This window comes from Ambystoma mexicanum, chromosome 8 (assembly GCF_040938575.1).
Source record: "Ambystoma mexicanum isolate Mex_15411 chromosome 8, UKY_AmexF1_1, whole genome shotgun sequence".
NCBI lineage: Eukaryota > Metazoa > Chordata > Amphibia > Caudata > Ambystomatidae > Ambystoma > Ambystoma mexicanum.
In genome coordinates, this window is record NC_090929.1 from 572,086,809 (window position 1) to 572,230,987 (window position 144,179).

A 144,179-nucleotide genomic window follows, 5' to 3' on the forward strand; every position below is an offset into this window, starting at 1 on the left:
TATGTATAACTGGTTTTAACTAACAGTGCATTGATTCCCAAGGGCTTAGTGTGCTATACAAATGGAAACATAAATAAATAATCCCCATTAAATTGTAGGATTATAAAGAAAAACATTGTTTTGGTGTTTCCAGTTAGAATCTGATAGTCAAGCTTGTTCTGCCTGAAACATATATGTCTCCCAGCAGTACACTTTGCTCTGTTAACTCAGCTATGAATGAGCATGATAAACTCAACATAATTAGTAAATATGAATATGATTACTTAATTATAGTGTCCTCTCTGGCATTTGTAGTACTGTACATCTTTGGTAATTCCTTCCTATGCATAAATCATGATAAACTTTGCAGACATACTTCTCTATATACATCATATGTTCTTAACTGTTATTTTAGCTGGTTAGACCTAGGGTGTGGAATGTAGACCATGTGACAAACAGCAGTTGTGAAACCTGAGTGCCATTTTGAGAATTGCTATTAAATGCTAGCTTTGTAACTAAAGATAAGAGAAGGACTGCAACTGTTTAGTTCTGGCGGTGGCCATTTGTAAATGTCCTATGTATTATACTATGGTAATAGAGAGTATTATTTTAGGATCCCTTTCATTAATTTGATGTGTCTTCATAGAGAATAAACAATGCTTCTCAAGAATATTTAATTAATTGTGACTTTAGTCAAATTACAATGTTATTGTTTCAATTTACAAAATGCAAAGTACTGCATTCATGAACGTGAAAATATAACTATGCTATCTACGTTCAAGCATTATTGTTGTCTAATGTGACATACGATTAAAAATATAAATTATAGTTGATACATCTGTTATTGACTGCAACATTATGCAACCAAATTAGTAGCACCAACCCAATGGTATGTGTATACCTGTAAAGTGTTTAATTTATCTTGAAGGAATCATTTTCCTGCACTGTAAGGCATGGTGTAGGTTATCTAAAAGTCGCTGTATTTGCACACAGGTGCTTGTTATGGCATATACGACATATTTTCTTTACAATTTATGAAATATAGGATCTCAAGTTTGTTTCTAGCCTCACTAACATATTCTATAATATTGCTTAAAGCATATCTGCATAGGATACAGGATCCACATTTATAAAAATCAATTTAAGAGCCATTTCTCCTGCTCATTCTTTAAGATTAAGACAACTATGTTGTGGCCTTTATATTCACTACTATCCTCATTAGCAAAAAAGTACAAAAGCTAATGTAACTCTCTTAGCTACACGTTTTCACAAATGAAGCAATAAAAAAACAAAGCACTAGACATATTTTAAGTTGAAAGAAAAACAATAATATCTCCAATGAAATTGTACAAGGATGCTAACTTATACATTTGTTGACAGAGGTTACACCAGGAAAAATATAATGTAGCCAAAAAGGTACATTCAGAAGACAGAGGAAAGATATTTTAATAACGAAAAACAAGATGGAACATAGCTATTCAGAGAATAGCTATGTTTAAACGTTTAAAACGTATTGTAAAACAGTGAAATATTCTAATGACAGTATGAGAGCTAAAACATGAGAGTACATTAATATTTGAGAGCCATCAGACTACAATACTCAAAAAATCAATTAGCGATGCCCTGGAAAGAACACAAATACACACGTTTTAAGGAATTCATATAGTTCAGACTGGATAAACTCACAACACTAAAGATGGACAGCAGAGAAAATCACCCTATAACACAGCACAAACCCAGAAGTATTGTATGATTATGCACATCATGAAAGGTCTAAATAGAGACCATGAATTAAATGCTTTTCTGTAGAATAACCTGAGAAAGAATATTCCTCAGCATAAGGGAGAACATAACTATCTTGCATATTTTACTAACCTAATGAAGTATAAATCAGTATGTTGGAAGAAATCTTGAAGACATGTTTCATATGAGCTACAAAATGACAAACAAATCAATCATCTCATGGGAAGAAGGTAAACCAATCATTTTGCCAACAATATTGTGAGTTGGCGACGCTACATCGACGACATATTTCTGTTGTCCGATGGAGACGTCGCTACCCTTAACAATTTCATTGGATGGATCAATGTGCTAAACCTTTTCCTAAAATTTACACATGAGGCAAGTAAAACAGCAGCCACGTTCCTCGATTTAAAAATCAGGAAGACTGGTCAAACATTTGAAACTACAGTTTTTCAAAAACTAAAAGAGAATCTACCCTTTGGTCAGTTTCTCCAGTTTAGGAGGAACTGTACCACGCGACTCGAATACGATGAACAAGCGGAAAGACTTTCCAATAACCTAAAGGAGAGAAACTACCCACATAGAATAATCAAACATGCCAAAAAGAGGGTGAGAAATATACCTAGAGAAATAACCCTCAACCAACATGGCAAAAGAAAGAGAGATGACAATACAATTACAGCATTATTTAGTAACTCCCCAGTTATTAACCGCTTGAAAAAAGAGATTCGGAAAGCGTGGCATACATTGAATATTGAATATTGAAGACAACCAACTACCTGACCCCTGGGCCATACACCATGCGGTAACTGCACTGTATGTAAGTTTACTCGATGCACCACAGCCATAGATATAGGCTGGAAATACCCCTGGGAGCAGAGGAATTTTACAAATTGTAATACTACCAATGTAGTGTATTTAATCCAGCGTCCTTGCAACAAAAAATACATTGGAATGACGACAAGGGCTATAAAGATATGCATTGGGGAACATAGATCTAACATCAGGACTAAGAAAACAACTGCCCCACTGGTTGAACACTACATTGAAATGGAACACACTGAAAACGATTTAACATGGACCATATTGGAAAAGGTTAAAATACCTAGGAGAGGTGGGAATATATCAGCCTTGTTACTGAGAAGGGAGCAACAATGGATCTATAGGACATGAAGTCATTTGACAGGATTAAATGAAGAAATATGTTGGCAAGCCCTGGAGGTATTATGAAGGGATTTTGAGAAAGTAATGGAGAATTTTGGACAAAAGTGCCCAGTGTAAAAGAAACCCTTATCATATGGGTTTGTAACTGCCCAAACCCCATACATGATGCCCTGACAGTTATCACAACATGGCTCACACTCCCCAGTTATGCATGGGACAAACTGAGAGATAGCACGGGTACCATGATGGGTACCAACTAATGGAAGAAAACGAGTATGTACTATTAATTCCAGCATCATCTGAACCTGTCTTTTGCCTACACGTGGTAAAGCGAGTGTATGTATAGCACAGACTTGGTTACCAATTACCACTCCCAATAACGTCTATGAAAACACATCAAGGAAATCGCGTACACGCAGCCTATTCCAGGAATCTAAATATACTCCAATTTCTAAAAAACATAACCATCTGTCAGCTATTATGACATGGCCTATATTCCTTAGTAACACATGGGATAAAACATGAGACAGTGGATGTACCACAGAAACATGGCACAAGAAAACGAGGATGCACTACAAATCCCAGAATTACTTGGAATTGACTTGTACTCCACACAGGGCCACACGAGTGTGTGTACAGCATAGAATGAGTCATCAACTGCACTTCCCAGCACTGTCTGGGATATATTTGTAGTCCGACGCGCATTATATCACATGAGCGAGACGTGACTACAGTAACAAACAGCAAGCCAAGACGTCATCTGATAACAACTACATTTACCAGCGTTATATGAGATGCATTTGTAGTTCACCCACGAACTGGGCCCCACATGCCCACAACAAGTCCATTACAACTGCAGTCCCACTCATCAGGGATGGCAACATCATCACCTTTTTGCAGCCTGTGTTGATACCCAAATATATCGAATGGTTGCATCTAAAACACATCTAAAACACAAAGAAAAACATGGGAGTTCAGTTATGGGTAAAGATTGTTTTATCTATCCATGTCAGAGTGTGAACATGCTTGTTCCAAATCATATGACAGCTATCGTTCATATTTTTGACAACATTTTCTTCAAACCCAACCAGTCCCTCAACCCTAGATTGCGTAATTTCCCATTCCAATCTCCCATCATGGAGAACTCACGCCTAAATGAGCATTAATGGTCTGGTATGGGACCATGGAATACTATGCCCTGTGGCATTAGAACACTAATCTGGTGTGGGTTTTGAACAGTTGCCCCCCTTCTCTCAGCATCTGTTACATATTCTAATATTATGTGTTTTGTGGCCTCTACATTTGCCATATTTTGATTTTCATATAATTGACAGTGTACAATTCCTCCCACTCATCTATCTATTGGACAGTAACCATGTGTACCTGGAAGAACCCCCTTGTGTTGCATGAAGCCAAATGCATCAAACCCCTCTTCATCTGACACCTATTGAGGGAGAAAATGCTTGGGTCTCCCTGTAATGAGGGGAGTGATAGAGCTCACATATCATTTGTCATTGGCTCTCTCTCGCCCCACAGTTCTCATTTGGTCATACCATTTATTGCCTGACCCTGTGCCATGTTTGTCCCGGATTCCATCTTCAAACATTTCAGAATGAAACACTTCTCTTTTGGTGCGCACTTCTTCATTATTGCTCCTACTAGTGGCAAATTGTCCCCTTTTAAGTAAAAAACAAATAAACATAAAAACTAAAAAAACAAAAGCAATACACTACAAGAATATAGTTTTTAACATCCCTTTCCTCCTCCTGCTACTTCAACTAGCTGAAACTCCTTCAGACTGCTCAAGTGTGTTCTGTAAATGCAGAAAGTAGAAAAAATGTCATGCTGAAATGAACTATACTTCCCATCAGTCGGCCCCCCTCTCTTCTTCTGCGAGGGAAGCACTGGCCTTGACCTGGTGGATGACTATAAGATGAATCCATGGCCGCCTCTCAGCCACATTCACTGCTTTTGGGGTGCAGTGGGGTGTGGCGAATCATGGCTTGTTCCAGGACCATGCAAAGTTGTGGATCAGGACCTTTTCACTGTGATAGGGAGGAAGCTGTGCTGCACAAGTCTTGGTGTCTTGTGTTAATGGAGTATCTGTACTTGATTCCTGGTTGACAGACCTGTCTTGACGTGGTTCAATCTGGTGTGAGATGTATTTGAGGGATTTTGCAAGCTCATTTAGATACACCATAAATTCATCTCCCAGTAGCTGCACAGTGCTATTTGCATCCAAAATTGTACGTGTAGCAGTGAGGGGGTTGCATTAATTCTCCTGCCAGCTACAATTTTGTGTGGACTCAAATGGTGATCGTGCCAGGGGAATTGCGTAGTGCAAAAGAGCGAGAGGCAGACAATACAGCGAGTTCTTGCCAAGTGTGTCTGAGAACTTGTCAATGTACTCTTTAAGCAGGCCATTTCTGCACTCAACAAGTCTGTTCACTTTGGGATGGTACGCAGAGCACAATGTGTGCTTGACGCCCAGTAAGGAGGTTACCTCCTTAAAAAGTTAATATGCAAAGTGCTGTCCATTGTCAGAACTCAACACGTTGCATAATCTCCGCCTGGGGAATACCTCACATACTAAAAATGTTGCTTTAGATTTTGCATCATTATGAGCACATTGGCCAGCCTCAAACCGACGTGAAAAAGGACATGCAAAAATGATCAAGTACCTGTAAGAGCTACGCTAGTCCTGCATATCGACATCGTCAATGTGCAAATGCCGCAAGTGCCCCTTCAGGCATGGTAATGTTGCCTTAATGGTTTTGAGTGCGTGACCTGCTGTAAACCTCTGTCATGTCACACAACTATTTTCAAATTCAGTTACTAGTTCTTGTAAATTGGGCACAAATCTCTGTTTGTTAATCTCTTCACCAACATGCTCTTTGGAGACATGTGTTCGGTAATTTAGATGATCCAGTGCTGTTTTAAGCAACCCCTTGGGCATCACCTGTTTCCCTGTACTGATCTGTCTCCACACCAAATCTGTGGGTGACAGTGAGCAGCCCCGCCTTCACCACAACTCCTGCTGGAGTGCATATCCCTGTAATTCCATCACTTAGACAATGGGTAATGCATTGAATGGCTCTTCAAGTATGAGGTGTTACCATTGCAGCAATTACATCAAGTGCATTTGATCATTTTTAAAGGGCATGAATAGTGTTGTGTGTAGTGGCAAATATGCTGCTTCTTTTGCTGCAGATTTGGCTCTTTCATTGCCTTTTGAAATTAAATCTGTGCCGTTGGTATGGGTGGAGCATTTTATTACTGTCAATTCTGCTGGGTTTGTGCCGTACATCCATTAGTTGGGACAGTAATTCTGCATGTTGCATAGGGGAGTTATTACTCCTCTGGAATTCCCCTCTTTGCCAGCCGGCCAATCCTGAGTTCACTGTGGATGCGACGTAGGCGGAATCTGTGAATATGTTGACAGCCTTCCCTTCCAACATATCAATGGCCATTATCAGAGCTGTCATCTCTGCCGCCTGTGCTCCACACTGTAGTGGCAACCTCATCTGAGCCCACACTTTAAATGTCCCTTCATGATGACAGACCACCGGTACCCCCATATGTCGACAACCAGTGCTTGAATCTATTGCTGATGACCCATCAACAAAGAGCATTTCTCCTTGTTCTATGGGCTCTTCCTGTACTCTAGGGTCACCCCCGAGCTTGTCCATCTATGAGGTACAATTGAGCACATACTCCCCTACCTCTGTTGGCTGGGCTATGAGTGTTGCTGGGTTGCCAACCCTACACCTCACTACCTCAATTGCTCGATTGTACAATATCACCTCATACCTTGGCACCCTCAGAGTTTTTAATGTGGACTTTGATATTTCTTGTATTATGAAAAGTTAATGTTTACATAGAGCGTGACTGCAGAGCCCATGGTTATAGTTGCTGATTTATCAATGGCAAATGTTGCTGTGGCAAATGCCTGTTCATATGGGAAATGGCCTTGCATTACTGGGTTTGGGAGACCACTGTAATAGTCTAGGGCTTGTATATCTGTGATTCTTTTTTGTGTGAGGCCAACTGCCATCACTGTGCCATCAGAATGTGAAAACAAATAGAACTTTTCTTTGTAGTCTGGGGTTGCTAAAAATGGTACATTTGCCAACAAGTCCTTGAGTTGGACAAATGCGTCAATCATTTCAGATATCCATTTTATGGGATCTTTTACCTTTGATGCATGAACCCAGTGAGATAGTGCCAATCTGGGTGCAATGGAAAATAAAATAATGCATTCTTTAAATCAATGGGCCTCATTACACGGTAGGCGGTAGGGACATACCGTTACCGGTAAGGGATTACCGATATCGGTAAATCCCCACCCCAATCACGACCCGGACATACCGCTATTAGCGGCACCGCAAAGTACGGTGGCACTATTAGCGGCAAGTCCGTGAGCGCGCGGCCCCTCAGACCGGAAATAGCGGCATAGCGCTAATATCACGGCATCACGAGCCATGCGTACATGGCAATACCGGCATGTACTAGACCCAAAGAACCCTTACCGGCAAGGCGCTAATACCGGCATCGCGAACCACACGTTAAAAGAGCACAGCAGAGTTCCAACCTGCCACAGGTGGACAAAATCAGCACAGGTGGAGGCAATGGAGACTGGCAGCACAAAAGAGCACACCACACCCCTCCCCACACCCATTCCCACACCAAGATGGATGCAATACTAGCAGCATTACATGGGCTAGAGGACATGATTGCTGTGCAGCAGCTACAACAACAGGCAGCACAGAGGAGACGCAGGAGGAGGAGGAGGAGGGCAAGACAGGCGCAGCAAGCACCACCAGTGCACCTAGTGATACCACAGAGGCAGCCACCAATTCCCAGGATCAGAGCCAGTCCAGTCAACCTAACCCCTGAGCAGATACACACCCTGTACCGTCTGGACTGGGATACCATCACCACCATAGTAGACATGATATACAACGACATTGTGAGTCTCATTGACATCCGTACTGCCATCCCCCCTCTACTGAAGGTAGTAACAGTGCTCCACTTCTTGGCCACAGGCACCTACCAGCATACGGTAGGTCAGATGCATGGCATATCACAACCAGTATTCTCACGCACACTGAACCAGGTGCTCGATGCCCTCCTGCAGCACACAAGTCAACACATATACATGCCACGGACTGCCCAGGAGATCTCCAACACCAAAGTAGGCTTCCATACACTGGCAGGCATCCCAAGTTGCATTGGGGCCATCGACTGTACCCATGTAGAACTGGTGGTCCCACATGCCAATGAGGTAGTGTACCGTAACAGAAAGCAATACCACTCCATCAACGTCCAAATGGTATGTGACTCCAATAAGATCATCACACATTGCTGTGCCCGATATCCCGGTTCAACCCATGATGCAATGGTCCTGCGGAACTCGACAATACCACGATACATGGAGCGACATGCTGGACAACGTTCGTGGCTACTTGGTGAGTAGCAGGCCGACCACATGTCAGTGTGATGTGGATTGTGAGTGGGGGGGGGAGATGCATACTCCAACTGGGCGTGAATGGGGGGGGGGAGATGCATACTCCAACTGGGCGTGAATGGGGGGGGGGAGATGCATACTCCAACTGGGCGTGAATGGGGGGTGGGGAGATGCATACTCCAACTGGGCGTGAACTTGTGTCATGAGAAGAATGGACATACATATTTGCATCACTGTACAGTGAGGCAGCCCACAATGGACCAGACACAAAACCACATGCCGGAAGTGAGTGCCACGGCAAACATATCAATCCATTACGCCAAACAGGCCATTCCAAACAACATGCACACCGCACAACACACCATTCCCCCATTACACAAATCAGCAACATGCATATCAAAATCACAACTGAAATGTACGCTGAACTACATCAGAAATGGTCCGCGCACATGAGTGCATACAAATGGATCCCCTGTAGCCATTGTGGTGAGGCACACCCGTACCCCACCACAGAATTGCCATCAAACAGCATGGGGACATCAACTAAGGAATGGCAGTGTACTAGCAGTGTGGCACTAACGTTGCCAGGGCCAGGAAACACAAATCACTTAAACTCTGGCGGGACATGGCAATCCCTGCTGTATGCATGCATGGTGCATGTCCACTTGCAAGGACCACCTCACCTTCCCACATTGCAGTTACCCTGATTGCCATGCGTGCTTGGATCAGTGGATGTCGTTGAATATGCAATGTTTGTTTGTGTGACATGTGCACGCTCCACATTATGTAGACACTTACACATACCCATTGTTGCACCCATGCAGGTGATGCAGGTTATCCCCTGAAGAGGTGGCTCCTTACCCCTGTGCGGAACCCACAGAACAGGCACGAAGAGGACTACAATCATGCACACACCCGTACCCGCGTGGTGATCGAGCAGACATTCGGCCTATTGAAGGAACGCTTCCGGTGCCTCAGCAGGTCGGGCGGGGCACTCCTGTACGGGCATGAGAAGGTGGCCAAGATCACCATGGCATGTGTCATGCTTCACAATATGTGTATCAGACGGAATGTGCCAATGCCCCCTGACATAGAACTGCGACCACCGTCTGAGGATGATGACGGGGATGAGGATGGAGGAGAGGGGGCTGCAGGTCATGCAGGTGGCGATGCCCATGAGGGACGTGCTGTGCGGCAGCACCTGATAGACCATTGTTTCTGATGCACATGGATTAGGAGGGTGCAATTGGTGTTCAGCTCAGGGCACGGGGTGTATGGAGGACATAATCACAGTGCACCCTTCAACAATAAAACACACATACACAATTATCAATGTCCAGTCATGTGATTATCCATGCCATTACGTCTGTATTGAGCATTATGACATTCAAACGTGCATGTACCCTCCACCCAAAACACCCTCACCCCCCTCCCCCCACAACTCCCCCAAACACCCTCACCCCCCTCCCCCCACAACTCCCCCAAACACCCTCACCCCCCTCCCCCCACAACTCCCCCAAACACCCTCACCCCCCTTCCCCCACAACTCCACCGAACATGGTGTGCACATCAGTGCTGCATTAGTTCCCAAGTGTCAACAGGGACAGGCTGGCCCTACTTCCCTCCTCCACTACCACCATTGGGGGGTTGTGAGTCTGACCGCCGCAAGGACCGGCTGGACCTGCGCAGGATGGTTGTCTGGTCGGAGCTAGTAGACGAGGGCGTGGCTGGTTGATCTGCTCCCTGTGAGTGACGCATGCTCTCCATCGCCTCAGCAATGCGCGTTAGGACCTGCCTCACAGCGGCCATCTCCTCACATAGGCGTGTCGTGTTGCTGTCCATGGCAGCTTTCATGTCCCTTGACAACACCCGGATCTCCTCCCTGGTCGAGGCAGCCTCGCTCACTTGCCGGGCAACCAGGGCATTGAGCTCCTCCTGGCGCTGGCGTATCAGGCTCATGGTGTCGTCTGCGGCCCTGCCCCTGTTACTCCTCGGCGCAGCTTGCTGCATGTGGCCGACATCAGGTGAGCTCGCCACGGGACTGAATGACCCATCCATTGCATCTCCGGCATGCACCTCATGGATGTTGCCATTGGATGTGTTGCATGGGCTGTGGAGTGGGGACAGCTGGGGGCTGGGTGTACACTGCCCTTCCGGTGTCGGACATGGGTCGTCCACATCACTCATAGGTGCCGTGGCTGCTGCATCCCCAACGGAGCTATTGGCTGCGGACGGCGTGCCTTCTGGCACTGGCTCCTGAGTGGTGGGGGTGGGTGGTGGGGGTGCTGCCACAGTGTCGGATGGCATTTCGACCCTTGGTGTGGTCGTTGCGTGGGTGGCTTTTGTACGCTGGGCCACTCCAGATATCCCAGTGCCCCTCGATGTACTGGGCCTGGTGCCTGCATCCTTTCCCTTGGCCTGCTTTTTGGGTGGTGGGGCCTGCGTTGCAGCATCCAGCTCCTCACTGTCAGATTGTGACCCTGTGGGGGAGCAAGACAGGGATAACATCAGTGATGGGTCAACGTGCATCATGCATATGTTGTTGTTGCTGCAGTTCTTTGGATTTGGACATCTACTTTGGGCCTGCAGGTTGTTGGCCAGATGGGTGGGTCATCCGGACATGTGTCAGGGTGACACGTGTGTGAGGTGCTGCATGCATGTGGTTGTGTGGGGATGTGCAGGGCATATATGCAGGGTTGTGTACATGTGTGTGTGATGACCCCATTCATTAGCTGATTCCCAATTCACATTTAGGGGAGGGACTCATGCTTGGCATTGCTGTGTCTTGCGTGGTCACTCACCTCCGTCTGACGTTGTTGCCACACCACACTCCATTCGGCCCACTCCCTCGATGGATTCTATGCCAATGGTGCTGGCACATGTCTCCTCCCACTCCTGCATCTTCATCGGGGATCCACCTCCGCCTCCTGTGCCCATGGCCAGATTCCTGTTGGCCGATAAAATGCTGCGTACACGGAGGCGCAGATCATCCCACCGCTTGCGCACGTCCTTTACGGTGCGGGGGGTGGAGCCCACCGCACTGACTTTCTGCGCCACCTCAGCCCAGATTTCCTTTTTTCTCAGGAGTGCCGGGCGCCGCATGTCGCTAGCGAACACTACCTCTGCATTTGCAGCCAGGGTGTCTGCCAGCATTTTCAATTCCTCGTTTGAGAAGCGTTCTTTGCGCTGGCGCGCATCGGCTTTCTTTAGGGCCTTGGGCATTGTTTGTTCTTCTGGGATGTGGTTTTGCCAGTCGTGGTGTTGCTGCAGGTCCTGAGTGCAGGGGATGGCAATGGATTGTGTTTTTAAAGATGGCCGCCGGGCTCTTTCCCGTTCCGGTGCGATGACGCTATTTCCGGTTCCGGTGTTTTACGGTGACCGCTAATAGCAGTGACCGCTAATAGCAGTGACCGCTAACAGCGGTGGCCGCTAATAGCGTGCAGCATGAGGGCGGAGGTGCTATCAGCACTTTGGTCGGAGCCGGTAAGGTGCTTTTCCGCCATGGCGGTGGGGTCATTTACCGTCATGGCCCTATGCGCGTGTCCGCTAACTCGTAATGTGACGCTATTAGCGGTCTCCTACGATGGCGGACACGCTAATGGCGCCATGACGGTAAATCACATTTTTTAGCGCCTACCGTGTAATGAGGCCCAATATCTGTGAAGAACATAGCTTCTGTGTGGATGTTACATAATATGGTGTCTGGGTTTGGTACCACTGCAAATTCTGCTTCCACTACGTTGTTTAGGGGACGGAGAACTTGAATGAATCTCCACACCCACCTTTCAATTTCCTGACAGGGTAAATGGCTGTATTAAATGGAGATTCTGACATCTGTATTATGTCCTATCGCCATAGTGCAAACAGTGTGTCATCTATACCCTTGTCTGCTTCTCCTGATAGTGGGTATTAATTAACACGGGGCAGCAGGGCCCCTTCCTTCAATTTCATGTGGTCCACCCCTGCTCCCTTTAGCAACTTTACATCCTGGGGTCCACTGGTCCGTTGTACCTCTTGTATATTTTTAAAATCATTGCACAAGTGAGCTGATACTGTGCTCACTATCTGCATCCTCAGGGGGGCCTATATCTCCTGTATTTTCACCTGACATATGATGCATATCTGAAATAACAAGAAACAGTACAACCGAGATGTAACAGGTATTTGGAAGCGCTTAAGCTTGTGTGTTTAAACAAGATCAATATTTAAAATTTCAGAACTAGCTGCAGCATCCAGGGGAACAGTGGGAGTATAATTCCGAGCGATTTGCGTGTATTGGAAAGCACACGCTCGTAACTATAATAACGGAAGTCACTCGCATCCCTTTTTCTACCATTATAGTGGCAACACGAATAGCATTTCTTTCATGGCACGTGGTCACGTGACCTAGGTCGGTAACGTGACAGTTGAGAGTTGTGACTCGGACCAAGTCCGAAATCAGTATAGATTGTCAAGCAATTAATGGGTAGCATAGGGCACACAATCATTATTGCAATAGTTAAAGTCCCTCGTGTCCATAGTGTCATGCTTCATTATCCAGAAGCGTGAGACTAACAACACTATAGTATTTGGTTATTACCTGCAAATCACTCTAAGTGAAAAGTGGATCTTGTTTTTTACCCTAGCTCACATGATGATTCGTATGCTTAGATTTTACTAGAATTCTCACTACCACTGTTGCAAATTCAAATGGGCAGGTAAATTGGAAGATTCCAATTCTCATTTTTATTTCTTTCTATGTGCTGTTGATGACATGTTGCTTTATTCACATTTATGACATCATGACTGGGTAATGTATACCTTACTGTGTGGTTTGATGTTTTATCCTGTATTGTCTGACCCTATTTCTATTGGGGGATACACATTTGTATTGTAATGTTGGGCATTATTCGGAGCAGAGCTTTGCCTTGAGAAAGACCTGTGGAGGTCGAAACACGTGTTGGCATACAACTCTGCCATCTGGGCATATGAATCTTCCTACGATTTTACCATCTGGTAATACAAATCTGATATTGGATCATGGACTCTGAATATAATTAAAAAATACTCAAATTCATTCATGTTTTTCTCAAAATACAATTTGTATATGGGCTGTACATGAGGATGTTTAATACAATAGATGTATTGTGCAACATGTCTGAAATACCATCTGCCCCTCCTCTTCATCCTCCAAGAACAGTTGTTCATCTGTCAAGTCTGTTAGTCTTAATTTTGGGTCAATACAAAGGGCCATGTGCCAATCTGTACCCTCTTCATCTGTCCCATATAAAATTACCATGTCCTTCCTTGTAAGTGCTGCTTCTAAATGTATTGTGAGGGACCCCTCCTTGAAGAGTTTTGCCATGGATGCTAGAAACATCATCTTACTAATGTTGACAAAACTAGGGATATGAGTCCAGGGGGGTACCTAAAAACTAAATTCTAGCCTGGCTCAATCAAACAGTGGGATGTAACTGTGTTAGAACTCAAGATCTGAGAGTGCTTTGGAGGTAAAGATTGATAACTGGTGTTCCCCCGACAATACAGACTATATTGTCATTGGATGTGGATCAAGTAGTCTACATTTGTTTTTTGAATAAAAACACAAACTTGCAGAACATGTCTCCATATACTAAGCCAAGAATCATTGTGAATTGATAATTGTTTATACTATCCTGTACATTCCTACCCCCCTGTCATTTTGTTTTTTGTTTGACTGATTATGTTATTGCCTTGTTATGTTTATTTTTGTATTATCTGTTTTTTATCTTGTCAGTGCACTGAGGTCCATGGGCATGCTGCGCTATGTAAGAAATAAACTAAAGAAACTAAACTAAACTGTCCCTGCTGCTATTTGTTTGTGTTCTGCTGGTCTGAACAAAAACTCTGTGGCCAGTCAGAATACCTTGTCTTTCATTCTGGGTACCCACCCTAGCAGCACTTGAACCGCATAAAGGAATACCTTGTGGTGGAGCGCTGCCCCACGTAAAGTTCTGGGTGCACAAAATTTGTGTGTGATTACCATGACCAGCTCATAAAAAATGTCAGGCGTTGAGCATCCAATGCCCTTTTCTGAAAAGGAAATTGTCATATTTAATTTACATATTACATCTATCCCTAACATGTTGATGGGTGTGTCTTTTGGATACAACAGGAACACTACAATTTGCTTTGTGCCTATTGTAAGTGGCAAGTCTTCTGTGATAGGAACTGTTACAACAGCCTAGAACATCTCTGTGTGTCCATTACTTTGTCTGACAAGGGAAAGACACCCTTCTTAATTCATGATTTGGTGGCTCCCGTGTTGACTAAAAATGAGAAATCTTTTTTCAAATCTTCACTGGATCCCCAAGTTCCTTGTAGAGGTTTTCAGTTATTGAAAGGATTGGGCACATACGTGTGCTCTGTGGGCTGGCCTATTGGGCCTTGTCCTGGAAATGGGAATGGGTTACCTCCAAATACAGTTGCTCCTGTGTAGTGTGATACTGTCTTTTGAGCCAACAATCTGTTGTCCCCCTGGATATAAATGTGTGCTTGAGCCTGTAAGGCGTTCTGTGGTACTCTGTGGTTTCCTTTTGCACCAATTCCACCTCTGCTTTAATTGCATTTTCTGCCATGTCTTTCTCCCTTTCCTGCTTCCTTTTACAAAAGTGTACTATGTCGGTGTGTATCTCTGGCCTCCCCTTTGCCTCAATCCCAACCACCTTCTCTAGGGATATCTGCACATCCGTGGTGAGACCCCTTGTAAAGACTGGAAGGGGAAGCTGTATTTCTACACCAATACAGTTGGGTAGAAGCACAGAGCACCCCAGCCAATGTTCTCTATACGGTTGCAATGAATGAGCAACCAATGCTGAGACTCAAGGGAGGGGATGCAGGCTGGTTCTTAAATAAAGTGAATCCCCAATCCCCCACAGAGTAATGTCCACACACTATGCTATGTGGTAACACAGTTATTCTATATAAAATAAGGTTCAAGTAAATATGTAGATCAATAAACAACACACGTTATTCTCAGGCAACACTATCCTAATAATGATAAATGCACATCTATGTGGTACCACAATATACTTTAGAATCAACTTAGAATGCATCAACTGCTGACAGTTATTAAAAAGCACAGGAATCATAAAGCATTGGATAATGGCATAGGTATTACTGTAGAAAGGAAGGTTAGATTAGGAACATTGGCAGAATGCATTATTTAAAGTAGATAGGCAATACTGTGTGAGGATCCCCCCACCCGGGCAACCCGCATGGGAAATGTTAAGGTCTACGTTATCTTGTCTATGACAGCCCAGTCCAAATATGTTTATTAATGCTCTGCTTCTTTTTCTACAGAGCCCACTACCCCAAAATGCCTGGGAAGCCAAGAGAGTGCAGGATTCAAGACAAATCTCGGACCCCCTGGATGACTCCTGAAGTTGGAAGAAGCTTTTCCTCATCACAATACCTTGGGTGCCTTGGCAAGCAAAGTGGTGGAGTTTCTTGGCCTTACTCAATGAGACACCCTTGAGGATGGACCCCTTTGCTAGAAGGAGTCACTGGGATGTCAATGGCGAGAAGAAAGAAGCAATCAAGCAGTGTAGGAAAGGCAGCACTTTCGGTCTTCACAGTGGTCTCCGTTGGTGGGGTGTTACCAGGGCTGTGGGGGCCCAATGAAGGTGAAACTTGCTGTGGACCCCTACAAGGCCTGACTGTAGAAGATAATGCAGTTTACCACCTTTCAGTTCTTCAGTGCTGCAGCACAGCTCGAATATCTGGATATCTGGATGTCTTCTGGTGACCTATAAAGGACCACTGTACTGGACTGAACACCCTCTTGAAGTCTGGGCACACAGATGTTTCTTTGGATTTGGGTGATGGGACAAGCCACTTCAGGCAGCAAACCTGGACCTTCTCTGGCATGGACAAGTGGACAGATGTCATGGCAGGGATGCCCTTCAAAGTATTCATCAGCGATTTGTAACTTTTGCAGCTCCAGGTTTCAAGCAGCACTATGCCAGTGTACCCCCTGGCTTCCAGCGGTCATGGACACTCCTCCAGACCCTGGGTGACACAGATTAAATTATTGGCTTGAAAAGGTTCAGGCACTCCTCTTCTGGCCTCAAGATGATCCCTTCTTCAGACAGCCGGCACACAGGACTGACTTCCAGGACACTTCTGGTGAACAGCAGCATTTTCACCATTCTACCTCATAGCTTGGGAAGAGGTTTCCTATCCAGTTCCTCGCTGGTTCTGTTCTTGAGTCAGCACAGCAGTTTTCTTTTTTATTTGGAGAAGAGAAGCAGCAGCAGACTTCTTCTTCAAACTGGACTCCACGATGCAAGCTTAAGATGACTTCAGCTTCCGGTTTCTTGTTACAGCTTCTGACAAGGAAGTGAATGTGAGGCCCCATGTTATAGTGCAGCACCCAATCAGGCACACCGGCATTCATACTATTCACCAAAAACCAAACACCCACAACACATGATGTCAATTGGGGATACTCCCCAGCCTTTCAGTGCACTACACTGCATTAATTCCAGTCACAGTCAGGGCTGGCTCAGGCATTGTGAACACAACCAAATCCGGGAATGCACAACACTGCATTCATATTGAATACTCACTCCATTCAGGTAGGTTCCACCCCAATTGTGTATCCACAACAAGCAGCCCTGGGAAGGCTCCAGCCGGTCTGGTATTAGGCAGCCCTAGAGCCATATAGGGTCCTTCTACCCAACAACCATTTAGGAAAAGGGAGCAGAGCTAGGACTTCTCAGGACTTTGAGAAACAAGGGGGTAAGGCAAAGGAAACAAAGAGGCCATCAGTGGTCATCTTGCCTTTATGCATGAATCCATTGATTCCTATAGCAGGCGCTGGGTATACCACACATGGAGGATGCCTAGAGCCACTGTCACATCAGCATGTAGCATGCCATAAACCCACACATGTCCTTCCAATGCAATTCCAGAATCACAGTCACCCCACAAACCCGCAGACTGAGGTTAGGGTGAACTAAGCTCGGACAAGGTTGTCACCCTCATCCAGATGGTCAACATAACTAGTGTATGGCCCATATGCATTATAATGACTCTTCCATGGTCTATGCCCTGCAGGGTACTGGAACACCTTAGCAGTTTACTGTTTTCACTATTCAGCTGCATAAGCCAATATAAGGGCTTATGGTCAGTTTGGCCCTTGAAGGCAGGTCCAGTAAGGTGAGGTCTAAAACACGTACCGTTACAAACTATTCTTTTTTTTTTTATTAAAGCATTTAGCATATACAAATACAAACGTTTTGCTTATTCTTTGTGTATCCTTTCGCCGTCCTCCATAAGCCAAGCAGAAAGTTTTCCTTCTTGTTCGATTTCTTTACTATTTAGTCTTTAGTGAGTCTAGTACATGAAGTTGCTTGGCTATGAGAGAGTATCATGTCAATTTCAGCATCATTGCTAGTAAAGTTCCCAAGGCCTTGATTGTTCTTTGGTTTGGATCTTCATACAAAGGTTTCCATCATAATTTCCGAATCCAGACCACAAGATGTAAATAGATTTTTACTCAATATGTTTGTTCTTTCTGCTTCTAGATTTCCACAAAACATTAATAGATGTCGTCGTGATTTTTCTTATAAATGCACAGTCGACAGACATTGTCCTTTGCCAAGCCATATTTCATCAAGTTTTGCTTTGTTCTCAAGATGTTTCATTTGAAGCGCAATATCAAATCTCTGTATTTAGGATTGGCGCTTTTCTCTAGGTATTTAGGCAAGGCCTTGGGATTGTTGGTTAGTGTTTTTGTCAATTTGTGTGAATGTGAAGCTACACGTGCGGCTTCTGATTGCGACCAGTCTATCGACATGAGCAGCGTTTTAACTCGCTGAGGGTGGATTTGTAAGGTATCTTTACACACACTTAGTTGATTTAGCAAGTCGCTGCATTTTTTTCTCCACATTATTAACAACCAGGAAGGTAGCTTTTCGTTCCCCTCTTTTAGAATCTCATATTGCAGTGGACAGGCAGTGAGCTCTATTTTTCTAAAGTGGCTAGTGTTTTCCAATTGTTCTGCACGTGTAGAGAATGCAGTCAAGATTTGTGGCGTATAACTCTGATCGGTACACTGTTCGGCAATATTAGAATTCTTCGCCAAAATCTTCCCTCAAGTTTGTCCCATGTCTTCCATGGGATCCTTAGGCCAGTATCACCTGCGTATGTTACTGCAGGTACGATTTTCAAGTTATAAAAGTCCACAAGTCTTACCACCCTTTCACAATGCCACAACATATGTAACAGAGTACCCTGTTCTTTTCCACAACCCCAACACAAATCATTATCAACTAAACCCAATTTGCACATACGTGTTGGAGTCCAATATATTCTGCCCAATATCCTTTGATGTATGTAGCGTAATTGCAAATCCACTTTGGCTGTCGTCGGCACTCTCCAAATCTTATCCCATTCTTTCAATGTGAGTTCCCTGCCCAACTCCTCCGTCCATGATAACCTCAACTTTTCCCACGAGTCCAACCATTGCCCATCCAGTTGCATAAACTGCATAAATGTAGACACTTTTTGAAATCCCATTTCCAATATATCAAAATTCTCTGGCTTTTTCAAGAATGGAGCATCCAACATTTCTCTCCGTTCCAAGAGTAAAGCTACCAACATTTCATATCTTCTCAATTCCCTGTCCCTCAAACCAAATTTCTCAACTAAACTCCCAAAAGGTACCACCCCAGCATCATTCCACACATCGCCAATAATCAAAACTCCCCTCTGAATCCAACTCTTCCAAGTCAGTACCTTATTATTATACTGCAGACCAGGATTATGCCAAAGTGAAGCCTCTTCATAAAGATATAGTCCCTGACCAGTACCTATAATCCATGACGACAACGCTTCTTTGGTAGCTAACACCGATTTCAAACACCGTACCTTCTTAGGCAACTTTCCAAAAGAAAACAAACCTTTAATATCATAAGGCAAAAACCGCTGCATCTCAATTTGTACCCACCACGGTACCCGGTTCAGGTCTACACCAGTGTAATTAGACACTTTGTTTAACAAAAAACCACTACAGTAGTTTTTCAATACCGGGTACCCAAATCCCCCATCTTTAACTTTCCTGACCATAATGTACCGGGGAATCTTGGCTCTCTTCCCAAATCCCCACAAAAAATCCTGAAACAATCTATCTACACGTGCCAATGCTCCCTTTGTAAAATGTAAAGACAGAGATTGAACAACATACAGAATCTTTGGCAGCAAAATCATTTTAATAGCATTAATTTTGCCCCAAAGAGTCAGATTAACACGTCCCCATCTCATCATATCCCGCCTAAGAACCTCAATGATTTTATCCACATTATAACTTACTAACTTTCCAAAATCTTGAGTAATATGAATACCCAAATATTTCACACTAGAATATTCCCATTTACAATCCCACCCCAGCAGCTGTTCACATCCAGATTTTGGAGGGAGGTTATTGATAGGATTGATCAGGTCTGGGACGTTGTTTACCCACGCAATCCCTTAGCAGTTATATTCCTGTCGTATGGTGGTGGGCGTAATGTAAGTTGGGTGATATTGTGCGGGGTGCGTAAAGTTTTGTTGGTGGCGGTTAAACAAGTGTTGAAGGTCTGGAAGACACGGAAAAAGCCGACAGTGGAGGAGTGGATTTTGGATGTTAGAGCTTTATCAAGATTTGAAAAAACTATGTTTAGTAAACAAAACAAGGCAGAACTTTATGATGAAATGTGGGAGAGTTTTAATGACCTTTATGGATAATGCTAGGTTGAATTATAGAGTGGAGTGAAATGGTTTACTTTCAGGTACTTTACATATAGGGGGGGGGGGGAATTGTGTTGTTTATGTGGTTGTTTTGTGTAGTCTTGTTTGTCTGTTGTTATTTGTTTGATATATCTGGTTTGGTTTTAAGTTAATTTTACATTTTGATATGGTGGGATATGGGGTCATGGTATGAAATTCTGCTGTATTGCTTCCTGCTATTGTATATTTTGCAGTTCAATGACTTATGATGATGATACTGCTTGTTGAATATTGTTGAAAATGAGAAATAAAGAGTTTAAAAAAAAATAAAAGTCCACAAGTGCTTTGATGGAGAATTTTCCTTATCATTTTTTGAGGATTAGGGCTTGTGCTGTGAGTTGGTCCATCTTTGAATATAAGTGCTGGATCCAAGGTTTATCTACCCAGTCATTGCTAATGATAGCGCCTAGATATTTTGAGCTATCGCTTATGGAAATTGGTTGGTTGTCAAGACACCATTTAAATGGTTTTCTTACTTTTTTTTGAGATTTTTTGATTATGAGAATTTCTGATTTTTGCTGCATTTATTTTTTACTTATTTACGTTCACTAGCTTTTGGGGTGTGTCCAACTTACGTTGTAAACCAATAGGTGTGGTATCCAATAAGATGAGGTCATCGCATAAAGTAGATGGCCTATTGAAATCCCTCCTAAGCTTGGCGAGCATCATCTCTAGGGTTCCATTCTGTCCTTGATCTATAGAATGAAGAAATTATACAGAATTGCAGCCAAGGGGGATCCCTTGTGGTGAAAATGGCCCTGCTCAATAACCCAGCTTGGTTTAGGTGCACCTGCAGAGTTGTGTCGGTGTGTAGACTGATGATGCCTGCCAGAGGTTGTTGGGGGCAGCCCATGTTTTCAAGTTTTTCCCATAACATTTGTCTGTCAACTCTGTCAATTGCCATTGCCATGTCGATGCATTTCCATGTCATTTCATTGCGGGATGTTTTTTCACTGGGTTTTTCTACCGCAAATTTTATATTGAAAACCCCCATTCCCTTTCAGTGTATATCTATTACCAAAAACCCACATCCCATATATATAATTTTTTAACCCCCCCCAAAAAATGCAATGTTTTTTTTCCATAAATAATTTGCGGTAAAAAACCCAGCAAAAAAAGGACGTTGTACCGTCGATGCATTCTAGGAACAGTGTTTTATTTTCCTTTATGGTCTGTATTTTCAGTAGATTTAGTATGAGCAGGTTTAGACCACAATCCACCTTTTCGACAAAAGCCGCTTGTCTGGGATTTAAATTTTTACTAGGTTATCTATTCCTTCAATTTATTCAAAACAATGCCTGCATATAGTTTACCCAGAACATCCAGCAGTGATATTGGGCGATAGATAATTTTTTCCGTTGAAGTTAGATCTCCTCTCTTGAAGATGGGTTTCACCACTGCTCGCTTCCATGAAGTTGGGTTTTGTTTGTTGAGATTTATTCTTTTGAAAAGGATGTTGCACATCTCGGCTGATAGTTCCCGCGCTTGTTTTAATAAGAAGTTTGTTAGTCCATCGGGTCCTGGGGCCCTGGATGCACTATTTTTTAAATCAGTGTAAGGATTTCGTCTTTATTGAAATTTATGGACCAAGATTTTTCTTGCTCTTTTTGCGTCCCCACAAATTTGCTATCGGTATTTGGGTTATAGATATTTTCGAAATGTGCAGACCATTTGGACTCATTGATTGGATTCAGTGAACCAAACTTTGTGCCTTTTGTTCTTTGTTTATCAAGGTCCAGAAAAAAATTGCATTTTTGTTTTCCAATGCCATTATCATTAGTTCAGAATCATTTTGGTACAAGGTTGCTCTGTATGTTTTTACCCAATGCCGATATGCTGACTTGAGCTTTTTTTCCAGGATGCATTTGCTGGTTATTGATATGTTTCCTTTTCTTAGGGTTCTTATATCCTTTGTTAGATGTTTTTTCCGTGTCTGCACATTTGAATCAAATTGATGTAATCTTGTGACCTTAGGTTTGTTTGTTTGTTGAGTTTTTGCTTCTCTAAAGCTTATAAGGCAGGTTTCATATTCCACAGTGGTGTTCTTCTCTTCTTGCCATTTTTTGATTTCCATGGTTAATTGTGGCATGTTCTTTGCTGTTAATCTCAGTTTATTTAGGCCATTATTTTCCTTGACTTTGTATGGCCAAACATGTATCTTGTTTTTGCAAAATTTCTGGCTAGAATTAAAGGTTTGTGATCACTTTTTGTTGTTTCCAGGATCTTTAGCAATGTCATTTTTGCATATGTTATTTCATCCACGAAGAAATAGTCTAATGTTTCTTTAGCGTTGAAGGATGTCCAAGTGATGGCTCCTTGTCTATCACCTTCTACATTGCCATTTTTTGCCATGCGTTCATTTCTTATTTCCATTTATTTTAACCATGTCTGCATCCTAGAATTTTTTTGGCTGTTTGTTGCATCAAACCTTTGGTATTCAGCATTTTGTGACAATCTATGTTTAGGTCATCACAGATGAAATGTGCTAGGTTGTCATATTCTGCTCTTAGGTCATCTATGTGCTTGGTCACTGTGGGTACAAAATGTACTCCAGCTTTTGCTTTTCTGTTCCAATATAGGTTGATTATTACTCGTGTGATGTTTTGATCCAGCTGAAAATACTGTAATACTGTTATTTGTATGAGAGGTGACGGATGTACAGTTTTTATCAGTTTTCCATACTGAGTGTTTTTGATGATAGTAAGAAGCCCTGCCGACGGTCTCTCTGTTGGTCCTTTCACTGCTTTATTCAAACAGCAGGTGTAACCATAAAGCATCAGGGTTTCTTGCAGCCAACATTCTTGTATGCAGATAAGGTCAGCTGTCACAAGGTCCTGGTCGATAAGCCTCTGGAGTTCTATGAAGCTATCCAGAACACTTTTCAGATATTCTGGTGTTCGGTCTAGTCCTGATTTGCCAATGATGAGGTATTTGCGTGCCAATTCCAGGACATGTGCTTATCAGGTCTTCTTTCCAAGCAGGTTGAGCCCTCTTCATCCAAATTATCATCTTGGGTGCCTTTTATCCTAATCTGGAGAGCGTATGGGCCCCACAGCACAGTTGGGGAGAATCTGGTCAGTCTGGAATCAGCTTCATCTTCTATGTTGTTTTGTGCAGGGTGTCCTTTATGTATCTGCAGGTTTTCTTCTATTTGTGCCTTGTGCTTGTTTTCGCCATCTGTTGACGGAATAAGTTTTAAGTCAAAGCCCAGGACACGCAGCTCATCCATAGCTGTTAGAAGCAGGTTTGAGGTGGATTTAGTTGTCAAGTGTAAGTGGATGTGATCCGTTTCTGTTTCATTCGGGAAATATCCAATTTTAATGTCTTTCGGTTCCACCACATGAAGTTGCGGGATGTTGTGCAGCAGTCTCATTAGATTAGACCTATTCATGATTAGGCCGTCTTTGACCTTTAAGACCCGTTCTAGGGATAATTTGTAGATGTTAGGCACTTCCTTTCGCGTGGCTTGTGCTGTGTAGTTAAGTTTTCTGTTAGCGCGCGGGAGCAGTATAGTTGTTGGTCCCTATAACGAGGTACGTGTCACTGCATGTTTTGATTGAGACAGGCGTTGCTGTTTAGAATGATCGATCAAAGAATCAAGTACCTTGCATTGTTTAGTTATGATTTTGTTTTTCGCATCTAGGAATTCACGTTTTTGCTGTAGAGTGGTAAAGCCACAAGTATCATCTCCTGGACTTGCTGCTGTAACAACTTGTTCTTCGCTCTTATCAACTTTTTATGTCTGTGCAGCTTTCATCTTTGTATACCGATATTGTAGACAACCTTTCTTGCTCGTTTTCTGAGGGATCCTCAACCTTCTGCTCTACATCTATCACTTTTCGTATAAATTGCCTCCGATTTTTTGGTTGCTGTGAGGACACATTTTCATGTGTGTTGTGTGGAGCCTGTTTCAGTTGTTGTTGGTTCATTTCAGGCACCTGCATTGGTTTTAGATTTCAGATCAAGTTTCTTGTTCCTGTGTTCATTGTTTTTACCTTTGTCAGGTTTTTTAATTTTTTGTTATTGTACTACTGTGATTTTATTTTCTGGCTCCTAGTTATTTTCCGTGTATTCCGTTTTGGGCTTCCTGATCAAAAATAGAGAAAACATCTTTGTTTTGTTTTGGAAGCTGTACTTGGTCTTCTTCTGTGATTAAGGATGCTGCTCCAAGTTCTGTGTCTGAATTTATCTTTGGCATATTTTGTCCAGTTTTCAATGGTTGGTTTTGTTTTATTGAAATTGCGAGAGGCAATGTGATCCCTGTGTCAACGTCTTGTGGAACTTTAGTCACAAGGTTGTTTTCTCCAATTGAGCAATCTCTGTGCAGATTATTGACCATGGGATTTGACTCTTTGATTGGGCATGCATCCAATGTACAGGGAGTGCATCTAGTTGGTTGAGTTTTTAGCAAGTTTACAGTTTCACCAAAGCAACTAAAAAATGACAGCTTATCGTCATACACCTTTTCAATCAGGATGATGAGAGTCTTAACAATAACATTTTCAGGTTATGTTTCTCTGACTCTTCTTTCTTTTGTTGTTTCTACATAGGTCTCAATGAATGCTAGTTTTGTTTGCATCATGGCCAGGAGTGTAGTTTGATCTTTGTAGTTCTCATGCATCATTTCGTATAGTTTGAGTTAAGGGGCCAGTGTTATGGTCATCATTGAGCTGATTGTAGCTTGTAAATTGGCATTTTGTTCCTTCTGCATCTGGATGATGTCCACCATTGGGGAGGTTTATGTACATTTACCATCTTTCGCTGTTGATTGTGGTCTGTCATCGCATGTGTCTTCTTGCTGGTTTGTTCTATTAAAAATTCTTCAATGGAAATTTCTAAGTCTGGTTGTACTACTGGTTGTAGTTGCGTTGCTACATGCAGAGTCATGGTGCCAATTAGGCGTCGAGCGATCTGACACTGGGTCTACTTGGCTTGTTTTTGAAGTAAATTTGTTATGAGGAAATTGTGTTTCTGCAGACTGATTTTCAAACGGTCTTGTTGATTTAGATTTTTTTCCGGGAGCCATGTTCAACGTGGATTTACTTAGGTCCACTTCTGTTATCACTCGTTTTGTTCTTCTTAGATGTGGGTTTAAGGTGTTAATTGGCTTATTGGTTTTGGTTTGAGAAACCTCTGGTGCAAGGTTTAAGCAATGAGACTGTGGGTCTCTGCCCTTAGAGTGATGCCTTTTTTCTCTAAGCGATTGAGGACTTATATGGACATATATTTTCCTGTTTGTGGAAATTTTGTCCGCGTCCTGACTTCTGCCTTCAACCTTATTTGCTGATGGGGCCATATCTGAATTTATTGTTTCATCATGTCAACCAGAGGCCATTAGTAAATCATTATCTGGAATTTCTTGCCAAGCGGTAACAATTTCTTGTGTGTTTTTGGTTGCATGATGTTTTTTTTTGGTTGTTGTGCATGGTTGATTTGTTATGATCTGTTTGACTTTGAAGTGCCATCTTATTGATCTTGACTCCAGAATGGAAAGTGATCTGGCTCGACTTTTTGGATTTAAACCATATGTTTTTTTCCTTTGAACATCCATTATTTTATTTGCCTGAGCTGCACTTGGGATATTTGCTGTCATTTTTCCCCTGTTTAGTTTTGAAACCACTCGTTCTTTGTTGTTTTGATAGTCCTGCTTCACTGGACTTTTTGTATTTAAAATCATGTCCTTATTTTTGGTTTGGAGTTCTTTAAAGTGTCTGGGATTTTTTGTCCAAACAGTGATATCACTGGGCTGTACTATTTCGATTAATTCACTTTGTACGTCAACAAACAAAGGTGAATCGCTACTATTTTCGTTTGAGTCTTAATGGTTGTATTTGCTTATCATGTTGTTCCTGGGAGCTGTAAAAACTCCTTCCATAAACGGGATGCAAATAAATTCAAGATCCTTTGCATCCCTTTCCTCCAGTCAAACCTCTCACCGCTCTCCCTCCCCCAGTCGCAGTAAACTCGCGCAAAGCCGGACATGCTCCGGAACTCTGCACGCATGCAAGAGCTCCTCGGCGAGCACTCCGCTGCACAACGGGCGCCCAAGGCTCGCAGCTGCTCTAGAGAAACCACGGTGCCCTCGCAGCCATCAGGTAGGTCACTGTATATGTGCATAGGGAGCAAGGGGTACAGGGGAAGGAGGGAACTTGAGGGGAAGTTCACATGCTGGAAGGAAGAGCTCAGGGTTGACGTACCTTGCTTCTTGTCCAGTGTGGTTTTGTCTCACGTCTCCGGCGCTTTTTGGATTGGATCCGTAGCCGCCGAACAAATATCAGCAAAATCAGCATTGTCTGTGTTTGAGATCGGCACGGCAGGCTGCCTATTTGGCACAATGTTTGGGGACCGTTTGCCCGTATCGAGAGCAATGTCAATTGAGGGCTGATTTTCTCTAATGGTATTACCATCAGGTTCGTCAGGTCCAAATTCTTCAGGTTCCATAATTGAATGTTTTGTATGGCTTTGCGTTCTCAGAGGCAAGTTATTAACACCCTTCAACATCCCCTCAGCAAACACTCTGCCAACACTCTGTGGACGCTCCACGTAGGAGTGTGGGTTTTGTGGGAAAAAAAGGTAAAAATGGAAAAAATACTCATAGTAGCTGTTTAGTGGGAACAGCATCGCCATGCTCCTCACTCCTTTCAGGTCTGCCACACTCTGCCAACACTCCGCTACAAACTACACTAAAACATTCATTTTCAATGGTGGCCCACCTAAGTTCTTTACCTTTGAGTTGCCTACTGATGAATATAATGGGATGTTCTCTTCCTTCGTCATCCAACTGGGACAAGACACCTCCAATTCCTGTGTCACTGGCATCAGTGTGTTCAATAAATTGTTTGCTGAAGTCATGAGCACACAACACAGGTGCCCCACCCAGACTTTCCTTCAAGCCATCAAAGGCCCTCAGACAGGCTTCAGTCCAATGAAGCTTCTTTTTTTATTAGTAGTGTTGTTTATTCACATACAAAATCCATTAAAACACATTCACATATACAATTACAACAATAAGGAGAAAAATTCTAAGTTACATCCTAAAATCCGTTAAAAACAGAGAAAAAACATGACTATAATTCTGTCATGCTTAAAACTTAAATCAATTGCCCACATCCAGTGCCACATTAACAAAATGGGCTATGTTATATAAGAACTTTACATCGTCACAGTGCATTACAAACATTATGCTGTCCTGCTCTGTTTACCAATAGAAAGTGCAGAATGTCCAGCCTTCAACAGCTATGGCACAATCCAATTCCTTGTTTGGAACGTGTGGGTAGGCTGCTAACTAGGGCTAAATCCTGTGACTGGTCAGGACTACAAATAACTGAAAAGAATATATCAAGCCGTGGGTTGCGCTAATCCAAAAGGAGAGTCTTCAGATGGTTGTTGTGTGATTATAGTATGTCTTTATTTTGTCAGACATGGATTGAAAGATAAATATGTTTCATTTGATGCATGAGTCAAAAACAAAATAATAACCAAATAAGATGTTTTACATGAACTGAAATTACAATTACTTTGCGGTTCAGCTTTAATTCCAATTAGATAATTTGAGTCAAATACAAGCATCAATGTAAAGTACAGTTGCTCCAATAGAAGATTTGCAAAATTCCAATAATGTGTAACCATATGGAAATTAAGTTTGCTGTGCTGATAAGCTTGTACACTGGTGGTGAATTGGATCACCTTGGCCTTTCAGTTTTTACATCTGCAGTTACTGCTAATTTCTCCAATGGACAAATGTGCTGCCAATATGTGACTGATAATGTCTCTTGTAATCTTGCAAAAGTTATTCAATAGCTTGCTTTACTATAATGGTACGAGTGCCACTTGGTGTCTCTTGGTGCCTCGACACATGTTTCCCTGCCCTTGATGGGGGTGGTTCTTCAGGAGGCGTAACAATATGTCTGCAGATTATGCTTACTTTTTAAGGGTAACTAATTGGGTGAATGATGATGTCCCTGTGGGTCAAGAACAAAAGAAAGTGGTATAATCTAACTGATATATAGAGGCCTTATAATGGGTATCAATGCATCACATACAATAGTATTAAGTATCATAGGGAAAGTATGTACTTACAATGTTATTGAATGCGGCTTATGGGACCAGCCAACATTGCTGAAAAGTAGAATGAGGTGTAGACAATAGTTGGTCCTGAAAAATAGAATAGAATAGAGTGTCCCTTAGTGTAATATCAGCATCTAAAAAGGTAGATATTATCCCAATTAAGTAGTGGTTTTATGCTGAATTGCATAAAGTAGTGGCATTTTAGATTAGCTTACCTAGGCAAATCTCTAATGATCACGTTGTATGGAATGGTGAGGTGCCATTGTGGATATCTTCTAATTCGGCCGTATTTATTTAGCGATAGAAAGATTGTTTGATACGGCTTTGTGCCAAGACATGGTTTATCCTGAACAGATCCCTGCGAATGCAAGAAAATGATACTAAGCTGATTAACAGGTTAAAAGCTGTTCTGGAGGGGGCAAGTAAAAAAGAGGAAATTTTAAGAGCAGAATTGGAGGTATGTCAAAAAGACATGCAGTTAAAATATAGGGATCTTGATACTCAATTGTCTAAAAGCAAGAAACAATTTGAGGATAGAGAAAAAGAATTGGTACATTTGAAAGCGTTGGTAGACCATATTAGACAAGACAAAGATGAGGTTGTTTTGGAAATGCAGATTTTGCAAAAAGAACATTGTGAAAAAGAAAGTGATCTCCAAAATGCTGAACAGGAAATGGTTAAAATGTTTCAAGAAAGAGACAAGAGAAACAAAGAATTCAATGCATGCCAAATGCAAATGTGCAATATGCAGGAGGTAATTAATAAAATGAGTGATGAAAACAACTATTTGCAAAAAGAGGCAGATAGGCTCCTTAAGAAGTGTAAGGATTTGGAACAGCAAATAAGCATGTCCAGGTCCCAGGATAGACGGCAGGGCACCGCATTCAATGGAGTTGAGGTGAATCCTAATTCTACCCAAAGAGCTAGTGCCCCAGTGATTGGGCCAGTGACTGAACGTGGTTGCAGCGCCCTTGGGGGATTTGATACACCCATTGGGGGCCGCCACCAATCCCATACCCCTGAAACCAGGATTGAATCACAAAGTAGTACAATTCCTTGCATAGCAACGAGTAGCCCAATAAAGATAATGAAATCCATCAAAGCCCTGATCAAACCATTTAAAAAAGGAGGGGAGTGTTGCATAGAGGACCACTTAGAAGCAATGCATGACATATTTAAAGCCCTCCAGATACCTAAGGAACATTACAGACATAATTCTCACTTAACTCTGGACTCCCCCACAGCCAGTATCATCAGGGGATTAAATGAACAGCAGAATATGACATGGGCATTTCCTTTCCAATCATTACAAGAGGCTTACAGAATTACTGCTGGGCCTAACACGTCACCTCGCCAATTTTTGCAAGACTTGAAAATAGTTTTTTCTCGTTTTGATGTATCTTTTGACCCCAATTACAATGAGTTTAAAACTGCCTACTTCTATGGGCTACAGAAAGACATCATATCACAGTTGGTCTGTGAATTTGACCGTGACAAATCACTTGAATGGATTGTACACCAAAGCACAAAACTCTATTGTCAGGGTAGAGAAAATGATAAAATGAAAGACACTGGACCAAAATCTAAAGAACCCTCAGCAACAGTGATGGAAATCAGGTCAGCCTAAATGTCCCTTTAGTCTGCTCAAAGTCCAGGTAAAAATAATTTGACACCTGAACAAAGGGTTAATCAACAGAGATCATCATTCCCTGCACCAATGTTTCAATCATATGACCCTAATAATAGATATAATTACATTAGCCCTAGGTACTTAGGAGATAGGCCCCAGGCAGGATATCGGCCTGATGCGGCAGGTATGAATAATAATCAGAGACAAAATCAGGATCAAAGAAATAGTGGTTCCTACCAGACATTGGGGACACAGAGTAGATTTGATCCCAACACCATGATATATGGTAATCAGGATAGACCCCGATAAGTGGATCGATTTACTGATAATGGGAATCAACATAGGGGTCAGTACCCACAACATGAGAGCCAGGACATGGGACAGAATATGAATTACGCTCCACGTCAATACAATGATTCACCACCAACAGGTGACTACAACCAAAGGATGGGTGCACCCCGCTCCCCTCCACATGTGAATCAAGAGTTCAGAAGCAATCCCAATAGAAATCATTCTCCTGAGAGGTATCAGAATAGATTCAATCAGAGGGAAAACAACCAATATCGATCTAGGCCACAGAGAGAGGATTACAGAGAAATGGAAAGATTCCAGTGTCTCGAGGCCCAAGTGAAAATAATGGCTTAGCAAATAGGAAAGCTTTGTACAGCACAAAAACAGTCTTTAAAGGAGGGTGCAGAAGGCCATAGCACTGACCGGGTGGTTTCTGATAAGTGACTAAGTATTTCTGATACCTGCAGTGCCAAGAAAACAGATTGCTCTGAGGTGATTTTGAATAATGACTCTGAGATGTCTAATGATTTAAAAATGAAAGTACCAGTAAATGAAAATGTGACAGAAAGTGCAAATACTTATAAAAAAGAAGTTCGGTTTAACATAGAGCTAAATCAAACATTGGAGATTTGTACAAATGAAACAGGAAAACCTGAAATTCCAAAAGAACAAAGAGACACATTTAAGAAAAATGACTCATGCATCGGGAAAACCAGTGAACAGGGAGTAAGTGGGGATGCTATAACTCATTTCCTGGGCAATCAAAACAATAACCAAACACAGGCAGAAAAAATAAATACTCAAAAGGAGGGTACAGGTCAATCACCCGAAGAATTCTTTGAACCACATAAGAAGTTAAAAGGACTGGTACCATACTAAATAACTACAAATGCACATAGTTAGACAATGACAAATTGCCAAGTGATGTTGTTACACATGTTCAGTTGGAGGATTGTAATATGACCTCTAATGATACTTGGATGGATGGGCGAACAGAGGCCACACTCCAAAAAACCTCTGAACATGGGGAAGTGAATAGAGTCTCTTACACAGAAATGGACAGAAAGGAGGTAAAAATATCTTTCCATTTACCAATGTGCAAAGCCAAAAGTGAAAAAGGCCTGAGAAGGGTGAGTCCTGAAATCAGTAAGAATTTGCACTTCTTATGTGTGTTAGAGGAAGTTGAAGACAGGTATCATGCTCCCTATCACTGTGGAAGAGAAATGCAGTACATTTGCAATGATTGACACTGGCGCACAGGCCACAATTATGTCCAAAGAATTGGTAAAAACTATTAATGAAAGGAGATCTCCACAGAATCAGATCACATTGAGGAAAAATGAAGGTCCCGTGCATAATTTTAACGGGGAGGAGGTGCCTATTATAGGTGTTACCGAGGTTGACATAAAGATAGGAAAACACAGAATGAAACAGGAGGTATTGATCACATCTATTTGTGAAATTCCATTTCTGATGGGGACAGATTGCCTGAAAAGAGTACTGTGGTCCTTAACAAAAAAAAACATTGAGACCTAAGAAAATAAAATCACAAAACAGCAATATAAATGAATGCCACACAGGTGCCAAAATAAATGATGCAGTGCAGTGGAGGTATACCTCAAGAATAGCTGTATACCTAGCGTCACTGTTATCTTGATGTGTCAAGATAAAATGCAAAGTGAGAATGAGAAACAATCTGTATAAATTTATTAAGACCCTAGGAAAAAATGGCAAACTGAAATAGATGTGCACACATTACGTTTTTATTTAAAAGAGAAGGCATGCAAACAGAATACTACTCCTAAAACAGACACAGAAAAAACATATTACTACTCTCGCTGAAATACACATGGAAGATGAGCAACCATGGGTTCACATTGGTATAAATGACCATTCTAAAGTAATTAAAGCCACGTTAGTGCTTGAACAGGAAAGAAGCTTTATTAATGAGAAAGTACTGCAAAAAATAATGGAGAGGGAGGAGATCCCAAAATTAGGAATTAAAAACCAATATGTCTCTTGTTTGGACAGTCCAGACTTTGAAAACCGAATTGCACACAGATGCATGCTGAAGATTAGTATTGGACAGAAAACAATTTACCCTAATGTGTGGATAGTGAGTGGGACACAAAATGACTTTTACATGGGCAGTGATATCATGCACATAATGTGTGTGGTGTTAGATTTCCTTAATCAAAAAATATGGTCACAGCTAGGTGGGCCTGCACCTGAATTTGAAGACAAAAGAAGGGCTTATCATTGCGCACAACTGGTCCCATATGCAAATGAATTACAGCTGAGGAAGGATACTATTATCCCTGCATGCACCAAGCAGGTTGCAATAACGCTAGAGTGCAAAAATGGACAACAGATGAAAGATTCTGATGCATTTGTGTGCTTGAATGAATCCATAAAACAACAAGGCCTGGATTATGAATATGTTCTATTGATAGATGTTGGTGAAGGGTATCTAAAAATTATGGTGAATAATAAAGGGTGTCAAGATATTCATTTAGAGGAAAATTCTTTATTAGGAATGGCCATACAAAAATCACATTATACTGCAGATTTAAATAACATGGTAAATGGAAATATCCCTGAAAGGTATGTAGATGCCAGGGGTGTGTTACCAGATTACTTGGATTCTCAGCTCAAAGGGATCTTTAAAATTCATTCTGTGTACCCTTATGATTCAAATGAGCCAGTGTGCCGTCATCAAAAGGATTATATAGTATTTGACTTAAATGAAAATGAAACAGAAAATCAGTCCATTGAAGTGGAAGCTGATATGCCAAAATATTTAAAAGTGACAGCTTTACAGAGGGACACAGCCACACAGTTGGAAGAAAGCACAGAGATTCCTCCACTGGAAGATTTCTCAGAATTCTCAAAAATGGTAGAGGAACAGATTTTATCAGCAGATGCATGAGATAGCGATGAAGATAAAAATGAATTGAGAAAAATATTTATGGAGTTTGAAGATGTCTTTGCTAAAAATGCATACGATTGTGGACTAACTAATTTGCATGTTGCCACATTACCGGAAGGGTGTAGTAGAAGCCCAGTATTTGTGTGCCAGTATAGATTACCACTGGCATGTTTAGAGTCATTGGCAGAGATGATTAAACATATGGAGTCTCTGGGAATTATCAGGCCTATTCATAGCACATCCAACACACCTATTTTAGGTGTGTTAAAGCCAAATGGTCAATGGTCAATGGCGTCTGTGTGCAGATTTGAGAGAATTAAATAAAAGAGTGCCAGTGCCCAGACGGCCACTGCCATTCATTGATCAAGGCCTGGCAAAGGTGCATGGCTCAAAAGTGTTTACTACATTAGATTTCACATCTGGATATTGGTGTGTGCTATTGGCAGAGGAGATTCAGAATGTATTTTCCTTTTCATTTGATAAGACCCAATACACATGGGTTAGAACTCCATTCGGTTATGTCAATAGTGGGAGTGAATTTGGCATATTTTTGAGAAAGGCTATGCCTGATGCAGCAGAAAGAGGAACCATAGTTTATGTGGATGATGTCCTGATAAAAAATGAAAACTTAAAAAGCCATTTTGATGAAATCAGACATGTTCATGGCCAATTGCAAAAAGCAGGTGCCAAAGTATCTTTACAAAAAGCACAATGGTGCAAGAAAAAAGTGAATTTCCTAGGCCATGAAGTGACCGAACATGGACTAAACACACAAAAGAAGAAGGTAGAGGCCATACAAAAACTAAAAGACCCTAGAAGTGTGAAAGGTGTGAAAAGTTTATTAGGAATGACGGGATATAACAGAATGTTTATTGAAAATTATGCTGAAATTACTCAACCATTGACTAAACTACTGAAGCTGAATACACCCTGGAAATGGGAAAAAGAGCAATCTGAGGCAGTGGCTAAATTAAAGGAAAGTCTTATAAAGGCACCATGTTTAGCATACCCCACAAAGAATAGGGATTTCTTTATAGAAATAGGTTTCTCTGAACATTGTATGTCAGCAGTGTTATCACAAAAACATGGTTTGAAATATAAAACCATTGGTTATGCAAGTAAGGCATTTTCCCAAGTTGAAATTAAATTCATTGAATGTGAAAAGGCCCTTTTGTCCACTGTGTGGGCGCTACAGCATTTCCGCCCCATTGTTCAGGGAGTAAAGGTAATTATTGAGACAAATCATCAACCTTTGCAGTTTTTAGAGAGTAAAAGAATTAGGTCAGGCAACCTAGCACAGTCCAGAATTACTTCATGGACATTGGCATTGCAAGGCTTTCCTGTAGAAGTGAGATATGGCCAAAATAAAAAAAGCCCAGTTACTCAAGGTTTGGCAGATCTACATTACTGTGCAGCTGAACATGTATCAAATGAAGTAGAAGTGGAATCTAGTTTACAGGAGTTTGGGCAATCACCACACAAAGCTTTTGATGAAAAGACTTGCAAGGATTTGCCAACTGTATATGTTGATGGTTGTGCTTTTCACATTGAAAATGACAGTAGTAAACAATTGGTGTCAGGAATAGGAAATGTCTTGTTGAAATGTGAAGGCATTCCCAGTATAGGGATGAGAATTGGGGCTAGGAGCAGTCAAGTAGCGGAATTGGCAGCCATTTATAAAGCAATTACTACTGCAGTTGAGAATATAAATAAAGGTGATTGTTGTAATGGAATAGATGTAAATAAAAATACTATAGGTGATGATCATTAAAAGGGGGCTGAAGCTAATGCAATTATTTTTACAAAGTTGAAATATGTTAAATGATCAATGATACTTTGTGTATGTTTGTTATCTCTCTAACATGTGCTTAATTTCAGAAAGCGAAAGAAAAAGGCAAAATATTTTTGAATATATAGATATATTATTTTTGGTAAAAGGGAGAAATTAGTATTGCACTATGTACTTAATATGTTTCTTTTCTATTTGATTTAGAACATTAACCTGTCTTTTCAGGTCGGAGGTCACAGGACCGGAGGACAAGGGAGATACTGGAGTCCTGGAGTCTGCGGGATGAAGATCAAGTGATGCCTGCCTCCGGCTGGAGGTGAAGTAGCCGGGATGTCAAAAGAGATGACTCCTATGGAAAAGCATCCAAGAGTGCCAGGATGAAAGAATTCACCAGATGAACTAGATGATGTGATTTTGATGGTCGGGACATATCAGAGATGGACATAATTAAAGAAATAATATTGAACTCGGCGGCGTTGTGGGTGCATTAATTCGGATGCATCCTGGAAGTATGGCGTTCCACACCTTTATTGTTTTAATTAATTATTTTAATTTGTTATGTTAATTCTTTGTTTCAATTATTTATTTGATTTTATTATTTTATGATTGACTTCAAGTTTTGTTAAAAAAAAACATTGGACTATGGACACCTCAGCTGGGAAGAAATAGGTACAATATTTTATAAGAACTGATGGACTCATTTGAGGTGAATTTTGATTTTATGGTGGTTAAACAGTGATTTATTGTGAAAAGGCAAATATTGTTTTTGTTGAATAGCTATGGTAAAAAAAAAAACAAGGAGCGCAAGTTGGGTTTCCTCCAATTGTGGCTTGAAACACTGCCAAATTGTCAGAAAAGGAGAGATAATGTAGTAGTATATAGCGCTTTATAGTGTTTTAAAGTTTATAGCACCTCGCTGAATGTGATAGCATTTTGTTGCCAGCAATAATGTGGCATACACATACAGCCAGTCTATGTTACCAGCATAGCATGTGAGTATGTGGCTGGAGACAGGCTGCAGGTTTAAAAGTGCACCAGATTTTTTTTTCTCTCTTCTTTGAAATACCTCATACATAGGAGACTACATTATTCATCTAACTAACTGACTTAATTAACAATTACTAATTACTAGAGCTAACTTATTAACATTATAATGTAATCTCAATGTGCAAATGGGGTAACAATACATATTCTGAAATTCGTTTTTCAAATGTGCACTGAATTGTTCTCCATTATTGTTCTGTGTTCGCAGTAACCAGAGAGCCTGCATACCAGAAAATGATATTAGTTGCATATTGGGTGACTGGTCTATTGTGTTAAAGGAAAGGTGTTGCAGCCTTTCAACTTGATTGGTGGAAAGTATCTGCAGTTGTATTACGTAGGAAAAGGGGAAGGTGCAGAGGTTTGCTGGGGAAAGACTGACAGAGGCAGAGGTGTTGGAGAATGACTGGGCTTCCAGACGGACGTGCCTGGTTTCACTTAGCGCTGCCTTGAGAACTCTATGTTTTTGCCACACACTCCAAACATTCGAGATAACAGAGAACACCCCTGCTGACTTGGCCTGCTCTTCTGAATCGAGGTTGTCTGGGGGAGAAAACTACAAATCTTTGGTAAGCAGCCAAGTTGAAGTGAGGAGGTCACTGTGCTTTCGTGCAAATGAGCAATAGCAATCTAAAAATATAATTTAGGCAGAGTAGCCAAAAGAAATCCCCTGCGTTTAATTTATGATATGATAATGTTGCAAAGCGAATTTTGCTCTGTCTCTGTATTGTTTCTTTTCTTGTTTTTTATTACAGATAACAACGCGATGTATATGGTAAGATGTTATTTTGAATTGCAATTGTTTATAATACAAAACATATAAAAGCAGAATGTGCAGAGAGTTTTGATTTTTCTCTTTTCTTGGTGCATTTAGAATAGCATTTGTGACATGGGGAAGATTTGTTTTTATGTAGTACATTTGTCATTTTTCCATGTAGATAAAATAACAGACAGAATAAGCTGTCCTAAAATAGGACTTAGCGGTGATAAATAGATGTATGCGTGTGTTCCCCAGTACATGTTGTCTGAGGGAAATCTGATACAATATATAGATTACGGGGGGGTCTATGAACCAGTAATGAGGCCTACGGACACATAGTTCACTTGTGTAACTAAATCATTGATACCAGCCACAGGTTGTAGGTGGTACTCTATGTAAAAGTGTGGTGTCTCTGAATGTAGGTCCAAGGCCCTCTATAGATCACTAAGAGTATTGTAATAGTAAGGACATTTTTGTGTATGATGGGGCTATAATGTAGGGAAGGAAAATCATGCTCACAACTAAGTAATTTGCCACCAGAAAATACTGCCAATAGTGTATATTACTAAATTCTCCAATATAGTGTAACAAAACATGGTCACTGGAATGAGGTAAGGCCAAACCCACTCTAGATGCAAGGATAAGTTATCACCAAATTACCACTCTTCTTTTGGCAGTAAGAAAATAAGGCCAGACCCCAAATCTAAACAAAATATCCTACAGGCTCCACTGGGGCGGCCTGTGAAGCTTCTTGGGTTGCTTGGGTGAGGTCAGAGCTGTCAGATTGGCATCTATGGTGCCATAGTCTGCCATGGAGTTTCTGTAGTACCCAATGATGTCCAAAACATCTCTCACCTGCATTTGGTTAGTGGAAGTGTCCCAGTCATGTTAATCTTGTACATTACTAGGTAGAGGTTGGATTTGACCCCTTCCTACCTCATGACCAAGGTTACTGATCTTCCCCTGGGCTATCTGGATTTAATGGCCTTGATAGTTAGGTGGGCCCTTTTCATGGCCTGGAAATTTACTCATTTACCCAAATGAGTCAAATGCTTTTCACAAGTGGAACTGTAGACAGAAATGTCATATAGATAGGCAACACGGAAGGTCTGTAGTCCACGGAGGGAATGGTGGCAGGGGCATACTTCAACCCAAAAGGCATGTCTCTAAACTGGAAGAACACCTCAGGTGTCGAGAAATCTGTATTCTCCTTGGCCTGGTCAGTCAGAGCTATTTGCCAATAGCCTAATGTGAGGTGAACAGTGCTTATAAACTTGGCAGCACCTATGGTGTCCATGAGCTCATCAGCCCTGGGCAATGGGAGAGCATCAGTCTTGGTGACTGCATTGATTCCTCTGTAGTCCACACAGAACCTCCAATCCTTGGTGCCTGCCTGGGAACTTGCCTTGGGGACAAGTACCACTGGGCTGGAACAGGGACTGGTTGAGAGTTCAATTATACGCAGATTCAACATCCTGGTGACTTCTGCCTGGATGTGGTTCTTTACAGTGTCTGACATCCTGTAGCATCTGCTTTTGACAGGCACCCTGTCACCAGTGTCAATTTCATGCCTGCATTATGGGGTGAGGCCTGGTGTCAGTAAAAACAGAGGAGCAAACTGCTGGAGCTGCTCTGTTGTCAGGTCTGGAGAGAGACGCACCCCCCAAATCAGGAAGGAGCTCACTCTCATCCTCCTCTTGCCCTGAAGCTAACAGAAGGCATGAAACTTTCTCTCTTCTGTGGAAAAGGCTTCAGCCTGTTGTCATGGAAGCCATCGGGGGAGGGGGGGCTGCCCCAGGTGTACCCATGTCAACCAGGTATTCAACTTCACCCATCTTGGAGATTATCCTGAAGGGTCCAGTCCACTTATCTATCAAAACTCGAGGTTTGGTGGGCTCGAACACAAGGATCTCATGGCCAGGAGTCCAGTCCACTTGGCTAGCCTTGAGATTGGCTGATGCCTGACCGATCATACGTGCCATCCTCCTTCTGAGGCCTAACACATACTCCCCCACTTGCTTTGCAGGACCTTGAGGTATGGCTTCCAAACTGTCTCATAGTAAGGCAAGGGGCACCCCCTCACTAGATTTCCAAAGAGGTACTCAGAAGGGCTAAGGCCAACAACCTCTTTAGGCACCTCTCTATAGAGAAACAGCAGGCATGGTAGGAGAAGATCGAATTTCCTGCCTTGGGGCTCTTCCAAAGCACCCAACATGCCTTTGAGAGTTTTGTTACACCACACTCCTTCCACATTGCATGTAACTAGACATGAAGCTGGATCCCCTGTCAGGGAAACATACTCAGGTAAAAATACCCAGTAGATCCCTGGCAACCACCTTGGCAGTTATGGTTTGAAGGAATATAGCCTCAGGGTACTTGGTGGCATGATCAACCAGTACCATGATTAACCTGTGTCCACTTGATGTAGGAGGGTCTAATGGACTGAAAATGTCAATGCCTACCCTTTGAAATGGTGTTCCAACCACTAGCAAAGACTGCAGTGGGGTAGTGCCGCTGCCTCCAGGCTTTCCAGACAGCTGACACGTGGGGCAGGTTGTGCAGTGGCATTCCACTTCTACTCCCATCCTTAGCCAATAAAGTGAGCTGAGAGCATTTGGTTGGTCATTTTAGCGCCAAGATGACCAGCTTAGGGCACCTAATGTGCCAACTGCAGACGTAAGGGCATGTAGACCTGGAGTACAACCAACCTTTTGACTGCACCAGGTACTGGCTCAGTGAGCTCACTATAAAGGCGCTCACACTCCCAATACATCTTGAAACACTTAGGCACTTCACCTTGTTCCTGGCCCTGTCTTCTCAGGCCCTCAATAGTGTGACACTCTCTTTGACCCTTGCATACATACCACCTATATGACCCAACCTCTGCCCGCAGGCCTTGAAGTTCTTCTGGGTTGAGTACCTCTCCCTGCAGAGTTGAGTCTAAGGTCACCACTGGGTACAGTCCCAAAGAAGCTTGGTCCACACTGGGCACTGCTGAAGCAGGTAGGCAAGGGGCCCCTTACACAGAAGTGGCCTTCTTGCTCATCCTTTTTTCCTTTAGTATCCCCTTTGGCATGAGTAACTGACTATCAGTCACACCCTGTTTGGCCTGTTACCTAGTGACGGCAGCAGCATCCAGGGGTAGCCCATCAGAAAGCAACCCAAATTCAGCTAGATAATTTGCCAACAACACATTGTCAGGCACTTTGTTTTGCACAAGTACAGTCAGTGTGGCTGTCTTGTCATCAATCTGAATGGTGACTTCGGCTACAGGGGCAAGTTTGGGCAGCCCACCAACTAACCTGGTGGTTCTCAGAGGAGCACCTAGATAGTCCTCTGGCCTGAGCAGGGTCCTGTCCACCACTGTCATGCTAGCCCCAGTGTCTCTCAAACCAGTGGAAGGTTGGCCATTAATGATGATACTTCTCAAAAATCTATGGGTAATCAGTGGGTTAGTATTCAATACTTCTCAGTACTAATCCCAGGGCCTAAAGGAAATTAAGGAAATCTATGCCGGAGAACCAAAGGCGATTCCTGGAGAGAAGGTGAGGATAGTATTCTCCACCTCAGGCATAAGGTTAGGGTAGGTCAGGCAAACAGCCTGGACTCCAAGAGCCTCTTCACAAAATGGGAGGTAAGCCTTTAAAGTGGCAGTAATGGAATAAGATCAGGACCTGGCACAAATACTGCAGTCTGTAAAATTAGCCAGCGCTATTACAGCCGGCACTACAACAGCCGGCAGTATCTGCGCCAGCAACACAAAGCACACTCACAGCCGCATCACAAGTCCATGTACAGCGGTATTAGTGGCAAAAACCGGCACAAATACCTCAGAAAGCATAGTGCAATTACCTCCAGCCTCCAACTGGAGAGAAATTAACACAGGTGTAAGAAATGAAGCCAGAGGTGGTCCTAATGCACTCCAGAGGGCCACATAAATCACACTCCTACCACAAACACTGTTTCCAACTCCATGGACGGGCAGCTGCTCATGCTGCACCTGGACGTACAGATGCAGGCCAACCGGGCCAGGGCACAGGGAGTACAGGGAGGGGTGGGGCAGAGAGTCCAAGCAAGGTGTGTACCGATCCCCAGGGTCAAGCCCCCACCCTGAACCCTCACTGACAGGCAGTTGGTCACCCTGTACCACCTCAACAAGGAGACCATAACTGAGCTTCTAACCACAATACAGGACAACATAGGGATCAGGCTCAGCATCCGGACAGCTGTGCCCAACTACTGAAGCTAGTGTCTGTCCTACAGTTCCTCAGAACGGCACCTTCCATCACTCCATGGCCATGATACATGGCATGGCACAGCCCATATTCGGTGAAAATTTTGGCCCAGGTGCTTGAAGCCCTCCTTTGGCAAGTGCAACGCCACATCTCATTGCCTACCTCTCCAGCCCGCGTCAATGCCATGAAGACACAGTTCTATGCATTTGCCCAAATGCCAAATGTGATTGCAGCCCTGGACTGTACCCATGTTGTGCTGGTGGACCCACAGGCCTACGAAGCAGTGTACTGTAACAGCAAGCACTACTACTCACTTAATATGCAAGTGACCTGCAACCCCAACATGTACATCACCCACTGAGGTGCCCAGCACCCTGGTTCCACCCATGGTTCCATGGTCCTATGGAACAGCACACTGCCAGGATACCTGGAGAGGCCCAGAGGACAACAGGCATGAATAGTGGGTGAGGAAAATTGCCTGCAGGCATGCCCGGCTTAGCACCTGACCAAATGGGGGGAGGGATGCCAATGGCTACACAAAGCATGGCATAACAAGCAAATGTAAAAGTCGTAGCTGATCACCTCCTGCACCAATGTCACACTACAGCCAAGGGTGCATGCAAACGTTGGACATACCTGGATGGAGAAGCTGATGGACACATACAGTAGCAACCCCTAACATAAACATGACTACAGGTACCACATTTCAACATGCAAAATCCAAAGCAGTACTGACAAATGGCCACATCGCATCACACACCAGCAACCCTGCCAGTACCACAGCCATGCACCCATGTGCACCCAGCCCACAATACCAACCCAGTGGCCCCAGAAGCCTAATGAGGGCCAATGGCAAACCCAGCATGCTACATGCACAGGAGAAATACACTGCCACAAGACAGCCACCATATCAGTTTCACATAAGACCAATCTACTCCTTACATAACATGTGCCTCAAAGAGAGCATGGTGCATGTGTAGCAAAATGAATGCATGATACGAGTGACACAGCATGCACAAACATTGTACAGACACATGCCATGAAATTAAGCCCTACATGCATGCACATGATGTCCATTGCCCTGATACTGTGTAAGGCCACCCCCACACATTGCACTGTCACTAATGGCTGTGCCTCACCCCATGCAGGTGACTCCAGATACCCGCAGCTGCCCTGGATAATGACCCCTGTTCATGATCCACAAACACTGCAGGATATTGCCCACAACCATGCTCATAGCAGGACCTTCGTGTGCATCAAGGATAGATTTGGCCTCCTGAAGCCACGTTTACGCTGCCTCAACCGTACCAGTGAAGCCATGATGTACACTCCAGAGAAAGTGGGTCAAATTGTGCTTGTATGTGCCATGATGCACAATATCTGCATGAAGAGAAATGCATTTCTGCCCCCTGATGCGGACATGGCACCTCCAGAGGATGAGGATGCAGTGCCCATTAGCAGGGGCAAATGCATGCATTGCCAGAGATGACGTGAGGGATGGGAGACTGGCTCGCCAGGGACTGATAGACAATTTCTTCTGCCAATTTCACATGGCACAAGCCATGCACGACTGTGTGACACTCACCTCTAAAAATAAACACAACATTGACACAATTAGGAATGTCCTTGCATTGATGAAGTTTAACAGTTTTAATGGAATGATGTGGCCCAACTATCCCCCACCCACCACCAACTCCCCAGCACACTATCCCCCCTCCCCACCCCATTATCCCCCCTCCCCCTACCCACCACGAACTCCCCAGCAAGTCGACTCAGGCCAAAACATGTCTCAATGTTACTTACATCCGTGGCCTCTTTCCCCCCATGCCAGCTCCCCGTGATCTTGAGCCCAAATGGTACTGGGACAGGCACCTGGGCGTACTCTGCTGTGACTACTCAGTGGGTGTCATTGAACTGGAGGCAATCAACCCTGGCCCTCGTATGTGCCTCCGTGCTCTGGTGGATGGCCTCTGCAAGTGCTGAGACCCCTTCCATCAACTATCTAACCCTCTGCCCATTCACAGTCAGGGTGGCTGTACTGGCAGCTGCTTCCACATGTCCTTGTCATGGCCAACACAATCCTGTGGGTGGCCCCTTGCAGGCAACCAAGGTTCGCCTGCGGGTGTTCAGAATATGTGTGCCCAATTGCCTCCATCTCCCTCTGTCGTCTCTTCATCTCCTCCAGCCTTTGAAGCACGGTTTTGCTTGGTGGTGTGTGCTGGATGGGAGGGGGGCTGTAGGTCGTGGAGCCATAAGATGGCGTGTCAATGTCCAGCTCCCTTATATGTGCACGCTGGCGGCAGTGAAGGCTCTCAGGTTTCTGTGGCTCTTCTGAAGGCGGTGCCACTGGGCTGATGTCCCCCTGTGTCTCCACAGTTGCCCTGGCTGGAGGCGTGTGCTGTGTGTCAGTCACGGCAGCTGCAGGAGTGGGTGCAGTGGGCTTTGGGGTGCTCCTGGTGGCCTATGGTAGTTCCATGAGCTTTACTTTGCTGGATCGTGGCGTCTCATAGCGGTCCATCCACCTAGTCACATCCCTTGTGTGTCTTTGTGGGGTGGTGGTGGGGAAGACGTTGAGGGCCTGGAGGTGCCACTTCCAGATGGGCCTGCACCCTTGTAAACCTCTGAAGTCTCTGGTGATGTGTCAGCGCCTGTAGGGGGCATATGCTTATTTGTCAGGGATGGTTCTTCCATGTGTTTTGTCAGGCAAAACACATTTGATATGATACAGAGTGGGACCCCACACATGTGGGCAGATGGGAATGTTTGTTCAGAGAAGATTGCAGGTGGGTACAGAATTGTGGGGATGGTTGCAGCAATGTGTGTGTGACACATGTCCAGTTGGCCTTTGGCCTGTGTGTGGGGAGGGAAGGGTGTCCATGCTGAGGCAGCTTTTGTATAGTTGACTGCTTGTGGTACTTCATGCCCCCTATCCCCTCCCCAGGAGGCACGCAGTGTGTGGGAGTGGGTGTGGTGGCTTTCCCTATGCCACTGACATGACTCTATGGGGCACTGCTGTGCAGCCAGCAATGTTGTGCTGTGGTGGACAATGATTGGCTAGCTGCGCCCATTCAAGTGTAGGAAGACAAATACTTCTGTGTGGCTTTTCTGTCATGCCAACATGGGGTAGGCCAACTGGGCCTGCAACATGTTGGTGTGACTGCTGCACCACAATCCTGCAGGGGTGTGGTGCGCATGGCACTTTGATGGGCCACTTTCCACCCCTTGCCACTGCTGTTACGCTCAGGGGCGCACTTGATGCCCTGCCCCATGGCTGCTGTGAAGGGTGGCTTACGTGCCACCCTGTCACCTTACCCTGATTAGCCTGTCCAGATTCTGGATCTGCTGACATATGTCCCTGTCTACTGAGGCGTATTGTGCTAGACTAACATTTGTGCATGCACTTCATCTTGGGGGTGTTAACTCACCTCCTGCCTCCTGGCTGCCAGCACCCACCTCTACACCTCCGTCTCCCTCTATGCCATCCATGTCCAGGACCATGCTGGCTTCTCCTCCCAGGCAGTGACGACCAGTGGTTGCACGGTACCACCTCCAGCTGCCAGGGACACCTGGTAGTTTTGGGACAGGAGTACACGCACCCTGACCCTAAGATCATTCCATCGCTTACTGCAGTCCTCTCTGTCATGGGGTACAGTGGCAACAGTAGTCACTTTCTGGCTGATGGCATGCCCGATGGCTGCCCTACGCTGGCTGCAGGTTTTAACGTTGCCTACTGCCATAAAGCTCCTCACAGTGGGCAACAGCTATGCCTCACTGAACTTTGGTTTCCTCAAACAATGTTCAGACACCTTGCCTCCGGTCCTCTCCTGTGAATTTGTTGCTTGCTTTCAGGTCTGGATGGCTGCAGGAAGTGAGAGATTCTGGATGGATTGAGTTTTTCAAGATGGCCATTCTTCCCATTCCAGCTGTGAAGCAATTTCCGCTGGTGCTAATAGCACTGGGAAAACTGCCAGTAGCGCTATTAGCGCTGATATTTCAGTAGAAACGCTTATTTTGGCAAAGTTTCCATCGGGTGGTAATAGCGTTAACGCCGGAGTGGAATGCGCGGTCATGCCAGGTTATGATGCAGTGCTAATACCACTGCACGACCCGGCGGTAATGCTATTTCTGCTCGCTGGAAATTGTGCTAGAATATCACCCGACCCATGATGAGGCCCCAAGTGCCTTACCTTTACACTTGGCGTGCCATTCCTGTGATCCTTGGCCCCACACCCCCAACAATTGCCAGTTATGTGAGGGACTAAATTAGGATCACTGGGAGACTGCTTTACAGCAGGAGGACTACTACTCTTACGCTCACCCCTATTTGACCTATTCCCACTAGGATTTTCAAATTTAGGAGTGGGAGGTTTTGGTTTATTCGACTGCGAATGCCTTTTGCACTCCTCAGGCTTCTCAGACGTCCCCTTTACTTTGTCCTTGTCCTTCCCACTGGGATCCTTAGCGGAGACCCTCTTGTCAGCCAGCTTGGAAAATTTAAAGAGATCTAACATGTTCTGGTCAGCAATGTACTGACACAGCCCTAGTGAGCAAGCTTCAGAAAAATGCAACACAAAATAAGAGGTAAGATAATTCAACAAATGTTTTCACCATGAATCCATCAATCCACCCCATCATGTTCATATGGGCAGCACTCACCCAGTCAAACCAAGTTTTCTAATGCTCCCTGAACCTTTTAAGGTACTGGGTAGGTGTATTTCCAAACTTGTCAATCAAAACAATTTTCATACACTTATATTGGCCTCTTTCTGAAACACATGCCATTGTGGCCTAGTGGTTAAATGATGGACCTCGAACTCTAGCAGACCGAGGTTTGAGCCTGTATGTTTTTCAATTTTTTTATTTAAATAATTTAATTTTATTAAAAGAAAAGCAATGCATCAGGAATTGGCAAGCTTTGTTGCAGTGCAGTCCTGTGATCTTATTTAGCATGAGGGCCTTTAAACATGACTGCAATGTCAGCCACGTCCAAACATCATTCGCACCAAAATAACAGCACCGGATTGGCTTTCGTGCCAAAAAAGCCACTAACCACAATGATGACATCAAAGATCACATCACTGATGACATCACTAATTACATGTTGTATTAGAAACTGATTCCATTACAAATCACATCATTGATACCATGGGCCTCATTCCGAGTATGGCGGTAAGGGATAGCGGCCACCGGTAACGAGACCGGTGGTGGTATTCCCTTACCGCCATACTCCGAGTTCCCTCTGCGCCCTCGCCCTTAACACCTGCTTTGAGCAGGTGTTAAAGTCGAGGGCGCAAAGGGGCCTCCAAGCCAATAACGGTGACCGTAATGAACGGTCACCGTTATTTGCATCTTCCCCATTCCCATTGAGCCCTATGGGGGCTCATTTGGGAATGGGGAAGAGCCTTGGTGAATGGGGAATTACCGCCCGCCAACCTTGGAATGGGGCGGTGATTCCGCCATCCACCAAGGCGCTGCCGTTCCGGGTACGGCGTCAACCAAGGCGTTAATAGCGCCATTGGTTAGCGCCGTACTCGGAATGAGGCCCCATCACTGTTGACAACACTAATTTCATTGAATATAACCTATTACATCAATAATGGAAATAAACATAACATCATTTATAAGTTAGATCATGAAATGTTTGATCACCTTAATAACAATTTAGGCCATGGACCTGGCCATGACTAAGGCTGGGATCACTGGCCAGCACCAAAGGCCATAGCTAGTGGCTGGTTAATGTTCAAAAATACCAATTTACATGGTTAAAAGCCATCCCTAGTCACACATCACTGTTTTTAAATATACAGTGGGCCACGTTAATAGCTGTAGTCAGTGGCTATGGCTAATGGCCATAGCTAGTGCCCATTAATATGTTAGAATATACAGTCGGCATAGCCAAACACAGTGGTCACTGGCTAGCATTGTGTTGAATACCATTGCTAGTAGCTTGTTAGTGTATATAATATACAGTGGGCACGAACGAAGGCCATCGCTTATTGTATATTATTATTTTAAAATATTCAGTGGACATGGCCAAATAATTTATAAACTGCTCAAGGTCAAAAGCCATGTCTAGTGGCCCATTTATTTGTTAGAATATATAGTGGGCACAGCCAAAGATTGTGGCCACTGTCCAGTATTGTGCTAAAGTCCATGGCTAGTGCGACACCAGTGTATTTAATATACAGTGGACCCGGTTGAAAGCTGTATCCACTGGTAAAGGCTTAAATCTATGGTTGGTAGCCGGTTAGTGTTTTAGAATATTCAGTGCACATGGGTGAAGTTTGTGACCCCTGTCCATAAATGAAGGCCATGACTAGTACCCATTCATATGTTAAAATATATTTGGCCATGCACATGGACCATGGCCGAAGGCCACGCTTAATGCCAGTTACTTTTGTAATGTAATTAGCGATGTGATCTGTGATGTCATCATTGTGGTCATAGGCTGTGCAACAGGGTCGCAAAGTTAAGGTAGCTTTAGCTACATTTCAGGGATTTTGTTGCTGAATTTCAGGGGTTTTGTTGCAATAAGTTCTCACCTTAACTTCTCTGCGACGAAAGATATATATATATATATATATATATATATATATATATATATATATATATATATATATATATATATATATATATATATATATTACATGGCCACGGTAGTGGCCATGTAGTTATGGTTAAGTTGCTGTTTCCATAGGAAGAGCACTTTTTGGGTGGCTTATAACTTCGCGCTCCCTGGACGGATCCTCACCAAACTTTGCAAAAAAAGTAGTTGGGTCACTCGGAATTCTTTTGCAAAGTTTGGTGAGGATTCGTCCAGGGGGGGAAAAGTTATAGGGGGGGTCCCAAAACTTTTTTTTTTTTCCCAAAAACCTTGCGCACGGCTACAGCCCGAACTGCTGGACGGATTTACACCAAATTTGCGGCAGGAGCGGCGGCCTGGTCCCAAAAGCGTGCTTTTGTAAATTTGGTGTAAATCTGTCCAGTAGTTTTTTTTAAAAATGACCAAAATGTAAGGCAAAAATATTTGTGATATCTGCGTTCGCTTCGCGGACGGACTTCCCTGTTTGCTCCGCGGACAGCACCCCGATTGGCCCATGGGCTTGCGTCATGTCCGCGGACATGCGACGTGTTCACTGATTGGACGGCAAGGGGCGTGGAGCGCGTCAGATTTTCTGTGGCGCCCACCATCTTGTATTCGCAGTCGACCGCGTACAGCGCAGTGAAACGTGGATAAAAAATTGTATTTAGTGCCGTGTGTTGGTGTGTAAGAGTGTTTGTGGAGGGTGGGGGAGTATGAGATAGGTTCAATGCTTTGTTTTTTTATGTGCTAGACCTTTTTGTTGCGTTTGATTTGTCCGCGGAGAACACGGTTGTTTTGACATTTTGTAAATAAACTAAATGGTGGGGTGTTTAACGGAGTATGTGTCGTTTTTGTTCGCAAGGAAGGTAAAAATGAGCTATGAACACTCGCGGTGTACTTAATTGTTTGTAAATACACAAACTGGGGGTGTCCTCAGGACGCTGTCCATATTTTAATCTGTCTAGTTGAATGTGTTCTAAGAACACTCGCAGTGTCCTGAAATGGTTGCAATTAAACAAAATGGGGGTGTTCTGAGAACGTTGTTTGTATTGTTCGTTGTCAGGGTGAAAGTGTTTTAAGAGCACTCCTTTTGTTCGCTAATAGTACAATTTCCTAGGGGCGTAAACCGACTTTTTGTCTACTAAAGAAACGATAAATCCGGCTGGTTTGCGTCGACATTATGTGATAATCCTATGACTGGCGCTATTGACCTGGCTGACTTGCTTTTGCGACACTAAATCATATCTCCCGCCACTAAGCCTGATATTATCAAAGCATTCATATTCCCCGCCTTTCTCCGTGACGTTACAGAGTGCGTAATGAAACGCGCCCAGTCGTCTCCAGTACTACGCGACTTTACACAGAACCCGGAAGACAACACACATTATGTCACAACACAGCGCGCCACAATTCAGAATATGAAACTGTGATTTAAAAGCAAAGAGCAAGATTGTAAATGTTGTAAAGTACATTTATTTGACATCAAATAATCAATATTCAGCAATTTGCATTTGTCTTTGTTGTCGATCCGCAAAAGTTCATGTTGAGACACGTGATGTTCCTTTGCGGTACACAGAGAGTTAGATCAGGTTACAACTCAGTGCGCCACAATTCGGAATATGAAACTGTGGTTTAAAAGTAAACACCAGGATTGTACATTTGGTAAAGTACATTTATTTCACATGAAATGTTTAGTGAATATTCAGCGATTTGCTATTGTCTCTGCTGTCGATCAGCAAAAGTTTATTTGGAGCCACGCGTTGTTCCTTTGCGGTAGATAGGCTGTTGGTTTATGATAAAAGCAGTAAATGGTCTCTCTGATAATCGGAAGGTTGCTCCAACAACGAGCCATTAGACCACCGTATTGGTTGGTATGGCGTTTGTAGCCGCTAGTACTGCATAAGGGCATATTGGTCCTTGGCGATTGTCCCATAAAATGGTGAGGGTCATGAACTTGCATATTTGGACTTGCACCTGGCAGTTGAAGACCCCATCCGCTGGAGTCTGTAAATCGTGACATAGACAAAACGGGGCCACGTACCTGTTTTAAAAAACATAAATTAGTCTCACCAGCCGATCTTCATTAAAAATCATCATTTTATTTATTAGGGCGTGAAACTATTTGCTACCGAAGATAGTGCAACAGAGTATGTTAATAATAAAATAATAATATTTTCCCATTCATATAGCGCTAAGAACTGTGAGGTATGTAAGCGGTGCTTATTATTAACCACAGTGTGTGGTGCTCATTTATCGACCAAGGAAGGATGAAAGGCTGAGTTTCGCCTTGCCGGGATTCGAACTTGCGTTAGCAAGCTGTGCACAGATGTGAAAGCGAGCGCTGTACTTGCTGTGCCATTTGACAGGCTTCAGTGAAGTGGCACAGCGAGTAGAGCGTTTGACCGCCTATAGACCGGTTAAATTATTTATATTAACCCACTCTGTGTCGTCTGCCTTTTTCAGAGCCCTCTAAACGACAGGGGATCAATTCGGCGGTGATAGTGCGCGGTAGAAAACCTTATGCCACTTTAAACGAACAAGTTCAACTTCAGCGGTCTTTAATGCTACGCTATTGTAATTATATTTGGTATAAAGTAATCTAAAGGGTTACTTACAGTACAATTGCAATTTCCATTGTCTACGAGTGGTGCAGTCCCAAAATACGACTCTGCGTGTGCCAACGATCTTTTGCATAATGATATAATATGTAAAAGTGGTTTCGTTTCAGAAATTTCATCTTTATCTTCTCTTATGTTTTAGCAACACTCCTTCAAGAGAAGTCTTTCATCACAATCTCTGTCTGTCAAGGTCAAAACACAATACAACCTTATCGTCTGCTTCGTGAGCCTCTCCGGGGCCCGAGAAAAAAATGGAAGCAGCTGACCTTCACTGTGAACGTGCATAAATTCTTACTTTGCAACATTCTGTGTAAAGCCATCTGTAGAAGTTGGTTTTTGCATGCCATGTTTGTATATTGTTTGCGTGATATTAAAAAAAGTTTGTTTAAAGGACGTTATGGTTCTAAGTACAGCCGAAAGACCCCTGAAAATAGCAAGTTATGGTAAGCTATGAAAAATAGCTTGCGCCAACACCATGCACTGCTAAGACTAACACCCAGGACATCAAAGATGACATCGCAAATGTCATTGATGAAATCACTGATGACATCACATGTGTATGTACTTTTCATGGAATTTGTGTACTAGGGATTTTTATTATAATGTTCCAAAAAAAGTGTCAAGGATATTGCAATAAATATCATACTGTTATTAGTGCTTTGAACGATGCATGTATATCAATAAATAGCATTGTGTTATGGGATTCTATGTAGTATACTGAGCTACTAATGGAGAAAGATAGCATTGTGTGCAGAGTACAAGATAAAAGTATAATATTTGTAATGTTAATATGTAGAATAATGCAATGATAATTGTCCTGAAATGTTTGAAAATTCACAAAATGGGGGTGTTCTGAGGACGTTATTCGTATTGTGTGATTGCTTAGCTGTATTCAATGAGGGAATGGTACAGAGAGTAAAGTGGACGCCGTCCGCGGACACCGCGGCTGTTCGTGGACAGGGCGTGGTAAATCCGGGTTTTTCCAGGAAATCCAACATGGAAAGAAGACTGTACGGATCAGCCAATCAGATGTCGAGGTTGTGGATTTGTGTTGAAAGAGACTGTGTGTGGTGAAGATGGCAGAAGTGGAGAAAGTCAGGGTGTTGGTGCTCGGAGATATGTTTGTGCATGGTTTACAGCAGTACGCTGAATGCAGGCATGTTGCAAAGAGCTTTGATGTCAAAGAAGTGGAGGTGGTGTGGAGCACTGTGCCTGATTGCAATGTACAGGGAATTGTACAAGTTTGTATGGATATGGCCACGATGAACAGTCCGCATGTGGTAGTTTTGCACTATGGTGCTTTCCATTTGGGCAACGTCAGTGCCCCTACTTTGTTGGCTGATTTGGAACGCTTGGTTCAAGCAGTAGTGAAGATCCTTCCAAATGCGAAAGTATTTTTTTCTGGATTACTACCTAGGGCAATATGGGACAATAGTTCAGTTTTTTGTCCTCAGCAAAACATTGGTAGGTCTGTCATCAACCGAGGCATGTGTGCATTCATGCTTAGAGCTGGTATGTTCTTCTGTAACAATGAGAATATTGATGCCAGTAATGCTGTTAATTTTAAAGAAGTTGGCATTTGTTTATCTTTTACCAGAAATGCCTTTTTATTTTGGAATGTAAGGGTTGCTTTGGAGAAGGTTATGTGAAGATTTTAGGAGTATAGTAAGAAAAAAAAACAAGAAAAAAAATATAAAATAACAGGTGTCTGTCAAGCATCTGTAAAAAAAAAAAAAACGCCTCTTTTCAGAGCCAACTTCAAAGGGGAAATGGGGCACACTATTTAAATTTACATTCACCACGCTCAGATTTTCGATGTGTCTGTGGACATGTCGGTAGTCCGCGGACATGAAAATCACTACGAGGGGGTTAGTATGTTCTATGTTACATGTCAGGGATATTATGGTTAAGTTGTGCTACTAAAAACCTATGAAATTCAGTGAAAAAACTTTGTTAAAGGGACGTTTTGGTTCCAAGTAAAACCGAAAAACCCTTGAAATTCGCCAGTTATGGTAACATAAGCAACCGTAACTCGCGCCACCACCGTGCACTGCTAACACTAACACCAGGACATTAAAGATGACATCACAAATGTCATTGATGACATAACTGATGACATCACATGGCTGGCTCTCCCTTTTTATCCTTTACTGACATATCGAAGCCACATAGTTTTCTACAGTAACAGTCAGGAAGTAAAAATTGAAAAGGTACTATATTTGTAGACTTGGGGTCCTGTCACATCATATATGAAACATGTACATAGCTGATGATACAGGCTTGAAAGAGAGCAATCCTTTCTGTGCATGAAGATAATCATTATGGTTATCAGCACTTTGTCATAGTTGTATTTTTATTACTCTACCTTCCCTCTATATGCTCATATTTGTATACATTATGCTCACTCTCCATAGAGTGAATGGGAAAAAAATGTTGCTCGCGTCTACAGCCCAAACCGCTGGACGGATTTCCATCAAATTTGGACCAGGAGCAGCGGCTTGGTCCCGAAAGCGTGCTTTTGCAAATTTGGTGAAAATTCGTCCAGCAGTTTTTTTTTAAAATGACCAAAAAGTAGGTAAAAAAAAATTAGTGATATCTGTGTTCGGTTTGCGGATACACTTCCCTGTTCGCTCCGCGGAAAGCGTCCTGATTGGCCAATCGTCTTGCGTGATGTTCGGTGACATGCAAAGTATTCGCTGATTGGACGGCGTGGAGCGTGAAGCGCGTCAGATTTTTCGGTAGCGCCCGCCATATTGGATTCGCGGACGTCCCCGGACAGCGCGGTGAAACTTTGTTCAAAATGTGTATTTTGTAGAGTGTGTTGGTGTGTAGGAGTGTTTGGGGAGGGTGGGAGTATGTGAGATAGGATGAAAGTTGTGTTTTTTTTGTGTTAGACGTTCTTTTTGTGTTCGATTTGTTTGCGGACATCACGGGTGTTCTGAAATTTTCTAAATAAACTGACTAGGGGGTGTTCTAAGGAGTCAATATGTGTCCGTTTTGTTCGCAAGCACAGTGAAACTGTTCTAAGAACACTCGCTGTGTCCGGGGAGTGTTCGTAGGTGGTGTCCTGAGGACGCTGTCCGTATTGTTCTCTGTCAAGTTGAATGTGTTCTAAGAACACGCGCGGTGTCCTGAAATGTTCGCAAATAAACAAAATGGGGGTTTTCTGGAGACGCTTCTAAGAACACTTGCGGTGTCCGGAGAGTGTTCGTAGGGGGTGTCCTGAGGACGCTGTCTGTATTGTTCTCTGTCAAGTTGAGTCTGTCCTAAGAACACTTGCGGTGTCCTGAAATGTTCGCAAATAAACAAAATGGGGGTGTTCTGAAGACGCTTCTAAGAACAGTCGCGGTGTACAGGGAGTGTTCGTAGGGGGTGTCCTGAGGACGCTGTCCGTATTGTTCTTTGTCAAGTTGAATGTGTCCTAAGAACACTCGCGGTGTACTGAAATGTTCGCAAATAAACAAGATGGTGGTGTTCTGAAGACGCTTCTAAAAACACTCCCGGTGTCCGGGGAGTGTTCGTAGGGGGTGTCCTGAGGACGCTGTCCGTATTGTTCTTTGTCAAGTTGAATGTGTCCTAAGAACACTCGCGGTGTCCTGAAATGTTCGCAAATAAACAAGATGGGGGTGTTCTGAAGATGTTTTTGAGAACCCTCCCGGTGTCCTGGAATGTTCGTAGGGGGTGTCCTGAGGACGCTGTCCATATTGTTCGTTGTTAAGTTGAAAGTGTTCTAAGAACTATCGCCTTGTTCTGAAATGTTCGTAGGGGGTGTCCTGAAAACGGTGTCCGTATTGTTCGCTGGCAAGTTCAAAGTGTTCTAAGAACACTCACATTGTTCGCGGACATTAAAAGTTTCCCATAGATCATAGTTGAAATGTTTGACTCTATGGATGTGATATGCTGCGGTGGTTGTTGCCAGGGCATAGAGTCTTGGGTGCATGGCCATTTGGCCATGCACCCAAGACTTTATGCCCTGGCAACAACCACCGCAGCATTTCACATTCATATTTGTTTATAACTTTGGGTGAAAAACAAATGTATAAGGAACAAAGGTATTAGATACTATGGATGTGATGTGCTGCTATGGTTGTCCTTATTATTGTATACTTACTGTTTGGTCTAGTAATGGGAGTCCATGTTTTTCTTCTTCATTTCTGTGATAAAAGAAAATAGCATGTTAGTATTAGTATTTTGTAATGACTTATTACATTGTATAAGCAATATACTTTTATTTTTTTTCGACCCTCATATTTAGTAGAGTACAAATCAGAGTACTGTGCAATTTGCTCAGTTTCTGTATTTGTTGCTAAAATCATTGGGGCTGTGGGAGAAAAAAAAATCCATGTTGGATTTAAAAAGAAAACCTTTTTCTGTTATGCTACAGTTTATTTGTTTGCTTGTTTTCAGTGTTCACTTGTTGTTTCTGGCTAATGCTTTATACTTTGCTTTGTTGTATTTTTTTTGGAACAGTAACAGATTCTTCATTTGTTTTGATATTATAAAATTTTGGAGCAGTTAGATACCAATTGGCGTATTCTAACTGTCTATTTTTTAAATATATTTTAGTGGTTTTCATTTACCTATTTGGATATTGTTAAATTTTGGGACAGTTAGATACCAATTGGCGTATTCTAACTGTGTATTTTTTGGCCTAATTTAGTGGTATTCATTTATCTGATTAGTTGTTGTAGAATCTTTGAGCTGTTAGATAGCTTTTGGAGTATTCTATCAGTTTATATTATTTTAACACACATTTATAATTTTGGGACAGTTAGATACCAATTGGCGTATTCTAACTGTGTATTTTTCGGTCTAATTTAGTGGTATTCATTTATCTGATTAGTTGTTGTAGAATCTTTGAGCAGTTAGATAGCTTTTGGAGTATTCTAACAGTTTATATTTTTGTAACACAAATTTACTTAAAGGTTTAAATACAGTTTATTTATCAAATTTTGGTTTTAAGAACATCAAATAAGCATTTGTAAGATTTGCTGGTAATCTCTGCTTTAGAGTAATGGTACTATCATTACATTCAAACCATCCACATTTCTTTTTTATGTATGCAGTGTAGTGCCCTGAATTGGTTGTGGCTCCTGCGTGGTAGACTATACCTATTGTTGTGAAGGTTTTCTTACCAAGTGATATTTGACCATGTGTGAATCCAGTCAGCTTGCAGTTGTTTTTGGTACCATCTGCATTGTAATGTAGAAGCATTAGTATTACGTATTTACTATGTGTTTGTATTACTAACGTGAAGCGATTATCTGAATTGTAGGTAGAGCATAATCTACCATGGTTTGCATTTTGTACAAGTTGCTGAAATTGAATGGATTCACAATTTGGTATTGATATATATATGAAGCGTTCATTGGGGATTTCTTCTTGTGTCACATTGTTGCAGAGAGTGCATGTATGTTTCCACATGTATGAAATCTGAAAGATTTCATTTATAGGTATGTTTTTGTTTTCCAGTACTTGTAGTAAGTACATTAGAAATTCTTGTGGATCTTCCTGTGAGTTTATAGTGAATTTCACCATTCCAGCACAGTAGTCCAATTGTTGTCTTATTCCATAAACACTTTACGTGTTGTCAGGATTGTTTGCTGCATTTCTGTGAAGTACTAACATTTGCAAACACAATGGGTCTGTACTGTGTGAGTAAATGTTGTCAACAATTGGTGGTAATTGCAATAGAATATTCATTGCTACATTTGCATAGCAACTTACACCAACTATATTTGAGAATTTAAATGGTCCAGTTAGTTCTGTATCTAACTGCTTTTTTTGGAGTTTGTCTTCCTTCTTTAAAGAAGTACCTGGTTTACTTTCTCTAATTGATTCTTTTTTGTTTGTGGTACTTGGTATTTGTTTCTTTTACTCTCTTTGGAGGATTTGCAGTGACGTCCTGTTGCATTTCAGTTTGATATAGTTTTCTTTTACAACATTTTAGTTTTTGTGGAACAGAATATGTGTTTAGATGGGGAGTGTATAGTGAGCGAAGTCTATTATATTCTAAATTGCAAGGAATATCAGCGTTTACTTTACTTGCATCAAAGTTGATTAGAAATAGACCGTCAAGTGTACGTAAGCGTGATAGTGCTACGTAGCTCATGCCGTCTTTAAAGACTGTGTTACCAATATCTATCATTGCTTTGTCTAGGATAAGACCTTGTGATTTATGAATTGTGACTGCGTATGCAAGAGTTAGAGAAAATTGTTCTCTGCGTACATACATATCGTTGAAGAGAAGGAATCTAGCTGTTGAGCATCCTATCCGTTTTACTTCTGAAAGTTTGTCAAAGAGTATATTAACAAACTGAATTTTGTTGTCACGTGGGTATGTTTGAAAGCCAACAACTGTACCCAGTGCTCCATTAACTAGTCCTTGGTCCACGTCAAGGTTACGTTTAAGCATTACTCTGCAATTTAAGGATAATTTTAACATCTTTTCTAAGCCTGCTGTGTTTGAGATTTATTTTTCTAAATTATTTAGTCTTGTTGTGGCTTGGTCACACATGGGTAGTGTCATACCATGTACATCTCGTTTGTCTGTGGCGCTAATTTCCATTATTGGTTGCATTTCTTTACTTAGCATGATTTCATTTAATTTGAAACAGCTTGCAAGAGTTGGCATTAAGGCCATACAATTGACATTTTTGTGGGCTAATTGTTCCATAACATCTGTAGCACATGCATTATCGCCATAAAGTGCATTAATGTGCCGGGTTTTCAATGTTGCTTCTGCTTCTTTAGAAAGTATACCAACTCTCAAACTTTTTAAAATGTTGGCATAAGTTAGATCTGCAGATTGGCGCATGTTTTTTGTTAATTCTCTGTATACGAAATGTTGCCAAAGGTTGACATTTCCAATGTTGCCAACAGTTTTACGGCAGAGTTTGTGCCCTAATGTTTTAAAAATAGGTTCACCTTTTACTGGTATTAATTAATGCCGAACTCCAAAAACAATAATCTGTTTTCCTGCAAAGAGCTCTTCATAGACTGTTTTGAGTACTTCTTGTAATCTGAGGTGAATCAAAGCTAACATCAGGTTGGAGACCATGCTCACTTCATCTATTAGTAGCATTTTCATTTGTTTCAATACTCTGCGTAATTCCATTGCAGCTTCTGCAGAAAGTTTGTAATAGTCTAATTTGTTCTGGCGTTCTACTGGTAATAGTAGTAATCGGTGTAATGTAACACCACCTATGTAGTAGGCAGCTAAACCTGTGGGGGCAGTGACAACAGCTGACAGTTTGTTGTTTGTCAATTGTTGAAGGAACTTACTAATGATTTTGATTAGGAATGTTTTGCCAGAACCAGCTTCACCACTGACGTACAGTAGTATAGGTTTATAATTATGGCAGGAACATTCTTTATTTTCATGTGCAATTTGTTTTGTTACTTCTTGAAAAATGCTACTTTGCTCATTGTTTAGTTTTGATTGTAGTATAGTTAAGTCTTCCTTATCTTCATACTGACACATGGAGTTTTCTACTTCTATCATATCTGCCTCATTTGTTATTAGTGGTTCTCCCAGTGGTTCTTGGCTTCCTGTTACAGAAGGTTGACTACGGTCAGGAGTATCCTTATCTAGTTGAGCTTGGAGTTCTTCTTCATGTTGCTGTTCATTGTGCAACATTGTTTTGTACTGTGTAAAGTTTACATCAGTTATAGTGCTTTCATTTGCTTTGAAAGAATCCTCATATGAGTCATAGTTATCTAGTAATTGTTCTTCTTTTCTCCATGGTTTGAAGAGTTGTAGCAGGGACATGTAATATACTTCTTTATGTTGAGGAGTCTTCAATGACAATTTGATATGATTAATTAAATTTGGTTTAGTGAGTTTAACTAAGCTGCCTTCACAGTCTGTCACTCTATATTTACCTTTTTTTTCATCGGGTTTCATATTATTTTTGTATGTGTAGTTTTGGGCTATTTGGTATAGACACATGTTTTCCAAAGTATTACTTCTGTTTGGGTAGTATGTGTCCAATAAATTGTTTTTTAAAATGTCTTGGCTGTTGGAATCATGTTTGGCTATTGTTTCTATATCTTCATATGATTTTAGAACTCTTTTTCTAGATTTAGCTGGACCAAGACTTAGCCATACTATATTTTCAGATTTACCATACAATGAAGTACCAGTTAAACGATCAGCTGCTTCATAAGATCCACATTCCCTATGGGTGAGCATTTTTATGCCCAAGCTGTATAATTTCTGAGATACTGTTTTATCTGATGACAGGTCATTCCAGAGGTCTTGGAGCTCTGTCTTTTCTGCTTTAGTTAAGTATGCTGTGACATATCGTGCAACTGCAGTAGAATTGTCTGCAATGTACTGCACATCTATGTTTGCATTCCATAAGTGGGCAATGATTGCATTATAATCATTGATATATTTTTTTTCTTCTTTTCTTTTTATGTAATATGTATTTTTAGGTGACTTTCCTTTAACCGTATGTCTAACTGAAGACATGAGGTTGTTTAGTTGACCTGTATTTGTAACTGGTCTAGGGAAACCAAATCGGCATTTGGTGTAGTATTTGCCTTTGTTTTTGTATTTGCGACGACAATATTTTCCACATTTATGTCTTTGAAATTGTAAAATTTGTGCACGAAGATCACTATTTGTGTCGTCTGATGGAATTTCACAAGTGACATATTTTTCAATAAACTGTAAAACAGTGGCATCACTGTCTTGACCAAATTTAGGAGTATCTTTAATCCATAAAAGCATGTGGATATGTGGTGCTCCTCTGGCTTGGTATTCTTTTCTCCAAAAGAAGTGTTGCACTTCTCCAAGGGGAGGAACAGTGTTATTACAAATAAAATGTAGCATAGCAATGAAGGGATGGTGAAAATATCTTGAAACATTAACAGGATCCAAAGAACAAAGTTCTCCAGGTGTTAGAATATCTATGTTTGTTTTGTTTTTATTTGATATGCGTAGGAAATCATGTAAATCTTCCCATGCATATTCTGCACAACTTAATGTAACAAACCAAGTGGGTGGGCCAAGGTTTCTGATCATACAACGTACATCTCCATGACGTCGAAACCAGTACTCTTTAGTACCACGCATATTTGCTAATAGATTTGTAATATTTGATTGTAAAACCTCATCCTTTTGTTGCACTTTCTCTAATAATTGTGTAGCTGTCATATTTTGAAAGTGTGATCCTGATTTTAATATGTGTGCAACTCCGTAACATAAAGTTGCTAGTTCACTTTCAAAGAGTGGGTGGAATATGTATTCCACATTTTGTCTAAATCTGGGATCTTCAGAATACATCCGTAATGAGCGGTATTCTGAAGCTGATATTTGAATAGGTCTTTCATCATATCTTCCTCCTTTGCCAGTTGGAAAGAGTAGAGGAAAAGCACGTGCTTCTATACTTTTTTCCCATATACTGATTGGCGATCCTTTGTTTGACGCATTTGGTAAGTTTCCAGTACATCTTGTACGGTGTCATTACAGTGCAAAGGATGAATTGTATACTGGTCTAAAGTATTTGATATTGTAGCAGGATCTAGTAGCTCAAATTGACCAGCTTCTTGTGTTTCTTGAATTATTTCAGTTGTATCTTTCAAGTTTTCTTCAATATTGATTTCTTTGTAATATTCATTATTCTCTTTAAGATATTGGAAGGCTTGTCTAACTTTATATAAATCTACCAGCTGTTGCCATATTTTTTTGTCTTTTGTAGGTACTCCATTTACTAATATAATTAAAGATTGCTGCATTGGACGTTGCCTTCCTAGAGTATGCACATTTTCTTTTAGATTTAATGGTAAATAAACTACTTTTCCACGAATGCTTTTTACCAATTCAGAGGGAGGTAATTTTGCTGTTTTTGGTTGAAGGCGTATTATTGCTTGAAATGGGTGTAGTGTTTGAATTATGATGCTCTCATATAAATTAAGTTGTTGTAGAGGTTTTGGTACTGGGTATAATTCCAAATTATTTGTGATAGAACGTGAAGGAGTTTGGTTGTTGTCAAGTTTTGTAGTGCAATAACTGCAAAGTATTAAGGGCTCAGTTATTTCATATTTGTTTTCTGCTAGAAGGTAGAGAGCTAATTCAAACCATTTAGAATCTTCATTGTCTTCTATTTTGTATGATAGGTCCACAGTTTTTGTGTTACTTTTATAAAAAATTCTACGGCAACATACACATACATGGTTTGGTACTTCAGCTGATGTACTTTTAAATTTTAGTATTTCTTTTTTGTATGTGTTTAGCAAAAGGTTGCCATGTGTAGAATTGTTGCTTAATTGGTTTAAAGCTATTTCATTCTGTAAATGGCTTTCACTTCCAAAATATTTTTTTGGGATATAGTGAATTTCTTCAAGTAGGTCTTTTGCTGTACCATGTAGAAGGATGTTATTTAACTTTGCTAGTGCTAAAGCAGGACTTTTAGCATAGTACAGTTTATAGACTAGATTTCTTATAGTTGAATGATGTGTTGATATCCTTTTGATATCATGGAAAGTGGTTTTACAAGTAGGTCCTGTAATGCAGGCCAATGAATGTCCTTGTAGACCTGTGTACTTGCGCACTGGACAGGTATCTATATTTTGCAGTAATTTAATTTTGATTTTGTCTTTGCTTTTTACATATTTATTGAGGAATTGGTGTAAAGATTTGAAACATTGTTTGGGAATGTTACACATTGACGTGCATGGCCATTTGTACACTAGACGTTCTGATTCAGTTGAATGGAGGGGTAATTCTAAGTTTTCAGGGCATATTTTTGTAAGGAGTACTTCTTGTTCCATTATGGTATTATTCACTTTTTCATAACCTCGACCACAGCTATTTATGGCAATTGTATTTGTTTGCTTTTGTTTGTACGCTTCTTCATTAAAATATGGTTCTGTGCTCGTAGTGTGATTCCATTCACCTCCGCAGATACTTAAGAAGTTCTTTCTGTTGACATTTCGCTTATTGAGAAGTCTTTTTTGTAATTTAGTTATTAGTTTTGTTAGTGGTTTCATTTTGTTTAACAGTAAAATAAATACATTTCTTTTGAGAAGAATTGCACTGTCCATCAATGCTTCTAAGATTAATTTCCTACGATAGGTTTTAAGCTTTGAACCTGATTTCTCTCCTGTTTTTATAAGATTTTGAAGGACTTTGTGATGGTATATTTTGGCTAAAATACTTTTCTTGGTATGCTTACTTTGCACTATATTAAAATTTGAAGAAGTAGTTTTATCTGTACTGATAAGTGATTTTCTGTTAATTGTTTATTGGTTTGTTTCACATTTTGATAGAGGAAGCGAAGTTGTTGTACTTGAAACTTCTTGTGTTTCACTAAATGATTGTATTAGCTGTTTTGTTTCAACTTTTTTTTACAAATTCTGCTATAGATGGATGCTTATATTGGACACCTTTATTTTCATTTGCTCTAATTTTGCGTTGCTTTCTACGGAGTTGTCTTTTGGTAGGCATTCTTTAGGGTCTGTTGAAAAAAATAAAGAAGATATGGGTTGGGGTATTCTGGAATGTATGTGTGCTGTGTGCATGAGTGTTTGAGTAAGATGATAAAGATGTATGTAATGGTGTGTGATTGTGCATTGGGAACTAAAACTAGTAGAGGTAGGTATTCTTGAATTTATGTGTCACTAAACTGGGGTTCAGATGACAAAAAAAAAGTAAGCTAGTGGTGTGGAAAAGTACAAATAGTAAATGTAATGTATACAATTAAAACAGTTGTTTGTTCTATAATATGAACATTGTAGTGGTTCAGTTGGCTAATTTGTGTGTCCAAAAATATAAATTTGTGGGGCATTCTGGTTGTAAATCGCTGTTTACGACATGGACATTTTTGGACAAAATGGTACAAAATCTCTATTTTAAGAAACCAAAATAGCTGGTATTAATGTTATAGTATATTTGATTAATAATATAAATAATATGGTGATATTTTACTTACTTTTTTTTTAAATTAACAGGTAACTTCTTAGTTTTTCTTTCTTCTTCGAATTCGGCTGCTTCTTTTCAGGAAACTGGTCTTCACTGCAACTGTGAAAGCTTCAAATTAGTAACTTTGTTTGTATATAGCACTGTTTTTAATTTAGATATTTATTTTTTTAATTGAAATCCTCAGTGCCTTCTGTAAAACCATTGAACTAATTTATTTACATAAGATACATTGCATCAGTTCAGTGCATATGATATGTTCTTAATGAACAAATTGTATTGAATGACTAACTGTAGCAAAAATAAAATATCTTTACTATGTCTTGTGAAATGTATAATATATTAGTGAATACCACTATTTCTGTAAGTACACTGTTCTAGTTAATAGCGCCTCAATGTCATGTCTAATTTAAAGTAATTAAGTAAATAAATAAATAAAAACAAAACATATGAAATTGTATAAGTATTTTTATAAAGGTTTAAACATAGATTGTGTTTGCATGCAATTTTGTTTGAATATATGTAGTCTATATATTTCATTTAAAAAATGTTAGTTTAACATGATTTGAGTGTGTGTGTTTAAAGAAAGTAAAAAGTATAAAGGTGTATAAGTGGTAGTTGATTTTAGGAAATTGAAAAAAGTACAGTAAATTCATTTAACAGATTTTACAAGGTAAAAGTCTGTTTGAAAATGTGTTCATCTACCATAGCTCTCAAGTCACACGCTTTTGGTGGGTGTCACATGCCTTGTACAGGGCAGACTCACCCGCCAAGCCTCCTGCACGCTCATTCATTCCAATGGGCGTCTCACCCGCTAAAAACAAAATCGGGTGATTTCACCCGCCTGTAAAATAAAAATGGTTGAGAGCTATGTCATGTACTGTACAGAAAATATGCATACCTGAAGTTTGTGTTCATGCATATGGATATGCATGGAGCTGCAAGTAGAAATCTTGAAGAGTTGTACAGTATTTGTGGTAGATGCTGCTTGCCAATGATATGACACTTGTACTTAGAGAGATTCAGAGTACATTTGCAGTGCTGATCTATGATGATGCAGTTAGATGTAGAGGTCTTGAATGTGATTGGTGCATGGTCATGTGATTTTTGAGGTACATCCAATGAGGGAATGGCAGAGAGAGTGTAGTGGAAATGGTAGAAGGGCTGTTCATGTTACGATATGTCCAGGGACATGGCGGTAGTTCCAGGACATCGGGTGTTACATCCAGGGATTTTTGGGTTCAGAAGTCATGCAAATGAGAATAAGCACTGAAAGGTATTGGTCAGGAAAGTTTGGTGGGTGTGTTGTGCCAGGAGAGATTTTTTGAGATACTCTTTTTGCTGAGAGAACAAAAGATAGCTATGGCTGTGTGTTTCAGAAAACAGATTGTTTGGATTTTAGGAGATTCGTGGATACATTGGTTGAAGGTGCATGCAGAAAGCTGTGGAGTAGCTGTAGATCTTGGATTCCCACATGTGGAAGTACACTGGCATGGAGTACGTGGAATGAAGTGGTTGGATTTGCTACCTCTCTGTGCTACTTTGGAGACAGAGCAACATCCAGACATAATTGTAATTCATTGTGGAGGGAACAGTTTAGGGCATGTGACTGGAATTTTTTTGCAATTTGCTATGAAAGAAGGACTGAGGAAGGTTATGGACATGTTTCCTAATTCGCAAGTGATATTTTCACGGATTGCGCAGAGACAAATGTGGCTTCGTTCTTCTTCATTTGGTCTACAAATGGAAAAAGCAAGGCGCAATGTTATTAAGGCTGTTTGTGGCTTTCTAAGAGATTTTGGCATGTCTTCTTTTCACAATGAAAATATTATGTTTTGTAGTACATACATTTTTCGCAGAGATGGAGTCCATCTTACTTATGCTGGCAATCAGATTTTTCTGAGAAATGTACAAAATGCATTGCGACCTTTTTTGGAATTACAACAACGATTTTGAAGTAGATGTTAAGCATTTACAATTCTTGCCATACAAACACGACCCAAAGGCTCTTTTCAGAGCCACCACTTCTTTCCAGAGAAAATTACAATGTTCGTGATGGAGTAGTAACCCAATTTTTTTAATGTTCGCTAACTGTTCGCGGACTTCTAAAAAATACAAAGAGCCCTGCTTCATTTATTTTCACTTCTATTTTGTAACTGGGAAAGGCGGCTCTGAAAAGAGCCTTATTTTTTTTTTGATTTTTGTAATTTTGTATTTTTTTTGGTTTTTCAGACACGACACACTAGGAGGGTAAAGGAGGGTAAAGGGGGGGACACCAACCACAGGGATAAGAAAGGGCGAGCTGAGAGAGGAAGATGTAGAGTGGGTTTTATTTGGGTAGTGAGCAGGTCTTCTCGTGCTCTGAGACGATAGTCTCAAAAGCTCCCCGAAGTCGCTCCCCCCTGCAGAGTACTGTGTCACAGTACATACATACAACTGTGACCCTCGAAAGGTAAGGGTCATCAGCATTCTGTATGGCCTGTGAGGCAGCTTGAGAAAGACGCTGTCCCACAGAGATGGTCCTTGTGGTGACAGGATCAGAAACAGAGGATGAAGTAGAGGAAATCAACCTGCTACGTTCTTCGCAAGGTACAACCCTGCGAATAGCCCCAGAGTGAAATGGCCTCAGGTGTCGCTTCATAGTAGTGGTCCCAAAGCTGTAGTTACCGTGCTTCCCGCGACTGAGTATCATTTTGCACTCATTGCAGGTAACATGGTTCGCACGAGCCTTAGGACCATTCCCATGAATGGTAAATAACCGCCATACCCAAGACTCACGCCTAGTGCGGGTAGTAGGGATTTCCTCTACCTCATTCTGATCATCCTCTTCTTCCTCCTCCGCATCCTCAGTCCTGTTCCCCTCTTCAGGCCCTTGGGGTGGTGGTGGTGCTGAAGCAGGTGCAGCACCAAGTGGCAGTTCATCAGCCAAGGATGCCATGTCGATGATGGTGTAGTCTGCAGGTGGCAGCAAAAATCACTGTGTTCTGAAGAATAGCCAGAAACACAATGGGAATAAGCTCTTGGGCATGGTCTTTTATAGAGGTGCTTGTGCACAGTCCGCGGACATGCGCACTGTGCGTGGACATATCGAACACAAAAAAAGGATCGGAAAGTTTCAAAAGGTATATAGAAACTCAAGATTGCTATGTGGGACTTGTGGCATGGTGAGATTTTATTGAAAGATATTATGGATTAACTGAAAATGTACTTTTAAATTGTTCGGGGACACGAACAGTGTCCGCATTTCAGGACACACGATGAGCGTGGGCGCGGTCATATGATCTGTTTGGGAACTAGTCTGCGAAGGAAGCGCCTGTCCGCAGGACACCAAGTGCACGGAGATTGGTTAGCGCATGCGCATTGATGTCCTACGGACACTGTTCGGGTTCTGAAGTAATTAAAAGTGCGTCACACGTGAAATGAATATTTCAGGACACCGCGTGTGTTCTTAGAACAGTTTAAACTTGGTAGCGAACAGTAAGGACAGATATAGTGTTCTTCAGGACACATGTAATTTAGTTTATGTAGGAACATTTCAGGACACCAATTGTTTTCTTAGAACACTTTCAATTGGGTAGCGAACACTACAAACAGTTGTACTGTTGTTCAGGACACATCATTTTCGTGTATTTACAAACATTTCAGCACACCAATTGTGTTCTTAGGACAGTTTTAAGTTGATAGCGAACATTACGGACAGATATAGTGTTCTTTAGAACACTTTAATTTTTGTTTCTTTACGAACATTTCAGGACACCACGTGTGTTCTTAGAACAGTTTCAACTTGCTAGCGAACAGTACGAACAGGTGTGGTGTTCTTCAGGACTGTCCGCGGACACTTTTATTGTTTTTAAAAAAAACGGAAACTGTTCACAATACAATATAAAAATTAAACTTTATTTAACATATATTAATAATTTATGACAGAGAAGGTGAGGCAGAAACAGAAACAAAAACAGGAGAATTTGGGGTTTCAACGTGATTAGTATTAGGTGAGGAAGGGATGGAAATCTCATCAAAACGTTTTGGATTATGGAGAGGGTTTTAGATATGGTAAGTAACAGCTTTGAAACAGAGCAATCATTTCTCTGCATAAAGGTAATCAGTTAGGTTATGAACACTTTCTGCTACTATTCCCTTGTATATATTCATATTTGTATGTGGTGTTGTCTCTTTGTGATTTGTCTATAATAATGCAATTATGTAGTAAGTGGGTTTTATTACCTACTTATCACAAGTTTCACTGTACGCAAAACTGTAATATGAAAACAGTTATCATTTCACTATTCAACATGGCAAGCTTATGAATATTGCACCTCCATCGTGTATGCTGCACACAATGCTGCCAATGTTTCTACATGAGTACCTTAGTATACTGGATGGAACTTCATAATAGAATGCTATTTATATCAAGGCATTGCTTAATACACTGATTAGCACTTGATATTTATTCCAATAATCTTTGACACTTTTTTTATTAACATTATACTAAGAATCCCTTGTACAGACTTTTCATGAAAGGAAAATGCACATGTGATGTCATCAGTGATGTCATCAATGACATTTGTGATGTCATCTTTGATGTCCTGGGTGTTAGGCTTAGCAGTGCACGGTGGTGGCGCGAGTTATGGTTGCTTAGCTTACCATAACTGGCGAATTTCAAGGGTTTTTCGGTTTTACTTGGAACCATAACGTCCTTTAACAAAGTTTTTTCACTGAATTTCATAGGTTTTTAGTAGCGCAACTTAACCATAACGTCCCTTTAACAAAGTTTTTTCACTGAATTTCATAGGTTTTTAGTAGCGCAACTTAACCATAACGTCCCTTTAACAAAGTTTTTTCACGGAATATATATATATATATAATACAATCAGTTAGGTTATGCACACTTTTCAGACGCAGCCACGGCCTGGATTAGCTCCTTCCTGGCGAACAGAACCATGAGGGTCTTCTCTCCCACTGATTCTGCTGAACCCTCAACAGTACCCTGTGCAGTCCCGCAAGGCTCTTGCGTGTCCCCAACACTTTATAATGTATTCACAAAGCCCCTCTTTGATATCCTTGACTATCTGGGTGTCACATATACCAATTATGCGGATGACACCCAGATACTCATTCCTATCTCGGGCAACTATGAATCAGACAGCAAAACCCTTAATGAAATCTATTCAGTAATCCAAGCATTGATGGCACATCATGGACTTTGTCTCAATGACGAAAAAACTGAGTTGATCATCCTTGGCACTCACGCCAAACTCAAAAATCTTAATCCCGCATTCAATTCCTTCACCATAGATGGCAACATTATCCCTGTGTCAAATAACACCAAAACCCTTGGTATCTATATCGATGCCACCTTATCCTTTTCAAAACAAACTAATGCAGTAGCATCATCAGCCGCTTACACATGTAAGCTGATCACTGCATGTAGGCCGTTCATCTCCTCACCTAATTGCATTACTTTTGCCAGAGCACTAGTCCTATCCAAGATAGACTATTGTAACGCCCTGTATTTAGGCACCAGCCACAAAAACATCAACAAACTGCAAGTAATTCAAGATAATGCTATCAGGGCTGCCCTCAACATCCCCAAAAGGGTGCACATTTCTGAGACCAGGCGCAAACTACGCTGGCTCCCAGTCAAGCACAGAATATCTCTTAAAACTTTGGCCCTTACACACAAAGCCAGGGCCAGCCTACCTCACCAACCAACTTACACCTCACACCTCCTCAAGACCACTGAGATCAGCACAAGCTAACACCATGTCCATACCGAGATTTAAACTTCACAACTCGGGTGGTGCTAGCTTCCCTGTACAAGCCTCTAAATTATGGAACACTATCCCTGCGCCTCTGTGAGCAGAACCGTCATTTAACTTATTTAAACACAACACAAAGTGTTGGCTTCACAATATGGACTCCATGACAGCCTAACTGCCTGACCTCAGTATGATTGACTGCCACTAGCACAATTTTGTAATTAATGTATTTATACTAGACCATGTATGTATGCACTCCCATTACCAAGTTTGTACTTACCTGTAACTGTATTGTAACGTAACCTTTTTTGACTGCTTTCAGTTGTAACTGTAACCAGATCTAATTTATGCGCCCGTATGCCCTTGGGCCTGGCTGCGCTTTACAAATAAAATAAATACAAATACAAATAGGTTATGAACTCTTTCTGCTACTACTTCTGCTTTTTTGTTTACTTCACTATCCCTGTATATACTCATATTTGTATGTGTTGTTGTCTCTTTTTGTTTTGTCTGTAATAATTATGTATTAAGTGGGTTTTATTATCTACTTATTACATGTTTCACAGTACGCAAAACTCTAATAAGAAAGCAGTTATCATTTCACTATTCAACATGACAAGATTATGAATATTGCACCTTCATCATGTATGCTGCACCACACACTGCCTATGTTTCTGCATGAGTAGCTTAGTATACTGTATAGAACTTCATAACAGAATGCTATTTATATCAACGCATTGCTTAATGCACTAATTAGCTCATGATATTTATCCAAATTATCCTTGACAGTTTTTGGTCAGCATTATAAGAATCCCTTGTACAGAGTTTTCATGAAAAGTAAATGCACATGTGATGTCATCAGTGATGTCATCAATGACATTTGTGATGTCATCTTTGATGTCCTGGGTGTTAGTGTTAGCAGTGCACGGTGGCGCGAGTTATGGTTGCTTATCTTACCATAACTGCCGAATTTCAGGGGTTTTTCGGTTTTACTTTAAACCTTAACGTTCCTTTAACAATGTTTTTTTACTGAATTTCACAGGTTTTTCGTAGTGCAACTTAACCATAACGTCCCTTTAACAAAGTTTTTTCACTGAATTCCATAGGGTTTTAGTAGCGCAACTTAACCATAACGTCCCTTTAACAAAGTTATTTTTACTGAATTTCATAGTTTTTTAGTAGCACAACTTAACAATAATAACTTTGACTTTATGTACATATAATATGGAACATACTGAACCCTTTCTACTGAATTTGACGGTCCGCAGACATGTTCGGACAACAGTACCACCACCTAAAAATTCTGGGGGGCTATGTGTAATATTTATATCATAACATAGGAACATTTAACAAATTCACAAAGCAGCACACATACAAAGTATATGTAGTAATACTTAAAAAATGTAACTCATATATGTAACACACTAACCATTCACTTAAATACAATATGTTTTAAAATGGAATATACCAAAAGAAGATAAAGTGGCTTCCACCATAATTACCTCACAGACGCTCCACAACCAACAGCAAGACCAGACGTATAGACTACTGATTACATATCTCACCAGACATAGTAAGTGCACTTCTTTTTACTCATATATTTATAAACTTTCTATATTAGGAAAAAAAAACACATTACTTTTTTGTTTTCTCACAGAAATGTGTAGTACTCTTGACTGGCTAGAGGAGCATTTCCCACGAGAGGAAATGTTAGAAGATAGTCCACCTACTGGTACACACTTTACTATATAAACCAATTAATAAATATTATTTTGCATACATTTAACATATACATTTTTTTAATTACAGACCATACAAAAATTCCAAGAATCTCACAACAACAATCAGAGGGTATCACTCTAAAACAGATTAATAAAAAAATGGATGACCTTATGCAAAATTTTATGGATTTGAAAAACTTTGTGGAAAATCATGTGAAACCACCAACAGCACACCATTGTCCAACCTGCACTTGTCCCCCCTCTCCCTATCCCACTCAGTTAACCCCAAACCCTGTCTATGGACCAAAGCGTTTCGATGAGCTTTCCTTCCCTTCTTCACCTGATCCCAGTTATCTAGAAATCCCTAATTCTCCTGTTTTTGTTTCCGCTTCTGCCCCACCTTCCCAGTCATAATTGTATATATATATAAAATAAAGTTACTTTTCTGTTGTAATTAATTTCAGTTCTTTGTGATGAAACCAATTTAGGTGTCCACGGACAGCGCAGTTGTTCGGAAATGTTCGTAAAGAAACGAAAATGTAACTGTCCTGAGGACACTACATCTGTCTGTAATGTTCTCATGCAAGTTGAAACTGTTCTAAGAACACTTGTGGTGTCCTGAATTGTTCGTAAATAAACAAAAATGGAGGTGGGCTTGAAACGCTATGTCTGTCCGTATTGTTAGCAAATAAATTAAACTGTGCTAAGAACAAACAGCTGTCCATAACTGTTCGTTTTACATGTGACGGACTTTTAATTAGTTCAGGACCCGAACACTGTCCATAAAACATCAACACGCCTGCGCAAAACAATGTCCGTACATTGGGTGTCCTGCGGACGGCCGCTACCTTAGCGAACATGCTCACAATACAATCATGTGACCGCGCCCACGCTCATCTCATGCTCTAAATGCGGACACTGTTCGTGTCCCCGAACAGTTTAAAAGTACATTTCCAAGTAATCCACAATATTTCTCATGAACAAAATCACCATACCACAAATCCCACATACTAATCCTAACTTTCCACATAGTTTTTGTGACTTTTTGAACCTTTTTTGATGTTTGATCTGTCTTGCGGACGGCGCGCATGTCCGCGACCCGCGCACAAGCACCCCTATATAAGACCACGCCCTAGAGCGCATTCTCATTGTGTTTCTGACTATTCCACAGAGCACACTGCATTTTGCTGCATACTTTGCAGATTTTGAGATTTCCATCTCCAAGCCTATGACATCCACGGCTTGACTATTACCACATGGTGCTACATCTGCCTCAGCACCACCCCCACCCCCTCCACCACCACCATTTCCCCAATGGCCTGAAGAGGGGAACAGGAGTGAGGATACAGAGGATGACGAGAATGAGGTAGAGGAAATCCCTACTAGCCGCCTGCGGCGTGATTCTTGGGTGTGGCGGTTGTTTACCGTTCATGGGAATGGTCCTAAGGCTCGTGCGAACCGTGTCACCTGCAACGAGTGGTACTCAGTCGCGGGAGGCATGGTTCGTATAGCTTTGGGACTACGACCATGAAGCGACACCTGAACTTATTCCACACTGGGGACATTCGCAAGGTTGTACCTTGCGAAGAGCGTAGTAGGTTGATTGCCTCTACTTCATCCTCCGTTTCTGATCCTGTCACCACAAGGAACACCTCTGTGGGACAGCGTCTTCCTCAAGCTGCCTCACAGGCCATACAGAATTCTGATGACCCTTACCTTTCGAGGGTCACAGTTGCATGTATATACTGTGATACAGTACTCTGTAGGGGGGAGCGACTTCGGAGTGCTTTTGAGACTATTGTCTCAGAGCACGAGAAGACCTGCTCACTACCCAAATAAAACCCACTCTACATCTTCCTCTCTCAGCTCGCCCTTTCTTATCCCTGTGGTTGGTGTCCCCCCCTTTACCCTCCTTCCCCCTCCTCTCCTAGTGTGTTGTGTGTAAAAAACAAAAAAAACACAAAATAACAACAAAAAAAAAAAATAAGGCTCTTTTCAGAGCCGCCTTTCACAATTAAAAAATAGAAGTAACGATAAAGAATGCAGGGCCCTTTCTATTTCTTAAAAGTCCGCGGACAGTTCACGAAAATAAAACAAATTGGGGTGCTGCCCTATTGTAACCATTGCTTTTTTTTCTGGGAGGAAGTGGTGGCTCTGAAAAGAGCCTTTGGGAGGTGTTTGTATGTCAAAAATTATAAATACTTAACACCTACTTCAAAATAGATGCTGCATTTCTAAAAAAGGTTGCAATGCATTTTGTACATTTCTCAGAAAAATCTGATTGCCAGCATAAGTAAGATGGACTCCATCTCTGCGAAAAATGTATGTACTATGAAACATAATATTTTCATTGTGAAAAGAGAACATGCCAAAATCTCTTAGGAAAGCACAAACAGCCTTATTGACATTACGCTTTGCTTTCTCCATTTGTGGACCACATGAGAAAGAATGAAGCCACATTTGTCTCTGCGCAATCCGTGAAAAAATTACTTTGGAGTTTGGAAACATATCCATGTTCTTCTGAAGTCCTTCTTTCATTGCAAATTGCAAAGAAATTCCAGACACATGTCCTAAACTGTTCCCTCCACAATGAATTACAATTATGTCTGGATGTTCCTCTATCTTCAAAGTTGCACAAAGAGGTAGCAAGTCCAGCCACTTCATTCCACGCACTCCATGCCAGTGAACTTCCACATGTGGGAATCCAAGATCTATAGATACTCCACAGCTTTCTGCATGCAACTTCAACGAATGTATCCACGAGTCTCCCAAAATCCACACAATCTGTTTTTTGAAACACTCAGCCATAGCTATCTGTTCTTCTCTCACCAAAGAGAATATCAGAGAAAACCTCTCCTAGCAAAACACAGTAACTAAACTTTACTGACCAATCCCTTGCTACATTCAATCTCATTTGCATGCCTCCCCACCCCAAATTCCCTGGATGTAATAGCTGTGTCCTGGAACTACCGCCATGTCCGTGAACGTATCGTAACATGGACAGCCCTTCTACCATTTCCACTTCACTCTCTGTGCCATTCCCTCATTGGATGTAGCTAAGAAATCACATGACCATCCACCAATCAAATCCACGACCTCTACATGTAACTGTATCATCATATATCAGCACTGCAAATGTACGGTGAATCTCTCGGACTACAAGTCTCATACCATTGGCAACCACGATCTATGAGAAATACTAGACAAATCTCCAAGATTTCTACTTGCAGCTTCGTCCATATCCATATGCATGAACACAAACTACAGGTATGCATATTTTCTATACAGTACATGAACACATTTTCTAACCGACTTTTACCTTGTATAATCTGTAAAATGAATCTACAATAATTTTTTCATTATCCTAAAATTAACTGTGACTTAAAAACCTTTATACCGTTTAATTTCTTCGTACACACACACACACGCAAATAATGTTAAAATAATCTTTATCAAATAAAATATATAGACTACATATAATCAAACAAAATTACATGCACACTCTATGATCAAATCTCAAAGAATAATATTTGTACAAACACATATTTGGTTTTACTTTTTTTAGTTTATATAATTACTTACATTTATATAGGACAAGCAGGCTATGACATTCAATCACTATCACGTGGAAAAGCATGCTATGACATGGACTCATTATTACGTGGAAAAGCTTAGTTGCAGGAATAGTGGTATACAGTGGTACATTATGAATTTAACAAGCCATAGAGAAGATATTTTCTTTCCTACAGTTAGTCATAAAATAGTTTTAATGGTTTTAAGGAAGGCGCTGAGCATTTCAATTTAAAAAATCTATGTCTAAATTAAAAAGAGTGCTATATACAAACCAAATTACTAATTTCTTTCTTTTACAATTGCAGTGAAGACCATTCTCCTGAAAAGAAGCAGCCGAATTGGAACTACAAAGAACAACTAAGAAGCAAACTGTTCATTTTAGAAAAAAAGTAAGTAGAATGTTACCATAATATTTGAATTATTACTCACACTGTAAGCTTAATTCATGCTATTTCTGTGCCTATAAAAAGAGATTCTGCACCATTTTGACCAAAAATCCCCCGTCTTAAACAGTGATTTACTGGCAGAATGGCCCACAAATTCCTATTTTTCGACACACAAATTACCCAACTCAGCCGCTAGAATATAGATGTTGTAGAAAAAACAACAGTTTTAATTGTATAGCTTTAGATATACTATTTATACTTCTCCACACCACTAGCTTACTTTTTTCTGTCATCTGAACCCCAGTTTAGTAACACATTAATTCAAGAATAGCCATCCCTACTAGTTGTACTTCCCAATGCACAATCACACACCATTACATACATCTTTATCACCTTACTCAAACACTCATGCACACACCACACATGCATTGCAGAACACCCCAACCCATACCTTCTGTATTTTTTTCAACAGACCCTAAAGAATGCCTACCAAAAAGGAATTCCGTAGAAAGGGACGCAGAAGTAGAGCAAATGAAAAGAAAAGTCTCCAACATAAACATCCATCTATAGCAGAATTTGTAAAAAAAAAGTTGAAACACAACAGCTAATACAGTCATGCAGTGAAACAGGAGAAGGTTCTAGTACAAAAACTTTCCCTCCTCTATCAAAAAGTAAAACAACCCAAAAAACAATTAAAAGAAAATCAACTATCACTACAAATAAAACTTCTTCTATAAATCTTGATATAGTACAAAGTAAGCATACCAAGAAAAGTATTTTAGCCAAAATGTTCCGTCACAAAGTCCTTCAAAATCTTATGAAAACAGGAGAGAAGCCAGGTTCAAGACTTCAAACCTATCGTAGGAAAGTAATCTTAGAAGCGTTGATAGACAGTGCACTTCTTCTCAAACCAAAGTTATTTATTTTTGTGTTAAACAGAATGAAACCACTAACAAAATGAATAACTAAATTACAAAAAAGACTTCTCAATAAACGAAATGTCAACAGAAATAACTTCTTAAATATCTGTGGAGGTGAATGGAGTCACACTACAACCACAGAACCATACTTTAATGAAGAAGCCTACAAACAAAAGCAAACAAATACAATTGCCATACATAGCAGTGGTCGAGGTTATGAAAAAGTTAATAATACCATAATGGAACAAGAAGAACTCCTTACAAAAATATGCCCTGAAAATGTAGATTTACCCCTTCATTCAACTGAATCAGAACATCTAGTGTACAAATGGCCATGCACGTCAATGTGTAACATTCCCAAAAAAATGTTCAAGTCTTTACGCCAATTCCTCAATCAATATGTGAAAAGCAAAGACAAAATCAAAATTAAACTACTGCAAAATATGGATGCTTGTCCAATACGCAAGTACACAGGACTACAAGGACATTCCTTGGCCTGCATAACAGGACCTGCTTGCAAAACACCCTGCCATGATATCAAAAGGATATCAACACATCATGCAAGTATAAGAAATCTAGTTTATAAACTGTACTATGCTAAAAGTCCTGCTTTAGTACTAGCCAATTTAAATAACATTCTTCTACATGGTACAGCAAAAGACCGCCTAGAAGAAATCGACTATATCCAGACAAAATATTTTGGAAGTGAAACCCACTTACAAGATGAATTAGATGTCAACCAACTTCGTAACAATTCTTCACATGGCAACCTTTCACTACAGACATACAAAAAGAAATACTAAAATTTGAAAGTACTTCAGCTGAAGTACCAAACCACGTGTGTGTATGTTGCCGCAGAACTTAATATAAAAGTAGCACAAAAACTATAGACCTATCATACAAAATAGAAGACAATGAAGATTCTAAATGGTTTGAATTAGCTCTCTACCTTATAGCAGAAAACAAGTATGAAATAACTGACCCCATAATACTTTGCAGTTAATGCACTACAGAACTTGACAACAACCAAACTCCTTCACGTGCTATCACAAATAACTTGGAATTGTATCCACTACCAAAACCCCTTCAACAACTTAATTTATATGAGAGCATCATAATTCAAACAGTGCACAAATTTCAAGCAATAATACGCCTTCAACCAAAAACTGCAAAATTACCTCCCTCTGAATTAGTGAAAGGTATTCGTGGAAAAGTATTGTATTTACCATTAGATCTAAAAGAAAATGTGCACACTCTCGGAGTGCAGCGTCCAATGCACAATCTTTAATTATCTTGGTAAATGGAGTACCTACAAAAGACAAAAAAATGTGGCAACAACTGGTATATTTACATAAAGTTAGAGAAGCCCTACAATATCTTAAAGAGAACAATGAATATTACAAAGAAGTTAATATTGAAGAAAACTTGCAAGATACAAGTGAAATAATTGAACAGACACAAGAAGCTGGTCAATTTGAGCTCCTAGATCCTGCTACAATATCAAACACTTTAGAACATTGTAGAATTCATCCATTGCACTCTAATGACACCATAGAAGATGCACTGGAAACGTACCAAATGCGTCAAACAAAAGGATCACCAATCAGCATATGGGAAAAAAGTATAGAAGCACGTGCGTTTCCTGTACTCTTTCCTACTGGCAAAGGAGGAAGATACGATGATAGACCTAATCAAATATCAGCATCAGAATATCGCTCATTACGAATGTATTCTGAAGATCCCAGATTTCGACAAAATGTGGAATACATATTCCACCTACTCTTTGAAAGTGAACTAGCAACTTTATGTTACGGAGTTGCACACTTTCAAAATATGACAACTACACAATTATTACAAAAAGTTCAACAAAAAGATGAGGTGTTACAAGCAAATCTTACAAATCTATTAGCAAATATGCGTGGTACTAAAGAGTACTGGTTTCGACGTCATGGAGATGTACGTTGTATGATCAGAAACCTTGGCCCACCCACTTGGTATGTTACATTAAGTTGCGCAGAATATGCATGGGAAGATTTACATGCTTTCCTACGCATATCAAACGAAAACAAAACAAACATAGATATACTAACTCCTGGAGAACTTTGTTCACAGGATCCTGTTAATGTTTCACGATATTTTCACCGATTTGGTTTCCCTAGACCAGTCACAAATACAGGTCAAGTGAACAACCTCATGTCTTCAGTTAGACTTAGTGTTAAAGGTAAGTCACCTAAAAATACATATTGCATAAAAAGAAAAGAAGAAGAAAAATATATCAATGATTACAATGCAATCATTGCCTACTTATGGAATGCAAACATAGACGTGCAGTACATTGCAGACAATTCTACTGCAGTTGCACGATATGTCACAGCATACTTAACCAAATCAGAAAAGACAGAGCTCCAAGACCTCTGGAATGACCTGTCATCAGATAAAACAGTGTCTCAGAAATTATACAGCTTGGGCATACAGATGCTGTCCCATAGAGAATGTGGATCCTATGAAGCAGCTGATCAATTAACTGGTACTGCATTGTATGGTAAATCTGCACATATAGTATGGCTAAGTCTTGGTCCAGCTAAATCTAGAAAAAGAGTTCTAAAATCATACAAAGTTATAGAAACAATAGCCAAACATGATCCCAACAGCCAAGACATTTTAAAAAACAATTTATTGGACACATACTACCCAAACAGGAGTACCACTTTGGAAACCATGAGTCTATACCACATAGCCCAAAACTACACATACAAAAATAATATAAAACCTGATGAACAAAACCGTAAATACAAAGTGACAAATTGTGAAGGCAGCTTAGTAAAACTCACCAAACCAAATTTAATTAATCATATCAAATTGTCATTAAAGACTCCTCAACATAAAGAAGTATATTACATGTCCCTGCTACAACTCTTTAAACCATGGAGAAAAGAAGAAGAAATACTAGATAACTATGACTCATATGAAGACGCTTTCAAAGCAAATGAAAGCAGTATAACTGATGTAAACTTTGCACAGTACAAAACAATGTTGCACAATGAACAGCAACACGAAGAAGAACTCCAGGCCCAACTAGATGAGGACACTCCTGACAGTAGTCAACCATCTGTCACAGGAAGTCAAGAACCACTGGGAGACCCACTAATAACAAATGAGGCAGAATTAGCTATGATAGAAGTACAAAACACCATGTGTCAGTATGAAGATAAAGAAGACTTAACTATACTAGAATCAAAGCTAAACAATGAGCAACGTAGCATTTTTCAAGAAGTAACAAAAGAAATTGCACATGGTGTACAACATGAAAACATAGAATGCACCTGTCAAAATTACAAACCTATACTATTGTATGTCAGTGGTGAGGCTGGTTCTGTCAAAACATTCCTAATCAAAATCATCAGTAAGTTCCTTCAACAATTCACAAACAACAAACTGTCAGCTATTGTCACTGCCCCCACAGGTTTAGCTGCCTACAACATAGGTGGTGTCACTTTATACCGATTACTACTCCTGCCAGTAGAACACCAAAACAAATTAGATTATTACAAACTTTCTGCAGAATCTGCAATGGAACTACGCAGAGTATTAAAACAAATGAAAATGCTACTAATAGATGAAGTGACCATGGTGTCCAACCTAATGTTGGCTTTGATTCACCTCAGATTACAGGAAGTACTCAAAACAAACTATGAAGAGCTCTTTGCAGGAAAACACATTATTGTTTTCAGAGATCTTCTTCAATTGACACCTGTAAAAGGTGAGCCTATTTTTAAAACATTAGGACACAAACTCTGTCGTAAAACTGTTGGCAGCATTGGAAATGTCAACCTTTGGCAACATTTCCAATACAGAGAATTAACACAAAAAATGCCCCAATCTGCAGATCTCACTTATGCCAACATCTTAAAAAGTATCAGGGTTGGTATACTTTCTAGAGAAGCAGAAGCAATATTGAAAACCCGGCACATTCATGCACTTTATGGTGATAATACATGTGCTACAGATGTTATGGAACAATTAGACCACAACAATGTCAATTGTATGGCCTTAATGCCAACTCTTGCAAGCTGTTTCAAATTCAATGAAATCATGTTAAGTAAAGAAATGCAACCAATAATGGAAATTAGCGCCACAGACAAACTAGATGTACATGGAATGACAATACCCATGTGTGACCAAGCCACAGCAAGACTAAACAGTTTAGAAAAATCATTCTCAAACACAGCAGGCTTGAAAAAGATATTAAAATTATCCTTTAACTGCAGAGTAATGCTGAAACGTAACCTTGACGTAGACCAAGGACTAGTTAGTGGAGCACTGGGTACAGTTGTTGGCCAAAACATACCCACGTGACAACAAAATTCAGTTTGTCAATATTCTCTTTGTTAAAATTTCAGAAGTTAAAAGAATAGGATGGTCAACAGCTCGATTCCTTCTCTTCAAAGACATATGAAGAGAAGGACAGAGCAAGAAGGAAGGAAGCAGAACCTAGAGCCAATGGTGGCGTATTTGTAGCCCCAGCAGGGATAGTTTAATCAGAAAGAACCATGGCCGTCTGAGGCGGGGAGCCCGGCATGGCCCGGCAGCTCTGAACCGCCGTAGCCATCAGCCTAGTTATAAATTCACGTTAAGAGACAAAAGAAGAACCGCAGAGACCCCGGAAGCAGGTGAACATGAAGCATTTTGGGGGTGTTGAACCGCACACAAACGAAACCTTCCGGCTGCTAAAACAGTTAAATCTCCACTTGGAGCAGGAATGGCGATTCCAACCCCGGGAAAAGGGACTTACCCTGATTGAATCTACCTCTGAGAATGACCACACAATCTGCCCAAAACTTCGGAATTCGAAAGTGGAAGACTTGTGGACGTTAACACACTTTTTTGGCTTTGAAACGGAGACGTTTGTGCTGGCTATTAACATCCTGGACAGATTTTTGGCTCTCATGAAGGTGAAACCTAAACATTTATCCTGCATTGGTGTTTGCTGCTTTCAGTTGGCTGCTCGAGTAATTGAGCAGGAATGTAATATCCCGTCCATACATGACATCATTCGTATCAGCCAATGTAAATGTACAGAATCGGATATGAAGAGGATGGAGAAAATTATTTCGGAAAAACGACCTCTTTCCTCTCAAATCGACCCTCCCAGGTCCAACTGGGGTCTTCTTCTCTACCTGTGGTGTCCCCCAGGGATCTAACCTAACCTCTCTCCCTGGCTGTTCAACCAGTATCTGGCACTTCTCACCCACCACATCGCCGCTCTCTGCCCCTACTTTCAGTGCTATGCGGATGATACCCAACTCATTTTCAGGCTACCCTCGGCCTCCTCTTCTCCTTCCCTCATCTCTGACTGTCTTTCTGCTATCCAGGAATGGTGTGCCGCCAACAACCTCTGCCTTAATGCCAGTAAGACTGAGATTCTTCTCATCGGCACTCCCACTCCCTCCTTCCCTGCTGCTCTCTGGCCGGCCTCTCTGGGCCCTCTTCCTGCTCCTACCTGCAAGGCAAAAAACCTTGGGGTCATCTTCGACTCCACACTCTCCTTCTCTCCTCACATATCCGACGTATCTAAGAAGTCACACTACCAGCTACACCTCCTCAGAGGTATCCTTTCTTTCCTCTCCTTCCCCCAGAAGCTCACTGTCTCTAGAACCCTGGTTCTCTCTAAGCTGGACTACTGTAACAGCCTCTATCTTAATCTGCCCGCCTCTACTCTCCGCCCTTTGCAACTCATCCAGAACAGGACTGCAAGACTTGTCCTTGGCCTCAAGCCCAGGGACCGTATCTCTCCAGGACTGAAATCACTACACTGGCTCCCAGTGACTGCGAGGATCAAGTTCAAAACCCTCTGCATTGTCCACAAGGCCATCTGGGGCCTTGGGCCAAAATACCTTCAACTCTCTCTTCCTAAATATCTTCCTTCTCGAGCTCTTCGCTCATCCGCCTCCAACTCCCTCAGGGTCAGCCGCTTCTCCAAACAACGAGTTGGGGGCAGATCTCTTTCCACTGCAGGGGCCTCCCTCTGGAACAGCCTTCCTACCTCCCTGAAACTTGAGGAGAACCACCTCCGGTTCCGGAAGCACCTCAAAACCTTCCTCTTTGCCTCCGCTTTCTCTCCCCCTCTCCCCTGCTAATACTACTGAAACTGCACTGAATCTGCAACTGGGCCATTCACCGTTCTCGGCCCAGCCACTCTCCCCTGCACTGCCTCCACGGCAACCCCTGCACTACGGGACTTTGTCTGTATCCATACAGCCCCCCTTCCCAGCACTTGTCTGCACTTACCTCGCACTTGCCACCAGCTGGCCCTTGTTATTTATCCTGTATGCTGTATGCTAATAACTCTGCACTTTCCCCTCTCCCTTTCCCCCATGCACTTTTCCCTTCCCCTCTACCCTTGCACTTGCGCGATCTGAATGACACCTGGCCTAGTAAGATCGTTGTCTGTCTCCCATTGTTCCCCCCCCGCCTCGTCGCGCCTTGAAACACTTTTGTATAGGCGCGTTACAAATGCCTTATCATATCATATCATATATGTACGCAGAGAACAATTTTCTCTAACTCTTGCATACGCAGTAACCATTCATAAATCACGAGGTCTTACCTTAGACAAAGCAATGATAGACATTGGTAACACAGTCTTTAAAGAAGGCATGAGCTACGTAGCACTATCACGCTTACGTACACTTGACGGTCTATTTCTAATCAACTTTGATGCAAGTAAAATAAACGCTGATATTCCTTGCATTTTAGAATACAATAGACTTTGTTCACTATACACCCCCATCTACAAACATATCCTGTTCCACAAAAAGGAAATGTTTTAAAAGAAAACTAAATCAAACAGAAATGCAATAGGATGTCACTGCAAATCCTCCAAAAAGAGTAAAAGAAACTAAAACTTCATCAAGTACCACAATCAAAAAAGAATCAATTAGGGAAAGTAAATCAGGTACTTCTTCAAAGAAGAAAGACAAACTCCAAAAAAAGCAGTCAGATACAGAACTACATGGTCCATTTAAACTCTCAAATATAGTTGGTGTAAGTTGCTACGCAAATGTAGCAATTAATATTCTATTTCAATTACCACCAATTGTTGAGAACATTTACTTACACAGTGCAGACCCATTGTGTTTGCAAATGTTAGTACTTCACAGAAATGCAGCAAACAATCCTGACAACACGTATAGTGTTTATGGAATAAGACAACAATTGGACTACTGTGCTGGAATGGTGAAATTCACTATAAACTCACAGGAAGATCCACAAGAATTTCTAATGTACTTACTACAAGAAAACAAAAATATACCTATAAATGAAATCTTCCAGATTTCATACATGTGGAAACATACATGCACTCTCTGCAACAATGTGATACAAGAACAAATCCCCAATGAGCGCTTTGTGTATATATCAATACCTAATTGTGAATCTGTTCCATTTCAGCAACTTGTACAAAATGCAAACCACGTTAGATTATGTTCCACCTGCAATTCAGATAATCGCTCCACGTTAGTAATACAAACACATAGTAAATACGTAATACTAATGCTTCTACGTTACAATGCAGATGGCACCAAAAACAACTGCAAGCTGACTGGATTCACACATGGTCAAATATCACTTGGTAGGAAAACCTTCACAACAATAGGTATCATCTACCACGCAGGAGCCACAACCAACTAAGGACACTACACTGCATATATAAAAAAGAAATGTGGATGGTTTGAATGTAATGATAGTACCATTACTCTAAAGCAGAGATTACCAGCAAATCTTACAAACGCTTATTTAATGTTCTTAAAACCAAAATTTGATAACTAAACTGTACTTAAACCTTAAGTACACTTGTAGTAAAAAAATATAAACTGTCACAATATTCCAAAGGCTATCTTACTGCCCAAAGATGCTACAACAACTAAACAGATAAATTAGGACTACTCAAATAAATCAAAAAATAGACAGAATACGCCAATTGGTATCTAACTGTCCCAAAATTTAGAAATATTCAAACAGATAAATCAATACCACGAAATTATATAAAAAAAACAAACAGTTAGAATATGCCTACTGGTATCTAACTGCTCCAAAACTGTACAATATCCAAACAAATGCCTAATATCTTACTGCTCCCAAAAACTGGAACAATCCAATGTATAAAGCATTAGCCAGAAACAACAAGTAAACACTGAAAACAAACAAACAAATAAACTGTAGCATAACAGAAAAAGGGTTTTTTTTTTATCCAACATGGATTTTTTTTCTCCCACAGACCCAATGATTTTAGCAACAAACACAGAAACTGAGCAAATTGCACAGTACTCTCGTTTGTCATCGACTAAATATGAGGGTAAAAAAAAAAGAAAAAATGTTGATTGTACAATGTAATAACTCTTTATAAAATACTAATACTAACATGCTATTTTCTTTTATCACAGAAATGAACAAGAAAAACATGGACTCCCGTTACTAAACCAAATAGTATGTATAACATCATAAATACAACCATCGCAGCATATCACACCCATACTGGCTTATAACATTGTTCCTTATAAATTTGTTTTTGACCCAAAGTTATAAGCCACTCTGAGTGTGATATGCTGCGGTGCTTCTGGCCAGGGTATACACTCTTGGGTGCATGGCATATGACTGTGATATGCTGCAGAGCTTCTGGCCAGGGCATAGACTCTTGGGTGCATGGCATATGACTATGTCACACCCATAGATTCAAGCATTGCAACCATTTTAATGTCCGCGGACACAAGGAAGGTCCTAGAACACATTCAACTTGCCAAAGGACAATACGGACAGCGTCCTCAAGACACCCCCATTTTCTTTGTGTACGAACATTTCAGGACATCGCGAGTGTTCTTAGAACACTTTCAGCTAACAAACAATACACACAATGTCTCCAGGACACCCCCTGCTAACATTCCAAGACCCCACAAGTGTTCTTAGAACACTTTCAACTTCACACCGAATCCATTCTGTTTATTTACGAACATTCCAGAACAGCCGTGTTGTCCGCAGACAAATCGAACACAACAAAAGCGTCTAGCACATAAAAAAAATACAACATTGAACCTATCTCATACTCCCCCACCCTCCCCAAACACTCTTACACATCAACACACGCAAATAAATACAATTTTTAATTCAAGTTTCACTGCGCTGTCCGCGGTCGTCGGCGAATGCAAGATGGCGGGCGCGACAGAAAATCTGACGGGCATCACGCACCACACCGCCCAATCAGCGAACACGTCGCATGTCTGCAGACATGACGCAAGCCCATGGGCCAATCAGGGTGCTGTCTGCGGAGCGAACAGGGAAGTCCGTCCGCGAAGCGAACACAGATATCACTAAAATGTTTTGCCTTACATTTTGGTCATTTAAAAAAAAAACTACTGGACGGATTTACACCAAATTTGCAAAAGAACGCTTTCTGGACCAAGCCGCCGCTCCTGCCGCAAATTTGGTGTAAATGCGTCCAGCGGTTCGGGCTGTAGCCATGCGCAAAGTTTTTTCCCATTATGTCTATGGGAAAAAACAAAAGTTTTGGGACCCCCCCTATAAATTTAACCCCCCCCCTGGACCAAACCTCTCCAAACTTTGCATTCAGAGTGGGCCATATACTTTTTTTGCAAAGTTTGGTGAGGATTCGTCTAGAGGGAGCGAAGTTATAAGCCACCCAAAAAGTGCTCTTCCTATGGAAACACCAATTTAACCATAACTACATGGATGCTACCGCGTCCATGTAATATTCAAAAACAAAAAACATTATTAAAGGGACGTTATGGTTACGTTGCGCTACTACAAACCTATCTCCTTTACTGAAAACACTATGCTAAAGGAAGGGTCTGGTTACAGTACCCTACAAAAAACCTATAAAATTCAGTGAAAAAACATTGGTAATTGGATGTTACAGTTACTTTGCACTAACAACAACCTATCCATACTATGGTTACAAGTAAAACCGAAAACCCCCAGAAATTATCCAGTTATGGTAAGCTAAGCAACCATAACTCGCGCCACCACTGTGCACTTCGTAGACTAACACCCGGGACATCAAAGATGACATCACAAATGTCATTGATGACATCACTGATGACAACACATGTGCATTTACTTTTCATGAAAAGCCTCCACAAGGGATTGTCATTTTAATGTTGTCAGAAAACTATGAGAGTTCATTGGGAGAACTATCATGAGATACATAGTTCATTAAGCAATGCATTGCTATAAACATCATTGCATTACAGAGTTATTTCCAGTACATGAACCTAGTCATGTACAAACGTAGGCATTAGCATAGTTTTTTTCAGTAAAGGGGAAAGGTTTGTAGTAGCGCAACTTAACCATAATAACCCTTTAACAATGTTTTTTGTTAGTGAATTTCATAGGTTTTTAGTAGGACACTGTAACCAGAAAGTTGCTTTAGCATAGTGTTTTCTGTAAAGGTGATAGGTTTTTGGTACTGCAACTGAACCATAACGTCCCGTTAACAACGTTGTGTCACTGATTCCTTGGCTGCCCTCATGACGAACTTGTGGAAAGCCCAAAATCTCCTGTGTATGTATCCATTTGTGCTACCCTTTCCCTTTCCTAATAGTGTCGGTGTATCTTAGAAATGAAAGGTGTACATGTTAAGTGTTGGTGAGTGTGTGAGAGGTTTTTCTTTTTGTGTTAACATTGCGTGGTGAATATGTGCCACACAGTACTGTCTGAGATGACTGCAGGTAAGCAATATGGAGGTTTCCTAGGGAGACTGCACCTGGCCGGCGTATGTGCAATCACACTGCAGCTGTAGGACTCCAGTACCGGCCGCATTTTCTAATGCACTTTTAATTAGTTGTGGGAGCGCATGTGTACCCCTTGTACAGCTATGAGCATGCGTAGGGCATCCTCTGTGTGCTGGTAACACTGCCCCTGTCGACAGCCATACAGATCAATACGGTAGGCTACCGCATTTCAAGTAGACCTGGCGACTACGTGGGTTGCTGTGCAATTTTTGGCTGCAGCACGCCTGGCTGTATGCAGCCCACTGGAAAACAAGGAACAGCAACCTCCAGAGTACGGTTGGCATGTTAAATGTCGCATTAATTTGATTGATGTGCTGCTTGCCTTTCCATGACCTGTGAAACAGACACACCGTCTCTGCACTGAGCACTGTGTCGGAAAGTGTCAAGGGTTTGCCTGCGGATCGTAGATTGAAGAAAACATTTAACTGCAGGTGTGACAGTTTGTAGTGAGTCAGCAAAATGGCAAAGCTGGTGCGGCTTGGTCACGCACATACTAGTGCATGTAAAGAGAAGTAAGCAGACAGCAGATACTTCGAAGCGCAAACAATGTCAGTAGTGGTTAGAAAAGTACTGTAGCCACATGGGTCTCGCTGAAAAATTATCTTCCTGCTCCACGTAATGAAGCTCCGTTTCTCATTGTTGTAAGCATTCTTGTATTTCATAATGTATTCATCTCTGTGTGTCACGGCTCGCTCCCTTCGCTCCCGTTCCCGCCACTTGGGGGCATGTTTTGGGGTTTATTCCCTACTGGACATTTCCTCTGAACCTTATGCTACAGTGCTGTGATGAATTGGGAGCGCTAAAACCTTATTTTCCAAGTTACTTCCCTTCCGGATCCATTCCAGGTTTTTGGCAGCCAGCATGCTACTTTAATCTAATGACTATGCTTCCCAGAATGCCTGGCTCACTGCTTCACCTCCTCCCTTGCAGGACAAGGTTGGGTGGAGGATAGGCAACACCTGTGGCTGCAGGTGCAGCAGGTGGCACACCTGAGGGGTGTGCTCGTTAAGCAGCTTTAAAAGCCTCAGTTTGCTTCAGTCCAGCGCTGGTCATTGTGGCAGTGTTCCTGTTGTGACTGGGCCCTTGTTCCTAGCTTTTGTGCCTAGTTCCTAGTTCCTGTTTCTTGTTCCTCTGCCCTGGATTTTGGATTTATGTGCTTAATTGATTTCTGCTTTCTGGATTTCCCTTTCTGTCTTCCTCGGTCTGCAGGCAGCCTTTCTCTGTGCTTTACCCTTTGATGCAGCCCAATTTGCCTGTGTTCTCTGTTTCTTTGATGCTGTCCTTTGCTACTGAAAAACCTGATGCATTAGTCTTTCCTTTCATTGATTTAGCTTCCTGCCTTTTCTCCTTGGATGGGTGGGAAAGGTTTCCTTTTGTTATATCATTTTCCCTGCTCCTGATCCTTACTTTCTATTGGGATCCATTCCATGTTTTCCATTGCACTTCTGCATTTATTTCCCATTGATTATTAGGTGTGGGGTGCTGTTGTAACTAGTCCCTGTGTGAATGCCTTTTGTTTTCCTCACTATTCTATAATCACAATTCCTATTTGCCCCTTGACCTGGGTCTTATGTATTTAGTTATCCTCCACCCATTGCTGTTATAGCCTTCTGGGTCCCTGTTTGATCAACTGGGTTCGTAGGTTTACTGACATTCAAGTGGTCTTTCCGGTCCTCGTGAGTACTGTTTCTAAGTTCCTTATTCAGTATCATCCAGAGTATCAGCTCACAGATCCTGGCCTTGCTTGCCCTCTACGTGGGCTTAGCGCTGTCAGTATCTGTAATAGCATAGTTGGTAAGGAGTTTGCCGACTTTCCTTTCAGTCATAAGGAGGTTCTAAGTGCTTACCCCACATCCCTTTTCATATATTGGTATTATTGTTTCACTCTATTTGCCCTCCTGGGTTTTAGTATACATGAGTCTTGGGTATGTATTGTTTGCACGTTGTTAGATTCAAAGTTGTTCACTGTGCGATTCCGTGCACATTTCCCTTGCCATATTCATTGCCTTCTTCCTTTCTTAACACTGTGAATGCTAGGCCCGTGGCTAATGCATGTGACAAGAGCTGAAATGGAAGCACAAGAGACTAGTGGACAGGGTACTGCCCTTCCAACAATGCAGTACGGTAATTTCATGTACAGCATTTTCCACATCTGCTGCGTCCAACAACAGGGGCACTCCTGCAGGGCAGCAGAGCTATAAAACATCATTGCAGACCATATGCTGCACTACAGACCCTTACCCAGCAAAGGGCATTGTATTATGCATGTACTGCGACACGCTACTCTACAGAGGGAAGCTGCTTGGGAAGGGTCCGTCCGGAAGCATGACAAGGACTGGTGCCTATTTAGGTGAGGGTCACCCAACATTTCCTTCTCTCTGCACGTCCCCTATGTTACCCCTGCATGTGCTGCCCTTCCGTACCGGCCCTTGCCTTCCATTCCTTCTGTGGCATGTGTTACAAGACCAAAATAAATAGAAATGAATTGGAAAAGGAAAAAAGTTAAATATAGAAAGCTCCGTTCAGAGTTGAACAATGGACTTGCCAATGAACGGATGCAGGGCGCCGCACACCGTATACGCTCCACAGAATGTGTGCTAAATAAAGGGAGGTGTGGCACTGTGGAAAACACTGTAGTGGAATCGGGTAGAAAGGGCTCGCTGTAGAAAGTGGTTTCTTTATGTATTGCAGTGTGTTTTGAAGAGTTTAAGTGCGCAACACTTACTACAAAAATTCTTCCTGTACTTTCAAGAAGGGCAGCAAGGTAATGTGGATAGGGCATGCAGAAAATGGAATGGCAGGAATAGTAAGATGGACGTTATTGGTGGGAAAAACTCTTCGTGCTGTGAAACATCATATTCCCATTTTTGAAGTATGCCATTGGCACATGTCGTAAAAAGGCACAAATAGACTTCTTCACAATGTACCATGCTTTCTCCATTTGCGGACAAAATGAAAAATAATGCAGCCACATTGGTGCCTGCGTAATGTGATAAAAAATTACGCAAGACATCAGAAACAGACGCATGACCTGGGCAAGTGACTCCTTATTCACAAACAGTACTGAAACTCGTGTAATTTTCCCACCACAATGAAGAACAATTATGTTAGCATAATCACACAGACACACCAAAATCAGTCACTTAATTGTAGGTGCTCCATAGCAGTACACATCCACATGATAGAATCGAAAATGAGCAGCCACTGCACAGTGTTTTCCATTCACTTTCATTCATGTATTTAGAACTCCCCCAAAAACAGTACGCTGTGGCTTGTGAAACACGCAGCCATAACCGCACCCTCTGCATTTCTGTCAACAAATACACTGTGTATCACAGTCTGTGCATACAAACCACACCCAGAAACCTCATTGACCAATCCTGTAGCCTCAAAAGGCCCATCACTATGGCCGCCAGAAGCAAAAGGGGCATATCTGACACGTGCAACCCTGCAACTAGCACGATGTCCGCTGACTTTTCGTGCTGTGTGCACACCGAAGTGGGGGAATATATTTCAACCAGCGTAGGGGACTTTGTTAGTAGTGGCGGCTCTGAAAAGAGACTTTTTATTTTTTGTTTTTTTTAAAGGTGCTTCCATAGAAACACCTCTTTTTGCAGTTTTTCTAAGTATTTTTGTATTTGCAGGTCAGCTCACATTCTTACAATAGGGTCTTCAGTACAGCCTGTATTTTGTGAAACAAAATTTCATTGCCACTTGTCGACAAAGAAATGCCATTTGCTTTGAAAAGGTGTATATATCGAGAACCAATGTTGTCATTTTCACAGGAAACATCCCAGCAGCACTCAAGAAGTCACACCTGCTTCTGTTGATGAGACCTCTTCCGACCTCTGGCTGGTGACAACAATCATTGGAATAGTTCCATGCTATTCTCGGTGGTATACATTAGAAAAGCACCTTGGCAGTGGGAAAAATGTGCTTCACTGTTTCAATCAACTTCTTCAGTTGACAGAACACACAGTAGCAAGCCATGGAACCCAAATGCAAATGCTCCATAGTGCACAACCACACCATGTACAGTTGCGAAAGTGGCCTCTCGTTGCCATTCTGCAAGCAGACGGCCAAAACTGCAAACATCACCACAGCACCACAAAGCCTCCACTCCCTACAAATCGAAATTGCCAAATAAACCTTTTTTCGACAGCATGCTGGAACAGGTCTTCCAGAAAGGCATCACGGACTATTAAAACAGTGCGTCTCTCTATCTCTGCCTGCCACCCTCACTACACAGAGTAATGGAAAAAAATGTTGTTGCCCTTTCCTGTGATGCATACCTGAGCACCCGATTGGACAAATCCCATAGTCCTATTTCCATTGGCCAGCATGGTGAGAATCGCAGAATGTGGCACGTGTACTTCCCCAAGTACCAAAAGGGCCGTGCCCCAGTAAAGCAGGAGCAGTCCTTCTTTACTTTCCACTATTTTTTGTCCATCACTACCTAACTGGGTACTGTTAAATAGTCACACACGCATCCACCAATGGCATCCAAGATGTTAGCATCTAACACTGTCACTTCTGTAAAACACTGCATATGTTCAACTGCACATTGAGCCTCCAAGTGTTGTGTCATTGGAAAGCACGTCCTGTAGAAAGTTCAGTAAAAGAATGCAAGATTTGTGCATCAACATTCATCCACACGAGCAGCCATAACCATGAAATGGAGGGATGAAAACTGTTTCTGCAGTATGTTTACAACTCCATCATAAGTGCCTGTGTGCCCGGCATCTGCCAGTGAGCATCCATTACGTTCTTAAAAAGGTTACTGTTTTTTTTCCCCATCCACTATCGTCAAGTGGCACTTCAATTGAATATGCTTGCAACGTTTCCATTTACCCGTATCACCCATTGTAATATTGAAATAGGAACTCTCTTCTTTCCTTCCGACAATACTACACATTTGTTTACCCACTAACCCATCTCCAACATAAATCATAAAAATATGCCACCTAAACCAGCACTGAATGTATGTTACCAACCTAAAGCAACATCTGAAAAGCTCACTGTCTCCACAGCTGTGGACCACTCTAGGCTAGACTATTGTAACAGCCTTGTTCTAAATCTGCCTGCTTGTATTCTCTGCCCTCTGCAACTCATCCAGGAGAAGACTGCACACCTTGTGCTTGGCCTCAAGCCCAGGGATCGTATCTCTCTGGGACTGAAATGTCTGCATTGGCTCCCAGTATGCACAAGGCCTTCGAGGCCCTTGGGCCTTAATACCTGCAACTCTCACTTCCTACATTTCTCCATGCTCGAGCTCTTCCCTCAGCCGCCTCCAACTCTCTCAGGGTCACTCACTCCAGCAATCAGTTGGGCTTGGGCATCCCTCTGCAACAGCCTCCCTGCGTGCCTGAAATGTGACGAGAACCATTGCTGGTTCCAAAAGCACCTAGAAACCTTTCTCTTTGCCTCTGCTTTTTCTCCTCCTATCCCCTGCTGACTTCCTGGCTGAAACTGATTCTGCACTGGTTACCTGGCCACCCTCTGATCTCAGGCCCAGGAAAACTCCCTCCACCAGTCACACCCCTGCACTGCCTTTCTGGCAAACCCTGCACTGGGGACTGGTTTCTGTATCGCTAACAATTCCACCACCACCTGATGTCTGCACTTATCCTTGTACTTGCCACCATCGGCATGTATTTTTACTTATTGTCATGTTTTGTTCTTCCCATGTACTGCCCTTTCTCCTGCCCCTCCCCATGCACTTGGGTGATCTGCGTGACACCTGGCCTAGTAGGTTCATTGTCTCAGTTTCCTGTCATTTCCCCCGCTCTTGCCTTGTCACGCCTTCAAAAACTTGTGTATATACACAGTACAAATGGCATATCATACAATATCACATCGTATGATATTATACACACAATGCATACATGTCAACAGGAGGCCTGCCACTTACCTTGTACACTTCACAACATTTATTTTCACAGCACCCCACTTACTGCAAACTTATGAAATATCATCGCAGAAAAGGAATACTTTATGTTAGCAACTGCAAACAAGCACATACAGTGCATGCATACAAACAGGATGCCTGCCCCTTAGCTTGCACACTTCCACCATAGTCTTCTGCATTTCTCTGTACATAATGACCTTCTGCCACAGTTCTTCTGTACACACCACAACCAGAAACCTTATTGAGCAATCCCTCTGCCTCCACAGTCCCTTTCCATGGCTACCATTTTGAAAAGCGGCAGATGTGGCATGTTTAATCCTGAAACTATCGTGGAAACCACAGTTATAATACTCGGAAGGGGTTGTGTGTGTGGGGGAAGAAGTGTGAAACAGGTTAAGGGATTGGGTCTTTATTGTTCCCTTGGAAAAGATGGGGTTTTTTTGTACGTACTTACAAATAACTTTTTTTTTTTTGCTCTTTATTTGAGTTTCTCTTTTGGTTGCCTCCTTACATTGTTACAGGATTGTCTTCAACACTTTTTGCACAGTGTAAAACAAAACAGCATTGCCAATGTTGGTCAAAAAAATGCCATTTGCATGGAACCAGTGCAAATTTTGATCATTAATGATGTCATAGTCAGTGCAGAACATCCCAGCAGTGGACATAAATTGACACATGCTTCTGTTAATGAAACACCTTCCGACCTCTGGCTGGAGATAAATTACACTGGCATGGTCCCATGCTCCTCTTGGTGGTATGCTTGAGAAAACCACCTTGGCAGTGGGAAAAAGCTGCATCAGTTCTTCCATCAACTTCTTTAGTCGATGGAGGAAATGTCCACATGACATGTACCCCAAATGTACAGCTCCATAATGCCGTATGACAATATCAACAGTTGCGACAAAGGCCACACATCTGCAAAGGTCAACCATACTGCCAAAACTGCCCTCATAGACAGTGCCCCAGAAAGCCTCCATTCCTTCCAATGCAAAATTAGCAGCCATGCCTCTTTTCGCAGCATACCTGTACAGATCTTGCACAAAGGTATCACCCACTATTAGGACTCTGTGCCTCTCCATTGCTGCCTGTCACCCTTACTGCACAGACTGATGGGGAAAAATAGTACCGGCCCTACCTGTGAGGCACACCCTCTACACCTCATTGGCTAATTCACACAGTTCCATTTCCATACCCACCATGTTTAAAAGGGTAGGATGTGGCACGTACGCTTTCTCTGCTACAGTAAGGGCCACACCCCAGTAAAGCTGGGACAGTCCTTCTTCCCTTTCCACTCAAGCCATGCATCCAAGGTGCTAGCCCCTCACCATAGAGAACACACCAGAGTATACCTTGTGTTTAAATGCTCATGTCATGTGCAATTCACTCCCCATCTGCAATTGAGCCACATGTTTGCATGGCTGCATAACGTTGCGTCGGGTGTGCTGAACGGTATGTAGGGGCCTGTGTACATTGCTTATATTTTACATGTGTGGGGCTGAGCACTTCCTTTCATGCTACAATATCTTACAGCGCTTCCAAAAGCTTCCAAAAGCAAGGGTCTTATAAGGGCCTAAACACAGCAAACGCTAATGGTCACATGTGGCTCCCTATTGTGCAACAGGTGTAATGATCTAAACTATATGCTAATCTACGTATAGCAGCTCACTTCTGCTGTTCTACCAAGTCTACAATGTCCTCCACAACCAATGTGTAAAAGTCACCAACTTCAAATACATGCAGAGTTACAACTACATGCCTGCATAGTGATGTAGTGGCTGTGGCCATGCACCCAACCGTCTAGGCCTTGGGCACACCCACCACAACATAATAGAGCCATGCAGGCGAACATGTAGCAAGGTTCCAGAATTCACAAAGGCAACATAGGCACCAGCACTTCTACCCAACCGCCACCCCATTATACAGCGATGCATGCAAACATGTTCCAGTTACCATAATCCACACACATAGCACACTGGTTGGCATCCCTACCCACTTCCATTCACAAAGCATTTTACTACTGCCAACCAACAACAAATTCTTGACAACAATGGTCCTGCTCCCAACACTCTAGTAAGTGCATAGAACCAATACTGCATAGTGCATGACAACACTTACTAATCTGCACAATGCAGACTACCAAAGCACATATAAGAACCAGTTCAACCGTACCCTCTTCTATATGGAGATTCAACCAACACTGCAACCTGTGGACACTCTACATCACTGCTCACTGCACCATCTCCACCCATACACCACCAACTGGAGTATGTTCTAACAATCGCCACACCCATGCAACCAACAATGTGTGCAATGCAGCCAAACCACACACACAAAGCAACAATGTCACACCTACTTGCAACTAGTGGACATACATTTTCAACCAGTGGGCATATTTTTGCATGCAAGGGCTCAAGCCATGCATCGAAGAGGCTACGGACTTACCACACACAACACACCATAGTACACGCTATGTTTAAATGTTCAGGTTATGTGGAATGCACTCCCCTTCTGCAATTCAGCCTGCCACCTCTCATCACAGAAAGAGATCGCTGCGGGAGCTGTCATGCCATAACGAAGGTTGCCTGCAATCACCACCCAAGGTTGTTGCCTGTTGAGGTAACCGCAAATTAGCGTAGTATGCAGGGATACCACTGGCACACCACTGTCTTCTTCTAACAAGATATATCAGATGAAGCACTTCTCACTCCCCCACCCATTCCATCCCTTCTACCCACCACCAGATGCTGTAAAGTATGTTTTCCAAGCCCTTTCGCCGCTGCATTGTCCTTGGATACAACATACCGGTGGTATCGAAAAATGATGACGCACATCACGTCACTGCACACTGCAGTAGAATCAAATATTTTTGACCGTGCAGTGAACAGGTAAATGCGATGCTGCAGCGGAACCAGCTATAACTAACTTTAGTGGGCACACTGTTACATACAACAGCCCCAGCCATGCACACAATTCCGTAGGGGCTTTGCAAACACAATGCAACACTCTCCTTCGATACACCATGGCGGCATTTGCCAAAAACTTTGACGCACAGCACACTTCCCTCCAGCCAACCACCGGCCGCATCCAAAGTTTGCCGACAGCATGGCGTACTGTAAGCCAATGAGACTTCTGTCCACGGAGCAAACAGGGAAATGGGTCCACGGAGCAGAGCCAGATATCACTAATTTTTTGAGACGTACATTTCAGTTCTTTACAACAAAAGTACTGGTTGGATTTCCACCAAACACACAAAAGCATGCTTTCTGCCCCAAGCCCCTGCTCCTGCGGCATATTTGGTGAAAATCCATCCAGCCGTTCAGCCTGTAGCCGTGCACAAGGTTTTTCCCCATTCAGTCAATAGTAAAATGTTTTTGGGACCCACCTATAAGTTGTCCCCCCTGCACGAAAAACAACACCAAAAAAGTTCGGTGAGTATTCCTCCAGGGGGCGCGCAGTTATAAACCACCGAAAAAGTGGTCTTCCTATGGGTTTAGCATCTTAACCATAACTACACGGCCACTACTGCAGGCAGTGTTATATATATAGTATATTCCATTGTGTATGCGTATGGGTCTATTTGTACTTCGGAACTAGTCCAAGCCCATCCTTGGAGTGCATCCAGAGAGCTCTGCTACATTACCATTGAGTGAGATTTGGATACACTTTGTGAACACACTCTTGCTTCACTAAAGATAGGTCCTCTTACACCCCCGAGCATATGGCTGTAGAAAAAGATATCCAACATCATTGCACTGGCTCTTTGCCTCCAGCCGAACACTATCATTAGTTCAGGAGTGCATGTAAAAGGAGCAATACATTTCCTGGTGTTGTGTAGACAACATAACACCTTACAATTTCCTCACTCTGGTTTGGAAATGTCTACTCAATAATATTCAAAGAATGCACTTTCCTAACTTCGAAGAATGAGAGCATATTCTTTTACAACTGCTATTTTGTCTTCTCACCAATTTTCACAACATGGAGTGTCCATGGAAGCAAGAGGGCACACCCAGTACTATGACTGGACATACTCATCTGCCTTTAAAACATCTTTTACAGATTTGCAATAAATAATGACATACAATGAATGTGTTAAGAGGGCACCCAGCATGATGGCAGATTCTCTGCAATGGGGATTGGCAAAAGGCCTATTTTGAGAGATGATCAGATAATCGGATTTAAGAAAGAGTTGCAGATGAGCATAAACAGTAGAGAAGTGCATTTTAAAGTTTTGGGACAGCAGGGAAAACAAGCTGGCAATTGAAATCAGCACAAGGATAACTTGCAACAGCTAGTAGAAAGAACAATGAAGACAAAGGGGAATTGTGGGAGTGGATGAATTAAAGGAACCAAGATAAGAGACATAGGAATGTGTTAAGCGATGAACAAAACACAATGTTAGTGAAATTAAAAGTGGGCAGGAACTTAGAAGCCTATTTTGATGTTGTGGTACTTACTACCTTAGCTAAACCTGTGTTGTTCCACCTCTACCTCAAATAAATATTGTTCCAATTTTCTTTTGCCCTGCAACTATAACGTTTTAAAATGTTCTGCAGTACCTTTGCCGCATCTAAATGTGTTAGGGAGAATTCTCAGAAATGTGCTAATTCCCTTCAACCTTAGAGACCCCCAGCTCTTTTAGCTGGTCTTTAGAACTTGTAATATCTAACATGGAGAAAGTGAGACCTTTTTCCCACTCTCTCATGTATTTTTCTGTGATTTGGACTCTGGAGCCTGTTTCTTTTGATTTTGGGGTCTGAAAAAATCGTAGGAATCATCTTTGCATTATGACACAGAGCACCTTCAGTGCAGTGGCACAGGGAAGTCTCTTAGATTTCCCCAAGGTTTGAATACCGTCTCTTGGTGAATCTACTGTTTCCAAGAGCAGTGAAGTGAAATTGACTTTACTTACATTTTGTAATGTTCTTGACCCAGCACACACTATCTTACAATAGGGTGCTGGAGGGGTTACTTAGTATCCCTTTTGTCTAGTTTCTCATGTAACATGTTTATGTTACCCCTTCTACAAGTAATGGTGGGTGGCAGTGGTTTACTTTTTCCTACCATTGTGTTTGTTTTACAGCAGGCTGCAACCACAGCTGCAGTAAAGCACCCATGGGTGCCCATTTTGTCAAAATGGCCCCAGTCTTCTTTTTTCACCATTTCATGTTGGAAAGCTTCTTCATGAGATTTACTCTGTGCGCCAAACCAGGTTTGGTCCCATTGTTTGTTTTGTCTTTGGTAGGATTCACTAGTGAAGCCCGCCTCTGGCTCCAGCATGTCTGGCAGGGGCAAGAAGTGAGGGAGGTGCCCAAACTCCCTGTGCCTAATCCCCTTGGTTACAGGAATGCACCCAAATGTGATTGGCTGGCTAGCTGTCCTCAGAGGACAGCCACCCTGCTGTGTGATTGACAGCTAGTCTGCGAATGAATGGGAGAAACCTGCATAAAAGGTGAGGCTTTTTGCTTGGAAGGCAGAGTCAACAACTGGACGAAGGAATCCAAAGAAGAACTGGCAAGAGACGCTTGCTGCAACTCGTAGATTGTTGGTGTGCCCAGTGAAGCAATGCTGCATTGTTGAAGCTCCGAATTCACCTCGACTTGAGAAGCCCTGCAACGGACGACTTCTCGCCTTGGGTTAGTGAAACCACTCAACCCCAAAGTGAATTTGTCTGGACATACTCTCGAAGCTGGCTGTACTTATCATGCTGCTGCAGGAACCAATTGCCAGGGAGAGGAACACCAGATCGAGTGCATCACTTTTAAGTTGGACCCAAGCTCCAGGAAGATCCTCCAGACTCCCATGAAGCAGAACTGACAAAGCCTGAGCTACCTCAACAGAGTGCTGGGCCCCAGATGTGAGGAAAGTCCCTTAAGGTATCCGAGAACTGTGGTGGTGCTGTTTGTGATAGCTGCGAGGAGCTGAAACTGCAAAGTGCCGCTGATCTGAAGTTTGGCCATTGCTGCCGCTGACCTTCCATTCGTAGTGCAGGAGAACCCAGACGTCCTCCCTCTTGTCCCCACGACTGAGGCCCAGTAACACAGGATCTGCAGACCTACTCAGGAGCCAGCTGGAAGCAATGTTCTTCTAACCAAAGGTACTGTACAACTAAGAGGATTTACCTCTTGTCGTGTAGCCTTGCTAGTTCCCAGTTGAGACTTGCCTAGGTTGCATTTTCAGAGTTGCTTGCAGCTTTGTCCCTCACATGCCTCCCAGCGTGTGACCCTACAGTGATTTCATTTTATACAAAAACTTCTAAAACATTCTGCAAAACTTTTACCTACCTGCAAGAAGTGCTTCAGCTCACCTAGACCTTTGCTCAACTAACATTGGCTGCCCTGGCTTCCTGAAAGACCCTTCTTACCTCTGACTTTGTGCTTTGCCTTTCCCCCAGGAAAGGGTTAATTTGCTTTGCATTGGAGGGTTCAAAAAAAGTACTTACCTTCTTCAGAATATTTGTTAACCATTGTTTTATTCTCTTATCTTCTCCTTATTTAACACAACCTCAGTATTGCTCTAAATGTACCAGTGATATATTAATGTCCACAGTGGCCTAGTTATTTAAATCACCTGAGGGTGTAGGAAGAATCTCTGTGCCATCACACATGGGTATTTACTGAATTAAAGAAACTGAGAGAGTGTAATTTTGAAGTCTATGTTTGTGTTGCTTCTATATTGCTCCGTTCTAAAGAAGGCTTATTCACCTGACTCAAATATAAATAAATAATGGTTTAATCAGGAACCCTTGAGTGTAAGTGTTTATTTGGATTCGAGTGTTAGGGGTAATTCTCTGTTAAGGCTAATTTCCCAAACCTAGTGAGTCCCCCAGCAGCTTTGCTGGATTTTTGGGGTTTATTTTTTTTCTCCTGCTAAAAGTGAGACTCTTTTTCTCCCACTCTTAGACATGATTTGAGATATCCTTTGACTTTGTAATGTGTTTAATGGGCTATGGGGTCTTTTACTCCATAGGGTTTCATGTATTTTTGGTAAGTGTGTTACACAGCACCCTCAGTGCAGTAACACCGGGGTGTCATAGTGACCCCCAAACATAGACTCCATACCATGGGACTGACTACTGTCTCCCAGGGCATGTAAAGTCACCATTGACTTTACTAGTCTTAAATTGTGAACAGAACCAGTACAAACCATCATATTGTGGAAGTACTGGTAGGGGTAATTAGATTGCCCCTGTGTGTGTTTTTCGCGGGGGCACTGTGCAGTCCCCCCTCGTCGAGTTTCTGGCTGGTGGCAGTGGTTACCACGCAAAATATTCCACCTGAATATTTCCTATGGGATTTTCCCATTCATTTTAAATGCACCACTTTTTTGGTGCAATGTTAAAGATACCGCCGGGTTATTTATTTAATATTTATTCCCCGGTTGGGTCTTTTTGCCAGGACTCGGTTTTAAAATGGCGTTTGTGTTCGCCTCTGTAACTCAAACCCAAGTCGAGCCCTTTGTTCCACTTTTTGGCGGGCTTCTGCACAGAAGCCTCCAAAAGTGGTGCCACTCTGTCTGGGTCTACAGGATGTGTGGGAGGGGGGTTTAGGCACCCTGGACTGAGTTGCCTCGGCAACTCAAGTCACACTCTTGTGTGATTGGCCCAGTGGTGAGCCGCCCGGCTCACCACTTAGCATGGTTGAGTGACAGCTCGGACTGATGAATGGGGGTTTTCTGCATAAAAGCAGGGCTTTTGGGACTGGAACTTCAGAAGTCACCACAGGACCAAAGAATCTGAAGAGGGAGAAGCTGAGCTGACCTGCAACAACGACACCACCAGTGGAGCCCTGCTGAACCGTCTCACCACTTCCCAACGACAGAGAAGATCTTCATCCCGGAGAGTCTTCTTCCTCTGAACTGGTGGGGATAACCAGTTTGCCCTCCTTTTCGCCTTTCTGGATCGTCTCGTGGTCGAATCGCCCGTGCCAAGCACCCAAGCGGCCGGATAGCCACGCTTCACCACTACCGCAAATAAAAGGGTAGTACCTTTTAACCGGGAAACTCTGCGGCTGGTTTCTTCCCTGGCAGTGCAATGACCTCCAGCTTTCCACCATGTCGAGATCTTCTCTTCCCCTGGACGAAGCACTGACTTGCACCCGCTGCCAGGAACAACTGCCCACGCTGGAGCTTTCTCACCATTTCAGGTACTGTTTCCCGCCTGATCAAGGTGTCCCGTAAATCCTTGACTCTCTATCCTGGGGTGACTTAGGACCTGCTAACTAACTTTTCCTGAACTGATCCAACCCTTTTTGAACTATCTGCAAAGACTTTTTAAAGTACTATTCAAATGTGTGACACATTCCGCCTTGCTCTCTCCAGGAGTGGGCCTGGCTTATGACTTTCTTGTTTCTCAGTAGACTCTGCCTTTTCTGACTTGCTCTGGTTCTCCTAAAGTGTTGGTATTGTGTATTTTCCTAATTCTGCCTTTTTCCCTTCCTTTTTAACTAACTTATTGGAGTGCCATCTTAGGTTAAGCGCTCACCTCTGACTGCAAATAAGTGGTGTTTTAACTAAGACTTGTTCAATAAGTAATCAGGGATGTATATATATTAATAGTGACTGTGTTTGAACTTGCTTGCCATATTAGTGTTAGAGTATTTTACAAAGTGTGTTTTTAAATAAATAATTATATACTTGTATACCCAAGCTCTGGTCAGTGTTTGCTTGTGCTACTGTATTTTGGTACCTATCTTGTATACTCTATATACTGTCTAACTCTTCTTGAGAGAAGTCTGGCTGCTCAGCCACAGCTACCAGGTAAATCTGGGTGGTACAGACTGCTACCAATTGGGTTTACTTCCAACACCGGTAGTCCTAAGCCTTTTGCAGTGGTCCCTAAGGGAACTGCACAGGTTTCTGCCTAACATCCGAATCTCTGTCTAACAACCTTACTGCTCACATTGATCCCTCTTGAGATAAGCCTGGCTGCTCAGTCACTCTACCAACTTGTGTAGTACATGCTTATACCAAAGGTTCGGTTAACTATTGCCAAGCGGTCAAGGCTGGTGCAGTCTCCCACAGGGTCCTGCATACAATCTTGCCTAACAAAATGCTATTTTAATTGTCTGGTTCTCTCATTTAACTGGAGGCGTTTTAATGTTTAATGTTCTTCATCTTCCTCTCCCTCAACTATCAGCAACCTCCTTCTTACAAGACTGTTCACACATTTTGAAGCGTGCTTGACCTAGTTATACCATTTTAGACCACCATCTCCTCAATATATTTGCCTCAATTGCAAAAGTAGTTCAGGAACGCTCAATCCGAATGGAACGTTGAATATTTGGATGTACTGACTATGGCTAATTGTGTTTTCTCAGGCTTACTTGGTATTCTTGATAACATATATGCTGGGAACATGAAGCAGAAACTAAGGGTGGCCATTGTAAATGGGCCAATACGTTACCACAACAGTGATTGCCTTGGTAAATATCCCATGTCAGCCGTAGATGAACACACTGCAGCTTTATTTGAAGGCAGCGAATTTGGGCTAAGATGCAGGGAGGATGCATTTTGAATTGGAACACATGCCTCCTTGCTTATTTTTGAAATCTAGAGCTACTTGCACCCAACTTTCCATTTAAAGCACCAGTCCATACTCTTCTTAACAGGATAGAAGCAACATTTAATTCAAACGATCAGCCAGTTGAAATGTATGCATGCATTGAAGCGTGGATGTCAATCAATGTTCATCGACTCTTGTTATCCAAACGCTAAACTAAATGAAACCTGTACCCATTTCTACCTCAACCAACCAATTCAGTAACCAGAAAAGAATATCGGTCAGCATATGCATCATCCTGAAAGCCTTTGGTAGGCAATGGCAATGCAATCTAAAACTACAACATATTCATAGAGTTAACATTTTGAAGAGGCAGGCGCATCACTGTCTGAGGCCATGCCACACGAAAAACATGCCAAACCTCCCTGCCTTAAGAAACCTTAAATACCCACCTTTTTAGGCCTGATTCTGCCCGTTGTAATCGTAATCGATATCTGCTGTGTTTGAGGTTTGGTACATTCACCCATCTGAACCTTCCATTGACAATGCAGCATTTCGACTCCACAATTTGGAGGGAAAGAATGTTAGGAAGGGCAATACATGTGTGTAGGTCTGATTATTTAAAATAGCTATGAGTGTAATGGAGTTTATAATGCTATCTGTAGCACCTTTATGTTCCATGTATATTTCTTTTAATGAAATTAATATTGGTGTTCTAAAAGGAAATCGTATGGTATTATTATCGAACTAAAGTTAATAAATACATGAATGTGTAGGTTGGCGTGGGGCATCACAAAACTGGACAAATGGGAGACAGGGGTGCAAACGGTGGTAAAGGGGAACTGGTGGCATGTGCGGTGAAACCTCTCATTTAAAACAGAGCAACACATATTTCAAATAATAAAAACGAAATGAAGGGCGAATATAGGACATTCTCATTAGAGGGCAATTTGTATTGCTATCAGATATCCACGTAAGCTTTTTATATAATATGTCACCCCATTAAACAGTATGCACACTTTTTGCTTTTTTTATACCTCTTTGTTGCAGAATTGTCATTCCTATTTGTATTTACTGAATACCTTCAAAAGTCCAATCAATTTCTTAACTGTACTGTAATACAAGTCATTGAAAATCACTTACAACAGTGACATTAGTTAATCGATGTGTTCATGTCTATTTGAGAGAGACTCAGTTGAACAAACTGAGTCTAATTCCTTCCTGGAAAGGTTTCTGACTGAATTGACATTGAAGTCGATGGTAGGTCATTATGAAACAATGTTAAATAATGATTCTATCCATTGGACTGATTGAGTTCCGATCGTATAACCTATTTTTATAGAGGCAAGTTAAACTGCGACCTGGCCTCACTGAACCACTACAGCATTAAGATACATTCAAAAGGGAGTGTTGCCTTTTTGCTTCATTCTTTTTTTTTTCTAGCGTGTGCTTCCATGATTTTACATCTGACACAGCCTGGTTTCTGTTTTACCTGCAAGTAGCTGATCTAGACCGTAAACTAGTGGATGTTTGTATTTGCTATGTGTGCAATTCAAGCTTGGTAATGTTAACTTCAATAGCAATTTCATATCTTATAGAATGCCGAGTTTCCGACGTAACACCATTTGTTGCACAGCTTAAAGGCAGACCTGCGGAAGTGGCTGAAATGAAGAAACCTGACATGGTTGGTGTTCATGTAGTAAACTGTATTTTTGGTAGGACCGGATTCTTAAACAGTATGCAGGTAAACAGGCGCAAACATAGTCTGCTGCACAGTTACACTATCCAAACACAATGCACAGGTAACACATTCTTATGGTGAAAGGCAGTTCTTACTTTCTGTAAAAAAAAAAAAGTGCCAGGGCCCAAAAATTATTGGCTCACTAATGACTCTAAGTAGTACTGGTGCCGAAAAATGAGTGCTGGGGTTGGCCACCAGCAAACACTGGCCCAAATTAAGCACTGGAAAGGTGAGAAGAACAATGCGGAGGGGAGGGAGGGGGGTGACACGAGTGCACAGAGTTAATAGCAATGCCACCTGTATTTACAGTGCAACCAAAACATAAAATGGTGGCTGAATCTGCTAAAAATGTCACAATGTGAATTCTCTTGATAATAGATGCTGCAGTAGCAGGCATCCCTCATTAGGAATGTGTGCCAGTCAGTGATACGCCGTCTACTGGAAATTCCCTTTTTTGCATAAGTGAGAATGAACATAAATTGACATGCGGTGGTGCACCTTCGATGCCCTTCTGTAAAACCCCTTGTGAAAAATGTCTATGTTTTTTCAAATTTATTATGGGACATGCATATTTGTGCAACACCATACCAAAGGAGAGGTTGTTCCAATTCCCATCTAAGACGGTCAGTAAGAAATCTTTCTCCGAGCCGTGCAGTCGGGCCTTTAAATATCACCTGAGCAAATCAGAAATATCAATGTGCTTTCTCACCACTAATTCCATAAAGTCACCAGAAAAACATGCTATCTCACCATGATCATGCTAGTCCTTCCTCGCCTAGATGGAGAAGCAGGTTAAAGATTGTGCTTCCTAAATTTCCTATAAGATCGTAAAATGCCTCCACATAATCAGGCCAGGTATGGCCAGATGTGGATCCCCAGCTTGATGTCTCTAGTGTCCCAGGCTACACTTCATTCATAACACCCAATGAGGCTGAAAAATATATCTGGGTTTCTATGTCATCTCATGCGTAGGGATTTGACCTAGGAGTTTGAGCTGGACTACCTTTTTAGTTGTGGTATATTTTGTTCTGTTTCTGTAACGACATGGTTGGCTAACACATGATAGTTTTGTGATTGGACTAGAGCAATGCCAATGGTTGTGATTTATTCAAAACCTTCAATAATGACTTTTCAGTTGTTCAATATCCCTCTATATACACTAAGTATCTTCAAATCCTGCTGATTTGTTTATTAAGCAGTAGTTAGCCAACCGTTTGCCATCCCTGAAAGACGTTCTACAATGTGCCAGAAATTAGCTTGACAGGAGATGCAGAAATTCACATGGGGATTTGGAGGAGGGGCTTCTATAGTTGTGCTCCCAGAATCTGAAGTGGTATTCCCTACAGATGAGATCCACTTCAATTTCTATTTCTCAGGGATACATAACAATTCAGAATGTCACTTTGAAGTTGGGTGCACCCCAGCACCCCGACTTCAGAAAGCTTGGACCTGGGACTAGTCATTTGATTGAAGCCACTGAGTTTCTGTCTGGGTCTACAAACAATAGACCCAGGGCTATAGCCCCCCCCCAAAACAATTATCCTCCCTAACACAAATACCTTGATTTCTGTTCCAAGCTCCCCCTATTTCAAGCCCATAAACGACTTAGCCCTCCATGGTGCGTATGTTTCTGACTAATTTTCCTTCTTGTTTCTCCCCACCCTGTGTCCTCCACCTGCTTATCCACCCAATACATCTATGTAACTGACCTTTTGATAATAACGATTTTCATTCTGGACTTTACATTAAACCAGTCTGACACCTACTTCAGATTAATGAAAATAGCACAAATACACCATACTTCAAAATGCCTAGAAATACAGACTTCTAGATGAAAACGCTCTTAATTTGAAGCATGTATACAAGCACTGGCAAAGCCAAAAGTGTTGTCTCTTATACATGCAGAATCACACATATTCATACATTTTAACAATACAAGTTTTAGATATTACAGTTATCTGCAAATCATAGAAATAAGCCAACTTACTTTATAAATAGTTACTAACATTTGTATTCTGAAGACTGTAGCTAGGGTCACCTTCATGAGCCAAAACTAAAAAGGGAAGATGTATTTTAGGGAAGTGGTACTAAAGATTTGTATTATTTTAAACACATTTAAAAGTATTAGCCTTTTCATGAAATCATGATTTCGAGCATCTAGCACAAAGAAAGGCTCTGCTGCAACAGAGAAGGGTAAGGGCCTCATTACCACAGGTTTTGCGCTATTCCGGTGGTAAATCTGCAGGAATACCATCAAACAGAATTACTGTTACCACCACTTTGGCAGAATTACCACTGGATTACACGTGGTGGTATGTGTGAGAAACCAAAGGGTGCCTCAACTGCTAGTTCCCGGGGAACTCTCTCTCAGGTGGCAAGGGCACATCATCGCCTTTGGTTCCAGATCCTGGGGGTGGACCAGTGCAGGAGGGTCACATGTGTGGGGGATCTTTTGGGAGTGGGCGTGATGCAGCCTATGGTGAGACGCGGTATCCCCCCCTGTCCCGTGCACATACCGCATCCAATATTTTAGGGGTCTCCAACTATGGGCATGAAAACCCTGAAGTTCCCTGAAGGAGGTTGTTGCCTCTGGGAAACCGTGACAGAGACATGGAGAAAGCCAAATACCAGACAAGAAGAAGCCTGCATTGTGTTTCAAGGACGCCAGCAACCCTCCCGGGTGAATGAAAGTGTTGGGCAGGTGAGGATAAGCCTGTGGTATCAACCTTGACTCTTGAACCAATGCTGCAGAGACAAGAAAGGAATGCACACAACCGTTGGGTTAGCGAAAGACATGAAAGGCCGGTTTGTGTCAAGGAAATATTCAAGCTGCAGCAGTGTATCTCGCAATTGAAGGTTGCACGCATGCTGATGAGACGGTAAGAAAGCAAACCAGTAATTAACTTTTAAATTACCGATAACTGTGAAAACCAGTGATACAGAGCAGCAGAGTGGTCCGGCAAATGGAAATAGCTAACTCGAAAGTCTCCCAAAATGTTTGATGTCTTGTTACAAAGCGGCAGAGTGACTGAACTCTGAAATGCGCAATGGTCAAGATTAACCCTGACGAAAGGGGAAGTTAACATGTGATTGATGGAAGAGGAAGATTTATTTGAACATTTCTGATTGAGTTATAGAACTACTAATACCAAGAGACATTGCAGCAAATAACATTAATGAAAAGCTGAAGTGAAAGTCGAAGTGGTCCCGCAGAGGTCTATGGAAAAGTCTTAGACATAAGTGAAACGTGTGAGCCCAGCTGAGGGAGACAGGAAACATTAAATAACATAGAGTAAATGAACCCCTAAGAATGTCAAGGAAGCTTGGGGAAGGGAACCCCTGCAAGAGCTGTGATTGAGATGTCCAAGCCCAGCTGAGGAAGATCTATGTTGAATAAGGTACTTTTTGATTGAAAGGTCCGAGCCTGACTGACGGAGACCTACGTGAACTATTGATGCCTTCAGAGGTCCGAGCTCAACACAGGGAGACCTATATGAACTTTTGTTGAATTGTGAAAGTACTTTTGGAAAGCTGGAATAAGTGACTTTAACGTGGAAGGCCAAGCTTGCCTCGATGCACGTTTTGAACTGCTTTTTTTTTATAACCTGAGCCAGAGTGTTTTATCCTGTTTATGGGGACAACCTTACTCTGCGCTGTCCAACGTGGGGAGGAGAGCTGACTTAGCCACATTGATCCTTTAAGTTGAAACATTGACTTTGCATACACATTTCCCTTTACACACTTTTTGTATAGGAAATAGTGCAGGCATTAGGTTTTGTTAGTAAAGGCTATTTTGATTTGACATAGACTGCCTTGGACTGTGTTTTCTTTATTATTTGATTGTAGAGACTACTCCCATCACAGATATAATGCAACATAGGAGTGTTTCCAAACCACAAGAATCTAATAAAGATTTTGAAACTTGTAAATTTTGTGTTAGTGTCATACTTTTGAAACCATGCCTCCCTTATAAATGGCAGTGTTAATCTCCATTTAGGACACTCCGTGGGTATTTCCCTGAAATTACTGCAGGCGGTAATCTTTCCTCCTTTGCGGATTGTGTTATAGTACAGCAGCGCGTTAATGCAGTATTACTGCTGATTTGTTCTTGCACTGCCGTACGTGTAATGAGGCACTTAGTCTGATATTTCTTGCTGGAAGCACTGAAAAAGCTATTTTAGCATACACCCATGAACATGACAGGAGTATCATTTACTACATGCATGAGCATGTGCTAGTGACAGCATAGTCCTTGGCGTCCGTGTTCTACACACTTTTGTTTGCTGTGGTTGTGAATGGGTTAACAGCACAGGAGGAGCTAAACCATTCAAAAGGACCTCCGTGGAGCGGATTCCTGCAGAGTCACTGGCGTCCTTAGTGACCCCATGTGGAGCCGTGTGCTGATATTTACACCGGGAGGCGGGAAAAGTCTGCTCTATTCAGCAAATGAAAATTAGGGAAAGTAGCAACGTGAGAATGTTGTGCATTTCTGTGCACATTTGCTGAGACGCTGTTGAGAGGCAGAGAGGCGGGGGGGGAGTTGGACTCAGGCAGCTCCTTAAGCTGCAGGGCATGCCCTGCCCCTGGCGTCCTTCTGTTAGTTTGTGAGCAGGTCGGGAGGAGGCCTGCAGTCTGAACCCTGGGGACGACGTATTTTGCCCAGATCGCTGTTTTGCTACACCGTTTTGCCAGACTTTGAAAGTGATGGACCTATGCTGTGGGGATTGTGAAGGTATCCTCTCCCCTGCTGTTCATATTATCTGTCTAGGTGTAATACTGTAATTCTGTTATAGCATTGCCACAGGTTTGATTTTTTGACTGCACTTTCTTTGTGGGGGCTGCCAGGACTTCCTCTACCCTGCCGTTCTTGTTGTTGGCCGGGGTGTAATAATGTTATAGCATTGCTACAGGTTTGATTTGTTGCCCGCAATACTTTAGTGGGGGCTGCAAGGACCTCCTCTTCCCTACCGTCTATGTTGTCTGTTAGGGTGTAATACTGTCACAGCATTGCCACAGTATTGATTGTTACCTGCACTCTCTTTTGTGGGGGCTGCAAGGATTCCCTGCCCCCCGCTGTTGGGATATGATATGATAGGGTATTTATAATGCGCTTAATACCCAGAGGTTTCTAGCGCAGACCCAGGATCGAACCTGTGTTGCTTGGTGTCCTCTTGCTTCCAAGGCGAGCATGCTGCTCCTGAGCTAGCCTCCCTCCTTTTGGGGGTCTTTCAAGGTCTTTGTTGGTGAGCCTCCAGCTGGTTCCCTTTTGGGCCTGATAAGAGTTTTCGACCTGTAGTGGTTTAAAGCCCGGTTATCCGGCCCAAAACTTTTATGGTCTTAAACATTGTTTTAAACCTTCCCTTGAATATTTTTTTTTTTATGAACTCGGTATAATTTGTAGATTTTAGGTGATTTTAGGATTCTAATCCTTGGGATCTTTTATTCTTTTTTATACTTTTTTATACTACTTGTCTTCATTTGTTCTAACCCTTTCCATTGCATAATCTTTGTAACTTACACATCATTTCTACTATAACCTTCATACCTTTCTGCAATTTTCTTTAATTTGCATACTAGTTCCATCACTTCTACCTACATTTTTAAAATGGGGAAAAGGAAAGCTGGGGATGAGGGGAGGGAGAATGGGGGAGCGAGAAAAGGAGCCAAGAAACCTACACATTAAAAAATTGCAAAAGTGGGTAGAGTTCCTCTGAAACCTAATTCCAACCTCTCACAAAAGTCATTGGATTCCTACATGGATGTAATGGCCAGCCAAATAGTGATCTGCATTAATGCGGCGGAAAAGATCACCAGGGATGTTGTCCCCGACATTGGAAGGAGACAAACTCCTGCCACTAATGGCGAAAGGGACAGTGTGGTGGGCATGGCCTAAGAGGCATGTGTAGGTCAGGATAGGGAGGGAGCTATGACGCTGGCGATGGCGGATCTAGAGCCAGGACGCATAGAGAATTTGCCGGGCAGGCCCGAGGCAGATAGCCCTGTGGGTGGGTGTTTGGCAAGTGAACATGGCACTGATTCGGATTCGTCATTTTTCGGGGAAGATGACAAGGTCTAGTTGGAATCCCTGTTAGAAGCAATACTTAAGCCTCTCTAGATGGTTCTTCAATCATTACAGGAACTTAAAGCGGTGCTGTTGAGTACTTAAGCAATTATGGATGATTCCATTAGCGCATTAACAATTAAGGTATTGGATCTGGGTAAGGTTCGGGTAGGAGAGGAGGGGAGCTGTGACTTGTAGGGTAGAGGTCAAGGAGAGGGATGGCCCCAAAGTGAGCTTTGACAAGAACAGGGAAGGGGCTAGGCACGAAATGCTTGGTGCCGGTATGAAGGTCTACACACCTAAGTTGAAAGGGGCCCCTGTAAACCGTACTACATGGAGGGGAAGTTGGAATGAGCAGAGTGATATGATATGATATATTTTATTTATACTGCGCTCAATACACAAGTGTGTCAGAGCGCGACCAAGCAAAGGGGAACAAGGGAGAATAAAAACAATGATCTTACTAGGCCCAGTGACATTAAGAACGCGCAAGTGCATGGAAAAGGGAAAAGGGGGAAAGTGCGAGGAATGGGGAGAAGTGGAGAGTGTGGCACAAAGGAGTGAACAAAATAAATAATAAGTGCAATAAACAAATAGAAGCAAAAAATAAATAAATAAGTACAGGCATAGGCAAGTGTGTAATTTGTCAGGTAGGGTAAATCTGATAAGTGCAGAAGAAAAATGGGGGATTGTATGGGTACAGATACAGTTCCCAGTGCAAGCGGTGGCTCAGGAGGCAGTGTAGGAGGATGAGCAGGTACCTGGGCCCAAAGGACAAAGGGTGGGGAGAGAAAAACAGATCAGCAGGGAAGGGGAAGGGCAAAGGCAGAAGCAAAGAGGAACGTCTTGAGGTGCTTCTGGAACCAGAGATGGTTCTCCTCAAGTTTCAAGGTGGCCGGGAGGCTGTTCCAAAGGGAGGCCCCCAACGAGGACAGAGATCTACCCCCGGCTCATTTCTTTGAAAAACAACTGATCCTGAGGGTGTTGGAAGTAGAGGAGCGAAGGGCTCGAGAGGGGAGGTATTTACGCAGGGATAGTTGAAGGTATTTTGGATCCAGGCCCCAGAAAGCCTTGTGGACAATACAGAGGGTTTTCAATGTAATCCTTGTGTCCACTGGGAGCCAATGAAGGGATTTCAGCGCTGGAGAGATACAATCCCAGGGCTTGAGGCCAAGGACAAGTCTTGCAGTCCTGTTCTGGATTAGCTGTAAAGGGCAGAGAGTGGAGGCAGGTAGATATACAAAGAGGCTGTTACAATAGTCCAATGTAGAGAGAACCAGAGCTTGGGATACAGTGAGTTTCTGGGGGGAGGAGATGTAAGGTAGAGTACCTCTAATGAGGTGCTGTAGGACGTTTGACTTTTTAGACACGTCAGAGATGTGTGTGGAGAAGGAAAGTGTGGAGTCAAAGATGACCCAGAGGTTCTTAGCCTCGCAGGTGGGGGTAGGAGGAGGGCCAAGGGAGGCTGGCCAGAGAGTGAGGGGAAAGGATGCTGAGGGTGTACCGATGAGGAGGATCTCAGTCTTTTTGGCATTTAGACAAAGATCGTTGGTGGCACACCAATTTTGAATGGCGAGTGGTGGGATGGGAGCTTTCCCGGGACTAAATTACCTCAAGGGGTGTGGGATAAAACCACCCTAAATCTGTCAACTGCAGCAGTCCCTTTCATAGGGTTAATTACAGGCCTACCTGGGCTTCCGAAGCGTGGTTTTGAGTCAACCATCTCACTAATGAATAAAGACACGCACTTGATCAACGCTAAACTGATGGGGCCAAAAGTTGACCCAGGCATCATTCTTATGGCAAGAAGGGTAGGCTGGGTCAGCACAAAGTCCAAGAAGCTGGAAGGGTACTGTGTAGTGGTGACCTTCTCAGACCCAACACTGGTTGAATATCTGATTAGCCCCAGCCTCTCCAGAGGTCAGCAGCAGACTCTATAGTAGTCTACTCTCCCTGGACTATTTCAATTCAGGGATGGAGAACCATGCTGTCCCGGGGAAGGGCCTGGGTGGAACAGAGGGAGGGGCTGCAGGGCGGTTTGAAGGGAGGGGCAGGGCCTTTGGTGATCTTTATTTGACCACATTAATGTTGAATGCTGGAGGTCAATACCAATCCAGGGTGGGTTGAACCGTAGGAGGGAAAGGGAACCTATTTGTGGACCAGAGTTGGCCAACCGGTATGAGGTCCTAACCTCCTGTGAACATCTGGATTGACAGTCAGGTGTTCTGGTATGGCAGGCAAGAGGTAAGGGTGGAAGAGCTGGGGGTACTGCCCTGTATGGGAGGTCCGCCACTTAATATGGCATCCCCAGAGATCCTCCTGTTATCCTGGAACATAGTTGGGTCAAGGTGAAAGATTGAAAGGGCAGATATCGTTGAGCTCTTACAAGCCAATGAAGTTATCTTCTTGTATGAAACCTGTGCATTGGAGACACCAGAGCTGGATGGTTTTGTATCATTTGGGATCCCAGCCAAGAAAAATGCAACAGGAAGATGCTATGGGGGCCTGACAATACTAATTAAGGTATCTCTTGATTGTAGGGTTAGGCAGTGGGAGACCAATATGGATTTCTACAAGTGATCCACATTTCGCCTGTAAAGGGTGATCCACTGTGTATTATTAATGTTTATAATAGCCCCCATAAAGCTGAGGTAGATAGGCTTTCAAGGGTAAAGGTGTTTATTGATGATCTCTTAGCCACTAGAAGAAGCAGTAATGAGCTCTATATTTTGGGAGGAGATTTTAATATTAAAATGGGGATTTGTCTGCCCAAATATCTATCAGACCAGCTTCTAAGTATCCCACAGCCACAATTGAGGGATGTCAGGGGTTGTGCTAAGGGACAAATGTGTTTATGGCTGACAGAATGGGGGTTTTGCATGGTTAAAGGGCGTTTAGCTCCAGATGTACCTGGCCATCTGACCTTCAATAACCACCTAGAATCATCGACAATAGATTATTTCTGTATCTGTCTTGATCTTTGAGACCAGGCTACGGGTTTTGAAGTGCTACCGGACGTGAATAGTGACCACCATCCTATACGCCTGACTTTGAAGGTGGTGTTGGGTGTGGGGGATTCATGAGACATGCTAGTGTGCCCTGTAAAGGTGTTGGCTCCCTGTATGAGAAAAATGAAATAGGAAAAGGTCAAGGAGGCCAATTTGCATCTGTCTACAATTTCAGAGAATGTAGCTCTATTTCTCGATATTCTGGATGGCACCTCATCTCCTCGGGTGATTGTGAACCAATTTGTAGAATTGCTGGGGGGTTTCTCCAAATGTTTTATGGTTGTTAGAAAGAGGAATGAGAAGGCACCACTTATGGGGTGGTTTGATGAGGCTTTTAAAGGGGCCAAGACAGCACTGATGAAGGCTGTTAAGGCTCCGGTTTGTAGCAGGGGTGAGATTGTCCATGCCAGATCTAAATATCGGGGTGAGATTAAGAAAAGGAAATTGGAGTTTGAAAGGGAAGCCAGGGAGGGCTTTCTGGACGCAGTTAAACGTCAGGATCAGAAGGCGTTCTGAGAGTTTGTGAAGGGGGACACCTCTGGGTCTATGGTGGAAAGGGCCAGTGGTACTCATGTGGGTGAGGCAGCTTGGTTAGAGCACTTTGGGAGCCTGTTTATGAGAGGATATTTAGTGGAAAGTCCAGGCCTGATTCATACCGGTCTGAAGTTTAAGTTGGAGGATGTGTCCAGAGCAATTGGTCAGCAGGCCCATAACCATACGCTGGGTCCCGATGTGTTTCCTTCTGACCTATTTCAGGACCCCTTGGATCTGTGGGCACTGCTATTAACTGTATGGAAATGGGCAGTCATCCTTTGTCATGGAAAATGGCTATTATCTTCCCTATATTTAAAAAGGGGGACCCAGCGTGCCCAATTTCCTACAGACCAATTTTGCTTCTGGATACATCATTCAAGATATTTGGGAGTCCTGCTGGGGTTAATAGAAGCATGGCTCTCGGAGGAGTCAGTTCTATCTGATGTACAGTTTGGTTTCTGCCCCAGGCTTGGTACCATGGAGCAGAGTCTCAATCTGTATTTATTGGTGGCCAATTCAGTTTTTTGCAAAGGGGAGTGGGTGCACTTAGCGTTTATGAACCTGAGCACAGCCTTTGATAAAGTAGATAGGCCAAAACCTTGGGACTTGCTCGGGTGCAAGTACTGCCCGGGAGATATCCTGAAGGTTTTGGTAGAAATACACATTGATAATGAGGCTTGTGTGCATAGTGCCCGGGGTGGACATTGCACAGTGTGTTTTAAGGTAGGGTGTGGCATTCGGCAGGGATGCATTTAGGCTCCAATTTCTGGGCTGGTATATGCCTATGATACCGTGTTGTTAGCCAGGACCCCAAGAGCACTACAGATTCTCATTGATGAGTATACATCCTGTATGGGAAACTTGAGGCTCAAGATCAACACCAAGAAATCGGCTGTAATGGCTTGTGTAGGTAGAAAGCTGTCAGCAAAAATGCAGCCCATGCAATGCAATGGAGAAACCATCCCAAGGGTGAAGGATTTTGGGATTAGATTCTCTGAAGCTCTTACAGGCAAGGCGCATCTAAAAAAAAACAATCAGCTTTATTGACCCAACAAATAGGGGGAATATCATGTTTTTGTCTCGTTGTGAGGGCCAGCTGCTGGATGCTGTGGTCAAAATCTATGCAGCACAATCGAAGGCTGCCACTCTGTATGGCACCCACTTATGGGGCTTCCAAAAGGCTTATTCGCTCCAAGTGAAAGAGAACCAGTTGTTCAGGAGACTATTGGGGCTCTCGAGTTCCTCTACCTGTATCTCTATTCATAGAGAACTCGGCATGGAATTTTGGGAGGACCAGTGGGTCTTGGCCCCGATAATTCTTTGGGTCAGGATATGGGCGAATGGACGTGCTTCTCTCTGCCACTACATAATTAGGTCTGTAATGGCCAGGGACGTCTGGAGAAGCATCCCGTGGCTCGACTATATCGATAAAGCCCTAGTAGAGGGCAATACAAGAGTTCTTTCTCCCCAGCTGCACTTTTGACCAAAACTCAGCTGAGTAACTATGAACACCTATTGGGGGAAGTGTTTGCTATGAAGAGAATCGTCCTAGAGCATGTGACACATTCTGATAAAGCGCATGCAGTGATTAGCCAGGCAAACGAGATACAACCGTACCTAATTTGGGGCACCTCCAGGAAAGACCGCTGGTTAATCACTCATGCAAGGTTTGACTGTCTTCTCCTACGGGGAAATGCAGTTATTTAGAGTAGCTATCGGGACTCGGCAGGGTGCCCAGCTGTGGGGTTATACAAAAGAAGATTTGGCCCACTTGCTACTGTTTTGCTGGGGTTACAGTGGGATCTGAAGAGCAATGTTACTGCCAGTCCTAAGGGAGGATAATATTTGCCTTTATAGATCTGGTGTCTTGTTCCTTCTGAGTACTGACTGGCGTGGGCATTGCTTTCTTTTTTTAAATGAACTATGCACCTTAGGAAGTGGCTGTTATGCAAATGATGTTGTTGGGCTATCTATATTGTCGCACTACATTTGCGAGGATTGGAAGTTGTGAAAGTCCTATTGAAATGTATCTCATGTTTTAGCATTGGATGTTTTACTATTGGACTGTATATGATGTGCAATATGTGGGTTTGAATTTTTATTGAACGTCAAGGGAAGGCCTTTTATTGATTGACTGTAAATATTTGTGTGGTATGTTTGTGTGTATTTGATGGATTTTGAATCCGAAATAAACATTTGACTAACTATGACAGCTATCTCACTGAACTAAGACTGCCATGGGAGATGATTATGTTAAACATTTCAAAGTTAAAATGTCACTGTAAATGTGTATTTTTCGAGCTTGTACACTGAAGAATCAGAATAGTATAATCACATATCACAGCATAAAGAGATCAATAAAGTATAGCATTAAGACCATGAGTAGACTCATGAAAGATGGGCTTCTTTGGATATCCAGGGCGAGAAAGAACAATGCTACCTTTCTGTTAGAAGATCAGACGATAGGTTAGTGGTTAATGGCATGGCAATCCGTAGACAGAAGAGAAGTATGCCACGGATGTCTCTTTTGAATAAAACCACATTTCATCAGCACATTTATATCAATAAAAACAATCCACTTCAATAACCCACTTCATAAACTGAAACATTTCTCAGTGCTGGCAAAAGATGTCACTATTACCCATCTCATTTGTTCAACTAGGAAATTGCATGGACACAGCAGAATTCTAATTTATGACTAGAAAATTGAACAAAGATCACTGCAGTGAGTGCACGAGTCACCTTAAATATCATATCAAAGATATGTGCCGATGCATACAACATACAATGAAAACAATGAAACCCCATATCAATAGCGCTTAAGTAAGTGAGATCATGGCAGCATTACATATGGAATTGAACTTACTTAGAGGCTAGTCAGCAGTATTCAGGAAAATGTTTGTGACCTAGGACTGTGAGTTTATGCTCCCGCTAACATGGCTATTTATAGGATTTTAGAATCTGGAAGTTGGATCCAAAGTCCTAAAATCTTATAGGGCAGTCATTCTGATTTAATGTAGTAACCCTGGCATTGACTGGCAGGAAGTTCAGCTGCTATTATGTGGCCTATTTCTTTTTTACATTGTTGCCTGTAGGGCTCCAGCCGTTTGAGCCTCATGGAACTGCATAGAATGATTTATTTGTGAGCTCCAGATAAAAGCTAGCAATAGTGTAAATCAAGAGATGCCTGTGACGTCAGTTATTTGCAATTGCTAACACAAATTGAAGCACATCTGGAAATGATTGAGGCCTTATTGAGATGCTCATGTGAAAATAAGATTCTGAAAGATGTTTGCAATCACATTTCAGAGATGCTCTAGGTATCTGCAGAGTTCTCCAATATTACACTTCGTACCTCAGGGCATACATTACCAGGTGGAAATCCGTGATTCTCAAGGACTTCTACAGATATGCTAAAATTCATATTTTGCTTATTAAGCCATTGAGTTTCTAACTGTGAGTGTGGGGAAAAGGTGGACTCCAAGAAGGATTTGGTTTAGGGCCCCTAGTGTTGTCCTCCTCTCCTTCCCTCATCTCTGACTGTTTGTCTGCTATCCTGGAGTGGTGTGCCGCCAACAGCCTCTGCCTTATTGTCAGTAAAACCGAGATTCTATTCATCGGCACACCCTCTCCCTCCTTCCTTTCAGCTCTCTGTCCGGCCTCTCTTGGCCCTCTTCTTGCTACCACCTGCAAGGCTAAAAACCTTGACTCCAAACTCTCCTTCTCTCCTCACATCTCTGACGTCTCTAAGAAGTCACACTACCAGCTGCACCTCCTCAGAGGTATTCTTCCTTTCCTCTCCTTCCCCCAGAAGCTCAGGTTCTCTCTAAGCTGGACTATTGCAACAGTCTCTATCTAAATCTGCCTGCCTCTACTCTCCGCCCTCAGCAACTTATCCAAAACAGGACTGCAAGACTTGTCCTTGGCCTCAAGCCCAGGGATCGTATCTCTCCTGGACTAAAATCTCTGCACTGGCTCCCAGTGGCTGCAAGGATTAAGTTCAAAACCCTCTGCATTATCCACAAGGCCTTCTGGGGCCTGGGACCTCATTACCTTCAACTCTCTCTTCCTAAATACCTTCCTTCCCGGGCTCTTGGCTCATCTGCCTCCAACTCCCGCAGGGTTAGCCACTTCTCCAAGCAACAAGTTGGTGGTCGATCTCTCTCCTCGGCTGGGGCCACCGACTGGAACACCCTTCCTGCCTCCCTGAAACTCGAGGAGAACCATCTCCGGTTCCGGAAACACCTTAAAACCTTCCTTGTTGCTTCTGCTTTCTCTGCCTCTCTCCCCTGCTGAAATTCCCTGCCAATTCTGCACCGGGTACCTGGCCACCCTTTCCGATCTTGGGACACAGGTCACCATATATATATCTATATCTATGGCCCTCATTACAACCCAGGCGGTAAGTATCCAACATTACCGGCATGGCATAATTAGCGTTTACGCCTTGGTCCAATGCCGTAAAGTGCGGCACATTACGACCCATCGCGCACGAGCATTACGCCATGCTGGTAATGTAAACTACGACATGGCGTAAATGACCCCCAAACGGCCCTTACCGGCATCGTATGCCGCGCAAGGTGCACTACCGCCACCCATCATTGCGGTGACCGTAATTAGCGGTGACCGTAATTAGCGGTCACCGTAAAAAAGCGGAACCGAAAGTAGCGTCATCGCGGCGGAACGGGAAAGAGCACGGCGGCCATCTTTAAAAACACAATCCATTGCCATCCTACCCAACCACACCACATCTGACCCTCAGACCTTGTAAAACCCATTACCCACCCATTTCCCCACCTAAACATGCCCAAAGTTCTGAAAAAAGCCTGCGATCGGCAGCGGCAGGGCCGCTTCAGTCGGGAAGAATTAACAATGTTGACAGAAACGCTGCAGGAAAAGGCGGACATCGTCTTCTCGCCAGAAATGACAAGAGCAGCAATAGCCCGCAAAAAGGAAATATGGGAACTTGTGGCACAACGGGTCAGTGCCGTAGGTACCACCCCACGCACCTCCAAACAGTGCCGCAAAAGGTGGGATGACCTCCGGCTCCGAGTAAGGAGCATACTGTCAGCCAATCGCAACCTGGGCCTGGCAACTGGCGGGGGAGCAGACTCCCCAATCAAGATGCAGCCATGGGAGGAGATTTGTGCCTCGACGATCGGCATAAAGTGCATTGAGGGCGTTGGTGGAATGGAGAGAGGAGCCCCGACATCAGGAGACACAGGTAGGTGCCTCCAATTCAGCCATGCAAAACACCCTGAATTACACTTACATGGGAATCACAATGTCGCCCCATACGGGAAACACAACACATCAGCAGGAGACCCACACCCTGCACACATGCAGCATGCACACTGCACAGCAGACACACACATTTCTGCATGCTCAACCCTCCCAAAAGGGATACAACCTGTATGTCACAGCCTACAAAGTCCACCATCTATCCTTCAAAACCATGGCAATCTTCATGCCTGCTCAATGTTCGCTGACCCATCAATACACATTCCCTCCTCTGCTCCACCACAGGCTCACAATCGGACACCGGCAGGGAAGAGAGTGGCACCACCCCAGCCAAGAAGCCCAGGACAGAGGGAAGAGCACAACAACCCTCCACCTCTGCTGGACCCATGCCCAAACCACACCAGGCCAAAATCCCTGTTGATAGACAGCCCAGGGCAGCAATGACCCCTGACGAAAGTGCCATGATAGCACCCACGGAAGACACACAACAACTGCTGCCCACTGAGGGGAATGTGTCTGCGGGGAGCAGTACCATTGGGGAGACTGCTGCCATCGCAGCATGCTCCGACAGCAACGTGGGGAATATGGAGGATGACACTGAAGGTTCCCCCAACGCCCACCTTCACTCCCCACACCTGTCCCCATGTAGCCTGCACGGAGACGACACACAGGGGCTATACCCTGGAGATACATGGCCAGCCACTCCCAGCACAGTGGGAGTAGGCGAGGAGGGGAGGAGGGGAGTAGTCCAATTGGGCCGGCAATTGCAACCTCCATTGCCCCTGATTTCCACCAATCGCTGGACCAAATATCAACGAGGCAACAACAATTGTCCTCACTACTGACGCAGCATGTTGCTGATTGTGGAGGCGCCAGTGCAGGCATGGAGAGATGTGCTGAGAACATCAAGGCAGCCATCCAATTAGCAAGCAAGGACATTTGTGCAGAACTAGCCGCGGTGCGGAATATGATGTCAACTCATACAGACAATCATGGACACACGGCGTAGCGAGCAGGCCAGTACCTCCTCTGCAGCAAGTTCTGCCCCAGCCAGCCCCGTCCGCAGGTCATCCAGGAACCTGAGGAGCACAGGCAGGGGGGCCCCAGGTGCCGGGAGAGGGGGCTGCCAATAGTGGCCTTCCAGTGCACCAATGGAACATTATCCACTTCACCACGGGCACCGTCACACCTTTGCAGGGAGTTCAGGGGGGAGAGGGAGTGGGGATTGGGTGTGTTGGGGAGTTCAGGGGGAGGTGGAGGGGGGATTGGGTGTGTTGGGGAGTCAGGGGGGAGGGGGAAGGGGGATTGGGTGTGTTGGGGAGTTCAGGGGGGAGGGGGAGGGGGATTGGGTGTTTCAGACCTATGCAAATTGATAATACACTTTTTTGATTTGCACAAATCAAATGTGTGGACATTGCTCATTGCGTATGTGTGCTTTGTTGGTGTACAGTCCACAGTGTGCATGTCTCAGACACACACAGTGCCCCAAGTGCCGTCTCCATGTTACACACACCAGCCGTGTGTACTAGAAGCATTGGTCAATGATATTCTGACGCATTTCACGGCCCTCCTGTGCATCGCTGCCTCCTTGAGGTGCGGCCCCATCCCCACCCTCATCATCCTCATCGTCAGGTGGTTGCAGTTCTGCGTCAGGGGGCAGTGGAACATTCCGTCTGACACACATATTGTGTAGCATTACACATGCCATGACAATCTTTGCAACCTTCTCATGGCAGTACAGGAGTGCCCCGCCAGACCTGCTGAGGCACTGAAACCGTGCCTTCAGTAGGCCAAATGCCTGCTCAATCACCACACGGGTACGTGCATGGGCACGGTTGAAGTCCACCTCATGCTGGTTCTGTGGGTTCCGGACTGGTGTAAGGAGCCACCTCTTCAGGGGATAGCCAACATCACCTGTATGTAGGAAACAATGTATGTGTCAGTCATTACATCTAATTCTGAACATGACGTGCCAACATGCACATTGAACTGTTACTTTGGACCACTTTCAGTTGCACTGATGGATTCACGCTATGCAAATGGTATATATCCATGGCTCTCATGGAAAGTTTTGCATGCCAACAAACCATGTATGCAGGGTGGTCGAGTGCCTTGTGAGTGCCCATCCACTGTGTCCGTCCATGCCGTATGTTTAGGTACCTGGCACGTGTCCTGTGAGGTAAATGCTCACATGATTGCTACATTGCTGTCTGCATCATTATGACCCCAGTGAACTATCCGGATGTTGATAGGGACATTTTGTGGGCCTTGCTGTCTGTGCTGTGGTGTTGTGGTGTTTCTGTCCATCATGTGCCTCCTTTGTGCGCTGTTATGTGGGACATGCCTTTCAGTAGATGGTGTATAGTGACATGCATGTAGGTGCATTTCGTTGGAGTCAATGGTCCAAATTGGTTCAATGCACTTGCAGATGGTTGTGTCATGGTTGGAACACACCTTCTTTGACATGTTGGGGCTGCTTCGGTCAGGCATAATGTCTACAGGTGTGAGATTACGTTAGTGCTGCTTTGGGGTATGATCGTCTCTGCTAGTCGCAGCCAGGTGGAATATGCATCACCCCCCCCTTTCTGCCAGGTGGAGTATGCATCATCCCCCCCCCTTTCTGCCAGGTGGAGTATGCATCATCCCCCCCTTTCTGCCAGGTGGAGTATGCATCATTCCCCACACCCTTTCTGCCAGGTGGAGTATGCATCACCCCCCCCCTTTCTGCCAGGTGGAGTATGCATCACCCCCCACCCTTTCTGCCAGGTGGAGTATGCATCATTCCCCCCCCTTTCTGCCAGGTGGAGTATGCATCATTCCCCCGCCCCCTTTCTGCCAGGTGGAGTATGCATCATGCCCCCCCTTTCTGCCAGTTGGAGTATGCATCATTCCCCCCCCTTTCTGCCAGGATGAGTATGCATCATCCCCCCCTTTCTGCCAGGTGGAGTATGCATCATCCCCCCCCCTTTCTGCCAGGTGGAGTATGCATCATTCCCCCCCTTTCTGCCCGGTGGAGTATGCATCATTCCCCCCTCTTTCTGCCAGGTGGAGTATGCATCACCCCCCCCCTTTCTGCCAGGTGGAGTATGCATCACCCCCCCCTTTCTGCCAGGTGGAGTATGCATCATCCCCCCCTTTCAGCCAGGTGGAGTGTGCATCATTCCCCCCCCCTTTCTGCCAGGTGGAGTATGCATCATTCCCCCCCCTTTCCGCCAGGTGGAGTATGCATCATTCCCCCCCCTTTCTGCCAGGTGGAGTATGCATCACCCCCCCTTTCTGCCAGGTGGAGTATGCATCATACCCCCCCTTTCTGCCAGGTGGAGTATGCATCATTCCCCCCCCTTTCTGCCAGGTGGAGTATGCATCACCCCCCCTTTCTGCTAGGTGGAGTATGCATCATTCCCCCCCCTTTCTGCCCGGTGGAGTATGCATCATTCCCCCCTCTTTCTGCCAGGTGGAGTATGCATCACCCCCCCCTTTCTGCCAGGTGGAGTATGCATCACCCCCCCCTTTCTGCCAGGTGGAGTATGCATCATCCCCCCCTTTCAGCCAGGTGGAGTGTGCATCATTCCCCCCCCCTTTCTGCCAGGTGGAGTATGCATCATTCCCCCCCCTTTCCGCCAGGTGGAGTATGCATCATTCCCCCCCCTTTCTGCCAGGTGGAGTATGCATCACCCCCCCCTTTCTGCCAGGTGGAGTATGCATCATACCCCCCCTTTCTGCCAGGTGGAGTATGCATCATTCCCCCCCCTTTCTGCCAGGTGGAGTATGCATCACCCCCCCCTTTCTGCTAGGTGGAGTATGCATCATCCCCCCCCTTTCTACCAGGTGGAGTATGCATCACCCCCCCCCTTTCTGCCAGGTGGAGTATGCATCATCCCCCCCTTTCTGCCATACCAAGGTCATGATGTGAGACTCACCGAGTAGCCAGGATCTTGGGCCTGCATGTCGCTCCATGTAGCGTGGTATTGTGGAGTTCCTCAGGACCATTGAATCATGGGTTGATCCGGGGAATCGGTCACAACAATGTGTGAGGATCCTGTTGGAGTCACAGACCATCTGCACGTTGATTGAGTGAAATAGTTTACGGTTGCGGTACGGTACCTCCATGGCATGTGGGACCACCAATTCCACATGGGTGCAGTCGATGGCACCAATGCAACCAGGTATGCCGGCTAGTGCATGGAAACCCACTTTGGTGTTTGCAATCTCCTCGGCAGACCGTGGTAATGAGATGTGGTCGTCTGTGTGCTTGAGGAGGGCATCGAGCACTTGGATCAGTGTACGTGAGAATAATGATTGTGAAATACCATGCAAGTGCCCCACTGTGTGCTGGTAGGTGCCTGTGGCCAGGAAGTGGAGTACAGACACTACCTTCAGTAGGGGTGGGATGGCAGTTGGTGTTTCTATCTTGCTGACGATGTCGTTGTGCGTCATGTCCACGATGGCGGTGATGGTGTCCCGGTCCAAACGGTACAGGGTGTGGACTGGCTCTGATGCGTGGGATTGTGGGCTGCCTGCGTGGTGGTACTGGCTGTGCTGGTTGGCCTTGCTGGGCCTGCCTTGCCCTCCTTCTCCTCCTGCGTCTTCTCTGTGCAGCCTGTTGTTGTTGTTGTTGTTGCTGTTGCTGTTGTTGTTGTTGTTGTTGTTGTTGTAGTTGTAGTTGTAGTTGTAGCACTTGCATTGCTATCAGGTCCTCCAGCCCCAACATTGCTAGTCCTATTGGTATCATTGTGGAGTGTGACTGGGTCTGGGAAGGGGTTGGGTGTGCTCTTTTTGTACTTCCTGAGTCTGTGTTGCCTCCACCTGTGCTGATTCTGTGCACCTGTGGCAGCTGGATTCACTGCACAAGGCCCTTTACGGTTGGTTGGCGATGGCGTAATTACGTAAGGTACTTAACGGGCTGGGTGATGGCATTAGGTGCATGTCCGCTTGGGTCGGCATTCGCGTACCTTTCCGCCATGCCGGTAATTACGGTGTGGGGGGTCGCATGCGCGCGTCCTTGGTGCAGTTAGCAGCAGCGTTAACTACGATGCCGCTAATGGCATCGTAGTTAACGGTCACGGGTCTTAATCGGACCTATCGGAAAACGATCGTTTTTCGCTTTGCGCCAGGGTTGTAATGAGGGCCAATATATATATATATATGTTTGTGTGTTATGTGTTATTGTCGTTATTGTCGTTTATTTTTGCTGATGTTTCTTTAAGTTTCCAATCAATGCCCCTAGGCTCTGAAGTCAATCTGGACCAAAGGTTCTCTTTGCACCCCATTGGCATTGACAGCAGGGACCATTCTCCGATTTGTGTGGCTGCTTGTTTTCCACCATGAACTGCTTTCTGAAACAACACCAAAGCAAACAGGAACCTATTTCCACTTTAAACAACACATAGTAATCCTTCAGGACCACCTACAGCTTCTGAATACTCATAGCAAAAAGCAATCTCCTTGTTCCATTTGCTTTGTTATTACTTTTCTTCCCTGGAATTACAGTCCTTGGTTAGACTCTGGTTGTGGTGCAAAGATAAGAAGAAAAGGGATGAGATAATCATCATTGACATTTAGAATTGTAAACTTTGTCATCGAAAATGGAGAGCTTACACAGCATTCCGTTCGTCCAGGTCATGCAGTGCTATTCACCCGTTGCATCCAATTATGCGATTGAAAAACGAAGTGAATATCTTTCACTCAGCTGAGGATGCTGTTCTAGCATACGTCTTACTGCAAACAAGCTGTCATAAACCTTTAACCCGGTGCTTGAAGGAAATTGCAGGATGTAATCTTTTGTAATAATGATTTCAGACACAGTGAATATATTGCTATTTTGCTCTATGCAATAAGTAGCATATCTTCCTTCATGGAAGATCTGGAACAGGTGGGATTTTTCAGAACTTATTTTGGTACATCATGTCTGGAGAGGAACATTGTGTGGGCCTTTTTCAATAAGGGGCCCAGATTATCACTTGTGCAAAACAGCAAAGCAAATTATTTTAGAATGAAAATACAGAATGACTGAAACAGATTTAGCCCCAATCGGTATTATTTGAACATTTGCTCACTTGGGCAAATTTGAGGAAGGGTGTTTTGTTTACTATATCTGCTTTGTAACAAGAAAGACGTGGTAAACATCGTTAAAGTTATTTTATTTCGGAAAAATATTTCAAAAAATTGCCCTAGTGCAAACCTTTTTATAAAAATAATATTGATTGTGACAAAAACCTGTTTTCTTGTTTTTTTTATTATCAAAAAATGTGCTCATTTTTTACCACTGCTGCAAATGTTTGTTAATGTGTGTGTAAAAAAAAAAAAAACAAATGACCATCACAGTGTCAATCCGGTCAAATAAATACAATACATCGCTTACCAAGCCAAGGTAATTAAACACACAATGAATTGCCACAGCAAAGTAAAGGAGATTGAGAGTGGATGGACATAACAATACAGCTGGGACACCTGTTAGTATGAGCGGCAATTTAAAAAATATATATATATGTTTGCTGTAATCAGTTATGGACACTGAAACCATGTGCATTTTAAAAGACAAAAACCAGTTTGGGATACTTAAGGCAACAGGAATTTATTTGGCCATTTTGCATCTTCGGGCCTATATTTCGTAGTTGGTTTTTAATGATATGTACTTAGAACAGTATTAATGCCACAAAGCATTTCGAGTTCTGAAGATGTGCTTTGAAAAATCCACGTTTTCAGGATTCTCGCCCAAATCATTTGTTTTAAATAGTTGTTTTAAATGATGCTGTGCTCCAAACAATCAAAAATAATACATTTTATAAGACTAATTGTCACAAAAACATTAGTGCGGCGCAAAGTGACTTGTGCCAAAGAAGTACATTTTGTGCTGTGCTAAATACCATTTTCTGATACACAGGTCAGACTTTGCATGGGTGCTTTGCACATGATAGAACTAAGTGTGTGCGATGGGCCAACGCAAAGAAGGAGAAGGAGGCAGAACATGCAAATATCATCATTAAAGGAGGACAAATGATGAACAGCATGGGCGTGAGGAGGGAGGCACCATGCAAACTACAAACAATAAGAAAACCTCATTCACAGAAACAATTGCGCTATCGTGTTGACTCAAAGAAGAATGATTCTACTGCCACCCGTCACCCATTGCAAAGCACCAAAGCGATATGAAACCCTATGTATAAAAATCGCAATGCAATCCCAACGAACAATCCATTGCCACATGCTGGATCTTGCGTTCCTAGCACTGATAGTACTACATGTAACAAGGAGGAGGGCCAGAATCTGCTATCCACAAGCAACAGTATTTGGAAAGCACGATGATGAGGTGCATGGAAGATGCTGCTTCCATCCCAATATCATCCTATAGCTGGTCAGGGAATGGTAGAATGTCCTGGTATCACCCACCATGTGCTTACAGGTTGTGACACTGCTGGTCAAAGTGCTATCAGCCTTACGCTTCCTGGCCACTGGATCATTCCAGCATACCACAGCCATTGCTGGGGGAAGATCACAACCCACACAATAAAGGTGCATCCTAGCACATGTGCATAGTCACATTCACATGCCATGCACACTGTAGGCAAGGCAAAGAGTGTGCCAGGAACTTTATGCACTAGCACACTTTCCCAGGTCCTGGGAGGCATTGACTGCAACCATGTACTGCTGAAACAACGCTGTGACACTGAGCACATATATTGCAACATGAAACATTGGAATTACGTAAATGTGCAGGTGATCTGTGATGCCAACTGACAAATCATTCATGTGAATGCTAATTACCCAGAATGCACACATGACAGCCACATCTTATGTCATTTCGCTACATACCAGACCCTGGCATCGGGAACCTTTGGCAACACCTGACTCATGGGTGAGTATCAACTATCACACACACATACAAGCAGTGACATGGCACACAGAAATACAAACAATTATAATGCATGCTATTAACAATCATTTACTCCTTTGCAGGGTACAGTGCCTGTCCGCTGTCACCATTCATGTTGACACCAATCCGGAATCCAGCCACCTCCAGGTGAGGGGCGCTACATTGCAGCACACATAGCTACTAGAGGCATTGTGAAGCATACATTTGGAGTGCTTAAGTCATGCTTCTGCTCCCTTAACCCCTCAGGTAGTGTTTTGCCATATGCACCCCCTGTAGTATGCAAAATTCATTGTGTCATGTTGTGTCCTGCATGGTATTGACACATGTCCTGGCATACAAGTAGTGCTGCAGGAGGACCTCCACCCTCATCAACAGGCACCACCCATTCCCCTAGCAGACCATAGGGCACAGGGACTGGACACACGCAACCAAGTAGTGCAATCCTACTTAAATTACAACCCTTGTGGAACACACACACTAAAGCCACATCCCTGATGCCCTTTAATGATGCAATCAGACTGATCCAGCTTGCCCATAAGAACGCCCTGAGAATGTGTATCTTGGATTGACTAACACTGTGTTCCCCATACATAAAGTACACTGCCACCTCATTGACATCCTTTCAATAAAGTGCAAAAATGCAAAAACCACATCCACACTCATGTCAAGTTGGAAGAAAAGTGTCATACACCTACAATTCCTAATATTGCTAAACCAGCCCCTGGCATAATAGCTCTATCAAATGTGATCCCCCGAGTCGCATGCATCAAATGCAACAAAAATGGCTCACCTGACTGCCATCTTGAGCCTGAGTCTGACTGCACCATTGCAGCTGGTCCTGCTCACCTCCACTCACGACTGCCATGTACGTACTCCGCCATTTGGAAAATCAACAGCTGCCCAGCCACTGTATCTGTTAACCTCCCTTTCCCTCTCCCCACTTCCCTCCAATCCCATCCCTACCCCTGGTGCTTACATCTACTTACCCCTTCACCACAATGTCACCCTCTTCAATGACCTGTACCTGCCACCAGCCAGTCAGCATCATGCCCTTCATATAAAACCATCAATGCTCCCTCATGACTCCTGTAGCACCCTGTACTACTGCACCCCCCCCAAACCCCTAGTGATTGCCTCTTCCACATCTCACCAAGCTGGGCGGAATCCACACACATCTCTGCTCCTACCTGGGATGGTATTGAACTACCTACTACCCTGCTGCACTTGGCATGTGTGGCACACCACCTGAAGGACCTGCCTCAGTCTCCAACAACGGTGTTGTCCCACTTTGCCACTGCTGCACTAACACCACCCCAGGCAGAGTTGGACCTCTTTGCCTGTCATCTGTGGCCACACTTGTCGGTGGAGCCCTGCCCATTCACCCACTCTCCCTCCTGCTCCACACAGTGCACTCTTCTCCCCTCTACAGGAAGAGGTGTGGTAAATGTGTCTACAACCCCTTATCATGTCCCTCATAACACCCATAACCCATCCATACCTCTGCCAACATCACCCCCTACTGCTCCCTGTGTGTCCTCCTGCCCCCATGCCCCCTCAATACAGGACCCACAACTTCTGTCAAGGCCCTCGCCAGCACCAATGTCAAACCTCCCCACTCAACATGATCCTGTTAGCTTCCACTTTTTCCATGTCTCTATACCCTCCTCTTCTGGGTTGACATCCCACCACTTTGTTACTCCCTGTGTCATCATTACCCACCTGCGAAGCATCCCCCTCTATTCCTTCTTGACCTGTCATGACTGACACTAACTCAGCCAGCAGCCACACACATGCCCTGCCAATGAGACAAAGGCCCAGTCTCTTTGTCTCCTTCAGGGTCGAAGCCCCCTCTTCGATTGCTCTCTTGGAAAAGGCAGCATGGAGCCCTGCAGCTCCACAGGTATATATTCACATGTTGTCATTGTTGTCATGTCAAGCCTGTGTTTGAGAGCTATGTCCAAATGGCAAAGCATCCCAGCACAAACAGTACCCAAAATCTTGTTTGCCAAGCAGGCATTTCCCATGGGTGCTTGGCCACATCCTATCATGCTGTCCCTGGCACAACTGCAGTGTCAAAATATCCATAAACAACAAAGAGCACTGTGTGCCCTCTGCAACACACCATGCACACCATGCACACACCAGCACCCACATCAGCATGTACACACATGTAAAACATGTTGTGTCAACTCCCACAACACAAATGGTGCAGGGTGTTTGCTGCCTTGTGAAAACCATACCAACACCATTGCAAGATCCTTCTCCTATGATAGCACAGACAATATATTTAGAGGCAGATGCACAACAATGTCCCTGCTGGTGGGTTCACACTTGTGTATGAAGTCACATGTTTGCCTAATGACAAAACTACACAGGCCATCTATAGTGAAAGAAATGCCATCTACAGTGAAAGAGAACTCGTATAAATAACTTAAATTACCCCAGGATGTCTGTGGCCCCACCACATGTGTCATTTGTGTTGTAAGATTATTTAGCATTTGTTTTTCATGCAGCACCACTGCATGGGTTTGGTGCATTGCTATAATGTGGCACAGCAAGGCATGTGTTGCCAGTGTGACATGGACATGTAAATGAAAACAGGCTATTCAGTCAAAAACGATTTCTACATCTAAAATGCAAATCATTTTTTTCACAGTTAAAAGCATATATTTTTTTTCTCACCTGAAATTCCTCTGTTGCAGGAGACACATTTGAGGATTAATGAACTAACCTCATTAACAATACTAACATGATTCTAACTCATTAATAATATAACGTGTTCTCCACTGCAAAATGAGATGGAAAAGACAGGCCCTGAAAGTCATTTTAAACGTGCATCCAGATTTTTTTCTCTTTGCTTCTATCTGTGCTCTGTCCACAGTATTTGCAGGAAGCAAAGACTCGAATAAGCAGGAAATCAGTTTTGTTACAGTTGCAACTGTATAAGCCAAGCCATTGTTGAAAGAATGAGTATAGGACATGATGAATTTTATTGGATGCACGTCACATTAAGGGAGGTAACAAGAGTTTTCCTGTAGAATCTCGGGGAAGAAAAGAGTTAGAAGACATTTTACACAGCTCGGAGAAAGACCTGGCTGGTGGCTGGGGAGTTTCCTGATTGAAAAAAGCAGATCCCAGTGCACTGCTGCAGGGACTGGGAATTCCAGTCAATAAACCCCGGTCTGAGTGACGGCAGATGCTCGTCCTTGCTGGGGTGAATTAAAAGGGAGCATTGAGCCACTTCCAGAAGGCGGCCAGCCGAAGAATTTCACATGCTGGACAGGCTTGGTAATTATATTGCAGAGTGCGGGGGCAGTGTGTATGTGTGTGAAACTATTCAGTCAGAGTAGAAGAGGGAATTCCAGTGTTTCATCATCATGTTTAATGTTGCAAATCGAATATGTTCTTGCCGCTCTCTTCTCATTTTGTTACAGATAATGTTGTTACTGTGCAATTTCCATTTATTTCTGTAAAAAGAGTAAGATCGTGTTGACATGCAATTTTTATAATACACAAAAATACCTGAAAGCAGACGGTTAGTGCGTTTTATTTTTCTCTTTTCTTTGCGCATCTACCATTATAGCACTGATAATATGGGAAGATGTTTAGACAGTGCAATTGTCATTTTTAAGGTAGCTAAAAATAAGACTTGGAGGTAGCTGTGTGCATAATTCCATTCAGTATATAAGTGTGTGTGTTTTTTGAACGGAACATAATAATAACATAATGAAATAGCCTGCTGCTGGAGGTACGTGAGTCAGCAGAAAGAGAGGCCCTGGACATAATTCACTGATGTAGATAAGTTGGTGATGAATAGCACATGTTAGCTCGCTGTCGTAGATAAGTCAGTGAGAACAGCCCATGGTGGCACTCCAAATGAAAATGTGGTGTTCCTGAAATGTAAGCCTGAGACCTCTCTAGTGATCACACGAACAAACTAAACAAAAATAAGGGGCTCTGGATATTGTGGCCACATATAAAACAAAGGAATTATGCTCACCAGAAATACCACCAATAACGCATACCAACATAATGTATACCACTAAATGTATCTGTGTGCTGAAATAATGTATGTATACCGTAGTACTATATACTAAATCCAATCTGAATGCAAAGAGTGATTATTACTGAATTATTTTCATTTTTGGCGATAAGAAAATACTGCTAGGCCCCAAATCTATACAAAATACCCAACAGTGTACCAGCACCTCTTACAGACATGGATCGTGCCCACTTACACTGTAGGCAGCAATAGAAACACATAATTACTCATGAAAAAGTCTGAAGAGTCTCTCTGCGCAGCCCACCCCATCAGATACAAATGCCAACTCACATGCACCGTCACTCCTTCATCCACCTGCAAGAACATCTCAGGGCAAACAAGAGCCATTGTGTGCACGATACAATGAACCTTCCATCTACTGGTTCCCAGCTCCCATTACCCCCTTGTCCCTCTTCAGTGTCTGTGCATATAATTAAGGAGGCAGACCCACCTCTGACACAGGTTTCATAGCATGTACAATAGAATATACAATTTAAGAAGATTTTCAACAGTACTCACACAATGTGAGGGTGGTCACTCCTCCTACACCAATGTATGGATGACAGGTGTGTGTTTCTCAACACTTGTCCAGTGTCTGTGCATGTCTAAGACAATACAGATATGCATTGTATGAACTCTGGAAGACATACTCCTTGGCTGTGCCTGCCACATTGCCCACCTTCAATGCCTACAAGCAAATCACTATGGAGGGCATACAAGTAAATGAATGTGGCAGGTAATACCTAAGTCGGAAAGGGACACCTGTCAGGAAGATTGCAATGTCATTGTGTTCTTCCTGTCAATGGCATATGTTACCCAGATGTGTAGTACTTATCCTAACATGTCAGGTGACATATCATTTGAACCCTTGCACCAGGTTCTGCATGTTGCATGATCAGTTGTTTGTGAAAGTGAAAAGTGGTTAAAGTTCCAACAACTGACAGTGAAATCTGATTTCAAAGAGCAGTAACATCCACCTGCCCAGTGCAGTTTTCCAGTCTGCTCTCCAACCTGGGTGTGTGCTATGACCCTATGTAATCCCTTCTGTCTAACAACCTCCTACCCATGAGATGTGTGCCACATGCAGTTGCAACAACCCCCAATCTACTCTGCAAATGAGGCACAATAATTGGACAACCATATACCTACACTCTGACCCATTGCAAGTCTACTACACCTTCAATTGCTGCAGCATCTTCTACAAGGCTGTGAACCTGTAGTCAAAAAGATTTTTCAACCAGATAGTCAGTATCTCTGTTGGCCAATACCACAACTGAAGGACACATATAGACTCCTCCTCATCTGCTACATTAATGGAGATCCAGCAGACAGGCCTGCTTAGGCCAAGTAAGATAATAATTGTACTCCCACCCCACAACAGTGCACTATACCCTCACTGTCACTCACTGTCCCGAAAGAACATTTTACCCTCTGTTGCAAGGTAAAGACAGACCATGACACCTGGCTCTACACACCTTCCACCCACAACCCTACCAGAGACAGTGTGAGTTGCATCCCCTATTACATCTCCTGGTGGTTATTGCACCATTCGATGGGCATACACTGCCCACCAACCCTCTCCTCATGCATGTCTCTGATATCCTCAACATGTGCCTTGTCCTATCATGAAGATGTTCTTAAAATTTCCCAGTAAGCAATGTAGCCACTCACAAAAAACTCAAATGTATCAATGTGATGTAAGGTTTCTCACCCCTCACTATCAACAGTCCTTGTTCACATAAATGGGAACCCAGCCGCAAAATTACACATTCATTTTATTTTTATTTTTATTTGTTTTCATTTATAGAATTGCACAAAGCCCTAGGGCATCTAGGTGCTGGTTATATGACACATGAGAAAGACAATTAGGCCTTTGACATCAGCCCCTCACCAGCAATGCACAACATACTTCACACTTCATCCACATGCATTCTTTAGTGACAGTGACCATCACCCACTTTTCACCATATTGAATTAGACATTCTCAAACCTACATGTGCCACATAATGCCACTATTGGGATGCATATATTACCAGCCATGCCAATACATGACAGTTCACAACCTTACCCAGTGCTACTGCTGGTGTGCTATTAATACCTCACCACTGGGACTCTGCAATAATGCTAGTAGAGTCAATGTCCATGAGAGAAAATTGAGACTAGGGTTGAAATAGAGTGCACAGGTTGTCTTCTCATGGGCTCTGGGTGCTGGATGAGGCAAGAAATCTGAAATGACATTAGACATTTGCTTGAAATAGCCAAAGGAGTCTGTCTGACAGACTGTCCATATACACATTATTGTAGAATGGAATGTTCACCTGTACATGGGAGGCTGTAGCTATCCAGATGACCACATCAGTTGACTTTACTGAGCATGTCTGCACGTGCAGTTCCCACGCTCAGTAATGTGTCTAGTGAGCAACCATACTCCTTCCACAGGCTTCTGTTTACCAGGGTGCATGAAGAACAGGTTGTGGTGACAACAGGATATGAGTGTGTGGGGTCATGGCCAATGGCATCACCTGTGTGGTTCATTTGGAATAACCATCCTGTGGTGGATTTAGGGATCTTGCACTCTGACGACGCATGGACGAGGCCTGGTCCTCATTGCCTATGGCCACTCGTGATTGCGATGCATGCGTGAGGGGACCAATCCAAACGAGGTCCTGATGATAGCTATCATGAATTGTTAAATAGCCAGCATGCATGCTGAACCTTGACTTCTTCAACTGCATGTTGAGTTTTCCGCAAGGCAGCCGTCTGTTGGCTGTGAATGTCCATTAAGGCCAACATCTCCTTATGCAGAGATTGTCTCTAGGAATCCATGTCTTGACGGTGGAATTCACAGAGGCCACAGCTCCTTATGCAGACATAGGGCCTCATTACATGGAAGGCGGTAAACCATGGTGCTATTAGCACCATGGTTGCCGCCGGTACCATACCGGTGCCACCATGGAGGAAAGGGGAATTACCATCCCATTCCAAGGTTGGCGGGCGGTAATTCCCCCTTCCTCCATGGCCCTTCCCCATTCCCATTTTTGCCCCATAGGGCATAATGGGAATGGGGAAGGAGCTAATTACGGTACCGCAAATTGTGGTACCATAATTAGCACCAAGGTCCTTTGCGGGTCCCAACTTTAATGGCTGGTCTACACCAGCCGTTAAGGTCGGGACCCGCAAAGGGACCTCGTAGTAAGGCGGTAAGGGTTTACCGGTACCGGTGCCCTTACTGGTACCGGTAAACCCTTACCGCCTACCGTGTAATGAGGCCCATAGTGTAGAGGAGGGGCCAAGTACCTCTACTGGAATTTTCGCCCCTCTTCTGTCCATATGTTGGTACCCGGAAATTGCAACATGTGCAAAGCCAATAATGGTGCCTATATCGCAAAAAGTCTTTGAAACTAGGTATTGATTGAGAGCCCCCTATATGTATCCATGAAGAAATAATGATATTCTGAAGGAAGTTCCAAAAGAAGTGTGAAAATTGATAAAGTAAAAACTGGTGACGTCACATGAAGTTGAGGTGACAAACACAGAAGAGATATACATTAAGTAAAAATATAGACCCCATAGAAACCAGATGGTAAAGTAATGAAAAATGTAACATTTCACCCCTGAAATGAGGATTGCATGTGCCGAGAGGCACCATAGAAAATGTAAAACCAGTTTACAATTGTACAGACGCAGTAACGCAATTAGTGAATATATTGAAGTGATGCACCAATGTAAATACATAGGAATGTATGGAATCTGGATGTTCCACAAACGCATTTTAGCAAACTTGGACCCCGTGATTGGAAGAATTGGAAGTGTCTAACAGCAGAATAATAGCTGACAGTGAAGGAAGTCAAGAGTTGGGGCCGCTGAGAGCCTTGCCATGTGCTCAAGAGGATACACAATCTGAGAAGTGAGCTCATTTCCTGTTTGATGTTTAATGAAAAGCATAGAGGGTACCAAGGTTTCTTAAAATACAACGAAGAGCTCGAAAACAAGGTCTCCAGTCAAATGATCGGATGAGAACAGACTTTGTTTCGAGCTACACCGAGACCAGAAGATAAGACCATGCTTCACCCCCTTTTATTCCCATGCGCAGTGAGCCTCTGGAAGGCCAAGTTCAAATGTATTAATCAAATGTCAGACCGCAGGAGTGATGATGGATATTGGGCTAATTGGGTTGGGAGGCATGACTATGTCAAACCCCCAGCACCTGGAGTCCCAGTTGTGTGCTGCTAGCATGTGGAATCTTCCAGAAGGGTATAAGTGTGCCAACCAATTATAGAGGGCCACGTAGCAGAGATCCCTATAGTTTGATAAGTCAATAGTATGTTGTATATTTTCATGACACAGAAGATGACTTGCATTTGGGATGGGCCTAGGTGCCCACCTGACCTTAGAGATCCAATCACATCCCTGTATCCCATAGAAAGTATATTTAGATGTTCCCTGTTACCCAATCACAACCCCCATAGGTGTTTGTAGTTTGCCACGTATCCTGACGTCATTCATGATGAAAATTTAGTATAAAGGCAATGTTTTTTATGAATGATGTCGAGATAAGTCTGTGTGGCTTCCGTTGATGTCTGTTGTGCTCCCTGTTTTAAAGACTTGTTATTAAAACAGTTCTAACCTTTGCCAACTTCTTGAGTTGATCTGATTATTGAAGTTTGAGTAAGATCTGCATCCCCATCCATCTCAGATACTGGGCCTCATTCCGAGGCTGGAGGTAGTCATGGCGCTATTAGCGCCATGACTACCTCCAATACCGGTACCGAGTCCGCCCTCGTTCAATGGGGACTTACCAGTCTATTCCGACCTTTGCGGGACCGGTAAATTCCCATTGAAAAAGCCATTTCCCATTCCCATTTCAGCCCCCATGGGGCTCAATGGGAAGGGGGAAGGCGCTAATAAAAGTACCGTAAATTGCAGTACCGTTATTAGCTGTGAAGTCCCTTAATGGGCCCCATCCATAACGCCTGTTAAAACAAGGTGTTAAGGAAGGGACCCGCTAAGGGACCTCGGAATAGGGCACAAAGGGATTACCGGCACCAATGTCCTTAAAGGTGCCCGGTATCCCTTTGCGCCCACCTCGTGATGAGGCCCACTGTTACCTCATCTTAAAGGACCCATTGTCCGGGTTCACTTGGTAGCAGAGAGAGGATGGTTCAGACCCATCGATTTCAGTAAGCCCTTAGAGATTGCGGAAAATTGGGCGCCCTCTGCCATTTAGCTGGGAGAATGCAGGTTTCCTGTGGAGAGCGGCAGAACATAGACAAACTTGCAAGTGAAGAGGATAGAGGTGGGACGGGTCCCTCTTTCACAAAATCTCTCCTGGTTTCCACAGGCGATGAGCGGACCAAAGGTGAAATTGGCCGATGGAGGATGGGACGATCCTGAATGTAAAGAGCCGAAAGGCGAATGGTGAGCAGATTGAAGGATGTGGCAAAACAAATGAGAATGGGGGATTGTGTAATGATAGTGAAGAGTAACAGGGGGTTGATTGAGTAAATAAATAAATATATGTGATGAGGAGTGTCAGAGATGTAGAGCATCTGAGATAAAGCCTGTGTCCTACACTTAAGTAGTGTCCAGAAGGAGTTGTCTCAAAACCCAAGGGGTAAAACTAGGCTGCATATAGATAGATCTATAAGGGGAGACAAACCACACTCCTATCAGAGTAATTAGGGGCAAGTAATAGCAGCGAAGAGCGCTGAGGAGGTATATGTTGGAAAGTCGACTAGTTTGTCTGTTTGTGTATTATATGTATAGGAGAGGCGAAGTGTTGAAGAACGACAAAAGACAGGTTGTGTTGGGTAGAGATCAAAATGTTATAATTATTTGTTTTAATTATTATTGGCGACGATTGAAATAAGTAGATTGAAGTAAAATTGTGGACTAGAGGCTTTGAGCGGCAACTTTTGGTGTGCGCTCATATTCATTATTTTTCTGAAAAACGTATTTTGTGTAAAGTAACAGTAATTATTCACAGTCGATTAAGACTAGTCACAATGGCGGATGTTACTCCATTAATGCATTTGTGCAAGCAATTGCCAAAGCACACACCCAAGCTTAAAAAGTACAGTGCGGAATGGGTTAAGGGTACCGCAGATAAAATGTTCATGCCATGGCCACAAGGGGGATCGCTGGCAAATCAGTTTTGCAACACATGACCACATACTTTCACGCTGCATATACTTGGAAGAAATTGGAGAAAAGGTTAGCTAGCTTAGAGCTTTGGAAAATGTACCAGGAGGAACGGGAATATCCGCCTCCTGAGGATTGGATGCTTAATCAGTGCAAGGAGCAGGGTATTGAGCCTTCTGCTCCCCCTACCGTGTCTGAAGTAAATGGCGATAGTACGAAAGGTGATGGGTTGTACCCATTGAGGGAACTAAAATCAGCGATAGGATATTGTAATCCGATATCTGTACCGCCTGCCTATAGCAGTGACAAGAGTCCAGAAAGAGATAAAGGGTTAAAGAAAAGGAAGAGACCTGTAAGGTCCTATAAGATAAAGAGGAGAAGAGCAAACGACTGAACATATCTCTAGATATATAGTGGACAGATATTGCTCAAACTCGATGGGAAGAACATCGAGGAAGTAAGGCAAGGGGAAGATCAAGATGAACAAGATACAAAAGACTGGGAATGAGAGAAACGATTGAAAGAGGATGAGAATAAAAGGAAGAATAGACAAAGGTGAGAACAAATGTATCAGGAGGAACAATTTAGAAAGGAAGAAAGGGCAGAAGAACAGAGAAAGTATGACAACATGCAGAGAGCAATTAAAGAACAAGACAGAATAGAAAAGATGAGAGAAGAAGAGGAAGAACAGAAATTATGAGATAAAAATAAAATGCAACGACTAAGAGACAAGGAAGTGTGTAGAGCAAATGAAAGAAGGGCAGAGAAAAGGAAGGACGAAGATAGAGTTAGATGGGAAGCGAGAAAACTAAGGGAATTAGATGAAGAAATAGAATGAAAGACGAGACAGAGAGCATGCGATAGTTATCACATTGAAAAAGAGCTGATGAAACTGAGTCCAGTAATATCATGGGGCGACATAGAGGAGTTACTCCTGTTGCAAGGAGTAAGGCCAGGACCATCTATGGTAAACCTAGATGTGAATTTTGAGATAAGAAATATCGGAGATAGAATTGAAAAAGCTTATCAATAGATGAGGACAAAAAATTAGTCGAGAAGTAAGTGAAAGGAAGATCGATGGATGCCCAGTCACGAGGATAGGAAGGAAGCCTGTTTAGTCTTGAGCATAGGGCCCTGTCTATGGACAGGCTAACGTTAAACATATATGAGTAGGATGAAAGCCACACTAGTTGGGGACTAGACATGTCAGACGAACAGGGTGAAAGTGCATGCGATCCTTGGGGATGGCTTCAGACAGATTTGGAAGTAAGATGGTCGATATAGACCAATCTAAAGATTTGACACCAGACTCTATGGCATACCCAGTGTGACCAAAAGGGAGGTCACATAGCGAGAGAGGAGAATTGCCACCATATGTGAGCAGGTTAAGGCCATTGCCAGGTAAAAGGCAATGAAGAAGCATTGTTCCCACTGTGAGTAGGCAGACGATGGGAGTGGATTGCGGATTTCGGTTTACGCAATTCCCCCTATTAGAGAAAGGAGGGACCATACCACAGTATATCCCTTGGCCCCAAATGCACAAGGATAATTAAGATTCAAACTCTCAAGCTTAACGGAGGGTGCAGGGAAATGGATTTATGAGTTCGAAAAAATGACAGGAGGAAACACGATAGCTATAGGGGACATTAAGGGTCTACTAGCAGCCATTCTTGGGGAAAGAGGTTATGACATTTGGACGAGATCAGGTTATTTGAGTGTTACAGCACAGAACACAGCTCACAATGGAGTACTTTTAATAATTGTAGGGCGGACATCTGGAAAAGCGCTTAGAGTACAGTATCCTGATGCTTCAGATATGGGTGCAATTATGGCACATAAGATGCTAGAGGAACGGTGGACCTTGGAAACTCGAGAGCCTTGGAGGAATTCTGTGCCAGTATTTTACCACATTTTGTGTCAAGGGTTGCCAGAACAGGTACAGAGACAGCTCAAGAAGCTAATGGGAATAGAAGCAAAGCCATGTGCAGCGATACAGTTGACTATCATGCATCATTGGAGATTGCTGCAAGAGAAAAATAAGAAGAGGGAGGATGCTAGGAAACTTGAGGAAGCTAAGTTAGATCATAAGAAATGATCAAAGTACGCTATAGAAGGAGCAGTATTGACAAGCGGAGAGGAGCTGGGAACACAGCAAATAGCAGGTGTGCAACAGGCGAGTAATCAACGCCAGTTGGATCAAGGAGGAACTGGGTTTATGCCAAGAGGCAGAGGTATAGGTTTTAGAGGAAGAGGTGGCATTCAGAATAATCAGGGTGTTTTCAAAATAATCAAGGTGGGTTTCAGAATCTGCAGAATGATAACCAAAATGTGCAGGGAGCGCAATTGAGGAAATTCCCTCCTATATGTTCGACATGTGGTATGACAGGGCACATTGCACGAACATGTAGGAGCCAAGGGTATGTACCGAATGGGCAATTCTCAAGAGGGGGGACAGCTTATCCTCCAGCATACAGCCCAAAAGGTAGGGATGGGTTTATCCAAGATCAGACAATGCATCAAGCACAAGTGCCGCAAATGCAACAGGCTTTACAACCACAGCAAGCACCATTGAATCCACTGCAAGGGCAATCGCAGTATGTACCCACGCAGATACTGACTCCTAGAGTAATGGGTTGTGTCACTATTGCGGGAGGAAGTCCTTTCACAGGCATGGCAATAAGCATGTAACCACAATGGGACAGCTAACAGGGTGACTTGATGTGTTCAGTATTATCAAGAGGAACCAAGGGTCAATGTTACCATAGGAGGCAAATCTTGTTCTTTGTTAGTAGACACCGGAGCAACGCGCTCATGTATATGAGAGGGAAAGGTTTTGTTATCAGGAAGTGCCATGAATGCTCAAGGCTTCTCTGTAGCTATAAGTAGAGTTCCTTTTACTGATGAATTACCAGTCTCTATCGGAGAGTGTGATATGCCTGTACCTCTATTATATTCAAGGCAGACACCAGTTAATTTCTGGGAAGAGATTTAATGACATAGTTAAATAGGACATTTTCCTTCACTGATGAGGAAATAGTGTGTTCCACCCCAGGGATACATTATTTACACATGGTTGAATTTAGTATGACATTTACCGGGCAGATAGCTCTGGGAGGAGTGACATTAGAGCCAGAACATTTTCTTTATGGGGTACGTATTTTGTTAACATGGTTACCATGGCTTAGTGGGGAACGATTATGAGAATACCTGATGAATTTTTGTTCAGACCACAGATGCCTATGGACGAAGCGGGGGGACAGATTTTTCCCTTATAGTTGCAGGCAGCTATAGTACGATGAGAACTAGTCATGCTTGAAGGATTTGATGATGAAGGCAATCCATGGAGAACTGTAATTGCCATTGGGGAGGGGTATAGATTGACTGATGTCACAGATGAAGACATTTTTCAGGATGATCAATCAGATGATGAAGTAGTATTCAAAATGAGTATTACATATTGCGTCAGAATAGAGTAAAGGGAAATCCCACAGCAAATGATGATTGTGCGGCAACGTCCCACATTTTTTGATGAAGACATCGAAAAAGTGGTGACCTCTTTATGGACTACAGGCCCTTCTGACATAGGCATATTGAGGGGGGTGGGAGAAGTAAAATTAAGTTGAAACCAGGAGCAATTTTACCTCGAGCAAAGCAGTATCCAATGTCTAGAGAGGCAGATGAGGGTATATTTAAGACTATGGGCCTCATCAAGAGTTGGGCGGTAATGCCGGCGGTATTACCGCCGGCGGTATTAAAACTACCGCCAACCCCCCCGGCGCTATTAGCGCCGGATCACGGGTTTGGCCGTAATGGAATTCCCCATTCCCCACTGAGCCCATTCGGGAATGCCCCATTCCCCATTGGGCTCAATGGGGAATTTTTGCGCTCTTACCGCCAGCGGATTTCCCGCCGGCGGTAATAGCACAAATTTTCAGCGGATTTCCCCCCAGCTCAGAGCTAGGGAGAAATCTGCCAAAGTCCTGATTTGGCGGACCCTTAAATCCGGCGGTAATAGCGTGACCGCCAGATTTAAGGGTTACCGACAAACTCGTGATGATGCCCTATATCAGCTATGATGTAACAAGGCATCTTGGTGACGTCAGAGTCACTGTGTAATACGGCTGTATATCCTGTGAAAAAATTGATGGGAGGGTTGTGGTGTTTAATTCAGGACATGAGGCTGATTAACCAGATTGTAGAGGCAGAGTTTCCTTTAGTTCCAAATCCTGCAGCAATTTTATCTAGTATTGCTACAGAGGCACGATATCTTGCGGTGATTGACTTGAAACATGCGTTTTTCTCAATAACATTGCATAAGCACTCTGAAGACCTCACGTCATTTACATTCCGCCAGACTAAGTTGAAGAGTACCCGCTTGCCACAGGAGTACTGCGAGTCTCCATTGATCTTTAATAGAGTCTTGCAAATTGACCTAAGCAATGATCATTTGCCAAGTGTTGTGCTGCAGTACGTGGATGATATTTTAGTTTGTAGTACGACAGAAGATGAGTGAAGACAAGATTCAATTTGACTGATGACTATTTTGGCAGACAAAGGATAAAAGGTAGATAAGAAGATGCAACAGTACTGCCAGGAAGAGGTGTTGCATAAAGGCCAGTTGATTTCACATGAAGGAAAAAAGGTTACATCTGAAAGAGATGAAGCGATTATGAAAACGTCAAACCCGCACATGATGAAGCAGATGCAGCAGTTTTTGAGATTATGTAACTATGTTAGTGCATGGGTATTTGATTATAGTTTGTATATGAGACCGCTTTTGCAAGCTTTAAAGAAAGCCCAAGTGAACAATGTGAAAATAGAATGGACTGACTGAGGAAATGGAGGAGGGGTTTGAGGAGTTGAAGAAAGCAATTTGGACTTGCTCCAGTTTTAGCAATTCCCAATTATTCTGACGAATTTGTTTTGTTCTCGCACACAAATGGAACCCTTATGAAAGCAGTACTCACAGAGAGAACCACGCTTGGATATAAACCCTTAGCATATTATAGTTGGGTTTTAGATCCAGTCATGAGATTACAATTTCCTTGGAAACAATCACTGGCTGCAGCCTGTTCGCCATTGGGAAGTCTGCAAGCATTGTGATGGGGTGTTCCATGACGTTATTTGTTGAGCATGCTTTGTTTGCAGTTTTGGAGAAGCCTAAGGGTACACTGACATCACAGAAGGCTTTGTCATACAAGGTAGTTATATCAAACCCAGCAATTAAAATAGTCGGTTGTAAAATAGTCAAACCTCACATGTTTGTGACCAAACCTGTGACAGAGGACGAGCAAGTGCATGATTGCTCAAATTATGAGGAGTTTTATGACAAAATCCCGAGAGTAAAGGGGAATGCTGTAGCAGGAGGGGAGGTTCTCTTTATTGATTGGTCTTCGAAATTTGATCAAACTGATGGAGAAATGCATTCAGGTTCAGCTGTGGTAAGGCACAGAGCTAACAGGGAATTTGAAGTGGTAGCAAGCGTGAAACTATGTGACGTTGTACAGTGACTCTGCCTACATGACGTCAACCGTACACGCAGGGTTAGCAAATTTGAAAAGGAGGGGCTACCTCTGAGCGGATGGCACTCCAGTGGAACATGCAGCATTATTGGACAGGCTTATTAAGGCACTACAACTCCCAGTAGCCATCGCAATAGTTAGGTGTGCAGCATTTACTAAGAGAACTGACTTTATTTCACGTGGAAACCAAGCCACAGACAAAGAGGCCAAAGAAATTGCATATTCATCCGATATTTTTAGTTTTGACACTCCTGATGTGAAAGAAAAAATTGTCACAATTAAAAATGAAGGATTTAATCATTTTTTCACTAACGTAATTGATGGAAGTTCAAGGTAGTGCTCCACACGAAGAAAAAGAGCTATGCGCACATCAGGGGTGTTCTGTATCCCCTTCTGAAGCATTGTGGTGACAGGCCAGCGCTGGTAAAGCAGTGATGCCTGTGGCCTTATTGAGGGTAGCGTTAGAACAGTGACACTACCCAGCGCATGTAACTAGGGAGACTCTTGATGCAGCTATTGCACAAGACTAGTTTGTGCCGAGCCTGTTAGAACACGTTGCATTTTAAGAAATGAATTGCATCATATGTCAAAGGTTTACTGCTAGTCAAACACTGCAAACATTTAGAGGAGTGATTCCTAGACTGAATGGTCCTTTTCAGCATTTACATATTGACTATGTTGATATGCAGCAAGTATGTAGTGGATATAGCTATATGATAGTGGTAGTATGGCCTTTTTGAGATGGATGGAAGCTGGTCCATGCACACACCCTGATGACACTTGTGCTATGAAGTGTTTACTCCAAGAAGTATTTCCTAGATGGGGAGTATGTGAGGTGCTAAGATCTGACAATGGGCCCCATTTTGTCAATGAGGTGTTTGAGTAAATGAGTCTATTGCTTAGTATTACACACACATTTTCCTCTGCTTATCACCCCCAAGCAAATGGAATATGTGAGAGGATCAATGGCCTTCTTAAAAAAAAGATTGCCAAGTTGAAATTAACACTGAAGAAGGGGTGGCTGTATTGTCTGCCCCTTGCATTATATGCATTGAGAAATCAGCCTGCGTCAGACCACCACCTCACACCCCATGAATTAGTAACATGGAGGCGAATGAGAATGCCTTTGACTCCTCCATTGAAGACTAGGAGTGATGCCAGACAACTGCAGAATTGTTAGGAAATTAGTATGACCGCTAGTATCTCTATCATTTCAGATCAAATCAGGCATAAGGTGTGTCGGTCTCAGGGCGTAGATGAAGACCATTCAACAACCGGATACTAAGAACTACCTGTTCCTAAACTATTTAGTGGAGATATCATATAGATCCACAATTTCACAAGGAGGTGTCAGGAGCCCCATTTTAGTGGTCCTTTTATAGTGGAGACCATTACTCCATCTGCAGTAAAAGTTCAAGCAAGACGTGCCTGGATACACCTTAACTACCTGAAGCTATATGCAGGTGAGACCGGAACACCCCACCCGATTTGGAAGCAAGTCAAGAAGAAGCAGTTCAGAGCGTGCAACCTCAATCGATGACAGAAGAAGAAGGATGTAAAAATTACAGAATAAAGGAATGCAAGTGTGCATTTGGACTGTGGCTCCCCTGGACACTCCTTATAGATATTTTAGCAGGAAGTGAGAAAGTTATTGTTCTTGCGCCACAGGAATTGTTTGACATTGTACCTTAGGAAGTGCTGAGATGAATGAAAAATGCCTGATCTGGAATTCCTTTTTGATGACTGGAAAAGGGAGCAGTTCCCAGATGTGTTTCTTGCTGAGTTTCTCTTTGGATGCATAAAGGGTCCTATCTGATGACGATGCCCACAGATTACTTGTTATGGGGCCTCATTACACGGACGGCGGTAAGGGTTAACGGTCACCGTTAATGGTACCGGTGACCGTTAACCCTTACCGCCTTACTACGAGGTCCATTTGTGGGTTGGAGACTTTAACGCCTGCTTTTTGCAGGCGTCAAAAACCAACCCGCAAAGGGACCAGAGAGCTAATTACGGTACCGCAATTTGCGGTGCCATAATTAGCACCATCCCCATTCCCATTATGCCCTATGGGGTGAAAATGGGAATGGGGAAGGGCAATGGAGGAAGGGGGAATTACCGCCCCACCAACCTTGGAATAGGGCGGTAATTCCCCTTTCCACCAAGGCGGTGCCGGTATTTTACCGGCATGGACCAAGGTGCTAATAGCTAATAGCACCTTGGTCCACCGCCGTCCGTGTAATGAGGCCCATGGTCTTTTATTATAGTTCATCCTTATGTTGTTTGGTGTAACACCAACACTTATGTGTTTCTACGAGATCCTATACATCGTCCTGCAATCAGTCAGTTACTTGTGGAGATAAGCGAGCAGATTTGGCAGCTACCTGAGCATTTAACAAGGCTGCCTAATTAAAATGTTTTTTTTCCTTCCTTAAAAATAACTACGCATGCACAATGAGATTTATTGAGCATGATACAGTTTGTTCCAGAAAGTGAGCAAACTCAAAAATGTATGGAGAGACATCAATGGTGGGGCTTTGTGTATTGGTGCATAATTTATAAATGCACATCATCTGTTATTGTCTTTCTATTTTTGTTGATTCATGCTGCATATCTTGTTGGTTCTAAAAGGATAGAAGTCCATTTGATTCTCCCCACTCCAGTGACCTATGCAGAGTTAGAGGTTGCAAGGAAGCCAAGGCCATATGTGAACGTTCCCACACCAGTGACAAATGTAAGGTCACCTATTTCACTGACAAGTGTTGCTATTAATGCCCCTGTAGGAAGGTTGTATACTGATGCATTTAATGAGATGATCATAAGAACTCACCTGGTAAGAAAAAGGCCTAAACCAAGTACAAGAGAGGAAGATTATGAATTAAATGATTATTTAGACAGCACAGCACACTTGGGGAACAACATGTGGTATCAGCACATGAAAGAGGTAGGAAAGAGGACCCCTGAGGAGGATTGCTATATTTGTGTTTTCCTACCTTATGCTCTGGGAAAGTCTAAGATATTCATAGCTATAGAGATAGATGTCCAAACAGCCCATTGCTTAACTCACCTTGCACTCTGCCATACAAGAGGTCAATTCCATGGTCGAACAGCATCTTTGGTCTAGGCAACTGAATGGACAGCACCAGAAGAAGATGACTATGTTCAAGATTTAAAGACAAGAGAAAGACCACATCTCTTGCACGTCTTTACCCCTTTGGGGACTTGCACACAGCAATTCCTCCTCCCACTCCAAGTGTCCAGCAGGCACACATCCACCATGTGTTCATGGCCAACCAAGCCGGGATGTCGAAGACATGCCCGTTGCAGTGAGTGCACTGTGATTGGCCATGTTGCAGACACAGAATTCACCATTGATGCAGGCCTGTCCACTGCCAGGCCTGGGGTCTCCTGGCTCTCCACCGCAGACTCATCAGCC